This window comes from Cervus elaphus, chromosome 14 (genome assembly GCF_910594005.1).
Source record: "Cervus elaphus chromosome 14, mCerEla1.1, whole genome shotgun sequence".
In the NCBI taxonomy this organism is placed as follows: domain Eukaryota; kingdom Metazoa; phylum Chordata; class Mammalia; order Artiodactyla; family Cervidae; genus Cervus; species Cervus elaphus.
This window is the reverse complement of record NC_057828.1, coordinates 5,156,791-5,299,977: the sequence shown is the minus strand read 5'-3', so window position 1 is coordinate 5,299,977 and position 143,187 is coordinate 5,156,791. Positions and strand designations below refer to the sequence as shown.

The 143,187-nt window shown below is 47.1% G+C and overlaps 2 protein-coding genes and 1 long non-coding RNA gene across 12 annotated transcripts; 1 reads left to right on the top strand and 2 right to left on the bottom strand.

Moving 5' to 3' along the window:
* Positions 1 to 22,065: 22,065 nt before the first annotated feature.
* LAX1 (lymphocyte transmembrane adaptor 1) lies at positions 22,066 to 31,353 on the bottom strand. Of its 2 annotated transcripts, XM_043924331.1 has the most exons (6): positions 30,166 to 31,353; positions 29,632 to 29,828; positions 26,994 to 27,103; positions 26,249 to 26,359; positions 25,500 to 25,585; positions 22,066 to 23,697 (listed from the first exon to the last, which is right to left on the bottom strand). In XM_043924331.1, exons 2-6 carry the CDS (start codon positions 29,718 to 29,720, stop codon positions 22,957 to 22,959), a joined length of 1,137 nt encoding a protein of 378 aa, XP_043780266.1. In that variant the 5' UTR covers positions 29,721 to 29,828; positions 30,166 to 31,353; the 3' UTR covers positions 22,066 to 22,956. The 2 variants fall into 2 exon arrangements, with proteins under 2 accessions (XP_043780266.1, XP_043780267.1); XM_043924332.1 differs by lacking the exon at positions 26,994 to 27,103.
* Positions 31,354 to 34,850: 3,497 nt separating this feature from the next.
* LOC122708074 lies at positions 34,851 to 58,273 on the top strand. 2 transcript variants are annotated; one of them, XR_006344998.1, is made up of 4 exons: positions 34,851 to 34,960; positions 54,284 to 54,632; positions 55,456 to 55,889; positions 58,123 to 58,273. It is a non-coding gene; the product is annotated as an uncharacterized LOC122708074 (long non-coding RNA). The 2 variants fall into 2 exon arrangements; XR_006344997.1 differs by lacking the exon at positions 34,851 to 34,960 and adding an exon at positions 45,894 to 46,337.
* Positions 40,080 to 140,924, bottom strand: ATP2B4 (ATPase plasma membrane Ca2+ transporting 4). 8 transcript variants are annotated; one of them, XM_043924170.1, is made up of 22 exons: positions 140,511 to 140,924; positions 91,995 to 92,652; positions 79,949 to 80,146; positions 77,599 to 77,856; positions 76,996 to 77,121; positions 76,406 to 76,531; positions 73,405 to 73,440; positions 71,505 to 71,666; positions 69,011 to 69,225; positions 68,428 to 68,670; positions 67,712 to 67,953; positions 66,575 to 66,806; positions 65,061 to 65,240; positions 64,289 to 64,376; positions 63,550 to 63,656; positions 58,268 to 58,459; positions 57,612 to 57,825; positions 56,842 to 57,053; positions 55,747 to 55,854; positions 53,621 to 53,797; positions 49,797 to 49,977; positions 40,080 to 44,540 (listed from the first exon to the last, which is right to left on the bottom strand). In XM_043924170.1, the coding sequence occupies exons 2-22, from the start codon at positions 92,185 to 92,187 to the stop codon at positions 44,515 to 44,517; spliced, it is 3,516 nt and encodes a 1,171-aa protein (XP_043780105.1). In that variant the 5' UTR covers positions 92,188 to 92,652; positions 140,511 to 140,924; the 3' UTR covers positions 40,080 to 44,514. The 8 variants fall into 8 exon arrangements, with proteins under 8 accessions (XP_043780105.1, XP_043780108.1, XP_043780101.1 ...); XM_043924173.1 differs by having other exon boundaries at positions 49,870 to 49,977; XM_043924166.1 differs by lacking the exon at positions 49,797 to 49,977 and adding an exon at positions 127,609 to 127,699 and having other exon boundaries at positions 140,511 to 140,922.
* Between the last annotated feature and the right edge of the window lie 2,263 nt (positions 140,925 to 143,187).

The following is a 143,187-nucleotide window of genomic DNA, read 5'->3' as shown; positions in this document are numbered from 1 at the left end:
TGACGTGCTCCTTTCCCAATTTTGAACCAGTCCATTGTTCCATGTCTGGTTCTAACTGTTGCTTCTTGACCTGCATACAGGCTTCTCAGGAGGCAGGTAACGTGGTCTGGTATTCCCACCTCTTTAAGAATTTTCCACAGGTTGCTGTGATCCACACAGTCAAAGGTTTTAGAGTAGTCAATGAAGCAGAAATAGATGTTTTTCTGGAATTCTGTTGCTTTTTCTATGATCCAACAGATGTTGGCAATTTGATCTCTGATTCCTCGGCCTTATCTACATCCAGCTTGTATGTCTGGAAGTTCAGTTGACATACTGTTGAAGCCTCACTTGGAGAATTTTGAGTATTACTTTGCTAGTGTGAAATGAGTGCAATTGTGTGGTAGTTTGAACATTCTTTGGCATTGGAATGAAAACTGACGTTTTTCCAGCATCATCACGGGAAATATGCCGAGTATATTATTCAAAATTCCAGGCTGGATGAAGCAGAAGCTGGAATCAAGATTACCGGGAGAAATATCAAGAACCTAAGGTATGCAGATGACACTACCCTCATGGCTGAAACTGAAGATGAACTAAAGAGCATCTTGATGGAGGTGAAAGAGGAGAATGAAAAAGCTGGCTTAAAACTCAACATAAAACTAAGATCACAGCATCCAGTCCCATCAGTTCATGGCAAATAGATGGGGAAACAATGGAAACAGTGGCAGACTTAATTTTTTTTTTGGCTCCAAAATCACTGCAGATGGTGACTGTAGCCATTAAATTAAAAGACGCTTGCTCCTTGGAAGAAAAGTTATGACAAACCTAGGCAGCATTTTAAAAAACAGAGACATTACTTTCCCTACAAAGGTCTGTATAGTCAAAGCTACGGTTTTTCCAGTAGTCTTGTATGGATGTGAGAGCTGGTCACCAAAAAAGGCTGAGTACCAAAGAATTGATGCTTTTGAACTGTGTTGGTGAAGACTCTCAGGAGTACCTTGGACTACAAGGAGATCAAACTAGTCAATCCTGGAGGAAGCCAGCCGTGAATATTCATTGGAAGGACTGATGCTGAAGCTGGATCTCCAATACTTTGGCCACCTGATATGAAGAGCTGACTCACTGGGAAAGACCCTTTGATGCTGGGAAAGATAGAAGGCAGGAGGAGAAGGGGACGACAGAGGATGAGATGGTTGGATGGCATCACTGACTCGATGGACATGAGTGTGAGCAAACTCCGGGAGATGGTGATGGACAGGGAGGCCTGGCGTGCTGCAGTCCATGGGGCTGCAAATAGCTGGACACGACTGAGTGACTGAACAACAACAAGGATTTTCCAGTACACCTGAGACAAATTGTAGCTTTTGTCAAAGTGCAAGGTACAGGGATTTTTTAAAGATAAATTTAACCAACAGGAGACTTCCCCTGATATGTCTGCTGTTATCTCCCAGAGCACTGGTAGCTCTGCATGGTTGCCTTCTGCTTTGATAGTTGCTTTGACTTCCAGGAAAGGAAGCACCTCCCCTAAATTAATAACCCTATGTGGTATATAATCTAAATCAGTTTATCAAGAACCCAGCAAAGCTGCCAGGCCTAGCAGCCTTCTTCCTACTCTCTCATTTCTTCTTATAAAACCAGATGTGTGTGTGTGTGTGTGTGCCTGTGTTTGTACATATCATTTAACTTTTCTGAATCTTTTAACAGATTTTTAGATGGTATCAGCTTCAGCTATTATCAGCTATGTTAATCTACACTGTTATGTAGTTCCAGTAGGTAAAATAATGCCCTCCTAAAGATGACTATGTCTTAATCCTTGGCTTTTGTGAATATGTAACTTCACAAGGTATTCTCATGTGATGTGATTGTTAACAATTTCGAGGTGGGGAAATTATCCTGGAGCATCTGGATGGGCTAATATAATTATAAGTGTCCTTAAAAGAGAGAGAGAGAGAGAGGTAAGATTCAGAAAAGGAGGTGTAGGGAACGTCCTGGTGGCCCGGTGGGTAGGCCTTGGCGCTTTCACTGCCTGGGCCTGGGTTTAATCCCTGGCCCACAGACTCAGATCCCACAAGCCATACAGCACAGCCAAAAAAAAAAAAAGGAGGCACAACAACAAAAACGAGGTTGGCATGTGTGTTCCGAAGATAAAGGAAAAAGGCCATGATCCATGGAAGGCAGGCAGCTGCAAGATGCCTGCAAGGAGCATCTTGAAGGAAGGCAAGGAGCCTCTTGAAGGACGATAGCTCTGCCAATACCTTTGTTTTAGTTTTGTGAGACTCATTTCAGATGACTGACTTCTAGACTCGTAAGATAATAAATTAATGCTGTTTTAAGCCACTAAGTTTATGGTCTCAGGAAACTAATACAGTAGTCATATTTATCAGTCTTTCTCTTTTTAGCTTTCCATTGACCTTTGGACTGGAGCCTGCCTTTCTCTATTGGATTCAGCTAGCCTGAGGTCAGTCAGTCAGTTCAGTTGCTCAGTCATGTCTGACTCTTTGGGACCGCATGGACTGCAGCACGCCAGGCTTCCCTGTCCATCACCAACTCCCGGAGCCTGCTCAGACTCATGTCCATTGAGTTGGTGATGCCGCTTCCCTGATAGCTCAGCCTTAGGTAGGGATGGTCATTTATCATCTATCCAGCTGACACTAAAGCCTAAAAAACTTAGTCTTGGGGAACAGTGTTCTCCTGGGGAACAGTGAGGAAAGAGAGAAACTGAGGCAGCCAGAGCTCTTCTTGTGAGAAAAGATGTCTTGGGTGTTGGAGTAGGGAGGAAGGATGTCCCCTATTCCCATAAAGAAACTCAGTGCTTTGTTTTGGGGGAGGCAAATTATGCTCAGAGACTGAGATTTTTTTAAAAAAAAATTATTTAACACAGATTCACTGTGGAAATTACAATGATTTCACAAGCCAACAGCATGCAAGATAATGTCTCTTAGTAAGTCAGCAAAGAAACATACTCCAAACCAGTGACAGATTGTTCCAGCCAAGGGGAAATGAAACTAAAGCCCAAGTTTAGTTGAGGGAGTACCTTTTCGAGGAGTTTTGAATTCTTGGTGGAGCTGACATCCTGCTGCCAGTGCAGAAATAAAAGTCCCTGGTTGCTAAAGCATGTTGCTAGGGAGCCATGATGGCTGCATTGGCGGGCTAGCTGACCTCCCAGTCTTTGATCACCACGCCAGTAAGGAGGTAGCCTTTACCAAAGCCGGGGCTAATGCCCCAATGTCTTTGTCTCCAAAGGTTAGGAAAGAGTAACTTTGCCTCGACAAAAATCTTGGTACTCATAGTCTAAATGTGCCCTGGCCACGTGTTCTGTGGAAAAGCCCCTTTCAGGAATCCACAGGATTCCTGCCACAAGCTCAGTTCAGTTCAGTCTCTCAGTCGTGTCTGACTCTTTGTGACCGTGTGGACTGCAGCACGCCAGGCTTCCCTGTCCATCACCAACTCCCGGAGCCTACTCAGACTCCCGTCGGTCCATCAAGTCAGTGATGCCATCCAACCATCTCATCTTCTGTTGTCCCCTTCTCCTCCCGCCTTCAATCTTTCCCAGCATCAGGGTCTTTTCCAATGAGTTGATTCTTTGCATCAGGCGGCCAAAGTATTGGAGTTTCAGCTTCAGCATTAATCCTTCCAATGAATATTCAGACAGATCTCCTTTAGGGTGGACCATAAAAATTTTTCCTGAAAATATCTCTCTGAAGGTTTGTTTTGCTGTTTTTTTTTCCCCCCCAGGGCACAAAATACCTACTTCCTGATCTCCATGTTTAATTCCTTACAGGACATGTTGAAGTTCAGTGACTGAGTGGCTCATGAGTTAAATTCTTGTAGAACTGATGCTGAAAACTGGGTGCACTGGTGCCAAATCAAATATTGGAGACAAGAGTTTTGGGTGAAGTAGAAAATACTAGGTTTATAGCTTTTCCAGGCAAAGGGGGACATAGCAGTTCATGCCCTCAAAACCCTGTCCCCAGAAATTGTGAGATGATAAATATTTGTTATTTTAAGTCAATAAATGGTAGCAATAGGCAACTAATACAATATCCATGTTACCCCATTGTTACAATAGAAAGAAAACAACAACTCTGTGTCCCAACCTCTGTGCAATTGTTTTTCACATCAGGTTGATTTTATTTGACTTTCGTTATTAATGTATGCTGTTGGTATAAGAGTCAATGTCTGTACTGTTGGCCATGTCTCAGCGCGAGCCATCCAAAGATTTCTGAGGTCTCTAGCTGTGCTCTGAAGTCACTGGCTGCCCACTGGTCCAGCTGGAACGGCAGGGCTCTCCATGGTCTCTGTGACCTCCTTTGGTTGGTCCTGACTCAGCTCTTCGCTCACCTTGGAACACCGGCTACAGAACTTTGAACCTCTGGTTTTCTTACGTTTCTTAGAGGTGGGAGATGTCTGAGAAGCTTTCTTGGCCACCTTTTCTTGAATGCGCTTATTCACCCTCACGGTTACCCTGGCCACCTTGACACTTCTTTTGGACCTTGGTTGATAGGAGGTCTTCATCTTTTCATCCTGGGTATCTGGAGTTGCCCGTTCCATAACTGCTCTAGAGCTTTGTGACGTCCCAGTCACTTTAGTCATTTTGAAGGCTCCCAGTGGTCTGCTCCAGAGCCCCTGAGCACCCCTATATATACCCCTCCCCAGGGGGCCACACCCTTATGCTTTGAGGTCAGCAAGTCACTTCGCCAGCCAATGGTGGCCCTGGGTGAGCCTTGACATCACAAAGCCCTATCCTGACACCTCTAGGGGAGGATGGAAAGCAACTCTGATGTTTCAGTGGGAGAAATGAGGCATTCTCAATGCCCCTAAAGAGCCCTCCAAACTCACCTTGCCATCCTCATCTCTCTAAGTCAACTCCGATGGATCACATGGCAGGGAGTGTGCCTCCTCCAATCCTTGCCCCGCAGCCACAGTATCCAGGGTTTCATTCTGTTCTCACTCACCTTTCACCGTTATCTAGTTTTTGCTATCTTGCCTAAAACCCTTCCATGGTAATTAGGCTGTATTTAAGTGTCCATGGGAATGAGAATCATCCCACTTTCCTCCTACAAGGTGGCCTTAATGCACACTGAAGGTCATTTAATTCTGGCCACCTCCCAGAAACCTTTTCCATCCCACCTCCTTGTCTCTGTGTTCACATAGCTCTCCTCAGTTCTCTAGTTTCCAGTCTGAAAGCCCTGACTTCAGGCTGTGAGGCTTCATCGAATACACTTTCTCTTGCCCCACTTGCAACTGTCTTGTTTCAAGTCTAGGACTCGCAGTCACCCCACTAGGGGTACTACCTAGACTTGCGTTTTAACAGGGTGATGGGGATGAGGCAGATAAATGCCTGCTTTGGGTTGTGCTGGGTGAGCCCAGGCAGGAAATGAGAACCTGACACTGATTAGTATTCCCAGGAAGGGACGGAGCTTGCCCAGAGGTGCGTGAGCCTCCTGTGCAAAGGTCTTCTCAACACGTGCCCTCACAAATCCTTTTTTCTCCTCTTGTATACCTGCTGTCGCCTCCACGGGAACTTACTCACAGTCGAGACCATGGTGGAATTCATTTCCATGAAGAGCTACCACAAGCTTCCAGCTTCTTGAAGGAGACACTGAGGAAATCGTGTCCTGCCCATCTAGTTCCCAAGGTCTCTCATTGAGGTTGTTGGCTCTGGAGGAAAGGGGAGTGAGTTGTGTACTTCACTGCAGTCCTTGTGTTCCTAGGGAGTAGAAGGGTCAGCCAGCCTGAGGTGTGCCCCTGGGGACACAGTTTTTTGGCTTAGTGGCTCTTGTTGTGTTTCCTGTGAATTTCTCACTTCCCAGTACCCACTGATTCTTATTCATGCAGGATGCATCACAGTGCTTAAAATTTAAGAGGTAGAACAAAGCACCAAAGCAAGCCCAAAGATGCCTCTCAAAATTTTTAGAACAAGGAACCTAAAACCTTGCCTCGAAGATCCTGGACAAGCCCCCAAGATGATAGCCTGTGGAGAATGATGTCTGATTCATGATCTCTGCAGAAGAAGATTTAGCTTCGGGACCAGGGACCAGGGACCAGGCTTGATCACTCATGAGCTTTTGTGTAGCAGAGTTTTATTAAAGTGAAAAGAGAACAGAGAAAGCTTCTGACATGGACATCAGAAGGGAGACAAAGAGTGCCCCCCTCTGCTATTTAGTGAGGAGTTTTATAGCAGTGGTTCAAAGACAGGGTTGCTGATAAGGATCAGGGTGTGTGTAGGGCTTGCACTCCTTTAATCCGGTCTACGGTGGCCTCCTCATGAGCTTTCTGTGGACCTAGAGGTTATCAAACTGTGACCTCTCTGGAATGAAGAATGTTTCATCCAGAAGTTAACATCTTCCATTTGTTGGGGGTTTTAGTTCTGCAGAACTCAAAGCTGTTATGTACTTAAGTTGAGGGGGAGCTAGGACTCTGCCCCAAGGCTGCACTATTATTTCTTGAGTGATTCTCCTTTGTCTCTTCATTCCCTCCTTTTCCTGACTAGCAGCTGTTTGAACATGCCCTTTCTTACTTAGGAAAGTTCATGGAGGCTGGTGTATTCCCTACAAACAAGAAATGGGGGTCACAGAAAGGCTTTTGCACCCAGGAGCCTCACAGTGTCCTGCTCAGTTTCAGAATTAGGTAATGAATTAGTGTATCTGTTAATCTGGTTATTGATTCATATCCTTTAATACCCTTTGTAATAAATTGGTAATCTAGTGAGTTAACTAGTTTCTTGAGTCCTGTGAGCTGCCTCTAACAAATTAATCAAACCCAAGAAGGGATCTGTGAGAGCTATGATTTATAACCAGAAGCACTTTGTGGTTGGCATTGAAATGACGCTGTTCTTGTACGACTCAGTCTTTAACCTGTGGGATCTGATGCTATTTCAATGTAGATATTGTCAGAATTGAGTTGAATTGTAGGACACCCAGGAAAAACTCCCCACATCCTGTAACTGGTGATCAGAACTGTTGACTCCACTGCTTGAGAGACATGCATTCTACCAATACTCTCCACTTTTGACTTGATGAGGAAGGGCAGACTGAAGAAAAAATTATGGATTTCCCTTTTTTCCCCTTTCTTGCTTTGCAATATTTTCAATGAGGTGGGGAGGGGAGCAGCATTTCCTTCCCACCTGCTCATTTTCTTGGCTGGCCTAAGTGATGTAAGACAGATTAACAGGAGGAAAAAAAAAATACACAAAAGTTTAATAACTTGTATACATAGGAGAGACCTTGGAAAACTGAGTAGCTGTCCAAAAAGGATGGAAATCTACACCTTAAATACTATTGAGGTAGAAATTGCTAGGCAGTCAGTGTAGGGTTGGGGCCTCAGTTCAGTTGCTCAGTTGTGTCTGACTCTTTGAGACCCCATGGACTGCAGCATGCCAGGCCTCCCTATCCATCACCAACTCCCAGAGTTTACTCAAACCCATGTCCATTGAGTTGGTGATGCCATCCAACCATCTCATCCTCTGTTGTCCCCTTCTCCTCTTGCCTTCAATCTTTCCCAGCATCAGGGTCTTTTCCAATGAGTCAGTTCTTTGCATCAGGTGGCCAAAGTATTGTAGTTTCAGCTTCAGCATCAGTCCTTCCAATGAATATTCAGGACTGATTTCCTTTAGGGTGGACTGGTTGGATCTCCTTGCAATCCAAGAGACTCTCAAGAGTCTTCTCCAACACCACAGTTTAAAAGCATCAATTCTTCAGTGTTCAGCTTTCTTTATAGTCCAACTCTCACATTCATACACGACCACTGGAAAAACCATAGCCTTGACTAGACGGACCTTTGTTGGCAAAGTAATGGTTGCGGCCTAGATTCTTTTTTTAATTGTAGATTTTAAGTCCAACTTACTCCCTCACATAAGTGTCTCGCTCCACTAACTTATAGCGGTACTTTTTGTTCTAGTTCCCAGGCATTCAGAGGAATGCCTCCTTGGCCTGGAGGCTCATAAAGTATCAGGCCCTGGACAAGAAAATCAGTAACTGCAGTCCAACTTATCAACCAAAAAAACACGAGATGGACCACTAATTCTTAAACATACATCTGATTCTTAAACAGCCAGAGGTCATGAGAAAAGGTCATAGGCTGATGACTCAATGTCTATGAATACTCAAGGACTGGGGGATCAAAGAAAGCCATAAAAATGACAAAGTGGACATTGCAGCATTTAAAATGATTGGTCAAAAATTACATACATCAGGGCCCCGAGCCAACCAAAAGTGAACAGATCAATACTGGTAAAGATAAAAACTGTTGTGATTCTCACCTTTGGAGGCATTTCACCCCCTCTCAGTGTCTATGCTGAGAACTTTGTATCTCTATCCTTTAAGATAAACTCTGCCTGTGTGAGTGTTTGCATGTTTGTGAAGTTCATTCTTTGGCTCCATGAACCGGAACTTGGTTTCATCTTGTACCTTTAGCTAAAGACAAAGGACGTGGTGGAGAGCCAGTTACAGGCAGATACCAGGAAAAGCCCAGTAAGCAAGGGTAAGGTTGCTATGCAGATTCGAGTTGTTGCCTTCTCCAGTGACACAGGTTTCAAAAGTTTAGACATCCTCCCTCCTCCTGGTACAGTGAGGGAGACACCCTTACAAGTGGAGAGTTTCCTTATAAATGCAAATGTCTCTTATAAAAGGTAAATTTTGCTCAGTTCTCAGAGCTTCTGCTGTGTCTGTACTTTCTTTAACCAGTTTAAAATAATCCTTAAGGGACTTCCCTGGGGGTCCAGTGGTTAAGAATCTGCCTGCCAGTTCAGGGGACACAGGTTTGATCCTGGTTTGGGAAGATTCCGCATGCTGCAGGGCACCTGAGCCTGTGGGCTACAACTACTGAAGCTCGCGTGCCCTACAGCGCGGGCTCTGCAACAGAAGCCGCCACAAGAAGCCTCACTAGCCCCTCACCACCACCAGAGAAGGCGCGCATGCAGCAATGAAGACCTGGTGCTGCCAGAAATAAATAATTACATTTTTAAAGAATTAGAAATGTAAAATAAACCTTATGGAGGGGTAGAGACCAGATGGCAGAGTGGGAAGGCAAGGAGTCCAGAAGGAACTCCTGAGGGACTGGGTAGAGGATGGCGGGGAAGTGAAGGGGAAGGGGAAGTGGGGCCAATGGGGCTGGGGCCCTGAGGGGCACCCGCGATGTCCAATGCCTGGAGAGGCACAACTCCACGGGGCCAGTGGGGATGGGGAAAGACCCTTGGGGGCTGTGGCGATCAGAGGCAATGTGGGGAGCACTTCCCCTGCCCACTGGGCCCCAGGAGCCGCTGTGGTCTCAGGCCTGATCCTCCATCCTCTGAGGCCCCCCAAGCTTACTTGAACCCTGGGAGCATGAGAGGGAGGTGAGGGGGAAGAGCAGAACTGGCCTGGAAGGGGCTCTGGTGAGGGGTTCAGAGGACTGGTGGAACAGAGCTGGCGTCCCCTGCCCACCTGGCCCTGGGGTGCCTGCGGAGGTCCCAAGCCTGATCCTACACTCCTGGAGGCCAAAGATACACCAGGGGTGCCCGCTGGGCTGCACTGAGCGGCCTGCACCCCCAGCCAGAGCCTTTTCTGGCTTTTTATTTTATTTTATTCTTTGCTATTTTGGTTCTGTTTTAGCTTCTGGTAGTTGTTTCACTGAAATGTTTAGTTTTTCTAACATACTTGTTAGTTTTCTAAATTTATTTTATTTTTTTAACCTTTTTTAATGTTCTGCTTCATTTTTTTTTTTTTTTTTTTTTTAGCTATTAGGATTCTGTTTCACCTTCTAGTTTATTTCATTTGTCTTTTTTTCCCCTAATGTAACTGTTAGTTTTTAAAATTTATTTCATTTTTTTATTATTGTTCTACTCTATTTTTTTTTTTTTTTTTTGCCTTGCTCTGTGGCTTGTGGGATGTTGCTCATGGGCAGGAGGCTGGGCCTGAGCTCCTGTCCTCAAAGTCTTCCAAAAAATTGCAGAGGAAGGAACACTCTTAAATTAGTTCTATAAGACCACCATCACTGTGATACCAAAACCAGACAAAGATATCACAGAAAAAGAAAATTACAGGCAAATATCACTGATGAACATAGACACAAAAATCCTCAACAAAATACTAGTGAACAGAATCCAACACACCAAAGGATCATTCACCATGATCAAGTAGGATTTATCCCAGTGATGCAAGGATTCTTCAGTATATGCAAGTCAGTCAATGTGATAAACCATTTTAACAAATTGAAAGATAAAAACACGTGATCATCTCCAGTCACAGAGAAAGCTTTTGACAAAATGGAACACCCATTTATGATAAAAACTCCAGAAAGTGAGCATAGAGGGAACTTAATGTAATAAAGACCATGTATGACGAAACCACACCAAACATCATTCACAATAGTGAAAACCTGAAAGCATTTCACCTAAGATCAAGAAAAAGACAAGGATGTTCACTCTCACCACTCTCATTCAACATAGTTTTGGAAGTGCCACAGTAATCAGAGAAGAAAAAGAAATAAAAGAAATACAATTTGGAAGAGAAGAAGTAAAACTGTCACTGCAGATGACATGATACTATCCATAGAAAATTCTAAAGATGCCACCAGGAAACTTCTAGAGCTCATCAATGAATTTGATAAGGTTTCAGGAAACAAAATTAATGCACAGAAATCTCTTGCATTCTTGTACACTAACAACAAAAGAGCAGAAAGAGAAAAAAATTTCCATTTACCATCACAACATAAAGAATAAAATACTGAGAAATAAACCTGCTTAATGAGGCAGAAAACAGTGCTGAAGGAAATTAAAGATGACACAAACAGATGAAGAAATATACCGTGTTCTTCAATGGAAAAAGACTCAGTATTGTGAAAATGAATATACTACCCAAAGCAACCTGCTGACTCAATGCAATTTCTATCAAATTACTGATGGTTTTCTTCATGGAATTAGAACAAAAAGTTTACAATTTGTATGGAAACATAAAAGACCTTGCATAGTCAAAGTAATCTTGAGAAAAAAATGGAGCTGGAGGAATCACGCTCCCTGAATTCAAACTTACTACAAAGCTATAGTAATCAAGGTAGTATGGTACTGGCACAAAAACAGAAATATGGATCAATGGTACAGGATAGAAAACCCAGAGATAAACCCACACATCCATGGTCACTTAATCTATGACAAAGGAGGCAAGAATGTACAGTGGAGAAGAGAGAGTCTCTTCAGTAAGTGGTGCTGGGAAATCTGGGCAGCTACATGTAAAAGAACAAAATTAGAACACTTCCCAACACCATACACAAAAACAAATTCAAAATAGATTAAGGACCTAAATGTAATACCAGACACTATAAAACTCTTAGATGAAAACAACGGAAAAACCCTCTGACATAAACCACAGCAAGATTTTTTTTAAGCCACTCCTAGCGTAATGAAAATAAAAACAGAAAATAAAAAATGGGACTTTATTAAGCTTAATACTTTTTCACAGCAAAAGAAACCATATGCAATACAAAAAGACAACCCACAGAATGGGACAAAATATTTGCAAACAAAGCAACAGGCAAAGGATTAATCTCCAAAATATACAAACAGCTCATGGAGCTCAATATCAGAAAAACAAAGAGCCCAATAAAAAATGGGCAGAAGACCTAAATGCACCTCTCTCCAAAGAAGACATACAGATGGCCAAGAGGCACATGAAAAGATGCTCAACATCAATAATTAGAGAAATGCAAATCAAAACTACAATGAGGTATAACATCACACCAGTCAGAATGGCCATCATCAAAAAAATCTAAAAAGAATAAATGCTGTGAACGTGTGGAGAAAAGGGAATCCTCTGCACTGGTGGGGGGAATGTAAACTGATCCAGCCACTGTGGAGAACAGCATGGTGGCGGCAGTGGTTTCGTCCCTAAGTCGTGTCTGACTCTCGCTACCCGGTGGACAGTAGCCCGCTAGGCTCCTCTGTCCATGGGATTCTCCAGGCGAGAGTACTGGAGTGGGTTGCCATTTTCTTCTCCAGGAGATCAGTACGGAGGTTCTGTAAAGAATTAAACAGACAGCTGTCATGTGACTTAGCAAACCCACTACTGGGCATATATCCTGAGAAAACCGTAATTCAGAAGGATACATGTACCTCAATATTCGTTGCAGTACTACTTAACAACAGCCAGGAGAAACAACCTAAATATCCAATGACTGAAGAATGGATAAAGAAAATGTGGTGCATAGAAACAGTGGACCATTACTCAGTCACCAAAAGGAATGAAATAGGGTCATTTGTAGATATGTGGATGGACACAGAGTCTGTCACACATAATGAAGTAAGTCAGAAAGAGAAAAACAAATATCTTACATTAATGCATATATGTGGAATCTAGAAAAGTGGTCCAGATGAACCTATTTCTAAGGCAGAAATAGAGACACAGATGTAGAGAATGGACATGTGGACATGGAGGACGGGGAGGGCGAGACGAACTGGGAGACTGGGAGTGACATGTGTCCACTACCTGGGTCATTCACTGGATCGTAGAGAAAGCAAGGGAATTCCAGAAAAAATCTACCTCTCTTTCATCGGTTACGCTAAAGCCTTTGACTATGTGGATCATAACAAACTGTGGAAAGCTCTCAAAGAGATGGCTCCTGAGAAACCTGCATGAGGGTCAAGAGGCAACAGTTAGTTAGAACCCTGTATGGAACAACTGATTGGTTCAAAATTGTGAAAGGAGTACAATAGGGCTGTATTCTGTCACCTTGTTTGTTTAACCTATACACTGAGCACATCCTGAGAAATGCCAGGCTGGGTATTCGAATTACAAGCTGGAATCAACATATGTGGGAGAAACACTAACAACCTCAGATATGCAGATGACACCACTCAAATGGCAGAAAGTGAAGGAGAGCAAAAGAGCCTCTTGATGAGGGTGATGGAGGAGAATGAAAGAGCCAGCTTAAAACTAAATATTAAAAAACTAAGATCATGGTGTTCGGTCCCTCACTTTATGGCAAACAGAAGGGGAAAAGGTGGAAGTAGTGACAGATTTCCTCTTCTTAGGCTCCAAAATCACTGTAGATGGTGATCCCAGCCATGAAATTAGAAGATGATTGCTTCTTGGCAGGAAAACTATGACAAACCTGGATGGTGTCTTGAAAAGCAGAGACATTACTCTGCCTACAAAGGTCCATATAGTTAAGGCTATGGTCTTCCCAGTAGTCATGTACAGTTGTGAGAGCTGGACCATAAAGAAAGGCAAATGCCAAAGAATTGATGGCTTTGAACTGTGGTGCTAGAAAAGACTCCTGAAAATCCCGTGGACAGCAAGATCAAACCAGTCAATCTGAAGGGAAATCAACCCTGAATACTCATTGAAGGACTGATGCTGAAGCTAATGCTCCCAGACTTTGGCCACCTGATGTGAAGAGCTGATTTACTGGAAAAGACCCTGATGCTGGGAAAGACTGAAGGAGAAGGAGACGAGGACTAGATGGTTGGATGGCATCACTGACTCAATGGACATGAGTTTGAGCAAGCTTCGGGAGATAGTGAAGGACAGGGAGGCCTGGGGTGCTGCAGTCCATGGGGTCACAAAAGAGTCAGACATGACTGGAGTGACTTAGTATGCATGCATGATGGGTATGTCATTTTTTTTAAAGATTATGCTCTCCCCAGTTTCACAATCAGGCATTTCATTTAAACTAAAAACTTCCTGGCAACTAACGTGAGAAAATAAAACTATAAGGGGAAGAAATTATAATACAGTCTTTCATCCATTCATTTGTAAAAATTCTCAGAACAAGAAATAAACAGAAAGGATACCCATCTGAAAATATAATTTATTAATTATTCTCAATTTAGGAAAATGTATTTAAGGATAAATGACATGTAAAAAATAAAATTCAACCAAGTAAATTTGACATCTGATGGCTTAAGAAGGTGATTCATGAATCAGGCTGCATTCCATCTGGCAACTAGAAGACATTCCAGGAGCAGTACAAAATGGAAAGCTTTTATGCAAAGGAGGGCAAGAAAGTTATTAGCAAGAGAAAAGGGTTACTCTGGGCCAGGTCTCCTTCTTTTTGAGAGGAAGGAAATAGCTTAGTTTATCACGCATATTACCTCACTAGCAGCTGTTCAGGAAATTTTAGGTTGTTTTATAGGTCATGTTTCTGGGCAGGATTGAAACTTGGGTTGATGTGGTGAAGTGTACATGACTCCATTTGGGGCTTGTTGTCTCTTTTTAACACTGTTTTATTGAGGTGTCCAACTCATCGGGGCATAAGTGAAACAGTGCAACTCAGATTAGAAGCTGAGCTCACGGGCCAGGACTTGAACCAGTCAGGAGCCAGACTGGGTCTTAAATCCATGGTCTTTAACTGAGGTCACACACCTGGTCTCAGGACTTAATGAAGCTCAGGGTCTTGATGTCTCATCACAGGAAGAATTCAGTGAGAGAGAAAATGATAGGCAAGACGTGGATTATTTAGAAAGAAAAACTCCACAGAGGATGGCCACCTCAGAAGGTGGGCACTGGGTTATGGGGTTGTCAGTTTTTATAGGGGTGGGTAATTTCATAGACCAGTGAGTGACAGAACTATTGGACCTAGTTGGTTCTAACCAGAAATTTTGGGAAAGGGGCAGGGATTTCCGGGAACTGAGCTCTGCTCATTTTTTGACCTTCATGGTTGGCCTTGGCACTCTCATGGGGCGGGTGGGTTTTCATTTAGCTTGCTGATGTGTTACACTGAGTATACAGTATGGCCCAAGGTCTAGAAGAAATCCACTGGGCCACCATCTTGAACCTATTTGGTTCTAATCAGTTTATGTCATGTCCTCAGGCTATGTCATTCTTTTAAACTTTGTGCCCTGCTCTCTTCTGTTTCATGAGCATGAGCTGGCTTTCTTTTCTCTGGGACCTGCCACCCAACTGGTAGGTTGAACCTCCCTTTCTTACTGAGTGGTAGCTCTCTTAACAACTTATTTTGGTCCCATAAACTATCATCTCATAACTGAAACCAAGTGCCCCCCCCCAAACTGAATTTCTCTAACAAGTTTATGATTAACCTCTCTATCCAAAACTATCCCCTTTCTTGTCCTGCCCCTGTTCCCCTCAAGTTTGAGAAGCATCAAAGAAAAAGAGGGTTGACACTGAACAGGACCCTGCAGGGCCCTCTTGGGTACAAAAGACTCTTCACTTCTTGTTTGTAGAAAAGGGCTTTAGTCTCCTAGGCCTTCCCTGAGTTCCAAAGAGCAGATCCAGCTTCAAACAGTTACCAGTTAGGAAATGCAGGAACAATCAAAAAGCACTCAAGAAACAAGAGTTCAGTGATAGAACAGAGTCCTAGTTCTGTCTCAGGGAGTATACACACAACATGGCAAGCGCGCACTGAGACCCCAGACTGCTAAGAACCAGAAGACTGAAGACAGGCTCCCGAAAAGCCGCCTTATTACCTCGACACCAACTGGTCAGAGGAAGCGAGACCCTGCAGCTCTCACCCCAAATATTGTCTTGAGAAACCCTTCCTTGGGCACTCCTTGGTGGTCCAGTGGTTAGGACTCAGCGCTTTCACTGCTGTGGCCTGGCTTCCATCCCTGGTGGAGGAACTGAGATCCTGAAAGCTGTAGGAAGCAGCCAAAACCAACCAAACAAAAGTTCTTCCCTGAAAACCATTCGTGAGGTCAGGTCTTCTGAGCATTCTCTGTGCATAGCCATCGCAATAGGCCTTTCTGTACTCCAAACGCCAATGTTTCAGTTTGTTTGGCTTCACTGTGTGCAGGGCACATAGACCTGGGTTTGACAACGTAACTCTCTCTTGGTTATGAGAATCCTTTCATGCCAGAGTTTAAGAATCAGCTCTGTCCGAATCTTCATACAGAGCTGATACAAATCTCTCCTTACTTGATGAATGAGGTTGCCATCCTCTTTCTATGCTTATTTTTGATTCTTAGGCTAACCTTTACTGGCCATCAATATCAGACTGGCATAGTGCCCTCGTATGTGGCAGACGTTTAAATGTAGAGTGGATCTGAGAGCAATGAAGATATCTACCCAAAACAGGTATGAGAGCTCCTGTAAAAATCAGGCTTTATCCCACCGTCTTAGCCTGCTCAGGCTTCTGTAACAACAATACTATAGATTGGTGACAGAGTGAACATTTCTCACAGTTCTGGAGGCTGGTGAGTCCAAGATCATGGTACTCATAGACTGGGTGTCTGGTGATAGCTTGATGCCTGGTTCACAGGCAGCCATCTGGCTGTGTTCTCACAAGGCAGAAGGGGTGCCCTGGGGCCTCTGTTACAACGGCGCTGACCCCATCCATGAGAGCTCCCCTGTCATGACCTGATCATCCAAGGCCCCATCTGCTAATGGGGCTTCCCCGGGGACTGAGTGGTAAAGAATCCACCTGCAATTTGGAGACACAGGAGATGCGGGTTCAATCCTTGGGTCGAGAAGATCCTTTGGAGGAAGGCATGGCAACCCACTCCAGTATTCTCACCTGGAGAGTCCCATGGACAGAGGAGCCTGGCGGGCTACAGTCTATGGGGTCGCAAAGAGTCGGGTACTACTGAAGCGACTGAGCATGCATTCACCATCTAATACTATCACAACAGAGATTAGGTTTCAACATATGAATTTGCAGTTCAGTTCAGTTCAGTCACTCAGTCGAGTCCGACTCTTTGCGACCCCATGAATCGCAACACGCCAGGCCTCCCTGTCCATCACCAACTCCTGGAGTTTATTCAAACTCATGTCCATCAAGTCGGTGATGCCATCCAGTCATCTCATCCCCTGTCGTCCCCTTCTCCTCCTGCCCCCAATCCCTCCCAGCATCAGGGTCTTTTCCAATGAGTCAACTCTTCACATGAGGTGGCCAAAGTACTGGAGTTTCAGCTTCAGCACCAGTTCTTCCAATGAACACCCAGGACTGATCTCCTTCAGGATGGACTGGTTGGATCTCCTTGCAGTCCAAGGGACTCTCAAGAGTCTTCTCCAACACCACAGTTCAAACGTATCCATTCTTTGGCTCTCAGCTTTCGTCACAGTCCAACTCTCACATCCATACATGAACACTGGAAAAACCATAGCCTTGACTAGATGGACCTTTGTTGGCAAAGTAATGTCTCTGCTTTTTAATATGCTGTCTAGATTGGTCATAACTTTCCTTCCAAGGAGTAAGCATCTTTTAATTTCATGGCTGCAGTCACCATCTGCAGTGATTTTGGAGCCCAAAAAAATGAAGTCTGTCACTGTTTCCACTGTTTCCCCATCTATTTCCCATGAGGTGATGGGACCAGATGCCATGATCTTAGTTTTCTGAATGTTGAGCTTTAAGCCAATTTTTTCACTCTCCTCTTTCACTTTCATTAAGAGGCTCTTTAGTTCCTCTTCACTTTCTGCCATAAGGGTGGTGTCATCTGCATATCTGAGGTTATTGATATTTCTCCCGGCAATCTTGATTCCAGCTTGTGCTTCCTCCAGCCCAGCGTTTCTCATGATGTACTCTGCATATAAGTTAAATAAGCAGGGTGACAACATACAGCCTTGATGTACTCCTTTTCCTATTTGGAACCAGTCTGTTTTTCCATGTCCAGTTCTAACTGTTGCTTCCTGACCTGCTTACAGGTTTCTCAAGAGGCAGGTCAGGTGGTCTGGTGGATCACAGTTTATTGTGATCCACACAGTCAAAGGCTTTGGCATAGTCAATAAAGCAGAAATAGATGTTTTTCTGGAAGTCTCTTGCTTTTTCGATGATCCCTTAGGGGCACACAAATGTTCAGTCTCTAGCACATACCCAAGTGCTTGTGAAGCCACTTCAGATGTCCTGTATCTCCCAGGTTTATCCTAGAAGTCCCTTGCCCTGGCACCCTGTTGACATGGTACCGACAAAATGACCTATGCCCAGATTCCTTCCTCTGGTGACACTTGCAGCGTATAGTCAGCCCCTCCAAAGCCCTTCCTCCCAGTTCTGTCACATGCGCTACTTTCTCCTTTTCCTGGGGTGCAGGTCTCTGCAGAAGAGATGGTTAGATGGTTCCCATCCCTGGGGACGGAGGCAGTGAGGAGGAAGGACACTCCTCCCGACCAGCGTATCCTCAGAGGCCAGCCACAGTCACACTCAGTCTTCTCCCGCAGAGCGGAGGTGCAACGCAGTGGGGAGCAGTGCACGTTAGGACTTATTTTCCTGTTCTCAGTAAGCTCTGAGGGTTTTTGGCTGACCCCTAACAGCTGGTGGTGCTCTGAACTCAGAAATGTGGGATCTTGTTACACCTTTGATGCTTAGCTTTAAGCCTCAGCCTCCATTCCTGAACCACAGAAAAACATCACTCAACATTTTATAAGGACATGCACTGAACTCGCATCATCACCCGTCAGTTATTGATAACCTGACTTTATCTTGGGCCTTGTGCTAAGAACTAGGGTGAACACAAAGGATTTAATTATATTTCCCTACAGACAAAGGGACTGCAGTTTGATAGGAGAGACTGAATACATACTTTAACAGAACCATGCAGAAAACTAACACAAATATCCAAAGCAACAATAGTAGCATGTGCTTTATATCATGTCCCTTTTTGCAGAAAAAGGAACAAAGGCACACTTATTTGAGTGGAATGAACTTAGATGTCTTCACTCCCAGCTTTGTCCATGCTTTAAAATTACTTTCTGTTTTGGCATAACTTTCAGAAAAGTTACAGGGATAGTACAGAGAGTTACCATACCTTTCACACAGCTTCCCCTGATGCTAAATATGTAACCTTGGTACCTTTGTCAAAACTAAGAAATTAACATTGATACAATGCTATTAACTACTATATGAACTTTCTTCTCTTTTTATTTTTTTTAACCTTTTCCCCCACTAATGTCCTTTTCATGTACTACAATCCAATGCAAGGTATCGTGTTCTTAGTCATCACATCTTCTCGGTCTCTGCCGGCCTGACAGTTTCTCCATCCTTCCCTTGTCTGTCATGACTGTAACACTTTAAAGGGTTCTGGTCAGGTATTTGTTGAATGTCATTCAATCTGAGTTTTCTGATGCTTCTCACGATAAGACTGGGTTTGTGGCTTTCAGGGAAGAATAGCACAGGGGTAAAGCGCCCTTGTCCTTGGTCACAGAGCAGCGTAACGTCTATGTGTGTATGCTCTGCTGGGTCTTCACCGCTGCGGGTGGGCTTTCTCCAGGGTGGCATCGAGGGCTGCTCTCCAGCTGCAGTGCTCAGGTCTCTCACTGCGGGGGCTTCTCTTGTTGCAGAGCCCAGGCTGCAGGCACGAGGGCGTCAGGAGCTCCGGCATATGGCTCGGTAGTTATGGCTCACAGGCTTGGATGCCTCTTGGCATGTGGACTCTTCCTGGACCAGGGGTCGAACTCTTGTCCCCTGCATTGGCAGGCAGATTCTTAACCACTGGACCACCAGGGAAGTCCATAACATAGCTTAACAATGGTGAGTTGACCTTGATCACACGGTTAAGGCAGTGTCTATCAAGTTTAGAAACCAAGGTCTGAGAGCTGAGTGCATTCATTCCTACCAGAGCATCACTGATTCTAGATCTTCCAGTGCACAGAGAAAATACACATGTATAATAGCCTACATATATACAAGATTCTCCACTGTAGATTTATTATTTTCTCTTTTCCATATTCTTTTCCTTAGAAAAGAGTCACTAAATCCAGCCCACACCAAAGGTGAAGGGAATTAAGTGCCAAGGGAAGTATCAAATAATTTGTGGATAAACATTAAAACCATCACAGTAGTGAATAAATATTTGAAGGGAGATTCTTTGAAGTTATGAAATTATCTTATTTTTCCATACGGTGCCACCTGCTAATTTTACCGTTCATCAGGACTTGCCCAAAGCAGAATTATAGTAGGGGTTCGTGGATATTTATTTTATTCTTTGAGTTATAAATCTACATTATAAATATTTATTTTTATTGCTTAAATTGTTCTAGTTCCCTTTGGGAGTGCTTTCAGTTGGCTCCCTTTGACATGCTCTCATCTTGTTTTCTCTCTTCCCCTCACCCCTTGCTTCTTTCTTTTCTTTCCTTTTTTACATGGTGGTCAAACTCATCTTGTTTTCTCTGCCTCAGCTCTAAAACCAGCTATTCCTCCAAGGAGTTCTGGTTCCTTTTATCGGACAATGATATTTAGAAACCAAGATCTGGGAGAATCATTGCTTCTAGACCCTCTAGTGGGCAGAATTAGGAAACACACACATGTATACTAGCCTATGTATTTGTGTGTGTGTGTCTGTGTGTGTGCCGGGAGCCGGCACACGAGATCCCACCCATGACAAGGTCATGAGGGAGAAAACCTGACGGGCAAGGCGGATCAGGTTTTCAGGGATTTCAAAAAGCTGCCCTGGCGCTCACCTTAAAGATGATCTCTGTCTTTCTGATGCTTGCTATATTAGACTACTCCCTAATTTCTGTGACATGGGTAGAAGGCCCCTCCCAATCTCTTTCCAAACAGAATCAACTTAGAACTTTAATTAATATGTCTGCCGGATGGTGGTATCCTATAAGATTATCCAGGATGAAAGGAGTGTTTCAATTTAGACCCCTTTGCTGGCATTCTAGCCTGCTTGGCAAATGCGTACTAATGCACATAACTGCTCACAACACCTTAACCATAAACAGCATAAAGAACCTGATCACATAAAGGCCCTAATAGGCACAGAGCCCTTCGGGAGGTGAGGAAGCCCTATCAGAGAACATAAAAATATTATTTTAAAAGTGGTTATAGTTAGAGATTTAGAAAAATAAGAGTTTAGAATTGTTAATTTTAATCAGGAATGCTAAACAGGGGCTGCCTCAACGGAGCTGCAGAGTCTTTGTGTGGTAAACCTTTTAGATAAATTTAACTGATAACTTCTGCAAAAGGACTGACCTTTGTGTTCATTAAAGTGAAGTAATTAGCCTCCAACTAATAAAAAATTAAAAAAAAAAAAAAGAATAGATTACGGAAAACAGCTTTGCATTCACCTAGGTCATAAAATGTCAGTAGGCCCCAAGGCCAGAAGATAACGTACAAGACCCTCATAAACAAAGAAGTATGCAGAAAACACCCTGGTTTCATGAAGAACAAGCTGATGTAATGTTAAACTATCTTCCCCTTAGAAATGTACTAATTTACGGTATAAAAGCCACGGTAAAAAATAAAGCATTGCCAGACTCTGCCAGACCCTGCAGACACCCCCATCTGGTCATTCTCTCTCTCTCTCTCTCTCTTTCTCTCTCGCCAATGCCATTCATCCTGAGGGTATCCCCTGGATCCTGTCAGGGCTGGACCCCGGCAAGTGGCTGACTCTTTGTGACCCCATGGACTGTAGCCCACCAGGCTCCACTGTCTCTGGAATTTCCCAGGCAAGAATACCGAGTGGGTTGCCATTTCCTTCTCCGCAGGACCGTCCCAACCCAGGGGTTTTACCTGCGTCTCCTCTGTTGGCAGGCAGATTTTTTTACCACTGTGCCATCTGGGAAGCCTACGTGTGCACTCATCTGTATTTCCTTTTCTACTTGCTTATTTATTACCTCTTTCTCTGAGAGTAAGAAATCTGCCTCTCCTTACCTGTATCTTATTTACTTATTTGTTCAACTCGAGGATAGACTTAGCTTCAAAACTGCTAAACTATATTCCCATGAGACACAAATTTATCAATTACACTGCAGTGTTTGTGTTCAGCTCTTCGTGTCTTTATCTTACATTTTTAAGCAAAATATTGTTTTCCAAAGTTACTTAAGCCAGCTCAATTTTCCCCCACTCCCTTCAGTGAGATTATGCCATACATTTGTAAAACCAATTCAATTTTTAAAAAATTTTTACAAAAATTTTCAATTTTTACAATCTGCATTATATTGTGGGCCCCCCAACAGCCTGGTGAATTTTTAAAATTTGCATAGAATAAAGTCACTCTTTGTGCTGTACGGGCTTTTTTTGGTGTGTTTTGACAAATGCATACAGTCAAGTATCAATCACCTTATAGAAACATTATCCTAAAAATCTCCTTGTACAGCTCCTTTGTTCCTGCTTCCCAAACCTCTCAACCACTGATCTGTTTTCTGCCTCTACAGTTTTGCTTTTTTCAGAAATGTCATTTAAGTAGAACCATACAATGTGTAGATTTTTAGGTATAGCTTCTTTCACTTATCAAAATGTGTTTAATATTTGTCCATGTTGTTGCATAAACCTATATACTTCACTCATTTTTACCGGTGAGTGTGGATAAATTCATTGTGTGGATATAGGACAGCTTGTTTATCCATTCACCTGTTGACAGACTTATTTATTTCTAAGTTTTCACAATTATGAATAAAGCTGCTATAAACAGTAATGTATGAGGTTTTTTTTTTTTCTCTTGTGAACACAAACTTTACACTTGGATAAATACCTAATAGTGGAATGACTGGGTTATATAATAAGTGTATATTTATAAGAAACTGGTGAACAGTTTTCCAGAGTGAAGGTTATGGCTTGCAATCTCCTCAGCAATGATGAGCATTATTATTCTGTGTTTTCTCCAGCGTTTGGTGGTCCACACTCATTCTAGAGTGGAAACTCTCCCTCCCCACCCCACTCCAGCTTCTTCATTCCTTTTGGCCTCTGCCTGGATTACCAAATAATCTGTATTCTTTCTTTGCAGCCTGCTGGTATTAGCAAAGGTAATGATTTTAGGCTACATCATGTTTCCACTGTGCATTAAAGGACTCTTCCATTTTTAGCCTCCTAACAATTCTGTAAGGTAGTTTCAGCAAACATTCTTAAGTTGGTACGAGAAGTAACAGAAACTTGCTGAGAAGAATTACTTTCTGGCTTTCTCGAAACTCTGCTTTTGAGAGGCCCTTAGCTCCCTACTCATTTCGCCTCCTTAGCCTAACCAAATGAAACCACTGAAATACAGGGTCATCAAGGGTGAATCTGGCAGCAGTGACCACTTCGTGTGGCCTGCTGGCTGGCTGGCTGGGTCTTAATTTGTGAGGAGAGAGCCGCGGGTCAGGCCGCTGCTCAGCCCCCGGCTCTTGCCTCGGCAGCTCACACATTCTCATAGTCGTGAGAGTCCTCACTTGACGTCTCTTCTGCACATTTCCACGGCCCGTTCTCACTGTGGGCAGACGACTGACAGGCCACATAATCCTTTAAAGCCAGGAAGCTCCCTGACTGCACGGCAGGTGGGATGTGGGTCTCTGGACCATCTGTCCTGCCCTCTACGTGGTCTGTGTTTGAGGATGTCACTTCCTCCTCCTGCTGCTTGTTGCTACTGGGACCTGGTGGTACATTTTCATAATCCCTGCGGCACTGAAACATTCCCCGGAGCTGCTTCCCTTGGGGGGTCCCGAGATCCAACTCTGCCACGTTGACATAGTCATTTGAGGTCTGAGAAGACCCTTCCCCATCGCTGAGTGGATCACTGTTCTCAGTTCCTGGAGACCCCAAACTGGTGCAGTCACTGGCATTCCCACAACCCTCATCTATTTCTTGAGACAGCGCCAGCTCCTTGGTACTTGGGAGGATGAAGAGGTTCCCAGGAGGGTTACTGGTAGAAGCCAAAGTCTCAGCAATCTCCTTTGCTGTGGGGATATTGACATAATCTCTTGACTCCTCTGAAGAAGTGCTCGGATAACCTCTTGAAGCTCTGACATTGACATAGTGAGCTGAGGGAGCAAGATTTCCACACAACTGGGGCCGCATGGCATTGTCATAGATGCCCACTGCATACCCCATGGCGTGAGTATGGGCTCCGTGCACGTGGAGGGCATCGCCTGCTTGGGAGGGCTGTAAGGAAGAAGAGAAAGCGTGTGACAGGGTAGGAGTAGAAATAAGGACAAACTCTTTCTTCTTCCCCACCCAGTACTATTATACCTAATGGTTCCTTCACTCAGAGAAAAGCTCTGAATCAAGGGTCTCAAATCACAGGGCTTCTGACGCTAGGCTGGGATGAGTGAAGTAGGCTGGGTTTAAGAAAAGCAGCCGTGTAAATGTGACAACAAATTGTAACTGGTTTTTGGCCACACTGTGGGGGTTCAGTGGGGGAAGTATTATGAACTAGGCAGAGCTTGCCACCCCAGAACATATTGCTAGGCCCAGCATAGTGGCTAAAGGTAGAGGCTTAGGTTCAGACGGAGGGTGCAAGTCCTAACCTTACCACTCTGTGCTGAGTTTACACAAGTTACCTAATCTCACTGTGCCTCAGCTTCCAAACTTATAAAATGGGGATAATCATAATAATATCAATACTACGAGGTTTTTGTGAAGAAAAAAATGACTTATTGCCTGTAAATTGTTTAGCTCCTGGCACAAAGGAAACACTACGAAATGCTTGCTTTTGTTAGCATGGGCGTAGCTGACACACAGATCAGCTATGGTCATTGAGGAATGCTGGTCTGATTTCCAGAACGTCTGATTTTCAAAAAAGCCTGGATATCTGGACTTCAGTGTGAAATCTCTTAGGTTTTTAAATGTTGGCAACTGGTTCAAACCTTCAAACAGTATAGAGTACAATCCAAACATGTTTGTAGGTTTAAGTCAGCTTGAGATCTAATCTCTAAGTGCAAAATCCCCGCAGGGCTCAGCTGAATCCGAGAACTAGCTTAAGCAGTGGATTTCCTCCACTCTTCCTTTTATAGCCACGTGGACTTGCTGCCCTAGGAAATCTTAGAAGCAGGACTAGAGCCTAAGAATGGGACATGCGAGAGGAGAAGGAAGCAAATGTGGCGACTTAGAGGCAGCCACGTGGTCATCAAACCTGCGCCCCTGGGTAAGGAAAGGCCGGGTAACGAGCCAATCAGCAGCCCTGGGTAAAGAAAGGCTGCCGGGTAACGAGCCAATCAGAAGCCCTGGGTAAAGAAAGGCTGCCGGGTAACGAGCCAATCAGCAGCAGCGGCACCATGGCCGTACTCACCCAGGGACGCCGTCAAACCAAAGAAACAAATTCTTTGAACAAGCTAATGAGGACTTATCTATGGAAACGAGCGCCCTGATCTTCATAGCAGTCCCTCTGCCCCACACTGCTGTGCGTCTCCTCCTTTGGAGCTGCCTTCGGAGCCAGACGCAGAGGCATCCCCAACATGCTCAACACGTTTTATACCAGTCGCAGTGCTGAGTGACTTATGAGTATTTCGGCTCTGGAGGAAGATTGAAACAATTTGACATAGGCTTGGAAGTAATTCCCAAAGCAGAACCTTAAGGGTGCTTTGAGCACCAACAGCCCTGTTGGAAAATTTATGTACCCTCCCAAGATAATTACGGTACAGGAGACAACACTTATTTGGGAAAACACATTATCATGTCTCTGTTAAGGCAATACATTTCAGTTCTAACAAGTGTCCTTGAATACATGTGCCTTGGTTCCCTTCTTAAAATCTCAAGCACTTGCTCCTCTCTTTCTAAATTTTTTGCCTTGGGTGGTAGGGCAGTTCTGAGGCTAGTCTTCCCATTTATTAATAGGGCCTGGGGTACCAAAGGACATGCCCTTTATAGTGAAACAAGAAGCAAAACCTGGAACTCTTGCACTTCAGCTCTTCTGCCAGAGACATGTCATTTCTCCCAAAGGGACTGTCGTTTCGCTTGACTCTTACCACATGCTCTGAGGGAGGGCTGTCAGAATTCCTGGAGAGGAGGCTTTCGGTGCTGACAATACGGATGCTCCTTGAGGGATGTCTTCCTGAAAGGACAGAGAGCAAACCCTGAGCATAGTCAGCCAGTCCTCCAAGTGCTTCAGCCTGTTCAGTCCTCACATTCTGGGTGAAGTGGATCTGTGTGATATCTGGTATTTGGGGGTCAGCGTTCTGTGGGGAGAGGGTCAGGGCTACAAGGATGATGAGCTGGGAGACCTGGAACACTCCTCAGCCAGCTGAGGACAAACGGACACTAGCGCAGGAATCGAGGAAGCTGGCTGGGAGCAGGCTTCTCGGGTGAGCCCTCCCTGACGTGAGGCTGGTGGCCATGTTCTCCTCCTGTGTGTCTTTCCCAACCTTAGACATACCCAGCTAACTGCATCAAGGAAACCAGAACTGTAATCTGTGTAGTCAAATTATCATGCTGTACTCTATAAACTCATACAGTGACATATGTCAATCACTTCTCAATGAAGTTGGAGAAAACCCCAAACCAGATCCCTGACCCCAATGACTCCCTGCTCCATCTTCAAGCCCCCAGACCCCACTGGAGGTGAACCTTGCCGTCTGTCTGTCCCGCCTTCTCGCCTGCTCCCTGAAGAGCAGGTTGGTAGCATGCTTAGAAGAAGACGCTTTTGTAGGTGAGATGTATATTCTGGAGGCAGAAGTTCTGTAGGCCTGGATTCCATGGATTAGAAAGAAAAACCTACCCGGCTCTTCTTGTCTTCGGGGCAAGAGGTCATAAATATTTTTGGCTCGTTGTCTGGGTCGAGGCAGAGTCAACAAGGGCATGAGGGTAACTCGGAGGTAGGGAACTTGCCCTGCAAGACAATGAGAGACACAGAGGTCGTGGCTGGGCTTAATTGCACAGAATGTGGGGACCCTTGGGGAAGAGACGGCGCCTGAAAATATTCCCCACCCTCACCATGTATTATGAAAAATGTATTTCCAGACTTGACCAATGCCTTTGAGCTAGAAGAACAGGGGACTCAGGAGACAGAAGCAGGAAGAAGAAATGGGCACAGGGTACCAGGGCATGGCTTTCAGAGTGAGGCTCCACTCAGCACGGAGCCTTTCAGAGCCACGGCTTGTGATCCTGATGGAGACAAGGACCTGTGTGTTAGGTGAGGACAGAGGACTCCTCGGTGCAGCGGTTTATCTCGGGAGGGCAATATATGTGTCTGTGCTCAGTCATGTCTGACTCCATGTGACCTCACGGACTGTTGCCTGCCAGGCCCCTGTCCATGGGATTTTTCCAGACAAGAATACTGGAGTGGGTTGCCGTTTCCTCCTCTAGGGGATCTTCCCAACCCAGGGATCGAATCTATATCTCCTGCATCTCCTGCATTGGCAGGCAGATTATTTACCACTGTGCCATCTGAGAACTGGGCTTTAAATTCCTGACTAGACAATTGATCATAGTGTGTCTCAACTTTGGACAAACAAGGGACTCACGCTTCTTCCGTTTACTGCAGTTCCACAGGACGCAGAAAACTGCAACAACCAGGAGGATGGCAAGGAGAGCCGCAAACCCAGAAAAGATGCTGCTGCTGTGGTCTTCAGCTCTGTGAGGAAAACCAAGGGCCATGATCCAGCCATGGGGCGAGGAGGGGGGAAGACACTTCCTCCAAGAGGTAGGACTCAAGGATTTGATGCGGGAGCCGAGTGAAGGAACTCTGAGCGGGATGGGCTGGGTGGTGGAAGAGAGGGTTATCTCCTTATGGAGAGAGGGGAAGAGGATGTGGTAGAAGAGAGCTATCCCTTCTGAATGTTCACTGGATGCCAGTGGTTTGCATTAAAGCTTATTTAATCTGTACAACAATCCCATCTCTCTTTGTGACCAAGGAATCTGAGATTTAGACTCAGTAAGGTAGAGTAACATATGGAAGATCACATAGGTAGGAAGGAGCATGATGGAATGTGAATCTAGGTCTGTTTGGCCCCAAAGACTGTTCTTTCTATGGTTTCACACTGTCTCCCAAACTTGTCAAGTCCATTTGCTCCTGCTTAACCTGTTCCCTGCCCCTCAGCTTTCTGTCTTGCTTGGAAGAGATTATCCAGTTGCAATTACGGAACAGCTCTGGGACAAGAGTCCAGGTTGCTTGCATTTTAATAATCTCGGTGGCATCAACTCGTGGAGCTGGTCTTCAGGCAACACTCTGCTATTCTGTGGAACGTGACCAATGCAAATGCACTGAGTAAGTTCCAGGCTACTTGTAATCCCTGGGCAGGGCCAGAGCTACTGCTCTGCTTTGGCTATAGGAAGCAGCCAGTTGAGGTTACACAATGCATCATTAGTAAAACTGCCCCTCCAAATACTAGAAACCAGGTCATCCATTAGGAAAGGTTTTTGTCCTTATGAGTTCTAGACTTGTTCACCCAATTTCATACTGGACATTCCCATGTGGTAACCTAATAGACATCTCAAACCAAAAATGTGTAAACAGAACTCCTGTTCTCCCCCCACCCCCCATAAACCTGTTCCTCTGGTGTTTCTCGTCATCTAACGGCTCGGCCAAAAACCTTGGAGTCATCTGTGAATGTTTTCTTTTTCACACCCTGCTGCTAGTTAACCAGCAGTTGCTATCTGCTCAACCTGCACGTCTACCCCAAAGCATCACCTCTTGCTCCTGCATTGCCACTACCTTAGTCTGAGCCACCGTGAGTTCCACACTGACCTTTGCAAGAACCTCTCCAATGATCTCCTTGCTTTCACTCTTGGCCCCAACATACTATCTTCACACAGGGGCCAGAGCGATCCTCTAAACAGTTAAATCAAATCACGTGCCGCCTCTGCTTGCAACCCCCCCATGACTTCTCATCACACTTGGGATAGCATCCATAGTCCCTAACTGGCGAGAATGTCACAGCCTCTTCTCTTCTGCCTTTGCCTGCCTCTGACCTCCTTTCCTACTGTTTTCCCTCTGACCTTGATGACCAGGACTCCATGCTGTTTCCAGCAAAGCACAATCTTGTCTCAGTCCCACTGCTCCCTCTCCCTCAGTTCAATTCCCTCATTTCATTTAGGTCTCTTCTGAAATGTCACGTGCTCAGATAGGTCCTCCCCGGTCACACCCTCCTCAGTGCTCTCGGGCAGCCCCTTTACTCTGCCCTGGTTTTTCTCCGTAGCACTTAGGACTGACTGATGTTACACTAGCCATGCTTTTGTTCACCTGTCTGTATCTGACTCTTCCACTTAAATGTAACCTCCAGGAGGTGGTCCTTGCCTGTCCTGTTCACCTTGTGCCTGCAACAGTGCCTGGCACCCAGTAGGAACCTGGTGGATATGTTAAATTAATGAATGAATAAATTAACAAATGAGTGGATATAGAAATAGTATTGGAGGAGTGCTGCAGGATTCTACTTTATGAATTCATTCCCCATCAATGACCTTGTCCACCAGCAGGGGACATGTATTTGTTTGTCATGGTAATGACATTTACCTCCCCAAACTACAGTGATTTTAAATTTATTGCTGTTGAGCTGTGGTTTTATCATCGCACTGAAATCAATACCTCTCAGTGTCAAAGTTTCAACTATTGATGGACTTTTTGTTAATATAATATTGAAGGTTTTAGCTGTAAGATTTACATCTATGATTAATTCTGTGAGATTTTAGGATCTAAGGACGTATCTTTATCGTCTCTATGATTCCATTTTTTATTCACAGCAAGTGTTTAGGACCTAAAGCACACCTGTGTAAAGAGTGGGCCATTTGTCTCCATCGGAGCAGAAACTGGTTTTTGTTTCTGTTTCTCTGAGGAGTGATCGGTGGGACTTGAAAAAGGAAAGCTCAAGGACTGCCATGAGGGCCTCTGAGCGTGAGAAACCCAACCATGCCAGGAAGCCAGCTCTAAGGAAGTGGTGTGTTATCATATTTCCTCTCTTCCCAACAACTCCTTTCTCTTCTCAATACCTATTCCTTTCCTCCCGGCAGTTCTGAGCAAACCTCTCTGAGCCCAGAGTTTAGTGGTCTTAGGAGACGAGAGCCTGGTGAGGGGTGGCAAGGCTGCTGGGGTAGAAGCCTCCCAGGATACACCAGGACCCTCTTTCTAAATCAGGGGAGGGGAGCGCTAACCGCCCCCGCACTCACTTGTCCAGGCTGCCGAGGGTTCCCTGCAGAGTGCTGGGCTCTGAGGTCCTCCCTGTGGTCTCCGAGTGCACTGACGTGGTGACATCCATTATTCCGCGACCCTCCTGGGCTTCAGCTTCTCCTCCTAGGCCTTCTCTTAATCGTCATCAGCTTGCCAGCCGGTCTGCCACTTTTCCTGTCTCTTCCTAAACTGCTGACTTTCAAGAGAAAAGGCAGAATTGGTTTGTGTTTTGCATATAATCCCATGTAGTATAAGCATTTTTTTTAGTAGATAAGAATGACAGAAATCCTCCTGGTCTCCATTTTCTGAACATTCCCTAACACACAACATTTTACTCTCAAATTTTCATCTTCTTAAATTTTTATTTATCAAAATCCATCACAAAAAGTCTATTGGTTTTTATTTCTTCCTTTCTAAAGCTTCCAGTCTGTCTTTCTAGAACTTTCTCTCCCCCAACCAACTCTACCTTGGGTCTGTCCCTGAAATGTCAGGCTGACTTGACCCAAAATACAAAACAATGAGCTTGGCTCTACCTGGATGTGGCTGCGATGCTGACTGCGGCAGGGGAGAGCTCTTCTGGGTGCGGAGCTCCTCAGCTCGGCTCAGGGGGACGCCAGACGCTCTGCCTTGTGGCGGGGACGCGCGGGACGCCGAGGGGGAGACGGCCAAGAGGGCAGAGACAGGCTCCTTGAGAAGCTCATCTTCCCCCAACCCCCAAAGCAGAGAGAAGAGAGCAAACACTTTGCCAGAATGGAAACAGATAGTCAGCTACAGGAAGCAATACCACCAACGTGCTAATGAAGCCTGGGGCCCAGGAAATGCCGCTCAGCTCTCAATATGATAGAAGCAAGGGAGCCTGCACCCTGTTCCCTGGGCTGGCTGATGTGCTGTGGTCTGTGGGGGGCATGATTCAAGAGGAGTCAAGGTCATAGGGCATTTGTGATTGCTCGCCCTGGGTTTCTGTGATACTGAGATTTTTATCAGCCTCCAGATTGACAGTGTTTGTTTCAGCAGGCCTGAGGAGCACTGGAAGGCGCTTTTGAGAAACAAACAGAGGTTTCTGGTGTCTGCGGCTGATTCGTGGGTGAAGGGTGATCCATTGCTGCAGCACTTGTGCTGGGATTGGAAGCGAGAGGACTTCCCAGACCTGATGCCAAGAGCAGATGGCGTGGGAATGGGGAATCTGGAAGATGGCAGGTGGGAGAGCAGACAGAACCAAACCTCAGAACCCTGACAGCTACTTAAAAATTTTTTCAGGAACTTCCCCATGCCTGCGACCATCTCGAGGTCTTATCTCATGTGATCTTATCATCTACACAGCTTGTTGCGTCAGCCGAGTCTTCCATCCTCTCTTATTTTCTCCTGCCTCCATGCTTGAGAGAAACAGCCTCCTCACATGAGGCTCCCAGGCCTCAGACTGAGCTCTGGGTTTCCCGGCCCTGGCTGCACACCTTCCCTCCCCATGGTAGACCAATTAAACCAACCACTCAAAACACAAAACAGATATCTGAAGTTATTCGTCGTGATAGTAGAAGAAAACTATTCGCTCCTGGTGACAGGATATGTGTTTCAAACCTGATTGCTCTAGTGTTATCTTTAACCACTTTATCAGTGCAAAGAAATAGAGGAAAACAATAGAATGGAAAAGACTAGAGATCTCTTCAAGAAAATTAGAGATACCAAGGGAACATTTCATGCAACGATGAGCACAATAAAGTAGAAACGGTATGGACCTAACAGAAGCAGAAGATATTAAGAAAAGGTGGCAAGAATACACAGAATTATACAAAAAACAGCTTAATGACCCAGATAACCATGATGGTGTGATCATTCACCTGGAGCTAGACATCCTAGAATGTGAAGCTTTCACTATGAACAAAGTACTGGAGGTGATGGTATTCCAGTTGAGCTATTTCAAATCCTAAAAGAGAATGCTATGAAAGTACTATACTCAATATGCCAGCAAATTTGGAAAACTCAGCAGTGGCCACAGGACTGGAAAAGGTCAGTTTTCATTCCAATCCCAAAGAAAGGAAATGCCAAAGAATGCTCAAACTACCGCACAATTGCACTCATCTCACATGCTAGCAAAGTACTCAAAATTCTCCAAGCCAGGCTTCAACAATACCTGAACTGTGAACTTCCAGATGTCCAAGCTGGATTTAGAAAAGGCAGAGGAACTAGAGATCAAATTGCCAACATTTGCTGGATCATAGAAAAAGCAAGAGAATTCCAGAAAAACATCTACTTCTGCTTTATTGACTATGACAAAGCCTTTGACTGTATGGATCACAACAAACTGTGGAAAATTCTTAGATAGGAATACCAGATCACCTTACCTGCCTCCTGAGAAATCTGTATGCAGGTCAAGAAGCAACAATTAGAACCTGACATGGAACAATGGAGTGGTTCCAGATTGGGAAAGGAGTACATAAATACTGTATATTGTCACCCTGCTTATTTAACTTATATGCAGAGTACATCATGAGGAATGCTGGGCTGGATGAAGCACAAGCTGGAATCAAGATTGCCAGGAGAAATATCAATAACCTCAGATATACCACCTTTATGGCAGAAAGTGAAGAAGAACTAAAGAGGCTTTTGATGAAAGTGAAAGAGGAAAGTGAAAAAGTTGGCTTAAAGCTCAACATTGAATAAAACTAAGATCGTGGCATGTGGTCCCATCTATTCATGGCAAATAGATGGGGAAACAGTGGAAACAGTGAGAGGCTTTATTTTCTTGGGCTCCAAACTCACTGTGGACAAGTGACTGCAGCCATGAAATTAAAAAGACTCTTGCTCCCTGGAAGAGAAGCTATGACCAACCTAGACAGCATATTAAAAAGCAGAATTACTCTGCTGACAAAGGTCCGTATAGTCAAAGCTATGTTTTTCCAGTAGTCATGTGTAGATGTGAGAGTTGGATTATAAAGAAAGCTGAGCACCGAAGAATTGATGCTTTTGAACTGTGGTGTTGGAGAAGACTCTTGAGAGACCCTTGGACTGCAAGGAGATCCAGTCAGTCCATCCTAAAGGAAATCAGTCCTAGGTGTTCATTGGAAGGACTGATGCTGAAGCTGAAACTCCAATACTTTGGCCACCTGATGTGAAGAACTGACTCATTGGAAAAGACCCTGATGCTGGAAAGATTGAAGGCAGGAGGAGAAGGGGATGACAGAGGATGAGATGGTTGGATGGCATCACTGACTCGATGGACATGAGTTTGAGCAAGCTCCAGGAGTTGGTGATGGACAGTGAAGCCTGGAGTGCTGCAGTCCATGGAGTCGCAAAGAGTTGGACACGACTGAGTGACTGAAGACTGAACTGAATGACTTGAAGGGTTGAATGTGACATATGAGTCTAAAGATTCTAAGATTGGTTTTCAATGGACAGAACTTAAGCATCCAATCAACCAAAGCCTTTTGAGGTGGAGGGGCAACATGCTTAAACATCCTCTTTGGAAAAACAGAAGCACTGGGTTAAGAGTATCAGATCTTAAATTACTACCTGGGTGATCTTGAGCAAGTCCTCTAATCTCTTTGGGTGTGTCCTTGGATGTAAAATGACAATCATAATGATATTTAGGTAATGCTTTTGTGAGAATTAATTGGTTGAACAATGAAAAATGCCTGACTTAGGACTTGACATATGCAACAGTTCATTAAACGCGGTTGCTAAGATGATGCTTACAGTATCATCTCCTGATGCATGAGGCTCATTTCTTTACACTTAATGGACTGCCCCCTCAGGCCTTTCTCTCTTCCTCTCTGGATGCTTAGCCTGCCTACCTTTTGTGCGTTTCTTTCTTCTTTAAGCACATGTCTCTGGGATGTCTCCCACCACAGAGGTTTGCACAAAAACCAGATGTGGTCCCAGCCCTCCTGCTGTGGTCAGCTCCAGGCAGCCACCCCCTTGCCTTCCAAGCCGACCCAGCTCACTGTCCTTCCATACTCTGGGCCTTTGCACTAGTTCCTTCATTTTAACAGAGTGTCGTTTTCTTTTGTAGAATTTCAGTAAAATCACATGTACGAGTTTATTTCTGGGTGTGTGGCTTGAGGTATTTGGTTATTTTCTTTTTTTGGACCCATTGTTTGAAGTCTCATTTTTATAAAACAAAATTGTTATTTTAAAAAATTTGTCATAAGCATCACCACTCCTGTAAAGCCTTTTGCATCTGGAACTGGATTCTTGCTCTTCTGTATCTTCATGGCCCTATGTGTAATAGCACCTCCCAATTGTTGGAATGAGTTGTTTAAATGTTTGTTACCCCACACAGACTTTGAACCTTCTCAGGCAGACTGTGTTTTAATTTATTACATCTCTGGCATTTGGCACAGTGCAACTCTTTAAAGAGTTACCTGGGTCCTCTGAGAAGTTCTCTTGGTGCTTATTGCTGTTGTGAATTTATGACCTAACTGTGTAACAGGATGAGATATTGAGAAAGAAATGAACATCCTAGTCTTTTTTTCCTGCTGTGCACGAATGGGCCGAAGGACAAAGTCATCTCAGCACTGCCCTTGCTGCTCCTCCCAGGAAGGGCAACCCAGGGCCTGTGTTGGGTCTCCTCTGCCCTAGGAAGGGGTTATCAGTGGCTCTTGTATTTCTGGGCTCCCCCAACATGCCAAAATTGCCCTGTGTGAAAGACAGCTGCAGCCAGGCTTTGTTTTTGAAGGTCTAGGAGCTGAGACAATGGAGCAGGATGACAGCTGGTTGACAGCCCCATCCCTCCTTGTGCATTTGCTCATGGAGAGGCCTTCTCCGGCCCAGGCATGTCTGAAGCAGAACAAAGGCAGCAAATACCCTTATTTTAAGTTAACACTGTGAGAGAGTAGGGTTCAGACAGGACAGAGAAATTTGGAAAGTACGTAAATATTTCTTTCACTTCTCTGCTCCATGCTCTCATTCAACGTCAGGTCCTTGGGAAGAGTTGAGGGGAAGGAATCTGGAAGCAAGAAGTGTGACCGGCTAGGGAGACAGCTTCTGTCTGCTAGGCTGAGGCCCAGGGAGGACGCCGGGCGCCGCTGCCGAGCAGGCCTTTCCTGGGCCTCGGTCTGAGGGCAGGCTGCCCCGGTGCCCGGTCGTCTGAGTTCTCCGTCCGGCAGCCTCCCCTCGAGCGCCGGCAGCTGCGGAGCGGGGGGCAGACGCCGGGAGGCGCCGCCGGCCTCCCCTCCCTCGGCCCCGGGCGGCGGCGGAGCGGCTTCCGGCCCCGGGCAACACGGGCGGGAGGAGGCCGGGGCGTCGCGGCAGGAACCCGGCAGAGCGCCGAGCACGCCAGGGGAGGCGCCGGAGCAGCCTGCGATCACACGGAGCAAGCAAGGCAGACGTCAGGTCGGTTCTCTGTCCCCTTCTCTTGGGAGTGAGTAAAGAATCATTTCAACTGTCTCATGAACTAGGGCCTCCTGAACAAGCTGGGGTGGCAAACAGTTTAATTTTGTTTTGAACAAGCATTTTCTTTTTGTGTGTCTTAGGACAATAGCAAGACAGGGAGGGTTGACTTTACCTGTATCCCTTAGTGTTGGGCTAGGCCCATGCGAGGCGTGTTGCACTATTGTTCCTTCCATTTTCCCTGGCCTGCAGCCACGTAACAGCCAAAGTTATCCCCTTAAACTGTAAGATAGATCATCGGACTCCTCAGCTAAAACCCTCTCACGAATTCCTGTCTCAAGAAAGCCAAACTTAGACTGGCTTACGGGTTCCCATCCCTCCATCTCTGAACTTAATTCCTTCACTTTCCCACTTGGTCACTCAGTGCCAATTCCTGGCTTCTTTGCATGTCCTCAAAGCAAGAGTGCCTGCCTCAGGTCCTTCGCACTTGCTTTGCCTGAAATCTCTTTCTTCTACATATTTACTAGCTCAGTCTTTTACTCCATAACTTCTCTTTACAGTCTTCTTCTTCAGAGATGCCTTCCTTGATCACTCACTCTACAAAAGACCAATCCGCATGGCTTGTGCTCCCTGTTTTTCTCACACCAGTTTACTGTTTTCCTTGGTCCTTGTAACCATTCGACATGGTCTGTATTTGTTTGTTTTGTCTCTCTCCACAAGACTAAATTTAAAAGTGTCAGAGTCTTTGCTTTGTTTGATATTGTATCCCAAACGCATACATTGGTGCCTGGCATAATAAATACTTGGTGAATGAAGGAGTGGGCCAATATCCAAGGGGAGGAGATGAGACCATTAAAAAAGGACTAGCAGACGCCTCTCACAGATCTTGGCCAGTGCTAGCTATTTTGGTACTAGAGTCAACTTGATTTAGAAAAGAAATTGATTTCTTGTACTTTAAGGGCTGGGGAACAATTTGTCTTTGTTGCAGGTATAAATGACTGAGCCCCAGGTGAAGCCTGCAGGTACCAGTATGCAGTAGTGCTCCAGGCACACACAGTGCTGCATTCTAGAGGCGATAAAGCAATGGAGAAATGCCACCTAGATATTCTCTTACAGTTATTAATAGCAATTTTAGATACCAGAGCAAGCATGTGTGTCAGAGTTGGAGAGACTCTTAGGTCACAGCAAATTAGCAGTGTTGGTGATTGTTTTTTTTAAGAAAAAATTATTTATTTAGCTGTGCCAGGTCTTCATTGTGACATGGGAATTCTTAGTTGCAGAATGCGGGATCTAGTTCCCTGATCAGGGATCAAAACTGGCTGCCTGCATTGGGAAGTTCAGAGCCTTGGCTACGGGACTACCAGGGACGTCCCAGTGTTGGGATTATAACACAGGCCTTCGAATTCCTGGCTAGCTCTTTCTACCGAAGCTCAGATGAGCCCTCTTGCTTCTCTAATTTCATGCCACTCCATTGGATTAGGTCTCTGGATTCCCAAACTACTGCTCTTTCCCAACAAATGCCAACACAGAACAGCCAGATAACAATCTCAGCAGAAGGATCTATAATCAGAAACTTTTACTTTATATTATTTATGTTACATTAATAACTATAGTAGGAGACAATAAAGACAGGATCCCAGTTAGGCTGGCTTGTGCATTTATTCACACAACTTGTGACAGTGTCACCCACATTTGGATCATTTCAGCACTGATGATTTTGTTCACTAGAACCTCAGCATTTCAGAGCTGGGGGCCCTTAGAGATGGCTAGTTCATAAGGCTTTTAAGTCATTTTTTTAAAGCTACAGCTGACCCAGAAGTCAAATACTTGTATATATTAAAAAAGTGCTCCTTTTGTTGAATACCCGTGGGCTCTGAATCATCACTAAGGAATCCCTTTCAGGTCTTTAAAATGTAGCTTGAAAATCATTGATGTAGTTCCACTTTTTCCGTGTAGAAATGGAAAATCAAGCCAGTCAAGAAGTAGAGTTTATATCAGGATTTTACTCCAATTACTCTGTTTAAGCTTCTCCACCATAGGGTGAGCAGAAAAATATTCAAACTCCTTTTCTCTCCTACCCGATCAGCAGCAGTTTCAGTTCAAGGGTTTAATGGGAAAGACGGGAAATGCTTAACTCAAATGAAGAGTCTGGGTAACCGCGTCTGAAGGCAATCAGTAGTTTCCAGCCCTTCTCTCCCCAGCGTCACATCCTCTTTTCAGTTTTCATATATATTTGCTTTATTTTAAAATTTTATTATTATTATTTTTTGGCCATGTTGTGCAGCTTGCGAGATCTTAGTTCCCTGACCAGGGATTGAACCTGCGCCATTGACAGTGAAAGCAGAGTCCTAACCGCTGGACTTCCAGTGAAAGTTGCTCAGTCGTGTCTGGCTCTTTGTGACTCCCATGGACTGTAGCCTACCAGGCTCCTGTTCATGGGATTCTCCAGGCAAGAATATTGGAGTGGGTTGCCATTTCCTTCTCCAGGGGGACCTCCAAGGAGTCCCCTATATTTGCTTTAAATAAGGCCAAGATATGAAGATCTGGAGTTAAAACAAGAAACCTAACCTAATCAGTCGTGCTGTTTAGAAGATGGTCTCCATGGCCATTAGTCCAGGGGACATCAGAGAAACCATGTGGTGCCCAGGCCTGAACCCAGGGGCTGCAGCCAGCTCTGAGTGTGACGGCACTCGCCACTCAGCTCAAGTACTGCATCTTCTGAGAACTGGGAGGCGTGCTTTGAAATAGACTTCAGAGAAGGTATACAGTTGGTTCCATCAGGATACAGGCAGGCCCAGAACCCAGAGCAAAGGCACCCCACTCCAGTACTCTTGCCTGGAGAATCCCATGGACAGAGGAGCCTGGTAGGCTGCAGTCCATGGCGTTGCTAAGTCGGACACTGAGCGACTTCACTTTCACTTTTCGCTTTCACGCACTGGAGAAGGAAATGGCAACCCACTCCAGTGTTCTTGCCTGGAGACTCCCAGAGACGGAGGAGCCTGGTGGGCTGCCGTCTATGGGGTCACACAGAGTCAGACATGACTGAAGTGACTTAGCAGCAGCAGAACCCAGAAGTCACTGCCTAAAAGGCTAAAAGCAAGGCTAAATGTATGCTGGTCTATGAATCTAGTTGACTATTAGTCCTCATAGCTCAGGTTCATTTGGGGGACAACTGGATGTTAATGATGTTACACAGATAGTAACAGGTGCACGTTTTATTTATAACAGGTTTCAAAATCTGCTGGTAAAGGACATACCATTTTTATCCTGCTTGCAGTAGCATGGAGGCCATGCCCTAATAGACCCAGGTCAAGGGTTGGTAACCAGCTTACTGGTACCTAGTGAATCATCCTTGGATTTCCCCAGAATAAGTTAGGCAGTTGTCTGGCTGTGTGTATACACTTGGGTGGGCCGGGGTGGTGGTGGGGGGCCTGGGGGCTGGGGGTGGGGTCAGTCAGTCCTGGTGGAGAATTTCAAACAAACCCAGTGGCCACAGGGAGAGGATACAGTAGTTGAGAAAGGGGAGACTCACAAACCATTATTAAAGATGGAGGGCAAAGAAACTGCCTTTTTTTTTTTTTTCCCCAGGAAATGGGGGTAGGAAAAGATGGAAGAAAAGAACATTTTTTCCCATGTGGTAACTCAAGCCTAAGGAGCTGGCTGGCTATATACCCATTAAACCAATGTCTTAGGAAACACTGGTCTCTGCCAGAAAGCTGCTCTGAAGCGCTGCTTCATGCCTCAGCACACCCTGAGGTTGGGAGGTGCGGCTCCTTGATATCCTGTTTGATGTGGCAGAGGCACAGATCTGGGGCCCAACAAAGACAAGGTGAGAGTGAGGGGGGAAACACCGGGCCGAACTTTAGAAAGGACTAGAGTTGTGTGCGTGTGTGTATTTTGCATCCCATTTAAGTAAGGATATTTGGGATGGAAGCTACAAAGGAAAGAAAAAGACTTTAGTCCTGTTTTGTGAATGATTTCTGTTTTCAAGTAAGTCCCAGACCCTGTTTGTTTGGTTGGTTATTAGTTATCTTCTCCCAGCATGTTTGAAAGAACCTAGGTGGGCAATGTGGCTGTGCCCGTGGAGAGCAACCTGGGACAGGCAGGAAAGTGGGTGAGACTGCTCACACAGACGACTACCAACCGTGGCTGGTTCCTCCTTCAGAATCGACCTGTTCAAACAGCCAGGAGAGCTGGGCTATTCCTCAACATCGTACTTTCCCTAAAATACCTTGGGGAGTCAACAGATCCTTTCCTTCCTTGCTATTTTAAAGGAGAATAGATGCATCTGGATGAGAGTTGCTGGGAGGAGTTCTGAATTCTGAGATGTGAAAGCTCAGAACCTAAATGACCTGTTTTGACCTAAAAGCTGTTTTGACCTGAAACTAAGGTCTAATATTAGTCATGCTAGAGATCCAGTGAATGGAACAGCTAAAACAAACAAACTCTCAATCCCCCAAAAACCTTTGGGAGGGTGGGAACTGAAGAACTCCGGAAGGAAGGTAGGGAATAGCTGCTAATATGTGGTGGTTTGGTTGCTAAGTCGTGTCCGACTCTTGTGACCCCGTGGACTGCAGCCCGCCAGGCTCCTCTGTCCATGGGATTCTCCAGGCAAGAATACTGGAGTGGGTTGCCATTTCCTCCTCTAGGGGATCTTTCCCACCCAGGGATCAAACCTGGGTCTCCTGTGTTGCAGGCAGATTCTTTACCAACTCAGCTCCGACGGAAGTCCAGCTGCTAACATAAGGGAAACTAATTTTCCTGATAGGCATTTCGTTAAAAATTAAAACAAAGAAAGAAAGGACTGCCAAACCTGACTCTTTTTCATCCTTCCAGATTCATCCTTTTTCAAAAGCCCCAGCTTCATAGTTCTCTGATTGCAGATTCTAACCAAGGTGAGCAGAGCAAAGCTCATTTCCTAAGGGAATGAAACTGGCAACCAGGGCTGTGAATCACTAAAGGGAAGTGTTGGCAGAGAAACACTTTAGGATCCAGTAATAGGCTGAGTCCTGGGCTTGCACAGATGGGCTTTCAACGTGGCCGTGGCAGGGCCCTTCTCAATCTCAACAACCAGTGACTTTACCCAAAAGTGGATACATACAGAGGATAGCACAGTCACAAGTGGGCATGGATTTTTATTCTCAGTGCACAATAGTTTGGTTTCTGCTCATCAGCAACAGCTTCATTGGTTCTAAAAAAAAAGATCTCTTTTTTCCTTCTTTTAAAACTCCCCTTCCATTCTTCCTATCTCAATGGAACAACATATTTGAATTTCAGAATTGCCATTTATAGCATTTTTTTCCTAAGAACCATATAAATACATGCAAAACATTGTACAGAGAGCTTAAATAATATTAAAATGCAAATACAGATTGGGTGTACTGTTTAGCTGAACTGTAGATTATAGCAACACACACTGGGATACACATTGCTTTGATATCACCGTTTGTGTATGTCATGCAGATCACGATAATCAATCTTCTGTTTTGTTTTTTTTTCTTTTATACAAAATACCAGTGCCTGTTATACTAGTTACTGAAAAGAAAAAAAAAGAAACTCAAAATTCCTATCTGTGTGCTAATTTGAAACAATGTAGATAGGTTGTTGGCACATATATATGGCATATTCACATATGGCATATATACATACAGGGAGAAAACATGAACCAAAGGCCAATTCAGTCATGGGGAGCTCACCTCCCCCCACCTCTCCTAATCAGGAGGAAAGGGGACAGCAGGTCTAACAGCAGGCTGGGAAGGTAAGGACAGCACTGAGCTAAACGGAAAGATGTCTGGTCTGTTCTGAGCAAGAGCCTGTAAAGGCTAAAGAAGAGCAGGCATTTACAAAGGGTTCCACCCCCACCCCTGCAGTGAGGGGGTCCCCAGCTGTGCAGAGGGAGGAAGAGGAAGTGTGCACTTTGGGATGGCATCAGGGGCTGCTTCAGTCACTAGGCAGGGAAGACAGGAAAGAGAAGTGATGAGTTTAGAGGTTTCATGAGCTTGCCATGCCCCTGGGTTTTGGCAATGAGGTAATCACTCATATTTAACTGTGCGGACTCTCCCCTCTGAAGTTCAAGGGAAGAAGAAATGCAAACCCTGAAGAACTCACAAGTGCCTGCGGGATTTCTTGGTCTCTCTACCACACTTAGAGATGGAGAGTCATTTTAGAAGCAGAGGACACCTATGGGAAGGATCTAGTCAAGATTGTCACCTAGGGCTAGAACCAGCTTTTATTTTTCTGTGTAGAGCTATTATCTGCCACCTAATATATTGCATGAAACTTTTCTAGGGGAGGGGGAGAAGTCTCAAATCAAATCCTTGCACAAAGAAATCACTAATGGAAAACTCCAGGGGCAACAGGAGGTGAAAGAACCATAAAAAATGCAACCCCCAAATCAGAGGACCCATGCAGCCCAGGGTCTTGGGTACCACTCTACTAGCTGTTCTTCAAGAAATATAAATCTACCCGAGGTCCCTGATCCTGATCACTAGTTCCTGATACCCATTTCCATGGGGATGTGCACTTATTTCCTGCCAGCTGTTCCTTCTTCCTGGATGCCTTCCTTCCCATTGGTAATCTACTGCCCATTTTTCTAGTTTTATCAAGAGAGGAATCTAGGATAATATTTCCCCCTTTTCCCCATCAGACTCTTTTCAAATCCAAAGCACCATTTTTTGGGGAAAGCTTTATTAACTTATGCCGTATTTATTCACTGCCAGTTGGATCACTGAAACTGAATAGGAAAAAAATATATATAAAAAATATATGCACATAAACACTTAAACTTGCTCAATTCCATATCAGCAAAATTTATATTAAAAAGTTCTAGAATCCAACAAAATTCTTCCCCCTAAGCATAAAGATGGCTGTTTGGAGAAAGGTTGTGTGGTGCATTGGTTTTAAAACCAATTGCAAATACACTGTAGGTCACCTGTCATGTCTAACAGTTGGTTATGTGCCCCCTTCCACAGGGTCACATGACAGCACTTTATTTTAAATCCTTTAAACAAAATACATATGGCTGACTCAAAAAATATCAGTTTATGATCTAAAGAAAACTATATATTGTTTGCATAATATTTCTATGTTTTCTTTCTTACTATGGAAACCAGAATACACACAAAAAATCCCATTGACTTTAAACAAGTAGACACAAGCCCTCAAGAGTAAACTTGTCAGGCACCATGAGAGTCTTTTGGGAGCAGGAATGATAAAATAGCCTCCAAAGTTTGTTTTAAAAATTGATCTGAGGTAATAAAAGACTCGACAGAACTAAATCTTCCAATTACTTAATAAATATATATGTGAACACCAAACACCTCGGGTGACCTATTTTTTCCCCATTAGTACTGAAGACGGAGGAAAAAGAGATCACGGAAGCATGTAACTTTGACAAAACCAGAATCAGACTTGGGGGCTGATGCACTAACGGGATGTGCAGGGGCACCGTTTCTTTACTTCTCCTTCCTAGGGCAGCTCTGGTGAGAGAGGGAGGGAGGAGGGAGCCACAGGAGAAGGCTGCAGACGACAGGTCAGGTCACCGGGCCCCCAGGTGGACATGCAGCAGTCCCCAGCCGCCTCAGGGCCCTTCTCCCCACCCCCGTCACTCGAGAAAGAGGGGAGAGGCTTCATTTATCCAGTGGAGATGGGACTTGGCAGACATGAGCTGACTCCTGCACAGAAGAGCTTATGTCAGCACAGCAGGGAGAGAAATGGAGAAACTGCACGTGCGGCTCCACCCCGTCCCATTAAGGAACACTTAAAAAATCTCCTAGCCAATTCCCTGGCTCCTGAGAGCCAGGTGGGGAAGGGGATGCTTTGGGCAGTGCTCAGCGGGGGGAAGGCACAGGGCCTCCTTGGGCCGCACTGAGAATTCTAGAATGGGCTTGAGCAGGGTGTAGGGAGCGGGAGTCAGGGGGAGCCTCCCTTTGCTCCTTTAAGTCAGCAGAGTGTCACTGGAGCCATATATTTTCAAAATCAGAATATATGAGAAAGTCTGGGGCCCTTTCAGTGACTAGATGAGTCAAGGGACACAGCAGAGTAGAATTAGAAAACCGAAGGCAATGTCCAAGCTGACCCCAGTCACCTGAGCTCCAGCTTTCTGGCTTCTCAGATCCTGCTGCAAGGGCACTTTGGCCTCTCCCACGCCTCCTCAATCCTCACTCCCCCAACAATCAGGCCCTACCCGAGAAAAGCCTTAGCAGATGGCTTTGAAAGCAGTAGTGGTTACCCCAAGGAGGACTCATAGTTGGCTTCGATGGTCTGTCTTGTCCTAGATCTGCCAGCTTCTGTTCCTTAATATCCAAGTCCAGTTAGGAGGCAGGGTCAACCTTAATTCATTCCTTTGCCACCACTTTAGGAACAGGAGAAAGCTCAGGCTTCAGGTAAAAACTACAAACCACATACACGTAAGCTTTGTGGTCAAGGCTCATCTTCCTGGCACTTAGAAACCACAGGCCTGACAAGATGGCAGTTTAGAAGTAGATAACCTGGCAACAGGGATATCGTATTACCTGCTCTCAACTGTTTCCAAAGGACCATCAGCAAAGAAATGTATCTGTCTCTAGAAATAAATCAAGAGTTCCAGTGGGGCCAGAAGGGAGAAAGGTCAAAGTTGACTCAACTCACCCATATTCTTTCCATTTTCTTAATCATCACAACTTAAAAAAGAGTGAAGGTAAGGAAGACAATGGTCACAAAGGACCAAGAGATTGTGGGGAGGTTTGACTGGAAGGGCAGAAAGAGGTTAAGGGCCTTAGGTATAAGTTTTCAAAATGGAAAAATTGTTTTAAAACAATCACTCTATAGGCTGAATCTGTACCTTCCATTCTTACCTCAACACATTTCATTTGATGATGTTTGTAGCTCTGAATTTTGAACTGAGCTCATAAACAGCATAGACTCATAGGGTAAAAATCCAGAAGTAAGGAGAGTAGAGACATAGGCATGAGTACTGGGGAGAACCGGAGGTGGGGTAGACGCCAAGATGATTTTCGTCATTTCTCTCAAAATGACCACTGACACATCCAAGGAATAGATCCACCACTCATCACTTGCCTGGGGCTTCACCGGGTCCTGCTACAAACCCCAACTCAAGTTTCAGTTAAAATCCTTGTGGGTCTGTGCTCTTGCCTCGTCATGGTCAGGTGCGGTTCACACATACTTGGGAGCAGCTAACATGACAGTGAAAACTCCCATCATCACCTTACTGATGGGACAGATGAAAAGGGACATAGGGAAGGCAGGAATGGGAATCGGAGGATGAAGTTCAAACTGACGTCTCCAGGCTGTGTAGAGGGCTGTCCGAGTGGGAAGCAACAATTTGTACTTGGCAGCAATCCACCGAATTGTTGTTTCTGTTGGTTTGTGGAGTGACCTCACCATCCGGCGAGGGCATCTTAGTCCCAGGCTTAGACACCTTTTCAAAAATTTCCTCTTCTTGCTCATCCAGGAGTGGTGTTCGCGGCCCCTCCTCATCTATGGTGAATTCAGGGTGGGTCATGAAGTTGTGGATGGAGTTTTGGTTCCTGGGTTTCTGAATGCTTTCGTGGAGGGAACTATGGAACGCTTTGACCACTTTGATCTACACCAGGGGAAGGAAAAGGAGGGTGAGAAAATGCAGCGGTGAGAACTGGTCAACAGAACAGGAAACTGGGTGGTTTGATGACAGAAACAAAGCCCAAACTACAGAACACTACTGCTCCACAACCCAGACCAGACGCATGAGAAGAGACCATGAAACACTAGAACATCACGTGACTTAAATTTCAAGCACTGAGGTGGGGTGGGGAGAGTGAATAATGACAAACAACTAGAATATTTCAAAGCTGCATAAAAAAAGTAGAAAACCCAAAGCAAAGTTAGCATTCCCAAACAATCTACTCTTAAAATTAAATAGGAAACAAAAAGATTCATTAGTTCTTTTGGATGGAAGGCAAGGACTTTGGAATTAGGTGTAATTTAATAGTCAAACTTAAAAGTTGATCCAGACATGTGGATTTCTGTGTTGGGGCCAAATATTTTGTGAGTGTGGAATGGAAGATTACACATTGAAGTTTAGTTATCTGTTGAAAACCCTCAATAAGCCAAACACATATCAATTTGCACACAATACACGTTGGGTGATAAGCGACCATGAATGCTGTGCGGCAAGGCAGACAATACCGTGCAGTTGTGTTAGCAGCATGCAAGAAATCAGAATTCTTATGCTCTCCAATCTAATAACTGCTCTTTCAGTCAGGAAACATGCATATGTTTATATCCCACAATCTCCACCATGTCCTCTTCCCCCAAACAAAGCAGAACTCCACTCCTGCAGTCCCTCCCCTTGAGGAGATGGATAAATACAGGCATCAGAGTTGCCCCCTCTGGGGCTGACAGAGGGCTGCTCTCTCCGTTCAGATGAGGTTGGACACGTGCGGCCATGACTCTGAGACCCAGCAGCGGTGCCGAGTCATAAAGCTTTCTCCAGCTGTTTGTAAATTACGAAGAGGAACATGATCTTAGGTAGGGGAGGGAGAGCGTGGGGTCAGAACAGAAGCACTCAGGCCAGGAGGCTTTTCTGATGGGATGGACCAAGAGGATGGAGGAAAGGAAACCACCTGCAGTTTGGGCAGAGGGGAACTGCCTCTCAGAGCCACAGGCTTTGCTCACCGCACAACAAAGGAAGGGGCTCAGTTCAGAAGAGAAGAAGAAACACTTGACCATCACTGATCCCTCTGCCCAGCCTTCACTTTATCCATAGGCACCAGCTCTTCTGGCGGCTGTTTTTCTGAACTGGAAACCTCTCTGAGGTACGCTTTAGAACTTGGGTTGCTAGAACTGGAGTAGGGGGCAAGGTGGGATCCCGAGAGGCTGGAGAGAGAGGGGAAAAGCAAGTGGTCGTAGGACAGTTTTAGTTCTCGGGAGGTGGCTGATCCTAGACTTATCCCAAAGTTGTTTCATCAGAAAAGAAATGGAAATAAAGCAGGAGAGACTGTTGAGGTGGGAGAGGGAAGAGAAGTGATGAGGGCTGGGGTAGGGCACCTCCTCCATCACACTGCTCTTTCAGCAAAGAATACTTTCCTGAAGAACATGGATCCAGCAGAGCACACAGAGAGACAGGCAGATAAACTGTACGGCTTGTCTCAAGGCTTCCTGTCACTGTACAGAACCCTCAGAAGTGAAGTTGCATCTCTGCCGGCTAAGGCTTTCTTTATCTTGCCTCACTTCACAGCACACGGGCAGACCCACAGGACAGAGGGCACCTAGAGCTCAGAAGGCAGAGGACGGTGTCCCTCAGTGAGATCAGCTCAGCGCTTCAGCCAAGAAGAATCGAGGAACCTGGGTACACATTCGCCTTGCTACACACAAAGTTAGGATCCTTTCTTCTATCCTTTTGGTAAGATCAGATGGAATACAGGTTACATCTGGTTTTCAGGAAGTCCCAAGTTACAATGGGTCTATATCAAATCTTAGAGCAAAGCAACTTGGATTAAGTGAGATAGAATCCAATGCCCTAGTTAGGAGATGGGCTCAAAGCCATACTCCCCCCTGAAGGGGTGCTAGCACAGCCCACAGTTTTCACTCACTCTTCCGATCTCCACATTTCTAATAGGTGCTACAGGTAACAGGTACCTCTATACCATGAGCTGATCATCTTCAGTATCTGTGATTTTCAAACTTCCTGCTTCTGTTTTTTTTTTTTTTTTGAAGCAACTGAATACTTTGTTAAAACAATTATATGTGAAGTCCAATCTAGAAAACAGACGTTTAAAAACAGGGGTTGCAATGAGGTTCTGGAGCCCTGTTTCCTGGCTTTTCGTCTCACCTGTTGGGGGGATGAGTCACTGTTACAGGCAAATAATAAGGGAGATGAAGGTGACGTGGGGATAGGGGGATGGAAAAGATAGGGACAGTTTCTTCCAGCTAGGAACAGTCATCCAGCTAGATAACAGGGCTCTGGACTCTAAAGAGAAAGCAGCCGCCTGTAAGGGAAGCTCGAGAAGAGGAGTCAGAGAGCTCGGAAGCACCGTCTGGTGGGCTGGAGGTGGACAGGAGGGTGGTGGGCAGAGGGTGTTGGTTGCGCCAGAAGGCCCCTCGATCCCGGCGCTGACCTCGGAGACTCTGTGACATGCACGGATGCCCAGCACACAGCTAGCTCATCACCAGCCCGGCCCAGGCGGAGGCAGCCTCCCTTCCTGGTGCACAGTGCCTGGAGCCCGAGCAGTGTGTGGGGGACAAGACAGAGACAGAGGCGGGTGCTGGGCAAGCTTCCGGCCCTCTCCACTCAGCCAGCCAGCCTTTCCTTCCCCAGTCACCGTCGCTCAGAGTCTCTGGGAAACGTCCCTTCTGCAGCGCTTATCCTACAGGTCAAAGTGGCTGATTGAAGAGCAACTCTTTCTCACGGCTCAGAGGTCCAAACCAGGCTGGACCTTAGATTAGGCATGAGTGCTAAGGGCCACTCTCTGGAGTTCAATGAATGGGAAGATGAAGACTTCCTTTTCTTCAGCTGGTATTCTGCAGTTTTCCTTTGCAGAAATCAAGGGAAGTGAAGGAATTAGGGCCTTCCTAGAGAGGGAAATCTTGGGTTTCCCAAGTGGTGGTAGTGGTAAAGAACCTGCCTGCCAATGCAGGAGACATAAGAGACACAGGTTCGATTCCTAGCTCAGGAAGATCCCCTGGGGGAGGGCATGGTAACCCACTCCAGTATTCTTGCCTGGAGAATCCCATGGACAGAGAAGCCTGGCGGGCTATAGACCACAGGGTCACAAAGAGTCAGATGTGACTGAAGCGACTTAGCATGCAGAGAGGGAAATCTTAGAGATCTGTCTGCCGAAGGTTAGATAAATAATAGAGTTCGTTTGGAAATCTGGAATGGGAAATGGGTTTTAAAGTGCATGCCTATACCTTCTAGGCCCTCCAGTAAGAAGGCACAGCTGGAGAAAGAGCAGGCATGGCCTGCCTCTCTGGATTCCCCACCTTTGAAGGTTTGCACCCTGTCCTCTGCCGGCAGCTCTACAGGAGCCCGATGGGCCCTGGCTTTTGCTTAGTGTCCTCCCACCTGCAAACCACCAGGACAGGTGACACTAACCCTTCCCAACAGAGAGGCAGGATTTAAAAAAGAACAGAAACGCATCAGAAGGACATGGTAAAACTAGAAGAAAACAGGAAACAAGAGGAATATGGGAGGACTAGAGCAAGAGACGGAGAAGGCAATGGCACCCCACTCCAGCACCCTTCCCTGGAGAATCCCATGGACGGAGGAGCCTGGTAGGCTGCAGTCCATGGGGTCGCTGAGAGTCAGACACGACTGAGTGACTTCACTTTCACTTTTCACTTTCATGCACTGGAGAAGGACATGGCAACCCGCTCCAGTGTTCTTGCCTGGAGAATCCCAGGGACCGTCTATGGGGTCGCACAGAGTCGGACATGACTGAAGCAACTCAGCAGCAGCAGCAGGGCAAGAGAGCCTTGCATGTTGGTAGGGTAAGACGTAGTTCTGGGCTGCCTTTGGGTCTAAAGAACATGCATCTACATAAACCTCCTCTCCCCCTGCCCCTCACACCTCACATAAGAACACTTAGGGCTGGCTAGAAAGACAATGGATCATCCTACACACTCACAATCAAGTGAACCACAGATAAAGCAGTTGTTCTTTCTTCACCCCCATCCCAGGGTTAGAGTGGTGGTATCCAGGAGTGGGGGAGGAGGAAACAGACTAAACACTCAGCTATTTGAAGCCCACAATATACTTAACACAGAGAGACTCCTTCCCCACCAAATACCTTAACAGCACTATCAGCAAAGACACTTCTATTTCCTCTCTGGGTCCCACTTGGGGAAGGTAAAAAGATCAGGAATAGGAAGGCATAAGCATTAGCAATAATCCAATAATCTACCTATAATCTACCAGATCTTAGGGTGAGCCTTGATGGCATTCTGGCTGACAGGATGACTGAGAAAGGGGTCCTGAAACTTTACAGCCAAAATAAAATATGAAGTGTTGGTTATAAGTAAAACAATCAAATTAGAGGAAAGGAGGAAAAAAAAAAGGTTGCTCTTCAGAAATTCCTAAAAGAAAAAAAAAATTTTTTAACAGGTGAAAAATAAGTTATTTTGATCTTTTTATATATTTCTCCTATGAGATGTGAATGAATAGATTCTTAAACCAGAGTTTGGCTTAAGATCCCTGAAAAATAAAACAATGGGGATGCTCAGGCCTGTGCATTTGAACTGAGTATCTTTTCTTCACATTCAGCTACCACTTTTATGCCAATACTGCCGGCTGACAGTAGAGTGCTGACCAAAGGGACCCTATTGGTGTTGGCCAAACTCAACACTGATTCAACTATGACAGATTTACCGCTTTAAAAAAATGGGAATGATAGCTTCTTTCATGCCTTTTTCAGGACATCTCAAATTTGCCCCCAGATGAAGAGAGTTCCCGAGTCTTCATTTGGCTGAACCTTATACCTAGCCTTAGGAGATAGAGTTGACGCTCAAAGGAGAGGAAAGGAACAACAACATCTTCAAACAAAGCAACAAACAAAGTAAAGGAAAACAAACAAACAGAACTCAAGGAGGGAATAGGCAATGCAGGGGGACAATCAGAAAACAAAGAGTACTGTCTTTAAAATGGTTACGGTTTAATAGCTTTTCAACATTAAAAAAGTAATAAAATTAAAGGGCACACAGCTAGTTTTGGAGTGGGGAATTTGCCCCAGCTTTTCTTTCCTTAACTCAAAGATCAAAGGGAAAAACCAAAAGGAAAAGATAACCACGACTGGTTAAAGTGAATGCCACGTGCTCTCTTGTGGTCATTTTAGCAAATCATGCATCATAATAGACTATCACTCACTGCCCAGAGTAGGAGATGAAACAGCAGCAGCAACAGAAGTGGTGGGGGGAGATTTGACTGGTGCAACTGTTACATAGGATGAGCTAGGAACATGTTTTACATCAAGGTGTTGACCCATGGTCTGGCGCTTTAGGACTCCCTTAAAAGAGGCTCCCGTCTGGAATGTGTTAATTACGTCGATCTGCAAAGAATCAGAAAGTGAGACAGCTTTGCTCTATAGTCAGAGAGAAGTGGGAAAAGAGGAAGGGAGGGTCCAAGAGGGTTAGGGGAGGGGATGGAAAGAGCTGGGGAAAGGGGACAGGAGATGGGAAGCCAGAGAGAATCCCTCACACACAAAACAACGGTCAGGAGAAGGGGGGAAAAACGTTAATTGCACATCACACTTCATTTAAGGAACAGTTTGCCATGGAGTCTAAATACCCAGCCAGAATCTAGTCTTCCTTTTCCTTTTAGCCTGTGATGGACATTTTAGGTGTGCTGGTGTCCAAAAATATCTAAAATTTAAAGGGACTTTTCCCACTCATGACTCCTGATAGAGAGTGACAGCTTATTCACTGCTTTGACCCATACTCTTAAAAAAATTAAGCATGCAATTTAAGATAGTAGGCAAAGTATATATTACTGAGTTTTTAGGCTCAGAAACTCTAAACCAATTAAATTGATTACTTATTATTGCAGATTTTCCAGGAAAACAACTTATGTGTTTAAACAGAGGCAGTGTAGTAGCCCGTACACAAGTGGCCATGGGGGAAAGGCTCCTGGACCACAAAATTGCTGGGCTCACCCTCTTCTGGGTTATTCTCTGAGATACCCTTTCCTTGGGTGGGAGTGGACAAGGCCTCTGAAGGCAGAGCTTAGGAGCCCAGTGGCCAGGCCCTTAGAGAGGCCTCTAGCAGCAGTCGTGTCCCTGGAATCGCTGGCACAAGGGCAGTCAAGAGCTCAGAAGGTAGATGGGCCCAGGAGGAGGAGCTGGCTGGGAGTGGCGGCGGTGCTCACCAGCTGCGGGTCTAGCCCTGCACAAACTGCCTCTGATTTTCAGGGTCCGACTCCTCAGAGACAGAGGCAATGAAGGCCATTTGTCTTCTGACAGTGGCCTTGATGTGAGGCCTCGGTAACCTACCACCCTCATCCCTGACTTCTGACTAACAAGGAACAAATCAAAAAGAATTCCCTTACCCTTCAGGATCTGGTAGAATCACCTTAAAAATGCCCAAATGCCTAACACCACGGGTCAGTCTACCAGGGAGGTGGGAGAGGCGCTGACCCCACTCATCTAACCTCACTTCACCAGGTGAGAAGGTGGGAGAGCAGGGACCTTGCAAGTCAGACAGTTGCTCTTATTTATAAAGCTTCCTGAGAAGCCATGAAATGGATTCAGACCAGGTTTGAGCTAAAATACCACTCCTATCACATGATACAGTCCTCACTTCCAAGGGATGGAGGAGCCTAATGCTGTGGGAGAAAAAGGTCTGCATGTGGGAAGGGCTCAGCCACACGAAGAAGGAGCTGGAGAGTCACTCCTCTGGCTTGTTAAGGCCACAGGGTCCCAACTTCCCGATGAAGCTGGAAGTTTAGCAAGATTCAAGCCCTCGAGTTTCCCAAACTTCTGCTCTCTGGTGCTTTTAGGTCTCCCAAAGCTACAGAGACCAGGACGAGACAGAGCCTGGCACTTCCCATGTCAGGTGCTGCAAGGAGAATGACAAGGACCGGCTCTGCTGAGTGAAGGGCTGATGCCAGGACAGGGCTTTAGGATCCAGGGTGAAGGTTAGCACAGTCAGCCGCAGCTGCTGGGGAATCAGGGGTGATGGCACAGACTGCTCACCACAGCATCTTTAACAGGTAGCCTTTGTTGCCCAGTTCAGGCTTTAATGTCATTCTGGTCCAAGTACCTCTTGCTCCAACAGAGAAAGGTAGTATACCTAAAGCTATGTAGGCAGCAAAACCAGAGAGGTATAGAGTCGAGGGGATGGACATTGGTAGTGGAGGGGAGGGAAGATCCATGAGTCTCAGCCCCAGGAGAGAAGACTGGGAAGGAGCCACGAGACACTGGAACGAGGGGATCCTGGCTAGGAAAAAATGTACATAGTAGAAGAGGAGGCAGATGATCCTGAAGGGAAGAAAAGAAGACAGGTTATTCTGAAAAGAGCAGGGCTGCAGGGAAGCGCCGAGCCCTCAGAGACGGGAGCCACAGGCTCCGAGCTCTCAGAGCGCGGGGTGCCCTGGCTGGGGGTGCACGTGCAGTCTGGGGGGGGGGGTGTGGAAACTCTGCAAGTGCTGAGGTGGCTTTTGCAGGTCCCTGGGCTCTCCCTCTGCGAGGAGGAGCTCAAGACAGGGGAAAGGGGCCCCAGGATTTCCCTCCCTAGCCCTGGTTTCCCATTTTCATCTGCTGTCTGTCTACAGGAGACCAATTCCCAGCTGCTACAGGAGTCCTCCCTTATCTGCAGGGGATAAATCCTAAGACCCCCAGTGGATGCTTGAAATCACAGATAGTGTTAAATCCTGTATATACTATGTTTTTTCCTAGACTAATGGGCAGGTAGCTGATATAGTGAGGATGTGATAGGCAATGGAATGATTTATATCCAGGGCAGGATAGAATGGGACAGTATGAGACTTCATCAGCTACTCAGAATGGCATAAAATGGAAAACTTACGAGTTATTTATTTATGGTAGTTTTCATTTAATATTTTCAGATTGTGGGTGACCACAGGTAACTGAAACCAAGGAAAGCAAGGTCATGGATAAGGGGCGATCCCTGTATTTACCGTAGAATATTCTTTTCACCTTTCTTCCCTAGAAGGTGGTGGGCTTGACGAAGGAACTTTTGAAACCACATGCAGTGCTATGTTTAGAGGGTGAAATTTACTTCTGGGATCTCTAGCCAATCTGCAGAGAGGGATAGGTGTTCTCTGGAGAACACCTTTGAGAACTTGGGGATTTACAGTTCCCTGAGACAGGAAATTTTAGGACTAACACAATAGAGGTATGTGAGGTAAGAACAGGGAAGTGTTAAGATTATCAGTATCTAGACCAGGCCATTTACCCAGGAAAAGGCAGCTATAGTTGCTGCATGAAAGGTGGGGAGAGAAAGTTACTGTGGGGCTAGAGTCAAGGGGCTTAAGGCAGCAGGAGCAGCGTCTATCCCATTTCAGAGAGCGCAGGAAGGGAAATGGTGTGAAGAAATTATAGCCTCTTCTTTTCTGGGGAGAAAATCTGAACCTGTAAAAGACACTCAGGCACTGAGAGACTACTGTTATTTATATACACTTAGCAATAACGTTCCCCATCATGGTCTTACATTTTGAGTGGGGAAGACATAAAAGAGTGAGTTTCTTTTACAAAGATCCTCCAGATAACATCTACATTCCCTTAACAGCTGCTTGAGGATGTACAGCAAATGTCTGCTGGGGATGATGGTACAGAGATGCTGTCTGAACCCTTTCTTCTGCAGGGTCAGGAAAGACTCTGAACATTTCCCACCGGAGGTTAGGCCTACTGCTTCCAAGAGACTGTAAGCGGGAAGCTTGCCTACCCGTGAAGGGTGGGAAGTGGCCTTCAGACAAGCCCAAAGCTAGAGGACCACGCTGGCAGCTGGGGTCCTGTGTTCTGGGCTCTCCACAATCAGTCTCCTCTCAGAGGAGCCCAAACTGCCGCCTCTGCCTCTGTCTATCTTGAAGCAAGGGAGCTTGGGCTACCCACCAATGAGAGGGCCTTAAGAAGGGTAGAGACACTGGCCATCAAGAACTACTCCCCTCCCGACACCTCCCAATAAAGACGGAGGGGATTCCTCCTCCAGGGCCAGGACAGGCCACCATCACCATACCTGAGTCTGGATACGGTTCAGGCCCCGGAACCAGAGGATCTGGCCTCTGCGCAGCTCCATCTCTGCGTGGTCGATCTCGTCCAGCCCCTCGGCATCCTTAGTGATCTCCTCTTTGGTGGTGCCATGTCCAGCCTCCTTCAGGAACTTCAGGGATTGGGTAGGTATCGTGGAAATGACCTGAGAGCAGGTGCAGCAAAAGGGGAGACACCAGGATCAGGCTGAGAAGAGCTGTCACTCGGCTGCGTGGGCCAGGCCCTGGGCAAGTCACGCTTGGCCCCAGCACCCCTCTCCCTGGCAGGGAGAACAGAGGGAAAAGGACCAGCCCACCTGGGCCAGCATCTGCCGGGGGCTGACCAGATGTCTGCACTTGCAGACGTATGAAGGAGAACTTAAATTCTAGTATCTGACCAGCATCTGCCTTGGGACATACTTTATTCTCCTCCTCCTGTCTCAGTTCTCTCTTTCCATTTTGCCGTCTGTCTCTTAAGGGAATGCGTGGTACATAGTGGGGAGGGACACAGACAAGAATCGGGCAAAATACGGCTGGGGACAAGACGGTCACAATGTATGTGTGAGCACAAAGGGGAAGGAAGGCTGCTGGAGGGGAGCGATCCTCTTCTCAGTTTCCATATGCTAAGTCATTGCTCTTTTATAAAACTACAGTGAGAGGACCCTGAAGGCTTTCCTGGGCTTCGGGTGAGAAAGTGGATGGGCCAGCCCACAGAAGAAGGGACATATGCGTATTCTCAGAGGACATGGAGCAGGAGCTTGGGCTTGCAATTTAAAATGAATCACTCAGTAAGCTCAGTGCCTGCCGGTCAGTTCCCCTTTACAAACAAGAAGAGGAGCAGACAGGGCTCCGTTGGGAGCGGGGGACCGTGCGAGCAGTCCTACGTGGAGTCAGATGTTTGAAATACAATGTCCACATGCTGCTTTCGGATGTTGGAAGGAGCTGTTGTGATACAGAAGGAAGGCTTCAAGGCCACATGGCCACATGTGAAACTCGATCCAGGTGAGTGTTTCAAACAGTACACGAAACAAGAAAGCTTTAGGGACCCACTGGTAAACAAACAGCAAACAGAGCAGGTTGGAGGGACGTGTGTTAGGAACTGGGATAGGGATTAATCAGGGAGGCAACTCGGAGGTATGGAAGAAATGACCAGCAGGTCTATGGGGGAAAGCCTGCAGTCTCAGGGAGGAATCTTTGGGGCCAGTTAAGGAAAGACTCCATTACTCAGGTGGCTGGGCACCAATCAGTGGAGACCTGGGGTCTGCAAAGCAGAAGCATAGCCCAGGGCAGAACTGATGATGGGGGGGAGGGTTGTAAAGTGGTACTGGGGAAGGAATCAAACTCTTACCAAACCAAAATAACATTATATTAATATAATGTTAATAGCTAACATTTATTGAGTATTTACAAGGTACTAGACATTTGTCTAAGTCATTTCTATATTGAAAGTGGGTTGCTGATTAAGTATGATTCACAATGGCCTTGCTATCCTGAGTTGAGGAAACTGAGGCAGAGCTGCTAAGAAACTTACTCACTATGACGCAGTTTGTAAAAAACAACCAGGATTCAAACCAAGGTAGTCGGTTGCAAAGTCTGGGCTTTGAACCATACACTATACTGCTTCTCTAGAGACCGCGTGAATCTGAATTTGTCTTAGGTGATGGTCAGGCGTTCATCCTGGATAAGGCGATGGTGAGAGACAGCAGGGGCAAGGGAGTCCTGCGGCATTGCGCAGAGCACTCGACCAGACTGCAGCTTCACTGCAGACATGGGCTTTGTAAACGCTTCTGCTTCTAAGACCGTGACTTTTTTCTTTTTCTTTTAGCAAAATTAGCACTGAAAATTTCCACTTCCATCTCAGAGAAGCTAAGGGATTTGTCTGTCTCCAGGCATGATTAGAGAAGAGATCGGAAGTCTCTGAAGTGGTGGGCACTAATCATTCTGCTTTGGAATCCTGCAAGATGGAAAGAACCTGAAAACCTGGTGGCAGAGGGAACAGGGAAGCAGAATATGAAGGTTTGGAGCTGGGAGTCTCCAAAGTTGCTTGTTCCATCTCCTCTAGGGGAGGGAAGGTCTGCCGGCTGTGTGACCGCGGGAAGGGTGTGTCCGTACTCACCTGGCCCCACAACAGCTCTCCAATACCAATGAAGAGACACCAGAACCACTGGGACAGGGTGAGCTTCGTACAACTGAAGGGTTTGCCTCCAAATTCCACGATGATAATCTAGAACAGACAAAGAGGCAGCCTGTGACTGGGAGGTGAGTAACAGGTAGCCAGCCCTCTAGTCAAGGCCACCAAAGCCACGTCAGCTCCCTGCCCCAGGATCCCTGCGGTGCAAACCCTGGAATGCTTGTTGGGGAAGGAGAAAGAAGAGACCCAGATGGGGAGAAGGGAAGAGAGACACCAACAGTCTTTGCAGAGCCTTCTGATGGGGAGTTTCCAGTCACTATGAACACTATTAATTAATGCAAAGGCGCGGGGATCAAGGGGAGCTAAGGGCTTCCTGTGCCTGAAGCCAACAGGTAAGAAAGAGAAGGCACAGTGATAAAGAAGGGAAACTTAGGAGGGGTGCAAGTAAGGGAGAGGCAGGTGCTCTTGTGCTCATCATCTCTTGCATGGCATCTGTCTTAGGATATCTCTGACGGCGGCAAGAAGAAAGGGGTCGATCCTTTCACCAGCAGGGCAGTCATGCCCTTGATTCCAGTCCCACAGAAGGAATCCACATCAGGCTTATCTGTTAACTACACGTGGCACCATGCCATTTCTTCTCCTTTACTCTGAACCGTGTAGCATTTTGTACCACGAGCCCTTTCAGAACAAAGTGGCAGGGCCAGGGAGATGCCTACTTGGCACCTTCATGCACATTTCAAGTGCGCCGGCATGAGGCATGAAAGGGTCAGAAGGCAGTGACCTTCCCCCCTGTCGCTGTGTTAAATTTCTGTGTTCTAGAAAGTTAGGGAAAGAATTCTTCAAATTTTATTTTATTCACTACCAACATGCTGCCGTGCACTGGAGCACTCAACACAGAGGGATCCAATTCTAGAGAAATGAGCAAATGAGAGCCAGCTGGGAACCCCAAAGTGTTCAACCCACAGCCTAAGTCCCTAGCCCTCCCCTACTCCTCTTCTGGGGTACTCAGGGCATCCTGGCTTCCAGCGTCTGGCCTTTATCTTCCCAGACCTTCTATCCCAATCCTAGCTAGAATCTCACCTGGCTGACGAATGTGCCCAGCACCACTGAGCAGAAGATGAGATTGCGGAAGATGCCCGAGAAGACATTCCTCTCTCCGTGGATCTTGCGGGAATTGATTTCGTTGAAGAGCTGCATGAGCACGAAGGTGTTGAAAACAATGGTGTAGTGCTGGCTGGGCGGAGAATGCAGAGGCGCTCTCCTCCCGCTGTCAATGTCAAAGAATTTCTCACCTAGTCGGGAGAGGGGTGCACCGCAAGATTGAGTCCACTCTCAGGGAGGGCTGAGGTTGAGTCAAGACAGATGAGTAGGGCCTCACTGGTTGCTTAGGGTTGGTGTCCATTCTAACCGGTCAGTATCCGAGCCACACGGTCATCAAACATTTTCAGTGTTAGCCCTGGTCTCAACATTTCTGACCTTCTCTCTCAGTTTGTTCCATCAATATTTGCCTTCTTGTGGCAATGCATGGTGGTAAAACTACATGCACTAGAGTCTGGCAGACATAGGTTTGAAACACAGTGCCGCTATTTACTCAATATGTGACCTAAGTTTCAGTTTTATGAGCTAAAGAAAGGTGTCATAAAGTTACCCCTGTGAGATTCTTAAGAGGAGTCAGAGAATGCCATAATGCACCGCGGCGTGGGAACAGAGGTGCACTCGGCGCGTGAAGATGCTATCGCCCCGCTGGCTCAGCCTGCTCCCTGCTCCCTTCTCCTCTTGGGCTGGTCTCTGCCCCATCTCCCTCTCGCACTCCACACGCTGCCCCCTACCCCATCCTCCCCGTGGCTCACCAGCAAAAACGAGGAAAAAGATGACGGAGAGCTGATAGACGGCGTGACCCAGGATGTTCTTCATCATGGTGCGCGAGATCAGAGGCTTATTGCGGCCGTAGGGCCGACGCTTCAGCAGAGAGTCTGTAGGAGGCTCTGTGGCCAGGGCCAGCGAGGCAAAGGTGTCCATGATTAGGTTAACCCACAACATCTGCACGGCCTTCAGTGGGGAATCCTGGCAGAAGAAGAACCCCTCCTTTTAGCTTTCCTTGCAGACTACCCCTCACCTCACTCGTCAGCCTCACCTTTGCCCTTGACAGGGCCTACCTCCTGCTATCCACTTATTAGCTGAATCACACTTAGAAACTTATTTAACCTCTTTGAGCCTTGGGTTCTTCACCTGTAAAATGGGGATAATACCTACTTTGCAAGGTTGTTTTTGAAGATCAGAGAAACTACATATAAGCGCTTATCACATTGGCCAACATGTAAGTGCTACATTAATGGTAGATAAATGATCATCCTCCCACAGGAGCAGATGGAGGCTTGGAAGAGTGATTTCCTGCCCCAACACCCCTGCAGAAACGCTGGGCCTTGCTCCTCAGTCGACACGCTGTAACGTCATACCCCTTGTTCCTTGGCCCCAGCCTCATCCCTCTCGTCTCAGCTCATCCCACCTGGGTGATGCAGGCTCCAGTGAAGGCCACGATCACGGCCACCACGTTGACAGTGAGCTGGAACTGCAGGAACTTGGAGATGCTGTCGTAGACGTTCCGTCCCCACATCACCGCCTTCACGATGCTGGTGAAGTTGTCATCTGTTAGGATGATGTCAGAGGCCTCCTTTGCCACATCTGTGCCTGCAATACCCTTAGGTAAGAGGGGGAGGAAAACAGTGAGGAACTGGAAAAAGAGCTCATCTGTATTCCGAACCCATTTCCTGAACTCCAAGCAGCCTCAGAAGTCGGCACGAACACCAGAGGGCACAGCAGCCACACAGCTCTACAGACTAAACCACCGTGTTCTGGACTCCTCTCCAAAGAGAATGAAGGCAAATGTGCCGCCACCACGTGTGGAAGAGGGCAGCGGCCCACGATGCCAGCTCCGCATCCTGAACTGAGACTGGAAATCACAGTCACCTTCGATATTCCGGTCTCCTGCCCCGCCTACTTCTCCATCTTAGAAAGTAATTAGAAGATAGGGGGAAAGTCCTTTCTGTTCTACCTCCAAGTTAAATATCCCTTTTAAATCCTTATGTCCCCCACACCTTGAAGTCACTCCACGTTCTTTCCTAGAAGGAGCAGTCCAGCAGCATGGTTCAGATATCCTGTCCTTATTCAAAACCCTGTTCCTGGGGAACCACTCAAGGTTTGTAAACAGACATATCAGTGGTTGAAAGCGGTGCTTGAGGAACAGTAAACTTTCTAATCTGGTAGTCGAAGGCTTCAACAAGTGAACTTTGGTTCATTTTCCAAACTGCTCTTATATAAGCTTTCTGCTCAAAACCTACTGATTTATTCACTACTCCCTGAATTCTCGCATTCATTTCAAGAGTTCAGTCTTCTACTCACACCCTTTGTCCAAGCCTGGAACATCCTCTTTCCCCTTCTATTTAAATCCTATCTATCCTTAATGAAGTGAAAGTTGCTCAGTCGTGTCCGACAGCTATCCTTAAGGCCCCTGTAAATTAATTAAGCCCTGCTTGCTAGACAAAGCTGTTCCTAACATCCCCAGACCATACTTCTATGCCATGTCTGACAGCCCCTGTAACCTCCAGAGGAGCTTGTTTGCGAATCTGACCTGTACCATTAGATTATTTGTTCTGTTTACCTGGTGGTATTGTTTTCCTATCCAGATCGCAACAAATGAGTATCTGTTAGACATATTATATAATTCAATTTCCCTTTCAAAAGATTCTCTAATATATCCACATGATTCTGTACTATGCACTGTTAAAAGAAAGGAAAAAAAAAAAGAAAGGAAGGATGTCTTTATATATGTACTACTATAGAATAATCTCCAAGTTAGGTTGTTAAATGAAAAACAGCAAGGTGGAAAAAAAAGAGTATATAGTGTGTATACAGATAAATATAGCTAAGTGTCACTTATTTAAGAGAATGGGATATACATATACTACACATTTGACTGTATTTTTAAAGGAGCAAACAGAAGGATAAACCAAAAATCAAAGATGCTATCTGTGGGATTAAGAAGGAGGCAACAGGCTGGAGGTGACAGGGATGGAAGCGAGACTTCTATAAATAGATCTTGTTCTGTGTATTTTAGTTTAGAATTATGTAACTACTTTATATAGGTATAAAACAAAATTAAGTTTAAAATAAGTAATCTCAAAAATGGAAAAAAAAACCCAACCCAACACATGATATAAATGAACTGGTATAACCAGTTGGTAGCAAACCACACAGAATGAAAAGTTCTAAATGACTTTTTGAAAAACACAGTACTTTGATCCTACATCTGTAGTAGGATATACCTACAGGATAAAAAGAACTATAAGAAAAATCTTTAACTACTTTTAGTACAGTAATTGTATTATCATTGCTATCTTGACACTATTACATATATATTAGGATAAAGCAAATAATAATTATGTTAATACCCTTAGATCAACTTTTCAGCTTAAGAGATAAATGTAAAATCAGGGAAGTAAAATTAGGAAGTTAGTTCTAGAATTCTAAATTTGAATTGGAAATGACAATATGAATTCATGAAGTATTCTACCTTTAAAACAAAGAAACACAAAACCAAAAAGAGATATAAAAGATGTATTTCCTAGCTTTGTCCACTGAAAAGTTCTAGAAACAATAATTTACTCAGAAGTAAAGAACATCCTGACATTCAGATTGTGTTCTCTAAATACCATTTCTCACTAAAATGAAGCAGAACTCCTTTGAGAAGTGAATGATTCTAAATCTAGGACAAGAAATTTGCATGATGGATGTGGAGCATCTTATCATGCAAGAGACCAAGAATGCTATTACAGAGAACTGAGGTTACATCCAAAGTGCTTAGCAGTGTGGAAGAGGCTAATGATGGGTCAGTATGAACATCAAAATAACAACACGGGCAATGGATGGAAACATATCACATATATTCAAAAGAATATGAGCTTATAATGATATTTTAAAAAACAGACAATTAACTTTTAGTAGTTTAGTAAGTTTAAAAAAAAAAAAACTCATTGGACAACTTTGGAGGATTCCAAAAAATCAACTCATTGTTTTGGGAACTGGTAAATAATGGAAAAAAAATTAAGCATTTAACCTATCTTTCACAAAGGAGCTGAACCAAAGAGTTGATGAGGGTAATTTTCTTTTTATAGAAGTATTCAAGTTAATAAATAAAGAAAATCAGAACATTGTCATATTGCAGCCCTTAGTGAAAGATGGGGTGTAGAATCTGACTGCTCATAGAACTAAATACTACTTTATAGGAAATACTAAATACTACTTTATAGGCAATACAAGGGCATGTTAAAGGACATAGGGATATAATCAACAAAATCCATGACGTGGTATATCCTACATAGAAAAACAAATTGTTTCCTTCAAAATTAAACAGCTAGAAAAAAAGATGGAAGGCCTTGTGCAGAAAAGAATTAACATAGCATGGTTGAGGCTGCTATCTTGAGAAAGGTCTGTTTGCAAGGTTGGCCCTTGGTTAGCATCTGGGAACTTGGCTCTCAGAATGTTCTCAGTCAACATTAACTGAAAATTAATTAGTGATTACTAATTTTTCTTATTTTCCATTAAAAAGCTGCTTCTGTCTAGGAGTCTGGAATCTTAGCATATGCTGGGTTGATGGTGCTTATGTGACCAACCTTGATAAAACTCTAGGGTGCCAAGTCTCTGATGGGTTTCTCTGGGCAGAAACCTCACATGTATCGGTACATTGTCATTGCTAGGGAAAGCAGGTGCTTTTTTTGACCCCCTCACAACAGGGAGAGATCACAAGAAAGCCTGCGTGTGGACTGCAGACCCTGTCTGTGACTATTTCACTAGGTTCTTAGTATACCAGTGGATTAAATCTTAGCCAAGAGTACAGTTATAGGCCAAGTCCCCTGAGTCCTTCCAGCAAATCCACAAATGTAAAGGGTAGTCTTGGGAACCCCTGACACATAGATCCTATGGGGTCAGTGGTTCTCAAACTTTAGGATACGTGAGAATTACCCAGAGGGCCTGTTCAGACACAGACTGCTGGGCCCCCACTACAAGGTTTCTGATTCAGGAGGTCTGGGGTGAGGCCTGAAATCTGCATTTCTGTAGGTTTCCAGGCATAGGTGGAAGAGCACACTTTAGGAGCTACTATTATACATTTATACATTTAAGATACATATCAACCAACCACAGTGTATGGATCTTGTTTGGATTCTGATTTGGACAAATAATTTAGAAACACAAAAAACTTATGAAGAGAAACGTGAACATTGACTAGATATCTAGTGATAGCAAGGAATCAATATTGTTGTGAGACAATGGTATATGATTCTTTTAAATATATTTTATTGAGACATATTTCTCTTCCAAAGACACATACTGGATGAAATGATATAATATCTTGGAAATGTTTCAGAGTAATCCAGCTGGAGAAGGGGAAATGTGTATATGTGGGCCAACACAATAAACTATTCTATTTTTGTATGTTCTTGAAATTCCCTAGGATAAAAACTTTTAAAATTTATATTCTGGGTTTTAAAGACAGCACCCTAAAGATCGAGTTCTGTTTGAATCACCTTCTACTGCTTAAAAATCACCAACAGTTCAAAATGTATGGGAAGCTTACAATCATTACCTACTTGAATGTGAGAATGTACTTTGCTATCTGAGGGCTTCTAAATATCCCTGAGCATTAGAATCAACAAGTGCACCTGTTAAGAAGAACATAAAGATTTCTGTTTGGGCTCCAAAATCACTGCAGATGGTGACTGCAGCCACGAAATTAAGAGAGGCTTGCTCCTTGAAAGAAAAGCTATGACCAACCTAGACAACATATTAAAATGCAGAGACATTACTTGGCCAACAAAGGTCTGTCTAGTCAAGGCTATGGTTTTTCCAGTAGTCATGTATGGATGTGAGACTGGACCATAAAGAAAACTGAGCGCCAAAGAATTAATGCTTTCAAATTGTGGTGTTGGAGAAGACTCTTGAGAGTCCCTTGGACTGCAAGGAGATCAAACAAATCCATCCTAAAGATCAACCCTGAATAGTCACTGGAAGGGCTGATGCTGAAGGTGAAGCTCCAATACTTTGGCCACCTGATGCGGAGAGCTGACTCACTGGGAAAGACCCTGATGCTGGAAAGATTGAGGGCAGGAGGAGAAGGGGACGACAGAGGATGAGATGGTTGGATGGCATCACTGACTCGACGGACATGAGTTTAAGCAAACTCCAGGAGGTGGTGATGGACAGGGAGGCCTGGTGTGCTGCAGTCCATGAGGTTGCAAAGAGTCGCACATAACTTAGCAACTGAACAACAACAAACATTCTGGGACCTGGCCCAGATGCTATCGCATCAAGATAGCTGACTGTCGAACCTTGAAATATGTGATTTTAAATGAACTTTCTAAGTGATTCTGATGCTCCTGGCCTCATAAGCAGAGTGATGAACAGTGCTAACTACAGAATACACACTTTCCATATGGAATGTGAATTTTCTATAGTGTGCCTAGGCAGATAATATTATCATATTCATGGGTAAGTTTCAGTTTGTCTTATTTTCCTGGGTAATGAAATCTCATGATTTCCCTGTCTTCAAACTTCATGAGTCCCTCATTACATATATTATTATTGGGCAGGCAGGTAGGTGAGATGGAGTTAGAGAAAAGAGCACAAAGTGGGATGCGAAGGTCCAAGAAGCAGAAGGATGTCAGAGCCTGTCTGGGCTTCCCGCTGGCAGAGGCAGCTTGCAGTCAGAGAGAGATGCTACGCTGAGCCGCTTACCATGGCAAAACCAACGTCTGCTTTCTTCAGAGCTGGCCCGTCATTGGTGCCATCACCGGTGACAGCCACCACTTGCCGCTGGTCCCCAACAGTGCTGTCAATGATGCCTGGGGAGACAGGCGCACCACAGTGAGGTCAGGGGCCGCTTTCCCACAAAAGATGCTTTTCTGGCCTTCCTCTCTAATCCCTGTCACCACCTCCGTTTTTACACTCTTTCCTTCTTTTTTCCCTATGCTGGAGGTTTTATAGCGTCACCAAATGGCAGTAAATTGTTTCACAGGTAGCAATCTAAGCTAAGAAAGTCTAACCTCGTCAGATATCCTGTCTGGTACATCAAGACAGCTATCATGCACTCGTAAAAGCACTACATGATTTGAAGGCAGAGACCCAGAGGTTGAACAATAACACTTCCATTTACCAGTTGGGCAATTTGGATAAGTTACGTGTTGTCTCAGCCTCAAACTTTCTTTTTTGCAGAATGGGAAGAGCTTAACCTGTATTGCCTAATTCCCAGTACTATCGACAAACATGATAATGTTTAAAAATGACTTCATCATATAGCTTATACTCACCAGGTGCTCAGACGTTTGCTAACCTGCATGTTCTTCCCATGAGCTGGGAAGCTCTCCTAGGCCTCCCTATTCAGGACGAGAGAGTTGCTTTGGCTTCGGTTCTTTATCTGTGCTCGCCCTGGTCTGCCTTCCTCTATCCCAGGCACCTGCTCAGGAGCCGACCTCACCTTTCACCAGCGTGTGCTTGTCAGTGGGGGAAGACCGCGCCAGCACTCGGAGCTTAGGCCAGATCTTGTCCAGCTTTTCCTGCTCTACCTGCAACAGCAGACACACCTGGGTCAGTTAAGCTCAGAGCAGCCGCCAGGAAAGTCTCCACACGCGCCAAGCTTCTGGGGCAGCTGGTGTCCCTCGGCCCCCCGGGAGCGTGACCCTGGCCTCCAGTGGAGGCGAAGCAGCCAGCTTGGTTCTGAGGGCAGGTCCACAGATGCTGACCATTCAGGCCCTGCTTGTCTCCTTTTCCTCCCAACTCCCTCCCTGGGAGCCAACCCCTAGTTTTGAGACCCTGACGGAAGGCGGGACCCTTCACTGTTGGCTGAAGTAGTGCCTCTGAGGTCTCAGCTTTAGTTGCTACTTAGACCAGGAGCTGTGGCCTTCCCACACCCAGATCTTACCCTGTCACCAATCCGAGCCCCTGCCAGTCACAGGGCAGTGACACAGGAGGGGTGGGGTAGAGGAAAATTGGGACAAAGGCATCCCACGACTGGAGAAAATGGGGAGGTGTGAGAAGTTAGTCTCAAAAGATAGCTTGTGAATGAATACAGTGAGAAGAAAAAATTCCCAATTTTACTGTCTGAGCAGCTTTGGTAAAAGGCATGTCTCACTATGAATAGATTTTAATTTAAAAACCATCTACTTTCTCCCACCTGTCCTGGATGCCTTACACATGCATCAGCCCTCCCCTGATGAAGGAGGCTCTGATTCCCACCACCTAAAGCTCACCTCGCCCTTCTCGTTTCGGATGAGGCGATTGAATTCTTTGCCTTCTAAGCACAGAAAGTCGTCCCCAGGTGTCACGATGCCACACTTGGTGGCGATGGCGCGGGCTGTGTTGATGTTGTCCCCCGTCACCATCCTGACAGTGATGCCAGCTCGTTTGCACTTGGCAATAGCTTCTGGCACCTGCGGAGGGTGAAGCAAGCAGAAAGGAGAAGGGGGGTGTGGTGAGGCCTGGTCACCGGCTTCTGTTCAGCTGTCCCTTTGCTGTGGACAGGAGAGAGGCACCCTGGAAGTAGAACCATGGGGTGCAGGCCGAGTCTGGTCAGTTCTATATTGCTTGGTGCCACCTTACTTCTGACCTACCCATGAAACTCACATTTGAATTTGCCTTATTGCACCTTATTGCTTCCCTGGTGGCTCAGATGGTAAAGCGTCTGCCCGCAATGTGGGAGACCCGGGCTCAATCCCTGGGTTGGGAAGATCTCCTGGAGAAGGAAATGGCAGCCCACTCCAGTATTCTTGCCTGGAGAATCCCACGGATGGAGGAGCCTGGTAGGCTACAGTCCATGGAGTCACAAAGTCGGACACAACTGAGCGACTTCACTTTCTTTCACTTTATTGCACCATGAGTTGAGGGCTTCCCAGGTGGCACCAGTGGTAAAGAACCCGCCTGCCAATACAGGAGACATAAGGTTTGATCCCTGGGTCGGGAAGATCCCCTGGAGGAGAGCGTGGCAACCCACTCCAGTATTCTTGCCTGGAGAATCCCATGGACAGAGGAGCCTGGCGGGCTACAGTCCATGGGGTTGCAGCATCAGACACAACTGAGTGACTTGGTATGAAGGCATGCACCATGAGTAGAAGGGGAAATCTGCTTCAGCAGCCAGGTGTAAAAGCTTACTCTCTCACTTACAATCTAGATTTCTTAGCAGGGCATGCTAGACCTTTTGAGATTTTGCCTCTGCCTTCCTTTCCAGCAGACGTCTTCCACCCCTGGCACATACTCCAACCATATCAGTTCTTTTAAGTTTCCCAGCTGCATGACACCCTGTCATGCCTCCAACAGTGGAGAGTAGTGCTGAGCGACTCTACGGGTGCCTGACAAGAACGTGTTGATTGAAAGGACGTGACTAGGGCCAAAGCCGGCGTCTCAATTAATTCCATCTCCTCACTATTCTTGAGTGCCAAACTGTTCTTATTAGCCCAGTAAAACCTATGTTTCTCACCCCTCAGACGGCATGACCCACAGGCAGCGGGATTGCCACTTTTCATTAGTTCAGTACACTACAGTAGTTCTGTGAAGCAGGAAGCACAGAAATATCTATCCCAGCAAATGAGAAACAGTTAGGTGACTTGCTTAAGTTTCCTAAGTCACAGCTAGAAACGGAGCTGGTACTGCAGTTCCTGTGACTCCTGTGTGGCTGCTCATTAGGTCACAGCAGGCCAGTGCAGGGGCCGCGGCCACTGGCAGCCTCCCCTTCATGCTTCCCAGCCCCGTTCCCGAGTCAAAGCCTCACCTCCGGGCGCACAGGGTCCTCGATGCCCACCACTGCGATACAGGTCAGCTCAGTGAGGATCTCGCTCTCATTGTCCCATGGGGGCTCTCCATCACTGAAATCCCGGTAAGCGATGCAGAGAGTCCGCAGTCCCTCGCAGGCCATGGGCTCGATGACGGTGCGGACCATCTCATCTCGGTCCTTATTCTTGAATGGCACTGCCTCCCCCTTTTTGTCCAGGATTCGATTACACCTGGGAAGGTGCACAGTCAGAACGCAGCACCCCACCTCCCACCCAGTGTGCTTTGACACGTTACAGACACCCTGACCACTCCACATGACTCCTAAGGACACTATTATGTGGCCATAAATCTCCACTTATCATCCAAAGCAGAGCCCCTGTATCCAAGGTGGGGTGACTGATAGGTGGGCAGAGCGTATCGCTCTCCCCTGTCGTCTGCACCTATTCATCTGGGAACGCAACACCAAGTCATTCGTGGGTCGCCTGCTCTTTTGAGCTTCTCAATGGTAAAGCGACCTTCTCAATCCCAGGTATATAGAGGGCTCAGGGCAGAGGGTGTGGGCAAATGACAAAGTGTCATCCATGCTGGGGCACTGGTTTTTAGCTATTGGCCGTATATCCACATAGGTCAACTTTAATACCCCATGGACCATCTGGCCGCTTTGATTATGCAACTTCCTGTGATCAGAACTGAGAACGAAAAGGAAAAGGAAGACAGAACTAACATTTCTAGTGCTTACTATGTGCAAGGCATTTTTCATACACTGAATCATTTAATCCAATGATTAAATGTAGGATACGCGGGTATTATCTCTTCAGAATAGGAAATGGAAGCATGGATTGCCTGGGTCTGGATCCTGCCTGTACCACTATCCGCTGCATCACCTCTAGCAAGTTACTGAACTTCACTGCACCTGTTTCCTCATCTGTAAAACAGGGGTAATGACAGCATCTGCCTCCCTGAGCTGAGAAGTGTTAGTATCCAAAGTACACAACTGCTCGGCCAGAGCCAAGCTTAGGTTTTGTCACGACGCTGCCTCCCGGAAGGAGGGCGCGCTGCTACCCGGTGGCTGAGCGCGGGGCTGACAGCCAGACCTCCCTGAGGGCGACGCCGGGGCGGCCGCTGGGGGGCTCACTTGCGCAGGATGATCTCGGAGGCGCCCTTGCTGTACATGCGGAAGCCGCCGCCCGGCCTCTCCACGACCGTGCTCATGGACTTGCGCACCGAGTTGAAGGTGTACACCTTGTAGAGCTTCTCCTCCGGCACCTCGCTGCGCACGGCGTGGTAGTCCTGCTTCAGGTCCGCGACGAAGCCCAGCAGGGCGCACTCGGTCTTGTTGCCCACCTGCCGGGGCAGGCCGCCCTCCTTCTCGGGAGGCTGGAAAGAAACGCACCGGTGGGAGGGCGGGGCGAGGGGCCAGCCGGGGAAGGGCGCCCTCAGGAGGCTTTCGCACGTGCGCCCGGGGCCCCTGAGCCACCAGGGCCTGGGGTCTTTTTAGCCGCCATGGGGCTGGTGCTGGTGGTGCCTCCAACACTCTTTCTTAGCTTCCAGGAACTAAGTGCTTTATTCGTGATAAGCTCAATTCTGGTACCAGCATGAGTCCTCTTTTTATAGATAATGCCTTTTAGAGATAATGTGGTGATTTCACAGCCACAGATTCCTACCTGCTTCACACCCCCACCCCATCTCCCAATCTACTTTCACAGATTATTTCCTAGTCTCACCCCCAACACGTTCACTGGGGACTGGGAAATGGGAATTGGGATGGCAATTCAGGCAGAAGAAACAAGAGAAAATCAGTGGTTCCTTCCAACTACCCACTTTAACTGTCCTGGCAAAAGAAGAGCTTACCAGAATCTTAGAGGTGTAGGCACTGTTGATGGAAATACCGTTGACAATAAGGTCCAGGACCTTGGGCACAAGGTCCTCAGGGTTTGGGATCTGATGGTAACGAGTGTCTCCAACATAGGCCTGCACCACAGTCATGCGGTTCATGGTCAGCGTGCCCGTCTTATCAGAGCAAATGGCTGTGGCATTGCCCATGGTTTCACAAGCATCCAAGTGCCGCACCAGATTATTGTCTTTCATCATTTTCTACAAAGGAGAATAGATAAGACTTGAGAGGGGACCAACTGAGCTTTCCAAAATACAGGTCAAAGGCCATTTCCTAGCCAGCAACTCTCCACATTTCATTTTCTGCTCCCATACAAAAATGCAAGATATCATTTTTGTAAATCCTCTTAAGATGCTACTGGGTTAGGTAAACGTTGATGCAGTTGATCCAGGTGGTCCTTCCAAAGTGCCAGTGGCTTGTGCTCCTGGAAGGCATCCCCAAGAGTTTACGAAGACAAAGTGGCCATCCTTTCACCAGAGCTACTTGGGGCCCTTCCCCCTGGTCTGTGTTCTGAAAGAGCAGAGTCTCATCCCGTCTCACCTTCACAGAGTAAGCCAGTGAGATGGTGACGGCCAGGGGCAGCCCCTCGGGCACAGCCACTACCAGCACTGTGACGCCAATGATGAAGAACTTGACAAAGTACTGGACGTAGATGGGGGTACACTCGGCCAGCCATGGTCTGCGCTGGATCACAAAGTTGTCGATCACGAAGTACAGAATCAGGATGAGAACTGTGATTGCAGACATGATCAGACCTGTCCAGGAAACAAATCACGTGAACCCAGGCTTGAGGGCATTCCTAGGGCCCTAAGCAGAGACGGATATCTATCTTGTCATACCCCAAGGCCCTAGCTATTCTCTGGTACTTGAACATTATGGTGCAGGCGAAAGACATGGTTTTGCATTCTAAAGACATGGGTACGAGTTTCGGTGCTGTACCAACTTGACTCGTGGCTTTGGACTGGTCTTGACCCCTCTCTGAGCCTATTTCCTCATTTATAAATAAGGGGGTTGGTCTAGTTTTCCAAAAACAGCATTTTAAGATTCTATCTCAGAGCTACTATCTTCCCACAAATCATAATGTAGTGACTACTGTTAACTCTTTCCTAGTAGTTTATTGACTTCTCTAGTAGACTGAGAATGTCAGGGAATTCACAGCGTGTTCACAGTGATGCCCTGTGGGTGTTAGCACAACACCCACATAACTAATCCTTAGAAGAGTGCCTCCCAGCCTTTCTCCTGATGTGGCACAGACAGAAGATGACAGCAATGCAACTGTTAGGGTAGTGCTTACTATGAGCCAGGCGAGCACTTCAAGGTAGTAACTCATTAATCCTCACAACAACCCTGCGAGACAAGCTACTACTAGCATCCTCTTTTATGAGGCGATGAGGGCACACCAGCGGGGACCAAGCATCCTGGTGTGCCCGAGGCTGAGCAGGGTCCTGGGCTGTGGGGCTTTCAGTGCTGGAACTGAGAAGTCAAGCAAACTGTGATAGCTGCTCATCCTACACATCCTACAATGGAAGAATAAGCTCTGGGTCAGAAAACAACTGGCTTGGGGGCTCCAACGGCCTTACGTATTGCCCGGCTACTCTGAGAGCTGGGGGATCAATACTTGGGCACCTGTGTCTACCTGAGACACAATATCTGGGAAGAGTTCTGCTTTCTGATTCATATCTTTGCTTTTCCTGAGGGCCCAATGATTCAGGGAAATCAGAGCAAGGCTAGAGGTGATTGTATCAGTGGAGGCATATTCAGGGTCAGGACAAGCAAGGCACCGAGCAAGGGTGCAAACTTTAGGAGGCCTTCACTCTCAGGGTAGTGCATTCCCTGCGTCCTTCTGGTCCTTGGCCTGGCTGGATGTGGGAAGTCCAGAGACCAGTGACTAGCCCTCAGTGGCCTGTTCTCCCTAAAGAATAAGGTGGGGATTAGCAGCATTACAGGAGGCCTTAGGCAGAAGTGTTTGATGCTTCAAACCTGTGTGCCAGGCTCAATGATTTGATTTCATACTTCAATTTTTCTTGTTCATCTGTTGTCTATTTGCAAGGATTTTCATGGTGGTCAAAATTAGCTGGGTACTGGAACTGAATGACGAGGCCCAGCTGACGCTCTGCAGAAGTCTGTGATGCTCAAAATGCTCTCTGTTTGCACTGTCCAATAGGGAGCCACTGGTCACATGTGGTGACCTGAAACAGGCTAATGTGGCCGAGGAGCTGAATGCCTAAGTGGATCACCCCCGTAGGTTCTTGCTTCTCACTATGTGCTCAGCAGAGCAGCAGCGCTGGCAGTCACCTGGGGCTTGTTAGGAACGCAGGTCCCACCCAGGCTGCTTGAATCAGAATCTGCATTGTAACAAGATCCCAGGTGAACAGTACACAGAGAGATGTATTGGGCTAGACTCTGTAGTGAACACAGAGGTGGGGTCAGGAAGTAAACATCGGGAGAAGACTGCCTGAAGGGATACCCGCTGAGGGAGCAATCTTCCTTTTGTTGCCTCTTCCAGCTCTGTCCCTCCCCGCCCTCCTCCCCACCACCCTCTCCAGAGTCAGGCATGGAGAAGCTGTTTCCTCTCATGAAGCACAGGAGTACCTTTAGTGACCTCTGCTCTGCAAAGCACCTCTTTAATCATTGTCTTCCTTTGCCTTCCAGTCCTCATTTTGAACTGACTGCTCTGTGCCCAGCCATTCTTATGCTAGATAATTGCTCCCAGCCAACAGCAGCCTTCTCTATCCTTCAGGAATTTTCAAGCCAATACTTGAGCAGGTGAGTAGTTATTAAAGTCTTCCTTCTTGCTAATGTTAACCTCCCATTTGTTTTGGGCCTTTAACCCTAAATAGGAAGACATGTCTCTCTGCTAAAGCTGAGGATCCAACAGTCACAGGGAGGGACACAGATTCCTGAACTGCCCCACCCACTTGGAATTTTTGGCTGCTTCCTGCCAGACCTGGTTGGTATAGAAAGGAGGCAATCAAAGTGGCGAGGATCCAGAGTAAGACTGATGAACACACTGAGAACACTCCGCCCTACTCACCAGCTTTCCCAATCTGGACGGCCAGGCGAGTCAGCTTGCCCTGCAGCACGGACTTCTCCTTTTTGGGCAGCTTGGCGGCCTTCTTTTCCTTTTCCTCACTGTCGATCCCCTCCTGGCTGTTGAGTGGCTGGATTTCCAAGGCCACTCCATCTTGGGTCTTTGCTAGGGTGCACACACGAAGAGGACAGGTTAGCAGGCCAGGCAGTAGCCCTGAGTAGTAGGCAAGGGGAAACTAACAAACCCTTCTGTCTGTTTCTGGAACACACCTTGGACCTCTGACATCAGATCTGACCTCCCTCACCCCATGCCAGACAGGGAGCTTGACCTTCTCTTAGGGCCTTGGGAATATGGTATCTGAACAACTGGAGGTGAAATGGATGGATCTCCTCCTCAGTGGCAGCTTCCTGGCGCTGTCTCAGAGCCCTGAGCCAGCTTTATTCCAGCAAAAGGATTTGTCCTGCCACTGAGTGCTATTACCTACAGCCATCCTTCTTGGAATTCAGTGCTTAAAATAGTGAATCTTTCCTGCAGAAAGGGGCTGAAGCGGAAGGTTGGTAAATGTTCCTAGAGCATAAGGGTCTTGTTGTTTAGTTGCTAAGTCATGTCCAACGCTTTTGTGACCCCATGGACTGTAGCCCACCAGGATCTTCTGTCCATGGGATTTCCCAGGCAAGAATACTAGAGTGGGTTGCCATTTCCTTTTCCAGGAGATCTTCCCAACCCAGGGATCAAACCTTATGTCTCCTGCATTGGCAGGCAGTTTCTTTACCACAGAGCCACTTGGGAAACCCAACAGGGTCTTAGTGGGCTCTTTAAAAGGTTCCCCTCTCTCTCTACGTAGGTATAGACTGTCATGGAAGAAACACAGACCCCAGACACAGGGTATTTTCCAGTTCCCTCTTATATTAGTTGAACAATAGGGGAAGGAAATCTCCTTTCTCCCCTGATGAAGGTAGGGAGGTACAGAGTACCTTTCCCTAAGGGAAGAAGTTGGTGTGAGGGACTCCCTGGAACAAGAGAAGGCAGGGATAAAGACAGACAGCGAAATCCTTTTTTGCTTTAAAAAGAAGAGTTAAAGAGAGCTGAAATTTAAGAATTACTTTTGTTGAGTCCTGGTTTTCCAATGTGATGTCTTTATTTCGAAAACCTACTATGATGTGGGTTATGAAAGGAAAAAAGTCTCCAGGAGCTGTCTCAAGAGAGCAGTTCCTGCTGGTCCCCAGCACCCCTCCAACTTCACCCTGCAGAGCTCTGCTCCTTTGGTTAGGTGCCCTTCCTGAGAGATTGTCTCTGCTGTCAGACTCACAAATAAGACAGAGACAGGATGTAAACACAGCCACCAAAAGAGAAACACACATCAGATCAGGAAGAAGAAATCAGACTGTGGAGAGAACAAAGAAGTGGGGAAAGAGCTTACAGACAAAGGGCTGTCTGCACCCAGAGAAGACTAGCTGAGAAGGGTCTGGACGGGAAGACAGCACCAGAAGAGGAAGAAGAGGGTGCAGGGACTGCCCATCCCAGCCCCTCCCCACAAAGACCCTGAAGGCTTCCAACCCAGAGACTAGCGATCCTTGCTCTTTAACTCTGGCCAAGGGCAATGAAGCAAGGAGGTCAGCACCCTGGGAAGAGCAGATCACTGCACAGGCTTCCCGAGAGAAATCTTGACAGGAGGCCCCTTGAGCTAACAGCAGAGGGTGCTGCTGTCCCACCTTAGATTGGGTTTGGCCAATCTGGCCAATCCCACCCCCAGATCTCTGCACCGTCCTCAGGATGAGGCATCTGGGCCACAGGAGGAGATAACAGATTTATGGAGAGGAACAGGGGGAAGGCAGATGGCCTGGAAAGGTCTGGTTTGAGTGTGAGCAGGTAGAGATGGTAAATGAGTGAGTGGAAAGGTTACCTTTGTTGCGATTTTCAGGGACTCCTTGTTTTTTACCTGTTTGAACAAGAAAGAAAAAAATGGGGTGGGGACCCAAAATGACTATTCAGAGATCAGATATCCAATTTGCCGGTCCTGTTCAGAGCCTAAAAGGGTGACAGCAAAGGGTCTGAGTTGCAGCGAAGGGGATGTAAAGGAAGCTCACACCTCTATTTATCCCCATTTTTATTAGAGGTTCATCACAAATCCCTGGGGTATCAACCAGGTCATTCATGCAGGGGAGTGCACACCCCCTTCTGAGCTGCTTTCTCCTGGAGCACAGTTGCTGTTGGGAGGTGCTTCTGGCCCGAGTCAAACCACTTGGAAAAATGGGGTGGGGGTTAGGAAGTGAGAGGTCTGAACTGTTTCCCCCTGGTGGCAAAGGCCATGCAAGATGCCTCCATGTCAGCTCACCAGCACCAGGCAAGCCTTCTCGTTATTCACTCTGAAGGCGGCTGAAGAAATAGTCTGCTTCCTAACTGAATGAGCTTTGTTGCCTTTTCATTAACTGCCCTTCCCTAAATAGACCAAGTTGCTCCTCCAGCCAAATGGTACAAATCCTTCTCTCCTCCAAGAGAAGGAATGCTTAGGGAAAGGTGCAGATTTGGTTTGTTATCTTTCTGCCTTCTGTTTTCCCTTCTTTCAGGAATAGTTCAGTTCAGCTTAGTCGCTCAGTCATGTCCGACTCTTTGCGACCCCATGAACTGCAGTATGCCAGGCCTCCCTGTCCATCACCAACTCCCGGAGTACACCCAAACCCATGTCCCTGGATGCCATCCAACCATCTCATCCTCTGTCATCCCCTTCTCATCCCGCCCTCAATTTTTCCCAGCATCAGGGACTTTTCAAATGAGTCAGCTCTCCGCATCAGGTGGCCAAAGTATTGGAGTCTCAGCTTCAGCATCAGTCCTTCCAATGAACACCCGGGACTGACCTCCTCTAGGATGGACTGGTTGGATCTCCTTGCAGTCCAAGGGACTCTCAAGAGTCTTCTCCAACACCACAGTTCAAACGCATCAATTCTTCAGCACTCAGCTTCCTTCACAGTCCAACTCTCACATCCATACATGACCACGGGAAAAACCATAGGCTTGATTAGATGGACCTTTGTTGACAAAGTAATGTCTCTGCTTTTTAATATGCTGTCTAGATTGGTCATAACTTTCCTTCCAAGGAGTAAGCATCTATAATTTCATGGCTGCAATCACCATCTGCAGTGATTTTGGAGCCCAGATAAATAAAGTCAGCCACTGTTTCCACTCTTTCCCCATCTATTTGCCATGTAGTGATGGGACCGAATGCCATGATCTTAGTTTTCTGAACGTTGAATTTTAAGCCAACTTTTTCACTCTCCTCTTTCACTTTCCTCAAGAGGCCCTTTAGTTCTTCTTCACTTTCTGCCATAAGGGTGGTGTCACCTGCATATCTGAGGTTATTGATATTTCTCCTGGCAATCTTGATTCCAGCTTGTGCTTCCTCCAGCCCAGGGTTTCTCATGATGTACTCTGCATATAAGTTAAATAAGCAGGGTGACAATATACAGCCTTGATGTACTCCTTTTCCTATTTGGAACCAGTCTGTTGTTCCATGTCCAGTTTTAACTGTTGCTTCCTGACCTACATACAGGTTTCTCAAGAGGCAGGTCAGGTGGTCTGGTATTCCCATCTCTTTCAGAATTTTCCACAGTTTATTGTGATCCACACAGTCAAAGGCTTTGGCATAGTCAATAAAGCAGAAATAGATGTTTTTCTGAAACTTGCTTGCTTTTTTGATGATCCAGCAGATGTTGGCAATTTGATCTCTGGTTCCTCTGCCTTTTTTAAAACTAGCTTGAACATCTGGAAGTTCACGGTTCACGTATTGCTGAAGCCTGGCTTGGAGAATTTTGAGGATTACTTTGCTAGCGTGTGAGATAAGAACAATTGTTTGAGCATTCTTTGACATTGCCTTTCTTAGGGATTGGATTGAAAACTGACCTTTTCCAGTCCTGTGGCCACTGCTGAGTTTTCCAAATTTGCTGGCATATTGAGTGCAGCACTTTCACAGCATCATCTTTCAGGATTTGAAATAGCTCAACTGGAATTTCATCATCTCCACTAGCTTTGTTTGTAGTGATGCTTCCTAAGGCCCACTTGACTTCACATTCCAGGATGTCTGGCTCTAGGTGAGTGATCACACCATCGTGATTATCTGGGTCACGAAGATCTTTTTTGTACAGTTCTTCTGTGTATTCTTGCCACCTCTTCTTAATATCTTCTGCTTCTGTTAGGTCCATACCATTTCTGTCCTTTATCGAACCCATCTTTGCACGAAATGTTCCCTTGGTATCTCTAATTTTCTTGAAGAGCTCTCTAGTCTTTCCCATTCTGTTGTTTTCCTCTATTTCTTTGCATTGATCTCTGAGGAAGGCTTTCTTACCTCTCCTTGCTATTCTTTGGAACTCTGCATGCAAATGGGCATATCTTTCCTTTTCGCTTCTCTTTTGTTCTCGCTTTCAGGAACAACTGAATGGCAAAGACAGGGCTAACTTCGAGGCAGACATTCCCTCTCTGTTCCCACCCTTCTGGCTGTATCTCTCTTCCTGCTCACAGTTTTAGCAGGAAACCAGTTTCTTCTCCTGGATAGTTTTCCCTTAGCCTTGATGGTTAATATAACCCCCCATGTCTGAGGAAGAAAGGGGCGAGGGTTGGAGCCTGAGCACACTGCCAGCCTGTTTGCGCAGGCCTTCTACCTCGTTCCCTTACGGTCCACCAGTAAATGCAGGAACCAGTGCAACCTGACCGCGGAGTGCAGAGCCGGATCCGGTTTTCGTTAGAGCACTGTGGGGAGTCAGGGATGAAACCTTTAGCTAAACAAGGGGTTTGGAGATCTGTCCTCATCATCCTGCAGAGTCTGCCAACCAGGTGTTCCACTCCAGACCCGCTCCCTCTCTCAGTCTGTCCGTGGGGATGGGAGAGGGGAGGCTCTTCTGAAAGCCCCTTACCTTTCTTCTTCTTCTCTTCCTCTTCCCCTTCACTGGCTCCCAAGAGGGTAAAAATGATTCCAGTCTGAGAGTTGATACCCACAGCAGTCACTACCATTCGTCCAGAACCTTCCATTACATGGGTCCCTATATGAGAAAGTAGACGGGAGAAGAGTTTTTTCATTTTTTTTTTTTTTTAACACCTGGCCATTCTTTGGTGTGAAACATAAATTGGAAAAATGCAATCCTTCTTCCTTTCTCTCCCATGCATAGTGTTATACTCGGCAGATAGTAGGAAAAGATCAAGAGCAAGCAACCCGGTGGGTAAGGAGAACAATGTGTCTAACGGCTTTGGGGTAAGGCTCCTTTCCCACCACCCACCCCAGCCAGCAGAGCCCTTCGAAGGCTCCTGCAGCATCTGCTTCATGGACAACCTCTGTTAGGTTGCTCAATATCCTTGTATTCAACCCACTGACACGCTATAGCCCCCGCTGAGCCTTGGGGCAGGAGACGGGGCACGATCGGAAGACAGGGCAAGGTCTGGACACAGTCTCTGTGGCCGAGTGTCTGCGGGGAGGTAGACGGGGAGCCGGTGTAGTCAGAGGCCTCACCTGAGAGCAGCATGGGGTCCCTTTCCACGGATTTCTTGACATGGTCCGACTCCCCAGTCAGAGAACTCTCGTCAATCTTGAGATCGTTGCCCTGGATCAGGATCCCATCTGCAGGCAGCAGGTCACCTAGTACACGGAGGTGAAGGGGCGACAGGAAGAGGGCAGGTGAGGACCATCCAGCCTCATCTCAGGGCTGCTCCTGGGGCCCCACCTGTAGGCAATGGCCCGGGAGAGACTGGAGAACCTCTGAAAGAACTTCAGGTCTGACAACCTGCGATAAAACTCTGCTCTGGGTATTATAAATTCAAACGGTTACTGATCCCCAAACACCTTCCCATGGCCTGAATATTACATACTTGTAATCTAAGAAACACAGGGTACAGTCTGACAGTCTTTGGCAGTTTCAGTTACTGCTTTCTTTGAATTTCTTTTCCATAACCTCCTTGAACTCTAACCTAGAACCTAACACAGTTTGGGGTCTTATCTTTTCGGGTCCTCAGCAATTCCCAGCCCCCTATGCCAAAGGACCTAGCCCTCCGATAGGAAGGGGGGCACAGGTGTAAAAAACAGAGCTAAAAGAGAAAAGAACCACAGAGCTCTCACCGTATTTGATTTGGGCAATGTCACCCACCACAATCTCAGCCACAGGGAGCTGGATGATGTGGCCATTCCGGATAACGGAGAATTTCTGCTCCTTTTCGATGCGGTTCTGCAGCCCCCGGAATTGCTTCTCCTTGCTCCAGTCATTGAAGGCAGTGACGAGCACGACAATGATCACCGAGAATAAGATGGCTGCGCCCTCAATCCAGCCAGCTTCCGCCTCCCCTTCGTCCTCTGGGCTACTGATGGCTAGACCACACTCTAGCCCAGGGCAAGGAGAGAAAAGGGTCACCGAGGGTCCCTTGCTGACGTTAAAAATGGGGGTTCTGCTTCTGTAACTCCCCAGAACAGAAAGCCAGGGGAAGAGAAGAACAGAAAACCTGGGTAAAATAGCCATCCTGAGGATACCAGAGGATGGCAGGATTGGGCATCATCTCATCACCAATATAACTGTCTATGTTTACCCAAAAAAGGCATATGACTAAATAGCATGAAGCATGTCAATGAAAACTATAGGCAAGACACATATAGAAACCTTATGACCCCCAGCATGGTAGTTCCCACTGCTATTTCCCGAGATGCCCACCCAGCTTGGGGGACGGGGGACCTTTGAGGTGTACGGCCTTGTTGGTTTAGTGAGGGTAGAGGATTCATAACATTCTGAATAAGGATTTACTGGGAAAGCGGGGGAAGACCCTGGAATCAGGATGAGTTGGAAGAATAGCTTACTAGTTACTTTTTAGTTTCCTTTGGAGAACCCACTCAGATAACGGGGTGGGGGGGCAGACACACACAACACTTAAGCTATTAGGTTGGTGCAAAAGTAATTGCAGCTTTTGCATTGTTGAAATTTGCCATTTGCTACTGGAATACATTCTTAATAAATGTGGCTATGTTATATATCATTTTAATGTGCATTTCTTGCTTTATGCTTTTTTTGCTAATGATATTTCTTGCTGTTTATTATATATTTAGACTATGGAAATGATGTTAGACAAGAAGGAAATTTGAGTGATTTTCTTATTTGAGTTCAAAATGGGTCGTAAAGCAGTGGAGACGACTTGCTACATCAACAACATTTGGTACAGGAACTGCTAATGAACGTGCAGGGCAGTGGTGGTTCAAGAGGGAAATGAGAACCTTGAGGATGAGGAGTGTAGTGGCTGGCCACCAGAAGCTGACAATGACCAACTGAGAGCCATCACTGAAGCCGACCCTCTTACAAGTAAACAAGAAGTTGCCGAAGAACCTAACGTTGACCATCCCACGGTCGTCTGGCATGTAAAGCAAATTAAAAAGGTGAAAAAGCACGCTAAGTGGGAGCCTCGTGAGCTGACTCAAAATCAAAAACCTGTCATTCTGAAGTGTCATCTTCTCTCATTCCACAAAACAACAACGAACCATTTCTCGATTGGATTGGGATGTGCGACGAAAGTGGATTTTACACAACAACCGGCGATGGCCAGCTCAGTGACTGGACTGAGAAGAAGTCCCAAAGTATTTCCCAAAGCCAAGCTTGCACCAAAAAAAGGCCACGGCCGCTGTCTGGCGGTCTGCTGCCATTCTGATCCACCAAACTTTTCCAAATCCCGGCGAAACCATTACATCTGAGAAGTATGCTCAGCAAATCAACGCGATGCACAGGAAACTCCCACACCTGCAGCTGGCACCGGTCAACAGAAGGGGCCCAGTTCTTCTCCACAGCAACACCCAACTGCAGGTCGCACAAGCAACACTGCAAAAGCTGAACAAATTGGGCTACAAAGTTTTGCCTCATCCCCCATATTCACCTGTTCCAAGTTCAAAGCTCAGTCGTGTCCAACTCTTTGTGACCCCATGGACTGTAGCTCGCCAGGCTCTTCTGTCCATGGGATTTTCCAGGCAAGAACACTGGAGTGGGTTGCCATTTCCTTCTCCAGGGTATCTTCCTGACCCAGGGATCGAACCAGGGTCTCCTGCATTGCAGGCAGACGCTTTACCATCCGAGCCACGAGGGAAGCCTATAATCATCTGACCTCTCACCAACTGACTACTTTTTCAAGCATCTCAACAACATTTTGCAGAGAAAATGCTTCCACAACCCGAAGGATGCAGCAAAACGCTTTCCAAGATTTTGTCGGATCCTGAAACACGGATTTTTACACTACAGGAATAAACAAACATTTCTCATTGGCAAAAATGTGTTCATTGTAATGGTTCCTATTAAAACTAGTTATGTTTTAAAATTCATGGTGTGAAACTGCAGTTATATTTGCACCAACCTAATAAAATTTGTCAACAAATACTACATGCTTTTCAGTGACAGTGGAAAGAACCCAGACCAGAGTCACGCTCGTTTGTTCAAGGCACTCACGTTCATTTTCTCCCCCCGGGGGGCGGTAGAAGGACAGGACCAGGGAGATGATGGCCGCAATCTCCAGGATGATGAGCGTGACGTCCTGAAGGGCTTCCCACACTAACTCTAAGAAGGTCTTGGGCTTTTTGGGGGGAATAAAGTTTTGTCCAAACACTTGTTTACGTTTCTCCAGATCTGCAGGGTTCCCAGATAGGCCTGAAAAAGAGACAAGAGTGGAGTGAATGAACAAGAAAAAAGTGGAAGAGCTGAATGACAGAGGAAGGCAGTTAAAAGAGTCCTTTAAAGAGGATCCCTTGCTTCCCAATCTGCCCAAATATGAGATCCAATTAGGGTGACCAACCACCCCCATTTTCCCAGACTCAGCAGGTGTGAAATGGGGGCAAACCAAGACAATCTGGTCACAGGGGCCACTCACTCCTCTTGGTCTCCAGGGTAAGCTAACCCAGACCTACAACTTCATCTCTTCCTCACTGAGTTTGCACCAGGCTTCAGCTCTAAGTGTACACTAAAATGTTTCCTGAGACACAGAATTTTCCTCTTATATTAACATGTAAATGCTGGCCATGATTTAAAAGCAGAGGTGGCTTCTACCTACTGGCTCACACGAAAAGGCCATAATGAATAAGCTATTTGCTCAAGGTCATGCCAGGAGGCTAGGAGACAGAGCCCAGCCAGTTGTCCTGATTCCAAGTTCCAGAGGTTTCAGGACATCAACAGAATACAGACTTCATGAGACTCCCACTTTGGGCATCCCCTTTAAGCACCCAGAGCCGCCCCATTCTGTCACACACAGAGACACACACACATAGACACACACACCTTTAAGAGGTGCTACTGTTCTACTAAGAACTACGTACTTAGAGACATACTAAGTACTACGAATACTGCTTAGACAAAGCACTAGGAGAAGCGCTATCGTTCAGAGTGAATAGAGAGAGAGAACAGGGAAGGTGAAAGCGCTGAGTCAGACGGCACTCAGTCCGTGACCATCAGCACGCTCTGCACTAACACACGTGTGCTTACACACCCGTGTGAGTGTGCACGCAGAGTCCATGCACGTTCCCAGAGGGAATAAGAGGCAGAATTATTCCCAGAGTCCTAGGCTCTTCTCATGGGCCCCAGGAGGGGTTACACTTTAAGAGGAGAACGCATGTAATTTAAATCAATGCCAGGTGGCATTTATCAAGTTGTTTACACAACCTGATTAGCAAATAGCCTTGGTTTGGCACTGGTTGTTGGCTATACTGCTTGAGGGGCTCCCCACAGGCAAGGTGAGGCAACCTTTGTCTTGGAAAAGGATCAGCAGTGAGGAGGGTTAGAATCAAGAGGATGGGGACACTTAACCCAGAGGCACAGGACCAGCAGATGACTGGAAGCTGCAAGGAGAGGATGGGCTACTGATGCCAAGGACCTCACACCTCTCCACACTGAAGGGCTAGGCCGCCGGTGGGGGAAGGGGGGCACAGCGGGGGGCAGACTTCTGTCTCCACTAAACAGGACCCAAGGATGTTACTTTAAATGGCAAAGAAAGAGATGTGGGTTAGAACTAAGGAAGACATTCAGACAGGGATCTTGAAAATGGGAAAATCTGTACCCAAGGGAATACTGTTTGCAGGGTCCATTCCTCTACCCTAAAGACAAAAACCGCTCAGGAGAGATATCGAAATCTACCCGGGGACCCTGCCTGGAGATGAAGCAGGGGTGTGAACTGGCACCCGCGATTGTGGAGTGGGGACTGGAGACTACTTCCTTCCACTTGCTAGCGCTCAGGAGAGAGAAGCAGGAAGCTGGTTCGGGAAGTGACACCTGATGCTCTTATCCAGGGCCTCCTGCCTCCTTGGGGCCAAGAGCATGACCCTGGCTAGAGAGCTGAGAGGCACAGCAGAGCTCTGCAGGGGAACGGGGTGGGGTGGGGGGATTGGCCAAAGCACTAGAAGCAACACGGGCTGCTTGCCAGAGGCCCCCTGCCCCCACCACTCTGAGAAGTCAGTTCTCAGCAGGCAAGACACGCCAGAGCCTGGGAAAGGAGTGTTCCTGGGCAGGGCATCTCGATCCCCAGGCGGGCAGAGGCGGAGTTGCTAGGGAACAGGGCCGTGCGGGGTGTTTCTCCCAGGGACCTGAGATAACACATCTGTGCCAACTTGGAACTGCTGTGCTGGATGGCCGGCCTGCTCTTGAGAAACAGGAGTTCCAATAACTTGTTAATCGACCTGGGATGTTTCTTAAGAAAGCAGAATTTACAACGTAAAGGGAGATGCTATTCCCTTGGTAATACGGGTGACTAGACGACTATGAGGGCAAATCAAGACATCAGATACAGGAGGTTATCACATGCCAATAGCCCAGTGAAGGCCAAAATGAGAACCTCAACACCAGTCTAGCTAAAAGTGCTTCCCTGCTGGCTTAGATGCTAAAGAACCTGTCTGCGATGCAGGAGACCTGGGTTCGATGCCTGGCTTGGGAAGATCCCCTGGAGAAGAGAATGGCTACCCACTCCAGTATTCTGGCCTGGAGAATCACATGGACAGAGGAGCCTGGCAGGCTACAGTCCATGGGGTCGCAAAGAGTTGGACACGACTGAGCAACTAACACTTTCACTTCCACTGAGGTAACCCTGCCCCACTCTGTTCTCATATTAATGCCTCGTAATCATCCTTGACTCCTCTTTCTCTCTCTTATCTACAATACCCATTTAGTCAGAAAATTTATCATCTCTACCTTCGAAATATATCCAGAGTCCCCTCACTTCTCATTTTCCACTGCTCCCATCCTGGTCTAAGCCCTGGTCATCTCTCAGCTGGACTACGGCGACTGCCCCACTAGCTTCCCGCTTCCACCCTTACCTTTCTGTTCTCAGTCTATCCGTTTCCAGAACGATCGCTCTCAATCCAATCTGTGACACTCATCTGCCCTTTTACGTGGAGTGAAACTGAGTAAGTTTATGACGGCCTGTAGGCCCCCTTTGTGAGCACCCAGTTCCCCACCTGTTAAGTGCTACTATTTCCGCCTTGATCGCCGAGATCCCGCCAAGCTGGCCTTCCGGCCACTCTCTGTGTGCGCCAGACGTGTTTCTATGTCAGGGTCCCTGCACGTGTTGTTTTCTTTCTCAGATTTCCCTTCACTAGTTAAGGCTTGTCCTTTCACTTCCTTCAGGTCTGCGGACAAACGCCACCTGCCATGTGAGGCCCACCCTGACCAATGTATTTTACGTGGACGTCTCTGCCCCAGCACATGGGATCCTTGTCCTGCTCAACTGTTTCCCTCTATAGGTCTTCTCCTGGAATAGGTTATTTGATATATTTGTTCTACATTTGTTTATCTTCTTCTACAAGGTCAGGACTTTTGTCTTCGTTCCTTAGGTCTAGAGTAGTGCCTGACATGTACACAGATTCGTTGAATAAACTGCATGAGTAACAGATATCATTGTGAACATTTAAGTGATTACAGTTGTGCCAGGCACATTTGTGTCTTCTTACCAAAACACTGCAAAGCCCCGTGTGATAGCTGCTATCAGCCCCATTTCACATGCAAGCAAACTGAGGCCTAGATGGGAAACTGGGAGTCACCCACTGGTAACTACCCCAGTAAACATGTGGCAGTCTGTAACTGCTCCACAAGCAGCAGCTGGATGCCAGCTCACACAGAGGGGGCTGGGGCGTGGGGGCAGCTGTACTCAGCTAAGGCTCCCTTTTGCTGTGACTAACCTTTCCTTCTCTGCCTAGGACTTTCCAGATTTCATCACCGAAGCGCCTGTCTCCTGGGACAACCCCTCAGCTCCAGGCAAACAGGAATGGTTGGTCAGCCTTCTTTCTTTACCTCAGGGCAGGCCCACTTGCCGCTTTTCTCTGCACCTCTAGGCAAATCAGTCTTGTTCCTACTCTTTATTTACAATTGCAGTGAATTAGTCCTGCCTTTTTCCTGTCCTCAGGGATGGTGACACCAAGTCTGTCAGAGTCCAACCTATGAATTTTATATTCAATAAAAGTTTCATTATTGGCTTTATTTTGGACCCAAGCAAATGAAACAAAGACACATTATGGAAAACAAAAGAGGTCAGGCCTTGCTCTTACCTAGATGCTCTCAAAGTCACACATTTACTTCCTCTTTGCATTTTCTCTCACCTGTCTGCTCCACCTTAAGTCACCCTCAGCTCTTAAATAAAAGCCCCGCTAAGAAGTCAAGTGGCCCCAGGACCCCGCAGGCCCTCTGGCAGGGAGGGGCAGTGTGGGGCTGCTAGCGGGTGGCCTTGGGAATCTGCTCTGACAGGCAGCCTCGCACAGGAGAGCCATGTGGGACGGGAACTCCGCCAGCCCCCAATGTGGGGCTTTCCATTCCAATTCTTCCAGCCCCCGAGAGGCTCTCAGGCCTTGATCTCAGCAGCTGCGATTTCACAGAAATACTTGCCCAGGCCAGAGGGGGTTTAAGTTTCTCATCTTCACAGCTGCTTCTCAAGCACACCGCTTCCCAAAGTGGGGAAGGAGGACTTGGCAGCAAGAGAATGCTGGAAACTGGAAAGGGGTTTCCCCTAGAAATACATCAAGAAAATGAGCAGAAACCGTGTCCCCAAGAACATACGAGAAACAGTCCCACCCAAACTGGGAGTACCTCTGGCCCTCAGCCAGATTCAGCACATGAGCTGGGAAAGGGGACAAGAATGTAGGCCTGGGAAGTCACCACCCGCACCCCAGGCTGGGGAATCACACGGCCGGGCAGGGGCCTGTGGAGATGGAATGGGCGGCGGTGGAAAATCTGTGTCTGTTCTGCCGTGGCTTGGGAGGAGGAGCGGTAGCCCAGCCCCTTGTGGCCTGGCTCCAGCAGGGAAGGAGGGAAGGGCCTGGCCGGCTTCCCCACGGAGGCCGAGGACTGTCTGCAGAGGCCCCCTTATCAGAGCCGGCGCAGAAAGGGTGCAGCCCGGTCAGACATCAGGAGGGACTTCCCAGCTGTGTGGGCGATGATACCTTGCCAAGGGGTGAGCAGAATCTTCTGCTGCACAGACAGTACCAGGGAGAGGTTTCTCTGGGCTGCTCAGAAGCCAGTCGTATTCGGTACATGAGAAGAACAGACATCAGAACATCTTTCAAGTCCTACCTTAAAACCCTGGACTAGGGGGTAAAAGAGAAGTGAAAGTGTTGGCCACCCAGGCGTGTTCGACTCTTTTGCAACCCCATGGACTGTAGCCTACTAGGTTCCTCTGTCCATGGTATTCTCCAGGCAAGAATACTGGAGTGGGTTGCCATGCCCTTCTCCAGGGGATCTTCCCAACCCAGGGACTGAACCTGGGTCTCCTCTACGGCAGGCAGATTCTTCACCGTCTGAGCCACAAGGGAAAGCAAGAGGGAAGAGCAGCTTAAAATCAACATGAGGACTGAAAGGCTTCAGCCAGCTCCTGTGCTAGCCACTGCCACTGCTCTGGGGAGTCAGAGCCATTTCCCTGCTTCTGCATCTCCCGCTTATCACACCCGCAGCTTGGAGATGTGCTCCGTGCCTTCTGGCCTTCCAGCCCCTAGAGAGAAGGCAGCCTTCCGACAGTCACAGCAAGGGGACGACAGATTCAGAAGAGAATGGCCCTTTCCTCACTCTCGATCCCACAGCCTGCCCTTGGCGGACAGCCTCGTCCGGGAGTGTCTTTCTGTCCGTCTCTCTGCTGTGTGCCTCTTGTGAGCTCCCCGACTCCGGCACAGAGAAGAGAGCGCTGCCCAGAGTGCCCTCCTTACCCTCTGTCCGGTCGCCCTCTCCTGGGCTGCGTGTTCATCCTCCCCTCTGGTATCACACCCCCAGTGCTCACACCTTGGAGCTAAATAAAAAGAGCGAAAACCCCACTTCCAAGGGCAGATGCAACATCTGCCTCGGCTGAAGAAGGAATGCTCTCTTTCTTCCCACCCCCCACTGACATTCAGTGCAAGGCAACCCGCAAGGTTGAAAGCAAAACAAAACTTGCAAGGGATTCTGCTGCGTTGCCAAGGGAGTGGAGCATCGAAGGCCCGAGGCCTGGTGGGAGGGGAGAAAGTGGGGAGGGCTCTCAGGTTCAGAAGACGCAATGACTCTCCCTGCCTCCAGAATTCCCTATTTCCTGCTTGGCAGCATTATGCCAGCTAAGCCAGAAGCCCAGCTCCAGGCAAGGAGGAGATGGCTAGGAAAGAATTCAGAGAACCTGGAGCTGGCCTGGGAAAGAGCAGGCCCACGGCTGTCATGCACCATTGGCCTAACTCAGCCCTAGGCGTAACTCAAAGCAGACAAGGAACTCCCAGGAGGCAAGATGGAATTCCCTGCAGGGTAGGCGGGACTCAGCAAGGGCACTTTTTCTGTCCTGTCTTTCTCAACCATCTACCATCCTGCTGTTGATGCTGCTTCCTAGAGGTTTTGTGAAAACCTCCACCCCTTTGCTGCTGCTAAGTCACTTCAGTCGTGTCCGACCCTGTGCAACCCCATAGATGGCAGCCCACCAGGCTCCCCCGTCCCTGGGATTCTCCAGGCAAGAATACTGGAGTGGGTTGCCATTTCCTTCTCCAGGGGATCTTCCCAACCCAGAGATTGAACCCGGGTCTCCCACATTGTAGGCAGACGCTTCACCGTCTGAGCCACCAAGGAAGCCCGGTTTGCCCCATTTCTCCTCCCTCAGAGATATTCTTCTGCTATGAGTCTCTCTCATACCTTAAACTTAATATATCCACCCAAAGTGTGATGGGCAGAGAGGACCACAGACTGTTCATCTTGGCAGGCATGCCCATGTTTTTAGGGTAATTTACTTGACATGTTCAAGGTGATGGCTACAGGGCAGAGGGCATGAGGAGAGAGGCAGCTTAGCCGTGCTTCTCAGCTGAGCTGGATGGACTCCTAAAAGTGGACTGTTCATGAGTCTGAGCAAGCTCTGGGAGCAGGTGATGGACAGGGAGACCTGGCGGGCTGTAGTCCATGAGGTTGCAAAGAGTCGGACATGACTGAGCGACTGAACCAAACTAAGTGAAAAGTGGATTTTCTGAAACAGACTATAACAGACTAATAAACAGACTAATGATAGGGAGGAAAATCTCAGAGAAGCCAGTTACCCATTTTCTTCTCACATCCATTCTATCCCATATCCACTTGCCAATTTCTTTATATACCCCCTGGCAACATAAACATTCTCCAAGGCAGTGGTCTCTAAATGGGAGGCAGGCATTCATCTGTTGGAGCATGGGAAAGGTACTAGAACTCTTCGTATTACTTCATCCATTCCTATTTCTTGCAGAGTCTATTATGTAAATGATATTAGTGTTAGAAGTACTAATAGTAACACAGTAGTATGTAGTTGAACATTTACTGGGGCTGTGTGTGCAATTTTCTCCCAGATTGACAGGGCTACTAGGAATTTCAATCTGCTGCACTGAGAAAGAGCCCAACCCCAGTACGTCCCAGCTTTCAGAGAAATAGACAGCTCGTGGTGGGACATGCCACCGACCTCAAAAGGTGTGGCAACAGAAATACAATAGGAACACAGCTGAACCCCAGAGACCATAAGGTGGCAGGAGATATTAACTCAAATCCTACAGTTAATGAACCAAAAATCAAAATTTGGGCTGTCTCAAAACAGTTTTTTTCCCCTTTCTGCCATTTCTTCCCCAAAGAATCTCAGCTCCCAAAACCTAGTAGCTGCTCAATAATTATGCAAGGCAGAGATGCTTGCATCTTATGCCAGGAACATTTAGTAAGTGGTAGCAATTACCCTAGAGCATGGCCAGGCCAGAGCGTCCCTAGACAGTCACATGATCGAGGAGTCCTATCTCCCACTCCTAGGCCCACCTGTCCTCCCCTACAGGACCCCATAATACCATCAGAGCACTATGATACTATTTCTGAAATTGCCTTAATTCTGTGCATTCTTGTAGTGCCTGTCAAGCCCTATGGAAGGAAGAACTGTCCCTGTTGTGTTCACCACTGTGTTTCCACTACCTGCTGGACACTAACTATTTTGTTCACTGTCATTGAAAAGAAATTAGAATCCTTGTGTCCTACGGCCATGCCTCAGCTCTGCAGAGGAGAAAAGAAACAGCAGGAAAGATGAAATAGAAATTCCTACCAACGTTCTTCTTGATCCAAATTCAATATAAATAGCCTTTAGCTTTCTGAAGGAAGCCCACAGGTAATTATTCAATGTTCAGTCAAGGCTCCCCTTCTCTGCCCTTTCTGGTCTGGGCCCAGGTCCCCCAACCCTCCTAACTGTTGGCATAGCGCTTCCTCTGAAAACATCATTCTTCCTCGGAAAACATCATTCTTCCTCTGAAGAAGGGTGACACAGCTGAGGACCCATGTGGAAAGGTTCCGTGGGGAAGAAGGATTCATACAACTTTCTATCTGCATCTATCAAAGAATCTCGCATCCAGATCTTCTCTCCTTCCTACACACCAAGGGAGACTAAGGAAAAGACTTCTTTCTTCCCCTTAAGCCATGGGTAATTCTCAGTTCAGAGTCACACAGGTTTTTCTTGCTCTTGGAAGCCAGGAGACAGCATGAAAAACTGATCAGAAGATACAAGGCTACCTTCCAGTGGGTGTCATCCACACTGCTTGGCTCTCTGAGGACTGGAAAAATTTGGGGGTGGGGATGGAATCGGGAGACAAGCGGCAGTAAAAAGAGAGAGAAACTGGAATGAGGAAAGGAGCAAACTGAAAAGACTATCAGTGCAACATGCTTACTGATAAACCTCAGGCAACACAACCACTGAGGGCTTCCCCGATGGCTCGGCAGTGAGGAATCTGCCTGCAGTGCGGCAGATGTGGGTTTGACCCCTGGGTCGGGAAGATTCTTTGGAGGAGGAAATGGCAACTCACTCCAGCATTCTTGCCTGAAAAATTCCACAGACAGAGGAGCCTGGCGGGCTACAGTCCATGGGAGTCAGACACACACACACACAAGTGTGTGCAGAACTGAGTGTGCACACACACACACACATGCACACACACACACATGCGCGCGCACACGCACACAATACAGCCACGCACCCAGTCACCCAGTCACCTCTGCCGCTCTGCTTTTCCTTAACACGGCCATGAAGCCTGAATTTTTGGTGGCTTAGATGAAAGTCTGTGTCCTCTTTCACATCCCCTCCACCCATTTTTGTTTCTCTAACTTTCCTTCTCTTTGTTGATCACACTGAGCCTTGTGTCTGCTCACCGTGGAGGCTGAATACCTCCATGTCGTCTCAAATGTAACCAACTCTTAGCCACTGGGGCATCGCCTCTTGTTCCAGCTAGCCACTGGACTGAAGGAACACAAGCAATATTAAATACATATTAGTATCGGGTAACAGTTAGGCATTTTATCAGGTACCAGAATATAAAACAAATTGTAAAAATATCTGTGCTTCTCAGATTCCCTGTGTTGCTGCTCTAGCTGAAGAGGCAGCGGTTGCATGTTGTCTGTAAGTCAGAAAACATGAATTATTCCATCACGTTCTACCCTGTGGCAAGACTTTAGGCAAGTCATTTAATTTTTTTGGTCTGTTGAGAGTGAGAACGAGAGAGAGAGAGAGAGAGAGAGAGAAATAAAACTATGTTAGTGTCAGAAAAGTTATAAACCACAAGTTCCATAAGGTCCCTTAGTGGCTATAGTTGAAAACAATCTATCCTAAAGATATTATCAATCCAACAGAAAATAAAGGGGAAGGGTCATATTCTAGGAAACGATCTTCCCAATCTTACTTTACTTTACTTTCCAATCGGCAGAATTCAAGCGCTGGGAAAATTTCTTTATGTTCTTATTATTAGCCTGCAGGGGCCTGCCATGACAAAGCTACACTAGGCTGCCAGGTACCCTAGTGTGGTCTGCTGTGAACAGGCTGGCTTTTTCTGCCACCTGGATATTGATGCTCTTTTCTCAGCCTGTCCAGACAAACCGCTCAGCATCGCCTCTGTCTGGGGAGAGAGGTCTTTGGTGTCTTCCTTTCTTGCCCCTTTACTCTTCCCACACATGAAGGAGTCAGTGTTGGCTGAAAATCACTCATGGAAAGGTTGTTTCTGATAGCCTGCTTCTCCAGCTCCAGGACCAGCACAACAGTAAGCTGTGATGTTGAAAAACATCAGGATACATGTCTGTGATCTAAGGAAGCAGGGGAACGGCAGTGGACAGCTGTGCCGGTGATAGGGGTTCTGGTGTGGCCAGGGTCTGCAACAACAGAAGCACCTGACATCAGGAGGTGACTTTCAACTATAGGTCTAAAACTGGGATTGGGAAAGAATCTAAGCATTTGATATCTGATTCTGAGACGAAAGAATATACATGTTGGCCTTTGGGAATGGGAGCTCTCTGGGAACTAGAAGTAAACAGTAGCAGCTATGAGCAACGGTTTGGAAAATTGGGAGGAAAGTCTGGACTCTGCTCTTGGAAGTTTCTCAGGTTCCAGCTTATCTGGAGTTTCACTTTGTGAGAGAAGCGACTGAGCCAAGGGGAAAAACAGCATAGGAAGAGGGAAGGGAAGGCCCTGCTCACGTTCTGATGAGTGTCCTGGAGTGCTGCATTCTCTCGGGGGAAACACAGCAGTCGCTGCTGTGAAAGTGGCAAAAGGAAGAAAGCCAGCTGACCAGAAGAAGGCATTACCCAAAGGGCAGTCATCAGAAACTGAACAGAAGGCAACGACTGAGCCACATGAAAGCAACTCAGCGCTGCATCCTAACCAGGCTGTTTCTGACATCAAGAGGTGAATGTAGAAAACGGACAGCGGTGGCAGGTAGCCTGGAACAGCCTCTCCTGATATAAAAACACATTGCACTCCACAGGCACTCACATTCTGGCAAATACCATCAGATACATGGACTCTTTTAATGTGAGACAACTAATTTACTGAACACCCATTATTAGAATAAGCACTGTACATACACTATTTAATCCCAGTATTAATATCATTTTCAAAAAAGAAAATGATTTTTACTTATGGAGAATGAGTAAACTATTCAATGTTATTCAGCTAGTAAATGGTAGAGCCAGTACTGAACTCAAAGCCTATGAGATAAGAAAGTGAACTCTAGAAGTACAGAGAACATGTAAGGCAGCTGTCCCTGCTGGTAAAGAAAATAAAACATGGGCAATGTACAGATATCTAGATAAAATTTTCTCCCTTATTTCTTTCAGTCATAGAGTCTGGACTCCAAGTCACTAATTTATAACACTGGCTGGGGGCCAAAACTTCTTAGAACTGGCAAAAAATATGATGTGGCTTCCAAGAAAGGGTCAGAAATGGTACACCTCAAGAGGTTGAAGGCATCTAAAGGACAAACTCTTTGCTCTATCTCAAGCTACTCAATCAAGGCCTGCCTGACTGATAGGGCCAAGCAAGGACCCGTAGCAGAGATGCTGAAACTAGGCAAAAAGGAGCAAATTAGTACTACCTCCGTTTCAACGAAATAAAATTACCATGGCTCACTGGGCAATTGGGCTGAGCCAGGTAAGCATGAAGCTGGATTTTTCATTCTCTTTAGAGAATAGATTAAGAAGAACTATACTAAAAGTGCATCAGACAGGGTTGAAAAAGTCATCAATAATTTCCTGAAAGAAAACTGAGTAACCCAAAGGTATGGTGGGTAAATGCTCTACATTTTGATTTACCATCCCATTTCTAACTGTGTACCACAGAGAAGTACTACATTAGGTAGATGGACTCATCTACTCTTCTTCCTACTATACTGTAAGACCAGGGTAGGGAATAATCATATCTTCAACCTTTTGCAATTGAAGACTGATACTGAGTTAGGGACTTGATTATTTACTGATAAACACAGCTCTAATATAAACATTTATAAGAGACATTCCCCCTTCTGTACAGTGATATAGAAAGAGAAGGAAAGAATGATCTTCAGAGAATACCACAGTCACTAAACCTCATCTCTGGGAAATAAATAATGTTTCTCTCCACAGCCTGACATCTTTTCAGTGCTTTGGAGACTGTACTTGCCCACCAGGCACAGATATAGCAGCAAGGTCTCCAGAAACATTCCTTCTCTAGAAGCAGACAGAACAATATATCTTAACACAGGCCGCCTTCCCCCAACCCCCACTGCTGCATGGCCCTTACCTTCCACAGGGTTGGTTTTCAGTCTACTGCAGAGATTCATCACTCCCCCGTAGTGGACGTTGATCTGGTCTATTGCATCACTTGAACGGAGCTCCATCAGCTTCCTCAGGTCCATCACTGTGCAGCCAAACTCCCCTTCACGGCTCTCAAGAATCGAGTTGGCCGGCAAGGTGTGTTCTGTTGGGTTCGTCATTTTGCCTGCTGTTACCAAGCCCCTCACCAGAGAAAATGTGAAATCTCCCTTCCACTGATCAGGGTCTCTCGTTTCTCTTCCTCACTTCTTTCTTCTTTCTTCTCTGAGAGTCCAGATGTGAACAAGACCGACTATATCTTGTGCAGGAAGCTTCAGAGCAGCAGCCTGTGGTCCAAGTCCTTTTGTGTGTATGAAGCTTGGCAGCCAAAGGAGGAAGAGGATAGGGGAACTGAGTGTAAGCCGGACCACGTGTTACGATGACTGGTGTCCCCAGGTGGTGATGGAAGCAGTTGTCCAGGGTAGGTAGGTTCCTAGTTTAGACCAACTTTCCCAGATGGTGGTATAAACAGGATGTGCATGTTACCATGGAGGCAACCTTAGCAACAAGCAGCAACTGCAGTGGCAGAGAGGTGGCAGGACAGGAGAAAGAGGAGGGCTCCCTGGAAACCGACGACAACGGGGCCTCTGGAATAAAGATTCAAAGGCAGACATAGAGAGACAATTAGAACAGCATGGGATCCAGCAACCGCAAGGACAAGAGGTACTCATTCTAGCACAAGGGTTTAGGTGACAGTTGATATCTGAGCTGAACTGATAGCTGAGGCCTAAGCTGAGCAGACTGACTTAGGAGAGGCCCCTTCTTCCCTGGGGGCCCCCAGCAGCCTGTAAACTCCAATGTAGAGAAATAACGTCAGACACACCCCAGCCTTCATACCTCACCTCTTCTAAACCAAGCAACACAAATCCCAAAACTTGAGAAACTTGGAAATAAAGGGTTATATAACCTCTAATGGCTCTCCCTGTCTATTTGAGGGACCTGCAACAGAATGTTTTAGTCTGTTTTAATCTTTTAATCTTACCTCTAAGAGGTGAGAAGAGACCAGGAAAGGAGTCCAGACTAGAGTGATCTGGAGGATAGCCTGCTAGTCTGCCACCCTCCTCCAAACCCTGCACCCTACCACACTCCTAACACACACATGTACAAACCAGGAGGGCAACCTGGGAGAAGACGTCCACATCCCCTGCAGCCCCTCAGAACACCTGGCCTGACACTGTATAGAAATTCTGCAACCTGATGCCGTTGTCAATAGACCAGGTATTAAGTTCAGATCTTGGAGTTTAAAAAGCGTTGGGGAGACAAGGGTGATTAAACAGCTCCGGCAGTGGGCAATGCAGGGTGGAACCTTTACACATAATGGGAACAGAAGGACTTTTGAGGAGGAAAGAGAGTTTGAAGCTTGTGAGTGTTCACGTTTCTCTGAGACTGCAGAAATATGGCAGCAATCAGTTCAGCTAGAGCCTAGGGCCACAGCAAGGTCAGTAGGGGAGCAAAGTCAGCCTGCGTGTGAGTGACAACAGAGGGTCTCAGGTCAGCAGTTCTCCTCTCGGGAAGCCATGTGTCACCTCACACATGCTGACTAGGGAGAGGGACGGGTGGGAACAGGGAAGATGAAGGAGAGAAAAAGGCTTATCCTAAGCCCTGTTCTCAGCTTCAGGCAAGAGGACCACCACACACCAGCTTCTTAAATGCGCAGGGGATCTTTCTGAACACGGCACCAGAGCATTCAGGGCCCAGCCCTGGTCAGTCCCTCTTTAATACATGGATGATGTCCTTGCTTCTAGATGATGAACAAGAAGTACAAGGGTCATCAGATAAGGGCTTGATTACTTTATCAATTACTTTTCCAAAAATCACATGTGGCCAAAGTTCCTACTAATTCTAATCAATCCTGTTCTTGGTAGATTCCGCTGGGATGGAGGCGGTTACACCCCTCCCTCTCCCAGGATGCCCGCAGCTTACTCCTCCTACTGTGAGTTTTTAGAGCTACCCTGACTTATAAAGGGTTATATGAGCAGCGTTTTGTTTTATTGTTGTTGCTATTGTTTTTCAAACATCATGCTCCCTTTTCTTTTTAGATGCCATTCCTGGGGAACAAGGAGAGAAGCCGAGGCAGTGTGTCACACTCTCTTCAATCCTCCTGGCACACGGACAGGCAGTGCTACAGACATTTCCCTCCAATTCGGGTTCTTCTCCAAGCCTGGAAGCAGTGGGAAGGGCTGCAGCAGCAGGAAGCCCATTTGACCCTTAAGTAGAACTCCTTAACCTTTGAAGAGGATGTTGAGGACAGTGCTGACTGACAGCTTAACTGGAAATTATAACCTTTTTTTTTTTTTATTTCTACCACCTACTGCCATGTTTGTTTCATGAAGGCAGAGATTTTTCACGTGTCTTGCTCAATGCTTTCTCCTCAGTGCCTAGACAATCACCTACACAAAGCAGGCATTCAGCTAATTTTTTTGGCTGAATAACTCATAGTAGATTCAGAACCAGATTTACCATCTTCCTAAGAACCTTTTGAGCAGGTCACTTAGCTTTCTTAGAGCTCAGTTTTTCTAGGGCTCAGTTCCTCCCACCTTTATCTGCGAGAAGAAATTGATAAATGAATGGCATTATAAATAGAAATAGTACCTGGAAATCTCAGATGAAAGATGACCAGTGTCCTGTATAGGACACTCAAGTGATGTGAAAAGGTTAATTTGATCTTAATGAACTTTTGTTATCTAGTCCTTTATGCAGAAGAGCAATAATCTCCATGTGGCCCTCCATCTTTCTTGTGAGAGCAAACTCCCACACCCCTGAACGAGTGGAAAATTCCAAGCAGCATCATTAGCTAGGTTATAACCATTAGCAACAACCACTTCATGGATCACAGCCTTGTTGTGGTAAAGGGGCTTGCATAACTGAATGAAGCTATAAGTTATATGGTGCAGGGCCACCCAAGACAGACAGGTCATAGTGAAGAGTTCTGACAAAACCTGGTCCACTGGAGGAGGAAATAGCAACCTATTCTAGTATTCCTGCCGCAAAAACCCTATGAACAGTATGAAAGGCAAAAAGATATGACACGGGAAGATAAGCCCCCCAGGTCAGAGAGTGTCCAATATGCTACTGGGGAAGAGTGGAGGGCAATTACTCAAAGCTTCAGAAAGAATGAAGCAGCTAGGCCAAAGCAGAAACGATGCTCAGCTGTGGCTGTGTCTGGAGGTGAAGGTAAAGTCCGATGCTGTAAAGAACAATACAGCATAGGAACCTCGAATGTTACATCCATGAATCAACTTTGAACGTTGTCAAACAGGAGATGGTAAGATTGAACATCAGCATCTTAGAAATCAGTGAACTAAAATGGATAGGAATGGGCAAATTTAATTTAGATGACCATTTTATCTCCTACTGTGGGCAAGCATCCCTTAGAAGAAATGGATTAGCCCTCATAGTCAACAAAAGAGTCCAAAATGCAGTACTTAGGTGCAGCCTCAAAAACAACAGAATAATTTTGGTTCATTTCCAAGGCAAACCATTCAACATCAGAGTAATCCAAGTCTATGCCCCAACCACTGATGCTGAAGAAGCTGAAGTTGACTGGTTCTATGAAGGCCTACAATATCTTCTAGAACTAACACCAAAAAAAGATGTCCTTTTCATCACAGGGGATTGGAATCCAAAAGCAGGAAGTCAAGAGATACCCAGAATAACAGGCAAGTTTGGCCTTAGACTACAATATGAATCACACAAAACAGAGTTTTGTCAAAAGAATACACTGGTCATAGCAACCACCCTTTTTCAACAATACAACAGACGACTCTACACATGGATATCACCTGATGGTCAATATCACAATCAGACTGATCATGTTCTTTGCAGCCAAAGATGGAGAAGCTCTATAAAACAAGACCTGGAGCTGCCAGTGGCTCAAACCATGAACTCCTTATTGCAAATTCCAGGCTTAAATTAAAGAAAACACGGAAAGCTACTAGGCCATTCATATATGACCTAAATCAAATCCCTTATAATTATACAGTGGAGGTGACAAATCAATTCAAGGGGTTAGAGCTGGTAGACAAAGTACCTGAAGAACTATGGACAGAGGTTTGTAACACTACAGGAGGCAGTGACCAAAACCATCCCCAAGAAAAAGAAATGTAAGAAGGCAAAATGGTTGTCTGAGTGGCCTTACACATAGCTGAGAAAAGAAGAGAAGAGAAAAGCAAAAGAGAAAGAGAAAGATATGCCCAACTGAGTATAGAGTTCCAAAGGAAAGCAAGGAGAAGATAAGAAGGCCTTCTTAAGTGAACAGTGCCAAGAAATAGAGAAAAACAATAGAATGGGGAAGACTAGAGATCTCCTCAGGAACATCAGCGACATCAAGGGACCATTTCATGCAAGGAGCGGCATGACAAAGAACAGGAACAGTAAGACCCTAACAGAAGCTGAAGAGATTAAAAAGAGGTGGCAAGAATGCACTATACAGAAAAGGTCTTAATGATAACCATGATGGTGAGGCCACTTACCCAGAGCCAGACATCCTGCAGTGTGAAGTCAAGAGGGCCGAAGGAAGAATTACTATGAACAAAACTAGTGGAGGTGACAGAATTCCAGCTGAGCTATAGAAAATCCTAAAAGATGATGCTGTGAAAGTGTTGCACTCAATATGCCAGCAAATTTGGAAAGCAGTGGCCACAGGAACAGAAAAGGTTAGTTTTCATTCTGATCCAAACGAAGGGCAATGCCAAAGAATGTTCAAACTACCATACCACTGCACTCACTTCACACGATAGAAAGGTTATGCCCCAAATCCTTCAAGTTGGGCTTCAGCAGTATGTGAACTGTGAACTTCCAGATGTACAAACTGGATTAAGAAAAGGCAGATGAGCCAGAGATCAAATTGCCAACATTCACTGGATCATGGAGAAAGTAAAGGAATTCCAGAAAAGCATCTACTTGTGCTTCATTAACTACACTAGAGCCTTTGACTGTGTGGACCACAACAAGCATGGAAAATTCTTAAAGAGATGGGAGTCTCAGACCCTCTTACTTGTCTCCTGAGAAACTTTTATGTGGGTCAAGAAGCAACAGTTAGAACCAGACATGGAAAAATTGACAGTTTCAAAACTGGGAAAGGAGTATGACAAGGCTGTAAATTGTCACCTTGCTTTGTTGTTGATGCTCAGCTGCTCAGTGGTGTCCAACTCTTTGCGACGCCATGGACTGCAGCACGCCAGGCTTCCCTGTCCTTCGCCATCTCCCAGAGCACGCTCAAACTCATGTCTATTGAGTTGGTGATGCCATCCAACCATCTCATTCTCTGTCTTCCCCTTCTCCTCCTGCCTTCAATCTTTCCCAGCATCAGGGTCTTTTCCAATGAGTCGGTTCTTTGCATCAGGCAAAGTGTTGGAGCTTCAGCTTCAGCATCAATCCTTCCAAAGAATATTCAGGATTGATTTCCTTTAGGATTGACTGGTTTGATCTCCTCGCTGTCCAAGGAACTCTCAAGAGTCTTCTCCAACACCACAGTTCAAAAGCATCAATTCTTCAGTGTTCAGGCTTCTTTATGGTCCAAGTCATATATAACATCCATACGTAACAATTGGAAAAACCATAGCTTTGACTAGATGGACCTTTGCTGGCAAAGCAATGTCTCTGCTTTTTAGTACACTGTCTAGGTTTGTCACAGCTTTTTTTTCCAAGGAGCAAGTGTCTTTTAATTTCATGACTGTAGTCACCATTTACAGTGATTTTGGAGAAGAAAATAAAGTCTGTCACTGTTTCCATTGTTTCCCCATCTATTTGCCATGAACTGATGGGACTGAATGCCATGATCTCAGTTTTTTGAATGTTGAGTTTTAAGTCAGCTTTTTCACTCTCCTCTTTCACTCATCAAGGGGCTCTTTAGCTCCTCTTTGTTTTCTGCCATAAGGGTGGTGTCATCTGCATATCTGAGGTTATTGATATTTCTCCCTGCAATTCTGACTGAGCTTGTGCTTCATCCACCCTGGCATTTTGCATGATGTAATCTACACAGAACTTAAATAAGCAGGGTGACAATATACATCCTTGATGTAATCCTTTCCCGATTTGGAACCAGTCTGTTGTTCCATGTCTGGTTCTAACTGTTGCTTCTTGACTCACATACAGGCTTCTCAGGAGACAGGTAAGGTGGTCTGGTATTCCCATCTCTTTAAGAATTTTCCACAGTTTGTTGTGATCCACACAGTCAAAGGCTTTAGCATGGTCAGTGAAGCAGAAGTAGATGTTTTTCTAGAAATATCTTGCTTTTTCTATCATCCAACGGATGTCAGCAATTTAATCTCTGGTTCCTCTGCCTTTTCTAAATTCAGCTCGGTTCATGTAGTGTTGAAGCCTAGCTTGGAGAATTGTGAGCGTTACTTTGCTAGCGTGTGAAATGAGTGCAATTGTGTGGTAGTTTGAACATTCTTGACATTGCCTTTCTTTGGGATTGGAATGAAAAACTGACATTTTCCAGTCCTGTGGCCACCTTGCTTTTTTAACTTATATGTGGAGTACATCAAGCGAAATATCAGGCTGGATGAATCACAAGTTGGAATCAAGATTGTCAGGAGAAATATCAATAAACTCAGATATGCAGATGATACCACTCTAATAGCATAAAGTGAAGAGGAACTAACGAGCTTCTTGATGAAAGTGAAAAACCTGGCTTGAAACAACATTCAAAAAACTAAGATCCTGGCATCCAGCTCCATCACTTCATGGTGAATAGAAGGGGAAAACGTGGGGGAGCAGTGACAGATTTTCTTTTCTTGGGCTCCAAAATCACTGTGGATGGTGATTGCAGCCATGAAATTAGTGTATTAAAAGTGGAGATGTCACTTTGCTGATGAAGGTCTGTATGTAACGTCAAAGGTATGATTTTTCCAGTAGGCATGTAGGTGTCAGAGTTGAACCAGAAAGAAGACTGAGTGTTGAAGAACCGATGCTTTCAGACTGTGATGTTGTAGAAGACTCTTGAGAGTCCGTTGGACTGAAAGGAGATCAAGCCAGTCAATCCTAAAGGAAATCAACCCTGAGTATTCATTGGAAGGACTAACGCTGAAGCTATATATAATACCTTGACCACTGATGTGAAGAGCTGAGTCATTGGTAAAGACCCTGATGCTGGGAAAGATTGAAGGCAAAAGGAGAAGGGTGTGGCAGAGGATGAGTTGGTTAGATAGCATCACTGACCCAGTGATGTGAATTTGAGCAAACTCTGGGAGATACTGGAGGACAGAGGAGCCTGGCGTGCTGCAGTCCATGAGTGGCAGGGAGTTGGCTGTGACTTGGCAATGGAACAACTACTACAATGCAGCCTTGGACCTCTAGAGAAGTAGGGGCAGTCTGAAGAGATCAGAGAGGAGAGAGTCTTCCACTCACACAACAACCAATGCGAAAAGGTCAGTTAAGATCAGAACACATGGGGCAAGTAGAAAAGAGTGAAGCCTGTCTGCCTCAGGCTGCCCTTGAGATATACACACAGGTCAGGCACTAAGCTGCTGACACGAAGTCAAAGGGGCGCTGCCCACTTGGGGCCCCTTTATAGCCAGGCTCTCTGCGAAAGTGCTTCTGGAATTCGGAGGCATAGCAGGAGCCAATACTCTCTCTCTGCAACTGAGCTTGCCTGGCCCCTAGCCTTATTAGGCAACTGGCAAAGAATGATCTCTAAGTGCTCACGCAGCCTCAGCCCCGGACACAATGCTCTGATGCCCGGGAGGCCACCACCTCCCGTCAGGTCAGGATTAGTCATTCCACTCGGGGCTTTCTGGGTAAGACATGTTCTCACTCCCTGTTTCTAGCATTTTGCCAGCCTAATGACGACAGGATGGAAGAGGGAATTTTCAGCCCTTCCTGCGGGGTCAAGAAATCCTACTACTTACATGACCATTAAATCATTTTAATTTTTTTCCTCCTAAAGTTCTGTCACATCTGTTGTACAATTTGTGAGAGGATTTGGCATACCGATTTTAGGTAGGACGGCTGTGACTCCCACCGTACAGATGAAGACGCTGAGATTCAAAGCCATAAAAAATGACTTGTTCTTTGGCAAGTCAGTGGCCTTTACTGCACAGAGGCCTTTACTCCTCCCCTCCAATCTGGGCCTCTTCATTTTCTGACAAATATCTAACAGGTTCTTTACCACCACTTAGAGGAAGTACTGACTCTCACACTTGCTCTTTCTCTTTCAGAACCAGCTCCCTCACATTCCAGACAGTGAGGATCAGATATCCTCTCCAGTTCCTACACATACCTGAGAAGCAGAGCACCCTACACTTCCTGATAACTCAATTTGCAGCTAACCTCCCTAGCAAGTTCCAAAGTGAGGAGCTGCCAGAGATAAAAACCTCAAGTCTTAAGCCACAGACGCTGTTTCCTCCAATTTTGTCAAGAAATCCCTTACTCGTAGAAACCTTCCTGGGGCGCATCCTCAGAACACAAGGAAAAAGGTAACTTCCTATGTAGGGGACAGAGTAGGGTATTTTGAGGATCTGAAAGGAACCCACTCCCTGAATTTCCGCTGCCAAAGGCTGCTAATGAATCTGGCGAGATGCATGGGAAATGAAGCAGGAATGGAAGCAGGAGAAAGGGAACGGCAGGGGGCCGCGGGCCCAGGCTGCAGGCTGGAGACCACAGCGAGACCTGCCGGGCATGGTAAGGAGCTCAGCTCCGGCCTCTGGGCTGTGGGCAGCTGCTAGAATGGGGCGGGGGCGGGGAGGTGGGCACAGAACAGGCTCGTGACACCTCACAACGCACCAAACTGAGCACAAAACCGGCTTCAGGCCCACCCTTTCCCATTCAGAGAGAAATGATTCACGTAAGTACACACGTGTTATTACTGATCCATGAACAGCAGCCTAGCATAGCAGCTGTTTTGTAGCGGTTGGTCCATACATAGTAGTTATTCTCATTATTCCACATATTGTTTCTCTGAAGCTTCATTAACAGCCTTGTAAGGAGGGCACACCATTTTATAGGAGGGAAATACAGATTCTGAGAACAAGGATTTGTGTCCTAGCTTGAGTCCAAAGCCACCCTGCCTCAAATACAAGGTCAATCCTCTACAAAAATGGAAACAAAGCTACAGATTTACTTCCTAAAGCTTGATGAGAAGCCCATAAATGCCTAACTATCCACCCCTGGCCCAGAGCCCCTAAAGGCTCTACCGTACATCAGGGAAACACCTCCTTACCTGTTTCAGCTTCCTGGGCAACCACAGCAGTAGGTCACAGCTTATGAGGGGCTGACACCCTCCCCTCCAGCCCTGCCCCCACAAACACATGCCCCGGCCAGAATGCCCTTGGCTCTGGGACTCCAAGTACATCCAGTTCCCACTCAGAGGCTGAAGGAGGGGGCTGAGGGCTCCCTGCACTCCATCACCTCACACTCGGGGCATCAGCCCTGGGATGGGGAGAGGCACAGAGACACCTCTTCTCTTCTGACTCCCACAGGGGCAGTTCCCTGCAGTGTCTGAAGCTTCACTCTTTGTCTCGTCGCTGGCATACCTCTAAGAGGCCTTTCATGAAAGCTGGCAAGCACCTGCACATGGCAGGCTGCCCTGCGTGAGACATCCTTGGCTGGCCCTCCTCGGAAGGTCTGAACACCACGCGGAGGCTGCTTTGCTCCATCCTCGTGACGACAGGCCTCTTACTCCCATGACCAGAGGCGGGCCCACCCGCACCCGCCTGTTCTCACCACTCGGGCCGAGCAGCCGCCCTGCTTGTGGTTCGGGGCTCTCCTACCCTCCCCCTGCCCTAGTGCCCACTGGCTTGCCAAGCAGACCTGTGTGCACACCCTCCTCCAGCCTCCGCAGCCCTGTGGAGGCAGAAGGTCGGGGCAGAGGATGCTGGTGGGAGTTCAGGTGGCGGGTGGCGCTCCCTCTCATCGCCAGCAACAGCCAGGTTGGTGCCAGGAAGCCCAGGGAGGGCTGAGGCACCAAATGAGGCCTCCTCCATACTGACCACAGCATGGCACACTGCCGCCTGTGATGCTGGAACCCGATGCTAATTCTCTGCCAGCAGCTGGGACCTGGGTTCTGGTGGGTACTCCCTTCCTAAAGCAGAGACATCACTTGCTGGTGAGGAGGGGGCTTACGTGAGGCCTCCTGGCTTACCCGCTCCCTCCCCACAAGCCTGCTGCCCTGAGAAAGTGAAAGTGGTGGTCACTCAGTTGTGTCTGACTCTGAGACCCCATGGACTGTGGCCCGCCAGGCTCCTCTGTCCACGGGATTTCCTAGGCAAGAAAACTGGAGTGGAGTGCCATTTCCTTCTCTCAGGGAATCTTCCCCACCCAGGGATTGAGCCCAGGTCTCCTGCATTGCAGGCAGATTCTTTACCATTTGAACCACCAGGTGAGCTACCTGAGAAGATCTTCAATTCAGCAGCACAAATGCAGTGCTAGAATCAAAGCATCTACGTAGAGAAGATGTGGTGCCCTCAAGCCCTGGGTCTCAGGGATTCAGAACTTCCCCCTCCTCCTTGGAGCCACCTTGTACTTGACCAAACTAAGTCTATGCATTATTTGTGGTGACAGAGTTGAAGGCAACGTGGGATCCCCTCTCTCACTGATGGGCAGAAAAAATACATGAGCTAGATAATACAGAATATTATGCAACAGTTAGAAACACAGATCAGATGTACACACAATATTGCTGATCTTAAAAACAGTGCTTACTGCAGGTAAAAAAAGGTACTTTGACAAAAACTTGAAACATATGCATCTAAAGCAAAACTATACATTTTAAGGGATATATAAACAAAAAGACACATATCACATTAGAATGCTGCTCACAGGGAGGGAAGGGAAAAGATGTGAGATGTGGGAAACAGTGAGCACAGGAAGGGCCTTGCATGGATCAAGATAATACTGCACCATGAATCCACAGCATGATTGACTCAATAGTCTGCACCTGAAATCGGAAAAAGATAAAACACACTACAATACTGAAGCCTTTCAGACCTGGAGAGACTGTACTGTCTAAGACATGCTATGACAATGAGGACAAAACTTACCAGTTCTGGCCAGATGCCTTCAGATGGCAGGGAGAAGGTCAGGCCCACAGATAGCACAAGCTTTCTCTAAACAGTGATACTGAGAGTTGGCCCAAGGCTGATGATACTCTGTTCCTGATATCTGATCTATTGATCCAGCCCCTGTCAGAGACCCCAGAACCATCAAGATGAAGACAGAAAGTTTCATGACATGGGTTGGGAAACTGAAGCTGAAATGTACCTAGCAGGGTACTGTTACCCTCCTGGATTCATCCTAAAACTAGCATCGATAGATCAAAATGAAAATGGGCAGCCCCTTGGGCCTAGAGCCATAGGGAATATACCCTATTTCCAAATACTGTGAGTCATACTGGCCTGGGCCACTCCTGTGGCTGCCTGTGACTCAGGGCTTGTTGAGGGAGTGTTCACAGAAAGCTGGAGCTCAGGAAACAAAAAATGCCGAGGATGGAACAGCAACCCCCTTCAGTGGATTAAGGAGGACGAGAGCTGAGTTCAGATGGGAGTAACCGTCCCATCCGGAAGGTCTGTTGTCTGATGCAAGGAGTGCTGGCCAGATGGTGGGAAATGCGCAGGATGTGGGTTAGAAGGGCACCTTCCTCTTACACTAAGCAAGGAGCAGCTGCTCGAAACCGGGACAGTTAGGCACTAGGTCAGCAGACAGGAGGCAGAGCCTTGGGCAGCAGCTGTTGCAGACCCAGGACACACACACTCGTGAGCAACAGACTGCCTTTCTTGGGGCTGAGGTGGTTTTTCCACATTTTGGTCCCATGGGAAAAGGGGGGGGTTTGCTAAAGTGGGGGGTTGCTATTTAGCAGCTGGATTGTATCCTGTGTTATTTTTACGAACAAATTTCAGGAAAACCATGCCATGCTCACGGAGAGGGACAGGAGGGTCAGTCTCCCTTGGCTACTGGAGTGGGTCAGCATCTCATTGCTCCTAGATCTCAGGCTCTGATGGAAGCCTCAGGGTGCGAGGGAGGTCACGTGTCATCCACCAGAAGGATGTGCTGTGGGCAGCTGTCCCAGGGGCTCAGGAGGAGAGGAAGCAAAACAACAATCCTGTGTGCCCCGGAGTACCACACTGCCTGGCTGGCACTCCTGTTGCCTCCGTCCGCTTCATGACAGTCTTGCCAGTATAGACAGCCACCCCAGGCCCTGTCTAATCCAGGCCTCTCAGCCCAGCTAGTTCCTGGAAGCTCCAGACAAACGGGCAAGGGCTCCATGCCGAGAAGATGGCATTTATCAGGACAAAGATCCGGGAGCACTCCTGAATAAGTCATCTTACTACCCCAGTTTCACTCTTCTTTGTTTACACATTGTACAGACAGGAGCCCCTAAGTCAGTGCAGGTCTTCAGAAATTGGGCAGATCACACTTTTGTGCACTTGTGCCTTGGAGCAGCAGTTCTGAAACCTGAGTGAGCATCAAGACTCCGGGGAAGTTACAGAGCCCCGGTTTGAGTTCCCTGGGTCTTAGAGCAAATTCCTAATGGCTATCCATTTTACATACAGTAGTGTAGGTTTTCATGTTACTCTCTCCACATTCCACCCTCTCCTTTCTCCTTGACCCGTGGCCGTAAGTCTGTTCTCTATGTCTGTGTTTCCATTGCTTCCCTGCAAATAAATTAAAAGAAAAAAAGACTTCCGGAAGGGTTCCCAGAGTTGCGGGCTCAGGAAGTAGGCAGGCGGGTGTTGAAACACGCTCCCTGACAAGGGGCTGCTGCTGGTCTGGGCACCACACTCGAGAAGGATGCAGAGTTTACAGCCTGGTGAGACTCGCCAGAGACACCAAGGTAAAGCAACCGAGGCTCCCAGCGGAGGCCCAGGCCCAACGCTGTCCTTGGATCCAGGTTGACGGGGAGTCGCAGGAGGCTCTTGTCCCATCTCACCCTCCTTTAGTCCTTCCAGAATGTTGATCTCTGCTTCCGCTCATCTCAGGGCAGCCTCGTTCCCAGAGAGACCCATGATCTTCCCAAGGGAAGCCCCTGTCCTGTGAGTCCTTGAGAAAACAGACTTGAGAGGACCTCCCTGAATAGGCTGCAACAGAAGCCAGGATTTATTTAGACAGTTAAAACAAGCTGCCTCGTGAGGTTCAGAACCCGGACCCCTTTCGGGTTCATGTGCAGCTAAGCACCCTCTGCACTCTGGTGCCGACTTTGCAGGAGTGAGAGATGGGGCAGGGAAAGGGAAGAAACGGGCAGGAAAGACACCCACCCCTCACTTCGGGTTCTCAGGATGTTACCGCTCCTCGGCACATCTGAGGGCTTCCTAGGTGGCAGAGTGGGTTCCTGCCAGTGCAGGAGATGCAGGAGCCTCGGGTTCGATCCCTGGGTCAGGAAGATCCCCTGGAGCAGGAAATGGCAACCCACTCCAGTGTTCTTGCCGGAAGATTCCATGGACAGAGGAGCCTGGAGGGCTACAGCCCACGGGGTTGCAGAGTCCGACACGGCTGCACATCTGGATCCCATGCTGCCTTGGCGCTGCCATTTCCCACGGCCCTGCCACACCTCGGGGGGCCGGGGGGGGGGGCGTGCCCACTGCTCTGAGGCTGAGGCGGTGGCATGGGTGTGGCGGGTGAGCCGCAGCAGCTGCTGTTTTCCAGCTGGGGCGATAGGCTGCTATAAACATTCGCTGAGGTTGCTATGGCAAAGACAGTGTGCAGCCCCACGATGGTGTAGCTATTTATGTGCCTGTAACGGCAGAGTGGCCAGTTTTTTATTATTTTACTTTCAAAGTTTTCCTTTCCCAACCCCCCAAATCTGCTTTAAAAAAAAGGGGGGGGGGGGGGGGAAAGAGCCACTGCAACTTTTCTCAAGAAGGAAAAGAGTATGTTACAGAGTCTGCAAATTTGAACCCACAAGAGAAAGACTGAAGTAAGGAGTATAGTTAGCTCCTTTAAAGAGGGAAATGTAGGCTTCTCGCCACTACATGCCTCTGCCCCAGCTCAACAAGGGGAAGCCCCAATTCTGGGTTTTCTCACCTCTGCACCACTGGCTCTGAGAAGAGACAAAGACGTTTTGTCCTCTGCCTTCCTGTCAAAGCTGGCTCCAGCCAGCAACATTCCTTAGGTTCCCTGTCTCCCCTCCAGCGCCCACCAGATGCAGGTATCATCAGGACCAAGACACGGGGTCGTGGGTAGACAGTCTCAAGGCGATCACCCTCCACTCCCAAGCCCGCCATGGGTGCAGAGCCATCCCACATGGATCCCAGAAACTCCTGGCTGGAGGGCTGTAGGAAATGACCTCTGAGGTACCTCTGAAGGGACACCTGTTTCTGCCACTTGTACAGAGAACTTTCATTCAATTCTCTCTTCTCAGGGAGCTCTGGGGGGAAAGGATACTCCTGTAGAACAAGATTTAAGGTCCAAGTCAGGATGGTAAGGACCTCTCACCAGCACCAAGGAGTCAGCATTCAAGGTTCAGATGCTGGAGGATGATCAAAAGCAAGGTTTATTTATCCTTGGCCACCAGGGCACCAGACACACGGGAAAAGCTTTTGGTAGAAGTAGGGAGTATTTTCTGGCTACTGGATGGGGCAACACAGCCTCCTACCTTCTCCACTCGCCCAGGCAAATGTGAAGTAACAAATACGAACATAGAAATGCGCCATCAGGCATAAGCAGCCCAAGAGGGAGAGAGTGGAAGATTACTGTGTGGTATCTCACACCCACACCCATGCACATACACAACTGAGCTGAAAGTGTGTGCTGACTGATAAATACGCCAGTCACCAGATGGTATCTAAAGAACAGAGAGCCACCTTGCAGAAACAGCTGGTTGGAATACAAAAGATGCTGAAGGATTCTACTGTTCCTCTTTCTCCACCTTATTCTAGTTCCTTTCAGATGGTTACATCCTTAGTAGGAGGAAAAAACCCCACCTGCCGATGGGCATATTAATCGGATTAAAAATAAAGTTAGGGCAGTTTTAACAAGAGCAAATCACACAGACGGTTCGATTCTTTCCATCTCGGACTGTAACAGAATGCCTCCCAGATGGCACTGTGGCTCAGAAAGGCTATCAATGAGAATAGTCCCCAAGGGGAAGAGAGAGGCAGAGGGGAAGCTGCTGCTGATTCCACAAGGGAAGCACCCCCTGCTGCCCCAGGAGAGGTCAAAGTCCTGACTGACAGCCTGGGTTAGCTGATACAATCTTGCGGGGAAAATCAGCAACTTGGGACAGAAATCAGTCTTGGCAGCACCTTGAGGTCAAAGGAGCAGAGCGGGCACGGTCTCTGGGCTTGTCAAACCAGCTGTCACCAGCATCGCACTGTCCCCGCAGGGCAGGAGGAGACGGCCCAACACGGGGCGCCGTCCGGACTGCTGGAGCAGACTGAGGCCGGCAGACTCCAGGGCTCCTGTCAGTGCGTCCCAGCGCACGTACTCAGGCTGAGCAGTGGTTCCTTAGGAGTACATTAAAGACAAAGAAGCCGACATGTCCTAGAACCCCCACGGCAGACTAAGCTCCCAAAAATCTCAGTTATAAAGAGTATTTATTCAAAAGGGCTCAGATGGACACAAGGCCCATTGTTGAACGAGACAACGGGCAGGCAGAGAGGTGAGTCAGCCCAGCTGGTGGTGGTTTATGCGTCTCAAGAGAGAGAAAGTGCAAGGTACTGTGTATTCTTCTGAGAGGGTGGGAAGGGTGTGTCACCTCTCTCTCCCAGCTTGTGCCTCGGTGCCTGACCTAAAACGTGGAGGTCACGACTGAGCGACCCTTCTCTGCTCCCACGTGCTTCTCTTCCCAGGGGAAAGAGAAAGCTGGAAGGCCGGGAAGGAGACCCGAGCCGCACAGAGAAGCCACCGTTCAGTCCCAAGGGCCCACCCTCAGCACAGACCCCGGCCTCCGGCCCCTCGGGGGCTGTGGGGTTGGCGGACTGGAGGCCCATCGCCCTCGCTCTCCAGGACACAGGCCCAGGGTTTTTCTGCTGCGGACAGAAGAGAAACCAGCTGTCACCGCAGGAATCACCCACCCTCTAGGCAGAAGCTGAGATCAACTATACAGAACTCAGGTTCTCCTCACACCCATTCAATTCTAAACTCCCACGCACAGCATTTTAAACATCACTGCCATACCTCCAAAGAAAAACCTGGGAGAACCATGGTGATTGTTTCTTGGGGAGAGGTCTGTAGGAAGTGGCAGAAAAGCATGTTTTCTGGATTATTTCTGAAGCACTGCACTGCCAGAAACTATGGGAAAAACAGCCAGTACCTGTCTCTTTTACCTCCTCATTTTTCTCTCTGCACCTCATTTCTAAGCCTTAATTTTTCACACTTCTGTACATAACTTTCTGCATCTCTCCCTCTCTTCTGCCTGCTTCCTTCTCTCTTTCTCTCTGCCTCGCACCCTCACAACCTATCTATTTATCTGTCTGCCTATCTATCTCCATCTCAAAATCTCTCTCATTCTCTCTTTTCCACATTTCCAGGGGCAATCTAATTGGACAGAATTCCATCCTCCTTACCTGGGTAATTTCTGAAACCAATCACCCCTGCCAAGTCTACATCGACTCAAACAGCAAAGCAGTCTGGGAGCATCCAGAGGCGAAAGGGGCGCTCGCGGGACTGCCACGGCTAGCGCCAGCACAGGGTCAGTCTACCTGTGTCCCTTGGAGAATGGCAGAGACAGGCAGGCTGAACTCTGAGCCAACCGGCATTCTCCCAGACCTACCTGGAGCTCGCCTTGCTAAGTTGAATAAGTAAGTGAAAGTCGTCAGTCATGTCTGACTCTTTGCAACCCCATGGACTGTAATTCTCCCGGCCAGAATACTGGAGTGGGTAGCCTTTCCCTACTCCAGGGGATCTCCCCAACCCAGGGATCGAAGCCAGATCTCCCACACTGCAGGCGGAGTCTTTACCAGCTGAGCTACAAGGGAAGCCCAGCTAAGTCGAATACGTAGCATCCAATCATGCTTGATACAGAGGCAAACACTGAGGACTCAGAAGTGAAGACCCCTAACAGAGACGGTGGGAGAGGAAGGATGTGAGACTATTCCTACGGGTAACAAACCAAAGTCAGGATTTCGTATGCTCAGCCAAGCTCCCAATCCAGTATAGACAGGAAGTGGCCTGATGGAGGAAGAGGCTGGGAGATTAGACAGATGTAAAACACATCGGGGCCACAACTGGAATCTGGCTCCTCTCTGTGCCGCCACAGAAGCTGAAAATTCACAACAGCTAGTCTTACCCAAGTGGCTCCACTGTTTCACTTGAATTGCACTGTGAGTCTATAAAATTGGGGCTGGGAATAGACAGATGGAGGCAAACATTCAGCTCCCTGGTGACACGGTCACCTTCTCCTAGCTCTCCCCACCGCTACACAAGTAAGTATTCAAGGATTCGCAGAGGGAACCCGTGGAGGAGCCGCAAAAGGCTTCCTAACCCAGCAGGGCCAGACTCTGTAAGCATCTCACACTATTTGTCTAACATTTGCCTCAGCAAAAATTTGCTGGAGCATTCTTCCCAGCTTCTCCAGTCTCACATATCCTGGCCAGCTGTTCCAAATCAGTTAAGATCCGTATCAGCAGAGAACAATCCTTTCCAGTGTAGGGGGGAGGTCAGCATCCGCCCTTCAGGGTTTCAGCCCGAACCCTCCCTCTGCAAGCTGCCAAGTCCAAAGAGAAGCCGAGGACAGGCTACCCCGCTTCCCACCCTCCCTCCTCCAACAGCCAGCTCAAGAGGATTCCTTCACGGGGACGTCCCACAGCAGCGAAGCCATGGAAACTTTGCCGTCTAAGGCTGTGGAATTCTTCTACCGGGCTCCTGCAGTTAATCATCACAGCTCCCTGGATGCCCAACTTGGGACTTTAAAAGGTAGCACCAGAGCAAGAAGTACAAACATGTCAAGAGAGAAAAGAAAAAAAGTTGGTGCAAGCTAAAAGATAACCGGCTCAAACCGTTTTCTAAGTAACTGAGTAATTATGAAAAGTGAAAGAAGAAAGAAGCAAATGAAAAACGTGTGGACCACAGCTTCAGGATTCCCAGCTAATGTTGCCTACATTCATACACCAGATCCTAAAGGAAATGTTGCTTCCATTCCTAACCAAAGGGGTTGGTTCGTTTGAAACTTTCTTCTTTTAGCAGAACTGAAAATTCAGAGGCTCCTGTCCCACTTTGGAAAAATGTGTTAGACAGTCCAGAGTTGTGAGTACAAGGCTTTGGAACATTAACTCCCAAGATGGTAGAAGTGGCCTCTTAGGCCAGGTTGCCATGGTTTCTAAGCGACCAAACAGAATATGGCCCTAAAGAGGGGTAGGAGGGTGAACCGCTTTTTTCTTGTTTCAAAAGCCAAGACAGGAGGGGGGTATGGGAAAATGAAGCAAAGTTTACAGAAGGTTACAGGGGGAAGAAAATGGTCAGTCTTCATAGTCCCCATTCTTCCTAGGGAGGGGGTGAAGGCCCTGTTTTTAGGATGATAAGGCACCATGTCGGGGAAAAGTTAAACCTAAGAATTACATAGGAAGATGAGCAACCTCTCTTCTTTATCAAATGCCCAGCCAACCTAACCTAGGAAGCAGGGAGAACACAGGCTGAACACAGGCTCTGGGAAAGGCAAGGCCCTCCGAAGCCCGTGAGTTTCGCCCAGAAGTGACACATAGAGGTTCTGTTCCCCAGAACTGAGACCTACCCCTCTGGTCACTTCCTACACCAGCATCAGTGTACTGCCTCCCCAGGCCCCCGGTCGGGACTCCTGACTCTCATTCCAAAGGACCAGATGGGGCAGAAGAGTGTCGAGTGTCAGAATGCTACCATGTCTTTCCAGCAGGAGCATTCAGCTGAACGGGGCCACCTGACCTAGGAATTCCCTTTCATGCTCGTGACAGCTCTCTGCGTTGTACAAGAACCCCCTGGATGCCTCCTCCAGAGTTCCTGCCAGCTTGACTCACACTGGAGAGGTGGAAAGGACAGAGCTGCCCAGGATCCTCTACACCCAGAAGCGGCGATTGTAGGACCTTTGTAGGTTAAGTACCATGTATGCCCTGCTAGCTTCTCAAATCAGGGTAGGGCCGGGGTTTGACTGGCCACAAACTAGGAGGCAGGTTTATCAGTGAGTGCACTCCAGAGTTAAATTCCTTGCCTTTTCAGGGAGCAAATCCTCTGCGTTTCCTACCAACAACAGCAAACATCTCCCAGAACCCTGGTCCTTCCCCTTTGGGGAAAGCCTAATGGAAATCCCCTCATTTCACACTGAAACTTCCATGAGCCAAACACTCTGCCGGGCACTGGGACAAAAAGACTGCAGTCTATATGGGAAAGCGGGGGATAGATGATGCAAAGAAATCTGCATTAGGCGTCAAATGAAGGGTGGAAATGCCTCCCTTACCCATCCACCTGTGTGTATCCAACACCTCCAAGGTCTGCCCTGCAGGCCAGCTGGCAGCCATCAAGTTGATTCCAGGAAGAGATCACTCACAGAAGCCCTTGCCCCCCAACTGTGGGCCCCCCCCCACACCACATGCAAATAGGAGCTTTCCAGAGCTGCTACATACAGCACACAGGTGTGTGCAGAGTGCCCTGAAAATGAGGAGCCCATGGTGAGCAGGGCACTGGGAGATGAGACACGCCAAGTTTTGCCAGGTGGGTTATGCACCCATGGGCTGGGTTCATCCGAAGGGAGCACCTTGCTAGTATCTTTACAGAGGTGCCTTGCAGGCCGGCAGGGACACTTAACTGTCAACCTGACACGCTGCCTTGGGTCACTAGATTCTAAGAAATACCTAAGGAGGAAAAGCAGAAGTGAACCCGGTGTGATGGAGGCTGCACCCGAAGTGGCCGGCCCGCGGGCCTGGGCCCTGCTGGGCTCGGCCTGGCCCAGAGCTGCCCATGGCCCCAGGCTCCTGCCCCTGGGGGTCTTCCTGAGTGGCACTAGGCTTGCCTCCCCCTCAACCACTCTCTTCCAAATCCACTCTTCCTTAATTTTCCCATCTGAAGAAAGGAGGTAATGAAAGTAACTGATCTCATATTAAGTTGGGAGGTGATTACTTCTTTTGTATCCAAAGGCCCATTGCCTTTGGATGAAGATCAGTTGCATTAAAAAGCTTTAGCAGAATGGAGGCAACAAAGGCACCCCTTTGTCAGGGCTCCCGGTACCTCTGGCTACTCTTCTTAGTACCTGTTCTGGATCCTGGCTCTGTGTACCAGGAAGACACTGATTCTCTCCCTTCACGGATCTCTTCAGAATCTCCAACTTTTGCAGCCATATCTGGGGAGTTTGCTTGAGGTTTTCTGTTAACTGGTGTCAGGAAAACCAAGGAGGAAGGCAGAAAAGTTCTTGAGAGTCAAAGAAGATTGTGGCAAGAACTCATGTCTGCATACTGCTTTATAGTTTCAAAGCACTTTGACGTGATCTGAAACAGCCTCCTAGGATAAGCAGGACTATGGTGGGAAGGGATAGTTAGGGAGTTTGGGATAGACAAGTCCACACTGCTATTACTATATTTAAAATGGATAAACAACAAGGACCTACAGCATAGCACATGGAACTCGGTTCAGTGCTACGTGGTAGCCTGAATGTGAGGGGAGTTTGGGTGGGAATGGACACATGTATATGTTGGGCTGAGCCCCTTCGCTATTCCCCTGAAACTATCACAACATTTTAATTGGCTATGTCCCAACAAAAGTTTAAAATCTAAAAAAAAAAAAAAAAAAAAGATGAACAGGACTGATGATATTCCTTCTACAGATTTTATAACACATGGTCTTAAAGGGGACATGACTCAGTTAGGGCCACACAAGCCCAGGAAGAGCTTGGAAACTAAGACACACTGCACGCTCTAAGTTCCTATTTAAAAAGTGGACAGAAGCCAGAATAAGAGAGGAGAGCAGCCTATATGAAATGATCAGATAACTTTAGGCCCCGCCCAGGACGCTGGAGCCGGGAGATTCCTTCCCTGATGAGCTCAGAGGATTAGCACAGGGGCGCCCACTCCCTGTAACAGGGAACTGTGAGACATGCTGAAGATGCATCACCATCTGAGACAGGGCCACCTCGGGCACACAGACTGTGGTCCCGATGAAGGCTCCAAAGCTCTGGGGCGTCGGGGGCTGTAAGAGGGAAAGCAGCAGAGAAGGCAGAAGAAAACAGGACGGGGGAAGACTCAGAGAAAGGAAGAGAGCCTTCTAAGGGAACCCCCAGGCACAAAAGTCCAAATAAAGAAGACCGGACACGCGTCTCTTCAGAAACCCTGTGATTATTGTGTAGTACACGCAGAAATACTGACCTGCCAAGCAGGAGACAATGACACAGACTGATAAGAAGAAATACACAAAACAAAAATGTACAAAAGCTCAAAAGTATAAACAGGAAAACCATGTAAAACCATGGCTGATTCATGTCAATGTATGACAAAACCCACTACAATATTGTAAAGTAATTAGCCTCCAACTAATAAAAATAAATGGAAAAAAAAAAAAAAAGAACAAACCAAAAAAAAAAAAAACCCAGGAAAACCAAAGCTGCTCTAGAATCTCTAAGCCTGCACCTACAGCACTGAAGATGGAGCACCCCGGGCAAGGTCGGCTCTGTCCCCAGGAAGGCAGCAAAGGCAGGCTGGACGCCCCAGGGGATCCCACTCTCCTTTCCCACGGGCACTTCTGGGTTTGGTGACGTCGGCACATTGAGCACCTGTCAGGAAGAGACTTCTGGAAGGGCGAAACCCAGTAGAGGCTTCAGAGCAGAGTTTACAAACAGCACGCTTAGCTGCACCCTCCCTCACCATCTGGGACAGTGACCCCATCCATGTTCTACTTCAGGGAAAGAAGTTGCTCTCTCCATATTATTGCAAATTATGATGTGCCAAAAGAAAACATTAAAGAAGTCCAAAGATTAAAGAAAAGGGAGCATTCATCAATAGATGAATGGATAAACAAAATGTTGCATATCGAACATTGTATAGATCGATACAAAGAAATATCATTCAGCCTTAAAATGGAATGAAATTCTGATATATGCCACAATATGAATAAAACTTGAAAAAGTTGTGCAAAGTAAAGACGCTAGAAACAGAGGACGAGCATTGCAAGAATCACTTCTGCGAAGCGCCTACTCTAGACAAAGTCATAGAGACAGGAAGTACGTGGGGGCTGCCTAGGCTCAGCTGGGGGTGGGGGGTAGGGTGATGTACACAGATTGCTGTTTAAAGGTACAGTTTTTATTTGGGATGATGAAAAGTTCTGGAAATGGGTAGTGGTGACGGTAGCAAAACAATGTGAGTGCAATAAATACCACTGAATTGGACATTTAAAAATGGTTTAAAAGGGTACATTTCATGTGTATTTTACCATAATAAATTTTTTTAAAAAAGATGAGAAAGCAAACGGAATAGCATTGGTACAAAGAGGTGAGAAGGGAAGTCTAGCTCAGGACTGTGGAACCCACTTGCTGAGGCCACCAGGAGCTCAGCCCCATCTTGGCAGAGGAGGCTGAGGCCCAGTGGCCCAGAGGCCAGCTACCCCAGACTCGCGCGGAGCTGAGAGCCCACGGAGGGTCTAGCACACCAGACAACCCACCATCCTGACGTGGAGGCATGGCCAGGCCGAGGGGAGGGGAAGCCGGGATTTCTGAATACCATGCTCTGTGTGCTGGGGCTGGGGTTGGGGGGGTGGTGGCACAGAAGGATGATCAGGGCAATGCTTAATGCATCCTTTAAAGGAGCAGAGAAAGAAGTCAGCCTTCATCTACTCATTCTCCTGAAGTTACCCCATTATCAGCTCAGAGCACGTCAGTTTCTACTTAGAACAGGCACAGCTAAGGCCTTCCTGACTCACGAGGAAAATACAGGGTCCCCAGTCTTTCTGAGTACCTCATGTATGACCTCCCTTGATCCTCCCAACAAACCTGGGCAGCAGATACCACCACCCTTGTTTTACAAAGGAGAAAACTGGTTAAATACCTTGTCTCTGGCCACATAGTAAAGCAGAGCCATAATCCAAATCCGAATGTGACAAGGGTGACACTTTTCCCACAATGTCACCCTGAAGGTGCTTTCCAGACACGAGGGCGCTTCTGCTCAGTCACCTTTTAAGATAGAGTGCAGTGATAAGACGGGTTCAAATCCCAGATCCACCATCACTACCTGCTTGACCCTAGGAAAGTTAATGTCTCTGTTCTTCCATTTTAGCATTGATAAAATAGGGATAATAATAGTAACCCCACTTAAAATACTTCACAAGATTTTAAGATAATTAAATAACCTCTGTAAAAGCACACAGTGCTGCCACATAGTAAGCACTCAGACATTATTACGGTTGTTATTTAATGCTATCCATCAGTCCATTTCAACTGCTGGGTCTGGAGTCACGAGAGGCCTGCTCACCAGTCAGAGTGAGCGGTGATGCGCTGCAGTATTCCCCCTGTTTCTGCTTAAGGAAGAAATGAACACCTTAAGGTCAACCAGATTAACCTCTACTCCAGCGTTAGAAACAATTCTCTTCTTACTGTTCCCTAAAGCACCTACTCTCTCTTATACTAAACTGGGACCTAATTTGTGATCTCCATCATCAAAGTGGTCGTTAGAAACAATTCTCTTCTTACTGTTCCCTAAAGCACCTACTCTCTCTTATACTAAACTGGGACCTAATTTGTGATCTCCATCATCAAAGTGGTCGTTAGAAACAATTCTCTTCTTACTGTTCCCTAAAGCACCTACTCTCTCTTATACTAAACTGGGACCTAATTTGTGATCTCCATCATCAAAGTGGTTGGCGTGGAGTCTCACAATCTTACAGACGCCTTTTTTTAAAAGAAAGACTACTCAATTTTGGCTGTGCTGGGTCTTCGCTGCTGCGTGGGGACTTTCTCCAGCTGTTGTGAGCGGAGGGTCCTCTCGGGCTGTGGGACGCGGGCTTCTTATCGCAGCGGCTTCTCCTGCAGTGCAGCGTGGGCTCCAGGGCGCATCGGCTTTAGTGGTTAAGGTGGGTGTGTGGGCCCAGTCGTCCTGCAGCAGGTGGAATCGTCCCAGACCAGGGGTCAAAGCACATTCCCTGCACTGGCAGACGGATCCTTAAGCACTAGACCACCCTGGAAGTCCAATCACTTTTTTAATGTGTTTTTGCTCAGTTGCTCAGTCGTGTCCCACCCTCTGCAACCCCATGGGCTATATTGCCTACCAGGCTCCTCTGTCCATGGATTTTATAGGCAAGAATACTGGAGCAGGTTGCCTTTTCCTACTCCAGAGGTTCTTCCCGACCCAGGGATTGAACACACATCTCCTGCACTGGCAGGTGGATTCTTTACCACTGTGCCACCTGGGAAGCTCACCTTTTTTAATAGCTATTTTCATCCTCTTTGAACAGTTGAAGAAGTGGAGGCCCAAAGTCCTACAGTGAACTAAAGTCCTATAGTGGTCAAGCCAGGCCATGAACCGAGGTCTGCCTGCCTCCACAGCTCATGCGCTCAGCTATTATATGGATACTTCTGCATCAGAGAAGAGCGGGAAAGTCTACACATGGTAGAGGGGAAAGCAGGTATGGTTGAATTCTACATACCTGGGTTGGAGTCCAAGCTCTGTGACAAGCTCTATAACAAGTTCCCTATCAATAGCATTTATCATTTAGCGAGCACTGAGTATACGATGATGATTGTTATGTGTCAAGCACTCTTTGACTTATTTTCACAAATAGGAAAATAGAGGGGCATTTATGTTTAAAACCTCTTAAGAGGCGAGTTTCACTTTCATACTGTCTGTTGCCTTTCTTTTTCTCATGTTTCTCAGAGCCTCAGTTTGCTCATCTTTAGATAGGAATCAATATTCATTCCCATTTAATTTTCTTCAATAAATGAGTACTTACTAAGTTCCAGATCTTGTTTTAAGCATAGGCATGTAGTAATAAGAGAAACTGAAAATTTTAATGTCTACTTTGTATTTTACATGAAATTATGAAGATTAATGATTCAAAATGACTAACAGCATCTACTTAATAAATGGTAATAGCTATTACTTTCTTCTGTGTCACAGTCTGAACCTTTTTTAACTGCCACATTTCCTATTATCTTCATTCTTTTCTTTCTTTCCATTTTCATCCCCTCCACTAGTTTGGAAGTTACATTATTCCTAGTTTTTGTGTTAGCCTAGAAATCTTAAGAATCCTAGAATGTACATTTAACTTAGAAACTTCTGATAATCAATATCTTTAACCTCTTCCCAAACTATGCTAGGAACTTAGAATACTTGGACTCTATCTTCCAATTTGTATGCTATTGTTACTGGCAATTTTAATGTATAGCTTCATTTTATCATTAGAAATTAGACACTGTTATCCTTATTTTCTTTGTGAGTAATATTTAGATTTAGCACCAAGTTTACAATTTCCTTTGCTCATCATTCCCCCTTGAACCTTCCTTTTAGGTAATTTTTCTTCTTCTTGAACTATTTCCCTTAGAAGTTGCTTTTGTGGAAGTCTTACTGGTAGAAACCTGGTTTTGTTTGTCTACAAAGGGCTTTATTTTGCCCTCCCTCATCACAAATTTTCACTGATGACAAAATATTGTGTTAGCAGTTTTTTGCTTCAGAACTTTGAAGATACTATTTCACCATCCTCTTGCTTTTATTGTTGAGGTTGAAAAATCTATTGTCAGTCTAATTGTCATTCCCTTGAAGTAATTTATCTTTTTGGTTACTTTAAAAATTATTTATCTCTGGTGTTTTGTAGTTTCATTATTGTGTGTCTAATGGTGAATTTTACTTATCCTTCTCGGGATTCTTTAGGCCTCACAAGTATATTAATAATGATTATACCTTATCAATTCTTAAGCCATTGCTTCTTTAAACATTGTCATACTCCTATTCTCTCTATTATCTCCTTATGGAGGATTAATTAAGTGTATATTGGAATCTTTTTACTCTGTTCCCAGTGTGGGCAAACTATACAACCTAGGCCAAATCTGACCTGCCATCTCTTTGTATAAATAAAGTTTTTCTGGCACACAGCCACAGCCATTCATTTATATATTGTCTGTGACTGCTTTACAACAGCAGAGTTGAGTAGTTATAACAGAGACTGTGTGGACCACAAAGCCTAACATATTTACTATCTGGCCAATCTCTGGTCTATATTCCATGCTTCTATAGTTCTTCAGCATTTTCCATCTTCATTTCTTCCATCTTCCATTGTCTGTGTAATTACTCAGAAATATTTTACAACTCATTAATTTTATCTTTAGCTGCAAAATACTATTTCAAGCAATTCATAATTTCTTTTACTGTATTTTTTTCATTTTTAGACGTTCTCTTTGGATATCTGCCTCATCAATTGAGTTTCTGTCCCTGTTATTATTCTTTCAATACTCTCCTATTTCTTTCAACGTATTAAATATATTCTATATTTTTCTATATCCAATAACTCCAATGTCTGCAGTTTTTGTGGGTCTGATCTGTGAAATATTATTTTTGCTCTTCAACTTCACTTAATCAGAGAAATGCAAATCAAGGCCACTTAGAGATATTCATAGACAGCATCACTGACTCAACGGACATGAATCTGAGCAAACTCCAGAAGATAGTGGAGGACAGGGGAGCCTGGCATGCTGCAATTTATGAGGTCACAAAGAGTTGGACACAACTTAGCAACTTAACAGCAACAACAAAGAGACACTATTTATACCATTCAGTTGGCAAAAATTTTAAAGTCTGATGATACCAGGTACTCTAAGGACATGGACCAAGAGCAACTCTTAAAATTTACTGCTAGAAGCAAAACCACTACAAACATACTGGGAAACAATCTCTTATTATCTTGTAAAGCTGAATATTCACAGACTAGGACCTAGCAACTCCCTTCTGAGAGTGATACATAGAAGAGACTTGCACAGGAAAACAGGAACAAGAAAGTCTGTGGTAATGCTGTTCTTTATGGTGAGAAAGGGTGATAGCTTCACCAATAGAATAGTACGTAACAGTAAAAATGGATGAACTGCAGCTACACTTAACAGGGACAAATCTTAGTATTATAATATTGAATGAAAATAAGCTCCAAAAGACTGTACACAGTATATTTTTTAATAAAGAATATGAAGTAAGATTAAATAATATATTTGATTAGGCATACACAGGTTTATGAAAAGAATGGTAAAGACAAAATTCTGGATAGTAGTTGGGACAGGTAAGGGGCTAGGACAGAAAGCGCTCATAGGTGGATGCAAAATATGGGAGTGATCTCGTTTTTGGACTGGGTGACAAGTTCAACATTTTTGGACTGGGTGGTGTCTTCAACAGGTACATTAATACATTAACATAAGCAGTAAAAGAGAGGCACGCATAAACCAGTGAAGAAAATGTATCATGAACCATTCATTTTTGTGCATCAGAGAAATAAAAGGAAGAAAAGGTAGAGATCAGAGAGAGAAGTATGTTTCCACTATTTCTGCCTGCAACATTTTTAATCTGCATGATCAAAGATAGTCATGGATCTACCAAAAGTCAGCAACTCTTAGATGCGCCCTTCTGTTGTCGATTTCACAGTCTAAAATTGCCATTTAACAACACGGTGAATATACTGCATTTGACCATGTTATCTAATAACATTATCAACCAACCTAGCAGTTCTGATTTTCGGGGGTGGGGTGGTAGGAAAGCAGGGCAGAAGGTCGTATCTGCATTATTCCTCTAGAGACCCGAAGCGGGAGGGGCTCGGAAAGGAGGTGGGCGGGAGAGCTCAGCAGGGACCAAGTCTCCGGCTGGGGGATGGAGAGAGGCGAAGAGGTATTTAATCTCACAATGCAGGGAGACAGCAACCGGGGACGGAGGAAGCCGAAGCGCCAGTGTCCTCCAGGGCGCAGAGCCCCCGCCGAAACTCCGGGTCCTCGGCCGCCACAGCCCCACCCAAGTAGGGGCTCCGCAGGGCGGTCTCCGGGCTGGGGGCGAGAAGCCGCAGCGCCGGCCCCCGCCCGCTTGCCCGTCTCGAGCGGAGCCCCGGGGAGGCCCCGGTCCCGCGCCGCCCGCGCCCGGCGCCCGGCCTGGAGGCGGGGGGTGGGGGTGGGGGTGGGGGCGCCCGGGGCAGCGGATGCCCAGCCCCGCCAAGCCCGGAGCAGGCGGGCGGCCCCACCCGCCGTGGCCCAGCGGAGCCGTGACTCACCGCGGCCCGCCCGGGACCTGCTCTCCGCCTCCGCTCGGGCGCCCCCAGGTCCCCGCCCTCCCTCCCCCACACTCCGAGCTCAGCCCCGTTCCCTCCAGCCCTGATCCGGAACTGCCCAGACCGCCGGCGTCCCGCTCTGCCCGGCATGCCCACAGCATGAACGTGGATGATCGGTGGATGCATGATGTCAGAGAGGAAGGACAAATATCGGGGTGACTCTGAGATGTTAGCATGAAAGACACCTCCCATCCCGGTGGAAGGGAAGGGCGTGGCAAATCGGAGAGGCTTTAACACAGGAGACCAAGGTACCCAGAGTGAGTGATCTTCCCTTTGTCCTGGGATGCTGCTGCAGCTGCTAAGTCGCTTCAGTCATGTCCGACTCTGTGCAACCCTATGGACAGCAGCCCACCAGGCTCCTCTGTCCACAGGATTCTCTAGGCAAGCATACTGGAGTGGGTTGCTATTTCCTTCTCCAGTACTGGGGTGTGGGAGACCTAAAACAGAAGGGGGACACGTGGGGAGCCGGAGTCCTAGAGAAGAGTGCAACCTGGTCAGGGTACAAGGGGGGATTGCTTGGACTCAGCTTTTTATGGTCTGTAAAACAGAGGGAGTTGAGTGATAATATAATGTACTGTTGTGTGTTAGTTGCTCAGTCATGTCCCACTCTTTGCAATCCATGGACCGTAGCCCACCGGGTTCCTCTGTCCATGGAATTCTCCAGGCGAATACTGGAGTGGGTAGCCTTTCCTGTCTCCAGGGGATCTTCCAGACCCAGGCACCTAACCCCGGGTCTCCTGCATTGCAGGCAGATTCGGATATAGTAGGATTCTAGGATGTGTAATCTTAATCAAACACTGGTTCCTCTTGACCTCTTCAGGAACACATCTGAGCTCTAATAGTATACTATCACACATGTGTAGTGCTTTTAATTTCTGAGAACACTTCTGTTTAGGTTCTACACTGTCCCCCTAGATTATTAATAATCCTTATGGTTAGAAACAGATGACAAATGAGGTTCAAAGGTTAAGGGGCTTGCTCAAAGTCATGCTGTTAGCTAGTGGTATGGTCAAGAGTGGAACTCAATTAAGGGGCTCCTTTTAATGCCTCTAGAGTTCCAGCTTTTCACCCACTTTGAACAAATCTTTCATACTTGCTGCATCTCACCCTCCATCTACAGCATAGGTACGCACCTGCCGAAGAAAGAGAGTTCAAATTTTAGATGAGCTGGAAAAAAGGCCTTCCAAACCTCAGAGGAGTCAGGTGAGGAGGGGCTTCCTCATTCAAGAATCTTTGTAAATAATTATATATTTGTAGGCCCTCTACCTTGTACAAAGTTCTATCACACCCAATATCTCATGTGATTCTTGTAATGACCCTGTAAGGTATTCAAAATTATATTATCTGATATTTTAAGGAGGATGAAAAGGCTGAAGTTCAGAAGCTGGGTGACATGTGTGATGATAACACCCAGTCTGTTATCTTCCTCTGTTATGGCAAGAGGTTGTGGAGTAACCTGAATGAAAACAGAATAACAAAGATTCCCCTATTTTGTAATGGAAACCAAAGCATCTCCCTCCCTTCCCCTCATCTATCTCCCTAGATGGGAGGAAGGAGGAAGGTAAGGGATGAAACCTCCTTGGGAAAGAGGAAAGTGCACGGGTGAAACCTCCCTGTGGGCCATGGGACGACAGTGGAGAGCTTCCCGACTCACACATGAAGGGGGCACCAGCTCATGGATGAGCCTAAGGCTTCATGTCCCAGCCCTCGAGCCTACACTGAACATGTACCAATATTATTTGGATAAGCCCATATTCATCATGATGGTCATTAAGACTCTTTGTCACTTTTAAATGTATAATTGCTGGTTGGTACAACCTGTAAGAGGCTGACATCTCAGGCTGTCATTTCAAAGCATCCCAACTGTTGAGGGGTGTTGAGCTGCCTACCAAAAGCACAGGGACTCTGTCTCCATCAGAGGCACTAGACCCTGTCTTTGTCCCCAGTGCTATATTTGCTAATTTTGGTGGTGCTCACAGCCTCTTGCTCTTCCTAACTCCTTTCCCTCTGCCCCTCCCTGACCTAGGCTTGGATGATTGTTTAAAATAAAACAAAACAAAGAAGTTTCTTTTCTTTAAAAATATAGCCCAAGATAAAATAAACTCAGAGAAAGAAGACAGGAAAAGCCATACAGTTCTTTCAAACCAGGGGGCTAGTGTCAGAGCCCAGACTCAGCAGGAGGAGTCAGCCTTTCTGCCATTAAGAGTAATTCCACTCACAGGTTTATAGGGACTTGATTTAGGGTATTCCACATCTTCTTCCAGAAAGCCCTGCCCCTAGCTGAGCCTGTGTAAAAGCCACTTTACATTTTTAACTCTTACTTCAAACACAGGTTGGCCTGAACCTTCATGTGGGATCCAGACACACAGAGGGAAGGAATTTTTTAAGGCAATTCAAGGGTTCCAAGCTTTCTCCCTCTTCTGATCTTTTCATCCCAGGTTCAGACCTCTGTACCCAGCCCAGGGTGGCTCCAGACTGTCAACTTTCAAGGCAAAGGGTGCAAGCATCAATATCTTTATTTTCCTTCCAAAATCACATCAATCTTTCACCTCAGGTTGCCTACTATTATCGGATTCCAAGAACCATATTTGTGACTGACTTGTGGACAATTCCTTAGGATGTAAGAAAATGCTCATGATATAGTATTGAGTTGGAAAAATCTGAATCAGAAACTTAATATTCAAAGTATTCCCAATTTTGTTTAAAAAATGTGTAGAGTCACCTACATATATAAAAGAATAAAGAGAATATACCAGAATGTTAACAATTATCTTTGGACTTACGGAAATCTTACTTCTCCCTTATGGAAAGCATGCCGGACTTCCTTAGTGGTCCAGTGCAGGGGACACTGGTTTGATCCCTGGGCTGGGAGGATTCCACATGCTGCAGGGAACTAAGCCCTGAGCCAGCACTCTAGAGCCCTGAGCCTGTGTGCCACAACCACATAAGCCCACACACCCTGCAGCTTGTACCTCACAACGAGAGGAGCCGCCACGATGAGAAGGCCCCACTCGCTGCAACGAGAGAAAGCCTGCACGCAGCGGAGACCCGGCACAGCCAAAAAGAAATTAATCAATTAAAAAAAAAAGCATGCAGCTTTTCCAGTAAGCGGCCTGAGGTGACCCCTAAAAATGGTCTATTCACTCGACCCAGAAAACCCCACAAAATCATGCAAATCAAGAGGTTCAAATCTTCGTGTTCACTTTAAGAACACTTGTGAAACTGCCCAGGCCATAAAGGGTGTGCATATCGGAACAGCCACCAAGTATCTGAAGGCTGTCACTTTAAAGAAGCAGTATGTGCCACTCCGTCGTTACAGCGGTAGATTTGGCAGGTGTGCACAGGCCAAACAGTGGGGCTGGACGCAGGGTCGGTGGCTGGGAAAGAGAGCTAAATTTTTACTACACATGCGCAAAAATGCAGAGAGTAATGCTGAATTTAAGGGCTTAGATGTAGATTCTCTGGTCATTGAGCACATCCAAGTGAACAAAGCCCCCAAGATGCCGCGCAGGACTTACAGAGCTTAAGGTCGGATCAACCCCTACGTGAGCTCCCCCTGCCACGTTGAGATGACCCTTACTGAAAAAGAACAGATTGTTCCCAAGCCAGAGGAGGAGGTTGCACAGAAGAAAAAGATATCCCAGAAGAAACTGAAGAAACAAAAACTTATGGCCTGGGAATAAATGCCACAAAGATAAATGCAAATAAAAGTAAAAAATAATAATAATTTAAAAAAGCATGCAAACCAGAAAGTAGGAAAAACAGATTCTATGAATGGGTATGCAAAGAAGATTCTGCCTGCTTAGGGTAACAGAGAAGCAGAGTTGCCTAGGGCTCAGACAGGATGATTAAGGAGCTGAGTGGGAAACAGCCCTGACTTACACTGGGGCACAAGTTAGCTCCCAGTTAGACAAAGGACTCTGGGATCAGCCAGCCCTGGGGAGCTCCAAAGTACTGCTGTTCACAGCAACAGGTGCATGAGATAAGCCGAGTAAGTTAACAGAAGAACAGGCACTTCACCGACAGGAATATGGCTGGGATCCTGGGTTGCCTCATGTTGTATTTATTCCAACAGTGTGAACTGTTTTGTGACCAAAATACCAATAGAGGCTGGACAACAGAAGTGCAAAGGGAATTACCAGCCTTGCAAGGTTCTTAGATGGAGCCCTGAGCTCCCTACCGTGTAGTGGCAGATACAGTTATACTGAGGCGGCCCTAGGGAGCCTTCCAAACTCCCGGCAGGCGTCCAAGGAAAAGGAAGCTGGTGAAGAGGAGGATGCTTCCTCAGGCACGGACTTAACAATTCTTGGAGGCCAAGTCCCTAAGCAGTCTCCTGGGGCACTGGTCACTGTTTCCATTTGCATCCTTGTCGCTGCCTCCCAGGAAGTTCTCCTCATCTCTGCACCTAAGCCAGCTGAGCTATCACCCCATCCTAGGTGCCTCTCCCTCCACCCTTCAAGGTTTTGTTTTCTGCAAATTAACATGCCTGCATGGACCAGGCAGCCACAAAAACGAGTGAAGCAGCCTGAGCATTAGGCAGCAGGGAGAGGAGGCGTCTGTGGCAAACGAACGCAGACGCTGTCTGAACAGGGCAGCGGTTACTGAGCTCCTGCTAACTGTTGCCATGGAAAAAAGGTGGAACTTTTGTGAGAGCTTCCACTTTTTGAGAAGCAAGAAATTTGGATTTCTATGGTGAATCTTATTTTTAAAATTTGGTCACCAACTATAATTAATCTTCAGGGTTGTTTGGGCAGGAGGAGGCAGAGAATTGGGAGTTAAAAATCTCCTCAAAGTATGTTTAGGCCAAACTATTCATTTTACACATGAACAAATGGAAGCCCAGATTTATCCTTAAAGTGAAAGAGCAACTTAAATAGTTGAAATCCCAGGTCTCCCGACTTCTAATCTGTAATTTGTCCTTCTAGACCACCCTGTCCGTCATTAGGAGTCCTTTGCAATTATTCAGCATGACATGATGAGATGCTGAACAGGGATGATGACCCTGGGAAGAAAAAAGGTAAACTCTGCTGTGATCTTGACTCTAAAGAAAAATTTCTATTGGTTTATTCAGTTATTCATCCATCCAACGTTTACTGATCATCATCCAGTAAAGAACCAAGGTTCTTTTCATCCAGTTAAGACTCTTTTCATCCAGTAAAGAACCAAGGACTTTACTGCGCTGTGCTTAGTTGCTCAGTCATGTCCGACTCTTTGTGACCCTATGGACTGTAGCCCGCCAGGCTCCTCTGTCCATGGGGATTCTCCAGGCAAGAATACTGGAGTAGGTTGCCATGCCCTCCTCCAGGGGATCTTCCCAACCCAGGGATCGAACCCAGGTCTCCCGCATTGCAGGTGGATTCTTTGCTGTCTGAGCCAGCAGGGAAGCCCAAGAATACTGGAGGGGGTAGCCTATCCCTTCTCCAGGGGAACTTCCTGACCCAGAAATTGAACCAAGCTCTCCTGCATTGCAGGCTGATTCTTTACCAGCTGAGCTACCTGGGAAGCCCACTGGCTAACCAGAGGTAGGGCACCAGTCCTAGCTCACAGGCTGCGTGTGGGCTAAGCGGATGCTGTAGCCAGAACCGACAAGTTGACCTGTCCCAGCAACCACGCTGCTCACATGAACTCGGTTACGACTTACATGCTCACTTCTTCTGAAAGCATCTCCCTTCACAGGATGCCATCCCCGAGAGACTAAGCGGGCTGGAGAATCTCTCTCCTCCACTCCAGGAGAGCCTGGAGCACTTAAGTAATCCACAGGAAGCAGAAGCAAGAGCCCAGTCTCTCATTGCTACACCCCTTCCAGTTCAGGAGGGCAAATTCTGGTTCATGCCTTACCTTGGCCAGGCTGGCACTTCACAACAGCTAAAGTCTCTGTGCGGGTGCGTGCTGGAGAGAAAGGTGATCCCAGACTGGGACTCTCCTGCCTGCTTATTAAGCAGCCTGCTCAATTCCAGGGGCAGCTGGCAAGTGATCTGCCTGACCACATAGTGATGGCATCTTCGGGCCGCAGCTGCTACAAGCAAGTAGAGCGCTGTCACCCATTCTGGCTCCTACAAGAGATTTCCCAGCATGGCTCTTCCATCATCTACCTCCCGGGGAAGGAACGCAGGCCAGGAGCAAACAAAATGAGGGGACTGTAGCTCTCCACCTGCCACTCCTCATTTTGCCAGGACTCTTGCTATACAAGGGTCAAGCGTGATTTTGGAACTGCTGCCATTTGGAAACAACAGAGTCGCCAGTCGGCCAGTGAAGCCTTTTGATGGAGAGCTGTAGGAAGCAGGGGCCTCCAGGCCTTTCAGTTACTTGGGGACAATGGGCTCTGACCCCAAAGGTACTGAGCCCAAAGGTTAGCAGGGAGCAGGTGGGCAGGCTTGTGCCAGGATCCATGGAGAAGGAAGGGAGAATGGGAGGGACAGAAGGGGTAAAATCAAAATTCAACGAGGACCTACTACGGGCCAGGCCCTTAGGACATGGACCACTCTTTATTAATAGATAATCCTTTTTTTCCAGAGAAGATGGAGTCCAGTCACATGAAAAACTTGTCCATGGTCACAAGGATGGGAAGGCAGACTTGAACCCAGTTCCATCTGACTCTCCCAAACCTGGGATTGGGAACACTGTCTGGGTGACTGAGGGCAGAGGGCACTGCTATAGAGAAAGGCATGGGAAGAAATTCAGGATTTGGTAAACTGAACCTTGGGGCCGGAAACCCAATGGAAATTAGCATTATTTTCCCCGGCATTCTATGTCCTATTCCAGTAAGTGAGTTTTCTAGTGTTAGAAACCTCCTTTCACCTGCCCTCTTCACAGGGCTAAGTGTCTGGGATCAGGTTACAGGACAGGAGACACAGCTGCAGACAGAGCCATACCATCCTTTAGAGTCCTCTATGTTGAGGGACTCTTCCTAAAGTCCCCTGTCAAAGGAGAGCTGAGTTAGGGATCAGAGGCACACCCAGAGGGCTATCCTAGTTATTTCAGTGGCCCATTCTTAACAGTTACAATATTACCCTTTTCCCTCTGACCATGGGAAGCCCAGGGGTACAGAAGATACTAAAACAAAATACATGTGATGATGTTTTAATTGAGCATTTACCATGCACCACATACTGTTTTAGGTGGGATATATCAGTGAACAAAAAGACTAAGATCTTTGCCTTCATGGAGCGTACATCACAGCACAATCAACATCAAACAGTCTTTTTTGGTGAGTTTTGATTAATAGAAAGGGTCTTACTGTCAGACAGGCCTGGGTCAAACATTGGCCCAGCCCTAACCAACCAGAGGACTTCTGGGCAAGACACTTGGCTTGCTGAGTATTAGCTTTCTAATTTATAAAATGAAAACAATGACATGTTGTAAGGTTGAAAGATAATATACACAAAATGCCTGGCATATAGCAGGGTTCAAAAATGGTATTCTTATCTTTTCGGGCCCACCTGAACATGCAGATTCCAGGACAACTGACTCATCTCTTCTTTAGGGGCTGTGGCAGGGCGTCACCTCCATGACATCCGTAGGGACAGTCTGCTGTGATAAACAGCATGGTGGGTTTGCATCCGTCTAAGGTCAAGGACTTCCCCTCAAGAAACATTCACTCCCACCCACAGCCACTGTTGGAGGGACAGGCCTGGGTGTTCATGATTTGATTAGTCCACACTCTCCTCAAGCAGGCCACACAGATCACAGATGATTAGCAGGGATGGACATCAGATCTGATCTGGAAATCAACATCTCTTGATATTTGGGCTGAGAAACTTGAGTTAATTTACTTTGCAGAGCTAAGCAGAAAGGTCATCAGTCTGGACACCGAAACTGCTGCTTGGTGAACCGCGACGACAGCTGTGCATGTGGACGGGGGGCAGAGGAAAGATGCTGTCCGCACGGAAGCTGCACCTCTGGCTGCTAATTCTGTGATATCTCTCTGTAACCTACTAGAGCCCCCTTTTGCTTTTTTGGACTGGTTTCTATTCTGCAACCAGATGATCTCTAAGACAAATCCAGTAACAGTCTCAGATGGTGGTTGTTGTGACATAATTTGAAAGCAGCGTATTTAGTTGACATTGAATAAAAGCTGTCAAATCTCTCCCTGTTCTTGTCAGCCAGTCAGTCATTCAGCAGTGGAAAGAGGAAATTCAGAAACAGGCTAAACTAGGGCTGGACCTCAGCCTGTGTTTTATGAACATCTTTACTAATCTGTAAAATGAAGATAATACTAGTACTGACTTCATTGTCAACTAAGAATATTAAATGAGATAATCCAAATTTAATACCGAGCACATAATTAGACTATTACTTTTTACTGTTGTTATCATTTAAGATGCAACAAGTGTTGTTTTAGATCTTGATCTAGGCAAGGAAAGAGGACACAGTAGGAGCAGAATCTGGAGTGGACGTGAGAGATCAGAGAAGGACACACTGGCAAGTGGGATCAGAGGACTGGGCAGCAGAGAGGACTGAAATGTGAACGGAAAATGCGGAGGGGCACTGAAGTAATAGGCCTACGCACATCCAGCGCTCCGGTGTCTACCCAATGCTGTCATCCACCACATCTCATCTGTCCATCACAACACTTTACAGGGAAGGTAAGGAAAGATGATCTTATGCACACTTTAAAGATGGGAAAGCTGAAGTTCAATAAAGATGTGTATAACATGCATCAACCGAATCTAAATCCTTCAATATCTCTCTTATCCTTCAATATCACACTGCCAAGTAGGGTGGAAGGGCTGAAATGAGAAATAAGGATTGGAAGAGAAACTGGAGGGCTTCTCTGGAAGTTTATTTTTTCTTTCCAAGGTTCCATGCAGATCCCTCTGCACATCCTAGCAACAGAATATCTCCCATCAGATTCTGAGAACATAAGCAGGGGATTGCAAAGTCAGGCAACACTGGGATGCCAGCCCAAGGACTGGGTATACCAGGCTGAACAAACACCCAGCTCCAGCACCAGGCCCTGACCCAGAAGACAAAGGACAAAGGCAAGTCCTTGATCATCAGTTCAGTTCAGTCACTCAGTCGCGTCCGACTCTTTGTGACCCCATGAATTGCAGCAGCCAGGCCTCCCTGTCCATCACCAACTCCCGGAGTCTGCTCAAACTCATGCCCATCGAGTCGGTGATGCCATCCAGCCATCTCATCCTCTGTCCCCTTCTCCTCCTGCCCCCAATCCCTCCCAACATCAGGGTCTTTTCCAATGAGTCAACTCTTTGCATGAGGTGGCCAAAGTATTGGAGTTCCAGCTTCAGCATCAGTCCTTTCAATGAACACCCAGGACTGATCTCCTTTAGGATGGACTGGTTGGATCTCCTCGAAGTCCAAGGGACTCTCTAGAGTCTTCTCCAACACCACAGTTCAAAAGCATCAATTTTTCAGTGCTCAGCTTTCTTCACAGTCCAACTCTCACATCCATACATGACCACTCGAAAAACCATAGCCTTGACCAGATGGACCTTTGTTGACAAAGTAATGTCTCTGCTTTTTAATATGCTATCTAGGTTGGTCATAACTTTCCTTCCAAGGAGTAAGCGTGTTTTAATTTCATGGCTGCAGTCACCATCTGCAGTGATTTTGGAGCCCCCAAAAATAAAGCCTGACACTGTTTCCACTGTCTCCCCATCTATTTCCCATAAGGTGATGGGACCAGATGCCAGGCAGGAGGGCCGAGAGGAGCTACTCCACGTTCAAGGTCCTTCATCATCAGGCCAGTCTTATTGGTGACACAGGGGTGCCCCGCCCAGCTCAATCCATCACGGAATCTAAGCCTGATCTTCCTGAGCTCAGGGGTTAAAGGTATCTTTCAAGGACACAAATGCAAGTTCTCGGGAACACTGCCACGATCAGGGCTTGCTGTGGGTGCCCAGGCTCAGGACACTTGTCCTTGAGCTGAAAGTAGGTGATTCTTAGTCCTTCCCTGCCTTCTGGACACCCTTCTTCCCAACTTCTAACACTGCGCCTGACACACAGTTTGTGCTCATTTTGCTTGCTGAATGAACAAATGAATAAATGAACAAGCAAATAAATGATACATTGGCTCTGGCAATAAAATCAATCTGTTCTGTCCTATTACAGTGGCTCAACTCTGCTGATTCTTAGCCCCTAAATCAGAGGTCCCAGACAACCCAGGTTAGTTAGCTGCCAAGGAAGACGTGAAGGTCAAGTGTTTTCCCTCCACACTCCCTCCAAGAGGCCACATTCTGAAAAAAAGGGGAGAGCTGGGGATACCCAGGCAGGAGGGGGGTTCTGCCCGCCCTTTTCCAGGACCTCTGCTTCTCCTCTGTGTTACTCTGCCTTTCCCAGCTCAAGGCCCAGGTGCCTGGGAAGGGATGTGGAAAGGACCAAGAGAAAAGGCCAGGCCTGTGAGAAGCCGCAGTGATTAGGGTGGTGCCAAAGTGCTTCTCCTTTGCATTTTCTCTAGTCCTGATGACCTTAATTGCTAATAATAGCAGCAACAATAACAATCATGGCACAGCAACTTTATGGTTTCTGGCATCTTTCTTTGAAAAAGCTTCTAGCACATGATCTCATCATGCCACACATCATCCCAAGAGGGGCTAGAATAATTGTCCCAATTACATGGGTAGAGAAAGTGGGTACCAAGGCGATTTGACATCCATCTGGCTCATGCAGAAACGCGCGGAGGGGCTCAGGGGCCCAGTCATAGGCGTGGAGTGGGGAGAACTGGGCTTGGCCTCCAACTAGTCTGGTGTTCTTGGACAAGTCTCTAGGTTTCAGTTTTCTCACTTGGGATAAAAGGAAATTGAACCATTTCTCCAGCTCAATCCATCTCAAATGCTTTGGCTCAATAAAATAAAACCTCCCCAACCCAAAGCCTGGTGACCAACCTCCCCTGGACCAAGGTCAGAAAGCCCCTGGAAGTCTGGATGCCAGCTGTGCCCATCGGGCATTCCAACAGATGTCCTACAGGTGCTTCCCACAAAGAAGGCTGTAGTATAGACAGCGGGGAGGGACCATCAAAAAATCCTCCCAAAGGTCCACGAGTACCAGGAGAAAAGCAGGCAGCAGGCTGCTGCTGAGGCCGGATGCCTCCTCCCTGAGACCTGGGCGCTGGCTCAAACAAAGGACTGGAGGCATTCCAACAGGAGGAAGCAGACAGCCTCCCTCACCTGCCAGAGCGCCTGACTCTCCAGGACGCTGAGAGTCCTCGGCCAGATGCAGACAGCCCTTCCTCCCGATCCACCCATCCTCCCCATCCTCTCCTCCATCAAAGCTATTATCTCTCCTCATTCCAATCCTGTTTGGCAATTACCTCCTCTAAGGATGGGGTGAGACCTGTCAAACTCTGGCCTCCACATTCTCACTAATCTCCCTTCAGCGCTCAGCATCCCTGCGCCAGATGAGGCTTCAGCTGTGTGTCCCGCTGCGGTCTGCCACTGGACGGGGGGAATTAGATCGCTATTTCCTATTTCTTCCTTTCTCAGTTCCCTCCATTCTCAGCTCTGAACACACGAAGCAGGGCACAGGAATAGTGAACTACAGATGGACAGCACTCTCCTCTCTACCCACGGGCAGCTGCCCCGGCCAGTTACCAGAAAAACTCATGCTGAAATCTCAACTAGAGTCTGGACAAGGACCTGGCTAATGTGTCTACCTCCAGGGCTAAAAGCCTGGATTGAGAGATAGGACAAACCAGCCTAGCAGCTGGTGACTCTACCCAAATTTCTCTGAACCCAATCCATTGTTCAGATGGAAATCTCATCTCTCCATTCCACTGCACTGACTATAGTTCCTGACTTCCAGTGTTTAATAATATTAATGTTAATTTGAATCATATTAAGTTGCCTTTATAGGTCAAAAGAGGCTGCAAACTGGCAATTTCATATGGTTTGACCTAATAACTCTCTGGAGGAATCATGTTTCTTAGGAAATAAGGAAACTCCTTGAAGTTTTGGATTTCTGTATCTCCAGCCAAGCTTTCTTAATTTCTGGTTTAGGACATAACAGAACCGTGGCCTTGGAGGCACTGAGTATGTGCTCCATTAACTTTCAGACCAGTGGGGATGGGGAATCTAAGAACTTTGTTCTACTCCCAAACTTGGAGGGTGTGGCTGTCCACAGGGCAGATGCTTTTAGGCCTCCTTACAACTGGTCATCCTGGGACGAAGGATGGAACTTAGCTACAGGATGTTACATTGTGCTAGACTCTATGATAAAAGAGCTTGGTTCCGGTGTTGAGTTTTGCCTCTTGGTAGAAAAGGAGCCTTGAATCAGAAATGCCTATTTGTCCAAGCTTGGTTTCCTTTTATAGTGGGAGTGGTTAAGGCCCAGAGATGTCACCTGCCTCAGTCAAGGTCACTCGGTAGTCATAAGCCCAGATCACCAGTTTTCTGACTCCCAGTCCTGAGTTCTTCTGGGAGGTCTGGCAACACACAGAACAAACCCGGCCCTGTCTGCCCCCTTCCAACTTCCTGGCTGCTGCTCTTTCAGGCTCCTCAAGCAAGACAGAGGGGAACTGACCGAAGGATCCAGAGTCCTCTCCTATTGGAGAAGGGCCCTGAGTCAGCACACAGGACTCAGCCCCAGGGTACCCAGGGAGAAAAGAGAGGAGAGAGGAGAATGCAGGCAGTCCTGGAAACCTGTGCTCTCTCCCGAGTTAGAGCCAGGCTGAAGGCAGCTGTGGACAGCACGGTCACTTGGGTTAGTGGCCATGCAGCCCCTGTGCCGTCTCCAGGGGACGGTCCAGGCGTCCTTGCTTAGCCCACACTCAAAGGCTCAGGGCAAGCACAGCTGGGTTCCCTCAGTAGCACCTCATTGTAGAATTCCGAAGGGATGTGAAAGTTTGGCAGAAGCCACTTCTGAACCCTGGTGGATCCCTCCTCTTATACTGAGGGCCATTCTCAGAGGGCAGGCAGTGACTCTGGAAGCCTCCGTCCCCAGGCCTCCCCAGCCAGCCGTGGCCCTGCAGGCAAGCGCCTGCGTCCACCTGCTGCTCCGGGCTGCCCAAGCTGCTCCCACCCAGAAAGAAGAGCCTGATGCTAAGGGCAAGGGGAAAACAAAAGCTTCCCGGAGGTGCTGTGTGCCTCAAGGGAGCTCAGAGCAGACGCCCTGTCAGTTCAGTCAGAGGGGTGAGTGAGGGGTCTGGGAACCCGAGGGTCCTCCCTAGCGCTTATGTCTCCCCCCGCCTTGGTGTTAGGAAACATTTCAAATCTGAAATGTTGAAAAAACAGTGCAATAAACAACTCCAGACCCTTCACTTAGATTCACCAATTGTTAGCATCTTGTATACCCTCTTGATGAATATAAATACACACATAGACACACACACACACTTTTGTTGGCTGAACCATTTGAAAACCACTTGCAGACACTGTGCCCTTGAATACTTTTGCATAAATATATTCTCTTATAAAATCATTATCATGGCCATTAGCACACCGTTAAAGATTAACAATAATGACATGTCATCTAATATCTATGTTAAAAATTTCCCAGTTGTCCCAGAATGTCTTTTATGGTCTTTTTATTTTTTTTTTCTGACTCAAGATTCAGTTAAGGTTTATGCATTGCATTTGGCTAAAATATCTCTTTAAATCTAAAGAGGTTTCAGCCTCCCTACCTTTCTCTCCAAACACACAATTTTAATGTTTTTTTAATAATTCACTTTTTTGAAGTCTCAGTTGTCATGGAGAATGACTCTCATTCTACCCCAGTAGATTTTTTTTGGCTGCTAACATCCAGAAATGCCTGCCTTATTTCTTACTAGGTTTTTCAACATTTCAGGCTGATGATATCAAATAACAGTCTAACTACCAACTAATTTCATACCTCTAAACATCTGACAGATTAGCTTTAAAAAGGTGACCATACTAAGTGCTGGTAAGGATGCAAAGCAAATGGAATTATCATGCAGTGTTGGTTCAAAATAGTACAGCCACTTTGGAAAACAGTTTAACAGTTTCTTATAAATTATAACTCTGAAGAAATGAACAATTTCCCCACAAAAACCTGAGTCCAATATTTATAGTGAATTTATTCACAATCTCCAAAAACTTGGAAACAAATAAAATCTTCTTAAACTAGTGAACAGATAAACAAGCTGAAACAATGGACATCTACTCTATAATACACACTCTTGAGACACAAAAGGACACAGGAGGATCTGAACTGTGTCATGCTTGGTGAAAGTCAGACACGAAAGATCACATCCTGCGCAATTCAGTAGGATGTTCGGGAAAGGCAAATATTGTGGTTCAGTATCTCATGGCACATCAGGGTCTTTTGTAAGAGAATAGACCCTGATGCTGGGAAAGACTGAAGGCAGGAGAAGGGGACGACAGAGGACGGCTGGATGGCATCACCGACTCAGTGGACGTGAGTTTGAGCAAGCTCTGAGAGACGGTGAAGGACAGGGAAGCCTGGCGTGCTGCAGTTCATGAGGTTGCAAAGAACTGAGCAACTGAACAACAACAATCTCATGGTGGTGGTGATTATATGATGATCACTTTTGTCCAGACTCACAGAACTGCACACCAACAAGTGTGACTTTTATCACACAGGAGCAGTTAAAAAGTGAATAGATTTGTTAGATGGGCATGCAAAGGAATAAAAAGAACGGCTCTCATTCTAGATTTGTCTTTCATCTCCTCATGATTGGATTCAGGATACACATTTTGACAAGAGTATAGGTGATATGATTGAACTTCTTACAGCAAGAACATCAGGAGGAATTAATGCCAGGTGTTTCCGCTACTGAGGATGTTTGGTTATTTGGTTAAGGTGGTCAGTGCTGACTTGCTCCACTGTAAAGATAGGTGTTTCCTTTTCTAAGGGGTAACTGTGAGGCAATACGCTAAGACCAACCCTTCACCCAGTGGTCTTGGCATCCATTAGTAAGTCTAGCCCAAATCAGCTATGATTTTAGGGCTGCAAATGGGTAAGTTTAATGTTCTGTCCTCACTTCCACACTTCACTGGCATTTATCTATACAGTTTCCTCTCCCCACTCCTCCCTGCTCCATTTTAACTTTCAGAATGGACTCAAGGAATCTTTTATTCAGTGTCTTACACTTTATTACATTCCCAGTCTCACACTTGGAATCAGTATTTCTCCAAGGAGCACTGCTTTCTTTTAATGGAAAGTGGTATTTAGAAATAAAACTCCAAGCACTAGGTGTATTCAATGCTACTGCATAGCATTGCTTCTGGACCCTTCCAGGGGATAGACCTAGGGGATACATTAAAAAAAAAATCATAGGGTTTTGCCTTACCTTCCCCCATTTTTGTTTCTCTTCTTCCAGAGTAAAACTCTGATTTTCAGAAATATCAACACAGTTACTTCTTTGAGCTAGCCTATAATAATCAGAAAAGCTTCCATTTTATTACACCAATACCACAAAGTTCTCTGAGATCTTTTTTGCAGTTCTTTTTATCCTTGGAATATACATTTCAGTATGGATATAGAGTCAGGGCACTAAACTAAAACACTACTAGAATTAACTCTCTTATTTGTGATCAAATTGATATTCAGTTAGGATCTTTATTTCTGTTGCAGGTAGCTTTAGAGTTTGCTTTTTCCTTTCTTTTTGATCTAATTTGTGAATACATAAAATATTTACCTGGTTCAAAATTCAAAACAGTCTAAAAAGATATCAGTAAAGTTTCATGCCAATCTCTAGCCTCTATAACTTGTTTCTACCTACCCCCTATAGGTAACCATTTTAATTAATTAATTCCTGGTTTATCCTTCCTATGTATATGCATGTATCAGTTTGCACACACACACACACAAAAAGCTCTATTTCTCCCACTTCCTCAACCCAAAGATGGCATACTATGCACACACTCTTTTGCATCTTGCTGCTTTTACTTAATAACATATCCTAGGCATCACATATCAGTTCATAGAGCTCCTACTCATTTTTTTGGCTGCATAGTACTCCATTGTGTCTATTAAAGATGGGCACTGATAGTTTCCAGACTTCCTAGTTGGCACAGTGGTAAAGAATCCACCTGCAATGTAGGAGACATGGAAGACGTGATTTAGATCCCTGGGTCATGAAGATCCCCTGGAGTAGGAAATGGCAACCTACTCCACTATTCTTGCCTGGAAAACCCCACACCAGAGAAGCTAGGCTACAGTCCACGGGGTCGCAAAGAATCACACACAACTGAGTGCACACACAAAGAGACATCGATAGTTCCAATGATTTCCTTATTACAAATATGCCTTAAATAATTACCTTGTGCACCTGTCTTTCTGTATTTGTGAATGTGCATTTTCTGGATAAATTTCTAGAAACAGGACTGCAGGGTTAATGCATATGTTGTTTTTTTAGACACTGCTAACTTGCTCTCCATAGGAGTTGTACTAGTTTGCACCCCTGACATTGATTTTGCAGGTGGAAGATCACAGCAGGATGTTATGAAGTGTTCTAAGCTGAGAGTTTCCCTGAGCTTACCTGAGAGTCTTTAACTCCTCACCAATTAACAATTAAGCTCCCTCTGACCTGAGTGATCCGACTCAAGAAGGCCAAAGCAAAGGAGTCTCACTGATTTCATCCCAGTTCATCTCCCTGAATTATCTCAAAGATTTTTGTACCTAACTTGGGAAACCAGAGCAGAGAGAAATGATGAGGCTGAAGACTATAGCCAGAGAAGAATTAAGAGTGAAGACAGTCCAAACGGGGGCGGGCAGGCGGGGACTGTTACCTGTGTTCTCACCTCCCTTTTCTCTCCTTTGGCCTGTCTGATCCACCCCTGTCCCAGCACAAGTTGCCTGCACCAGCTCCTCCCCTGGCTAGCAGTCGGTGGCTCTGGTTCTAAGTAGGTTCCGTCTGGTTTTCCTCCTCAGCCCTGTCTCTGTGGGCTGAACACTGAGGACGGGCTTATGGTGGGGGCCGCAGTGCCAGTCATTTCTGCTTCACCACGTGCAGAGGAAATAAGTCAGTGGAACAAGAATGGCCCATACAGGGAAAAAGGAAAGAGGAGACAGCGAGATGGCGGGAGAGGAAGTGGAGCACAAAGCATTCCACCCCAGCCTTCTGGACTGCAGCCTGCTTTCCCCCTCTGACCCGCTCTGAAGCAGGGGGAAATGAGCGGGGAAGGGACAGGCATCCCAGTTGACTCTGCCCAAGTGTTCTGCTTCCCTGGGACCCCTGCCTGCTCAACCCTCCCTCCTTCTTACCCCCACCCAGCAAATACCCATCAGAGGTGACAGGAGTCAGTGCCAGTCTGAGGAACAGGGAGCCCTATCCCAGGGGGTTGGTGGAGGAGGTCGGAGGCTGGGGGAGAATTCCTCCAGGGAAGGCAGTGGGGCCTAGGAGGGGCATTCCTCTAACAAGGTGAACCCAACACCAGGCCGACCTAAGCCAGACAGGACTCTTAAGGTGCTGGGACCAAGAAGGAACATCCTCGCCTTCTCCCTCCAAGGTTTGGTGGGTCTGGAATGCCCTCAGCAGCAGGCCTTCTGGGTCAAAGGCCAGGGGAATAGAAAAACAGAGAAAAGGGCCCATGGGGGTTGCTGAGAGAAGCTGAATTATTCTGGAGTAAGAGGCAGTTTCCTCTGTAATATCTGAAACGCTGGTAGGTGGCCGCGGGCCAGGGCTGGGTTGAGTGGCCCAGGACCCCTCTTCTCAAGGGGCCGCGGCGAGAGAGGCACAGAGTCACGGCTCCCCCGCAGCACCTGCTACTTCTGCCCCCCCCCCCCCCCCGGGCCCTCCCGTTCTGACTTTCGTGGATACCCAAGGCCATCCACCCCCGACAAACCTGACTCAGCACCCCTCCGGCCATCACCAGGGGAGCGGGCGTTCCGGTTCTAGGGGAGGCCGGAGACCGCAGGGAAGCCAGGAGTCAGCCCGGGAGAGGCGGGTTCCCAGACCCCCCGACGCCACCTTCTCCTGCGGGCAAACACTGACTGAGCCCGCGGTGCTGAGAAGCCCGGGTGGAGAAGCGAACTGTGCTCGGTCTGCTGGGTTCTGAACCCAGCCAGGGCCGCGGAGTCGGTAACCCGGAGGGGAAGGAACCGGGCTCCGGGCACCCCCGGGGGCAGGGACCCGCGCGCGGCCCGGAGGCCGGGGTGCTCGGCGAGCTCCGACCCCGCAGGCCCGGGGCGGGGCGGCGGCCGGGCGTGGCCGCGGCGGAGGGGGCGCAGCGCGGACCCGCCCCGGGCCCGCGGGGAGGGCGTGGGGAGCGGGGAGCCCCTCGGCCCCCGCCCGCGGCTCAAAGCGGCGGGCGCGCCCTGCGGGTCCGGGAGACGCCTCCGCGAGCCCGCCGGGGTCGACCTCGGGTCAGGGCCCTGCGTGGGGGGCCGGCCGCGCGGACGCGGGGGTTACGGGGCCCCCCGAGTGGGAGACGGCGCGGAGAAGGGGGTGATTTCGGGGTTGTGCTTCTGCAAGATGGTGGCGCGGAGGACGGGGCTCCCGGGCCAAGGGATGAGCTCCTCTCCTTGGCTTTCCTCAGAACCCAGGCGGGGTCCTGCCGTGGGCCCCCTGCCCACGGGGTAAGGCCCCCCTCGCTCCTCCCGCAGAGTCTAGGGAGAGGCGCGGTCTGACCTTGCAGGAGTGCAGGCAGCCCCGTCATCCAGAACCCCAGAGTGGAAATGGGTTCCTGTTGCTTCCCGGCCTCTATGTCTGCTCGCCCCCAAATCTTCTGCTTCCTTCTTTCCAGGTTCTAGCCTCTCGCCTTTAAGACTCTTCCGACCAAACTGGCTGAGGGCGAGGGAGAGAGCCCGGTTGCACACACCTGCCCTCCCCAGCCTCGGGGGCAGGACCGGCTCCCCAGCACCCTTCACCCGCCCCAGAGCGCGCTCCGCAGGCCGCCAGCCCGGGCCGCCCGCCGAGGGAGCCCGCCTCCTACACTTTCTCCCCGGCTCCCTGCCCCGGAGGCTCCTCTCCCCCGGGCCTGCCCCAGCCTAGGATGACCTTGGTCTCGTCCCTTCCTTCCTGGTAAAAGAGGGCCTTGAGCTGAAGGGGCGATGGGGGCAGGGGGCTCCAAGTGGTAAGGACCAGAAGGGGCAGCTCTGGGGGGAGGCTCCGGGAGGGAGACGAGACCGTCACTGCCGGCCAGGCACTCCACCCAGGCGAGGTGGGTGCGGTGGGGTTTTCCGGTCCCTTCGGCGCCCCCACTGCCGCGGGGCCTACTGCGTCAGCTGAGACCCCCTCCCCCCCACCAGGCTGGCGGGCACCAACTTCAAGTTACTGTGAGTCTGGCAGGTATGCCCGGGAGGGCGGTGATCCTGGCCAGCAGAGTGCCCACTCTCTCCCAGGATGTGGCCAGCCACTCCCGCACCCTCCACACCCGGCAGGAGCGCGGTGGATCCTTCAGAGAGATGACGGAGGCGTATGTGAGGCTGGACTCGCCTGCAGAGGATGCCAGCTTGCCTCCTCCACCCCAGGGGCGAGCCAAGTATTTGAGCGAGTGTTTGTGAACCAAAAGGAGGGACAATCCCAGCATGAATTTCTAGCTCTTCATCAAGACAGCACAGTGGCCCAGGATGCTGGGACCCTCCTAATGTTGCCTGTGGCCCACTCTAACCACCAAACATTCGCCAGCCCCGTGAAACTGCAAACTTTCCAACTTCACCCCTTCGCCTTTCTCCCCTTTGGGAACAGCTATATATGGGGCGGTGCCCTCAGAGACACTCATACAGTTGGTTCTTGACGCTCTGCATACACTCAAACAACAACGGTATGAGGGAACTCCCAGCTTTTTCCACGACTAATTATAGACGTGAAAGTCTGAGGATGTTTTGCAAGCGGTAGAGAGAAACTGCTGAGGTTTCCCTACAAAGCCAAAGAAAATGTATGCATTCCCCTTCCCCACCCCCAACTTCTCCTAGCCCAAACCGCCACTCACCCCCCAGTGAGCCCTTTCTCAGCCCCCAGAGCTGCCCCTCCTTCCTGTTGAAGATTTCATACTCATTTTTTTTTTTTCCATCTCTCTTTAGGGCTTTCAAGAAAGGGAACAGACACGGAAAATATTTCTGCAACAGTTTTCCATTCTGTGTCTCATTCCCAAGCCAAGGGGGAGGAGGGGGCAGGGAGGGCAGGAACGAATGGGGGAAAACAAATGCTTTTGCCAAAAGCTCAATTTGGGTATGAAAAATACAGACCCTCCACTTCCCTACCCCCACAGCCTAAGAATGACAACTAGGGGGAAAAAAGGAGAAATCACTTGTTTGATTATATGGTTTCTAAGAACTGAATCTAGGAAGGAAATATAGTATTTGACAAATCTGTGCACATATACACACATACACACACCCTAAACCCAGTCGCAAGAAATATGCTAGGAAGAAGAAATTCAAGGAGTTAAACAAGTCATTGAGAGGAAAGAAAGAAACTAAGTTTGCAAATCACGATTCAATTCATTCTCTGCAATCTTACCTCTCTTTCTTAGCAAAGATCCAGGCTTCTGCACGCGGGACTCCCCCTCCAGCCTTCCATGGATAAGGGTAGGGTGGGGGGTGTACACCCACCGGTCTCCCCAGTGTGGCAACCACGCCGGAGTTGCTGGCTGGTCTCTTCTGCTTTCCTCGCGGAGACCAGGGAGTGGGCTGGGTCTCCACCGGCCCTCCCAAGGGAAGGACCTCTCAGGTTCCTGGAAGGAAAGGGCGCCGGGGAGCTGGGCGGGTGTCCCTGGTCTTGCTTTTCTCGGAGGGACGGTTCCGCAGGAACTTCGCGCCCCCTTTCAACGCCCGGATTTAGACGGTTTCAACAGCAGAGCTTTCTTAAGAAAATGCTTGTCATGGCAACAGCTCCAGCCAACTCGGGCCAGACTCTGGCTCACCAGCCCGGCCCGGGCGGGAGGAGAAGGGGCGGAGCGAGGCCGGGCCGGGTGGGGCTTGGCGGGGAGCCAGGCCATTCCTCGCTGTTAAGGTGGCCCCGTTGCAAGCTGCGGTGGCTTCCTGGTTTGTCTTAAGGCGGCGAGGGGAAAGGAGGGGAGGAATCCTCTTTCCGGTGGGGTCTCCTCTCCGCCCAGCTCTCCCTGGTCGAAAGCAACGCAGGGTGGGGGTGGAGCGACGGGTGGGTGTGGGTGGCGGTGTTCAACGGTTGCTGGGTGGAGGGAAAAAAGGAAGCTTCTGCAGGTCGTTGGCTTCCTGCAGCTCCTCTCAACCTCTTACTGCCTTGGACCCCGGACCCAGAAACCCACGGTGTCTGCGAACTTGGCCCAGCCCCTGCATCCTCCTTCCCCGGTCTGAGTAGGGAGCCTGCTGGAGGAGAAGGAATTGCTTTGGTGGAACACACCTAGACACAGCTTTGCTAGTACGCACACCTTAGTGCACAATCCTTACCCAGATCTCACATACCCGCTGCCTGGGTAACCGCCTCAGTAACCACCAGGGCCACATCCCCAGTGCGTGATACTAGCTGCATAATTTGAATCCTGCTATGTGGGCTATGGCGCCAAAAGCTTTGTATACATCATTTCTAGTGTTCATGACAATCTTTTTTAAAGTTTATTTATTTTTAATTGAAGAATAATTGCTTTACAGTGTTGTGTTGGTTTCTACCGAACATCAGCATGAATCAGCCATCAGGATACATCGGTCCCCTCCCTCCTAAACTTTTCTCCCACTTCCCACCCTATGCCCCCACTTCCCACCCTATGCCCCCACCCCCAGGTTGTCACAGAGCACCAGTGTGAGTTCCTGCGTCATACAACAGATTCCCACTGACTCTTTTACATGCGGTAGTGTGTGTTTCCATGCTCCTCTCTCCATTGGTCCCAGCCTCTCCTTTCCCCCACCCCTCCTGCCCGCAAGTCTGTTCTCTATGCCTATGTCTCCACTGCTGCCCTGCAAATCGGTTCATCATTACCAGCTTTCTAGATTCTATATATACGTTAATATATGATGCTTGTTTTTTCTCTTTCTGACTTACTTCACTCTATAATAGGCTTTAGGTTCATCCACCTCATTAGAACTGACTCAAATGCGTTCCTTTTTATGGCTGAGTGATATTCCATTGCATTTATGTACCACAGATTCTTTATCCATTCATGTGTCGATGGACATCTAGGTTGCTTCCATGTCCTAGCTGTTGAAATAGTGCTGCGATGAACACTGGGGTACATGTGTCTTTTTGAATTATGGTTTTCTCAGGGTATATGCCCAGTAGTGGGATTGCTGGGTCATGTGGTGGTTTTATTCCTAGATTTTTTAAGGACTCTCCATACCGTCTTCCATAGTGGCTGTATCAGTTTACATTCCCACCAACAGTGCAAGAGGGTTCCCTTTTCTCCATACCCTTTCCAGCTTTTATTGTTTGTAGATTTTTTGATGATGGCCATTCTAACCGGTGGGAGGTGATCTCCTGGTAAACTTGAAAGGTACTTATTATCTTCATTTAAGTTGAGGAAATTGAGGATCAGTGACTCGTCCAAGGTTACACATCTGGTTAATAACAGAGCAAGGATGTAAGGCTAAGTCAGACTGACTCCAGAGCCATGTACTTCCCTGCACTTGTATCATGTTCCAGCACACATTTCCATGTTAACTTGCATACAGATATTCATGCACACTCATACACAGACTATAAACTGTCAATCACACTCACCAGCATTGTGGAACAGTGCCACCCCTAGATTTTGCCTAAAACCTTCTGGCTTTCAAGTGCAAACATGCACCATCAACTGGTGCACATCTACATTCACTGACATATTCCCACACCTCCCTTAGCAGGCATGTAAACACAGGCAGACACACACACTCATATACTAATGGAAGGCTGATTAAAACACACCTCACAGGTTAGAGGTGTAAACTATGATGTAGAGAAGGTGACTGGCCACAACTTCAGGGTTTGGGAAGAGACCTCTTTGATCCTCCCATCTTAACCCAACTCCTCACACACACCACACCTGTCCTCCTTTTCCCATCCAGCCTCCAGGCCCAAGCATGAAAAACCACGTGCTTGTGGAAAAGCAGAGTTGTGAGTTAGAGCCTTGTGGTCTGGTTTTCCTCTGCCTATTCTCACCCTTGCCAGTGTCCTACTGTTTGGGTCCTTTCTTTCCTCTATTTTTTTATTCTAATGTTTCTCAAGAACTCATTTATGTCCTATT

Bases quoted from the DNA above. Each gene is read 5' to 3' on its own strand.
- LAX1 (XM_043924331.1), bottom strand. From the start codon at position 29,720: ATGGATGTCACCACGTCAGTGCACTCGGAGACCACAGGGAGGACCTCA. The intron at 27,104-29,631 runs GTGAGTGCGGGG...TTTTCCTCACAG, and splicing joins ACCCTCGGCAGCCTGGACAA to AGCTGAAGACCACAGCAGCA. The intron at 26,360-26,993 runs GTGAGTCCCTTG...ATTGTCTTGCAG, and splicing joins CTGCAGTAAACGGAAGAAGC to GGCAAGTTCCCTACCTCCGA.
- ATP2B4 (XM_043924173.1), bottom strand. From the start codon at position 92,187: ATGACGAACCCAACAGAACACACCTTGCCGGCCAACTCGATTCTTGAG. The intron at 65,241-66,574 runs GTGAGGCTTTGA...CACCCTCCGCAG, and splicing joins AGGACCCTGTGCGCCCGGAG to GTGCCAGAAGCTATTGCCAA. The intron at 49,978-53,620 runs GTATGGTGATGG...GATTCTTTGCAG, and splicing joins TGAACCGTATCCAGACTCAG to ATCGACGTAATTAACACATT.